Source organism: Gastrolobium bilobum, unplaced genomic scaffold (assembly GCF_033153095.1).
Source record: "Gastrolobium bilobum isolate Gb01-03AN ecotype WA unplaced genomic scaffold, APGP_CSIRO_Gbil_v1 utg13393, whole genome shotgun sequence".
Taxonomy (NCBI): domain Eukaryota; kingdom Viridiplantae; phylum Streptophyta; class Magnoliopsida; order Fabales; family Fabaceae; genus Gastrolobium; species Gastrolobium bilobum.
In genome coordinates, this window is record NW_026896720.1 from 74,476 (window position 1) to 213,040 (window position 138,565).

Genomic DNA, 138,565 nt, shown 5'->3' on the forward strand with positions numbered 1-138,565 from the left:
CGACACGCGACACGCGACACGACACGACACTTCGACACCTCAATCTTAAAAAATTATGGATTTCGACACGTTGGGACACGTTTTAATATTAAATAATATTTTTAATTTATATAGTGTATATTTCATTTAATATTTAATAATTTAACAAAAAAATGAAACTGGATTAATAATACCCATCAATACGTTATAAAGATGGAAGCTTTAATCAAAAAAATAAGAACTGGAATGAGAGAGATATAATATCAGATAGAGAGATCAAATCATATTAGAGAGAGATCAGAGAGAAGAAGATACAACAAGAGCGTGATAGGAATTGATAACAATGATGCTAAGATGATCTCTTATCTACTTAAGGGAAAAAAAGACAAAAAGATAAAATTAATATGATCAGGTTGAAGCTTTATTAATATATTTTAACTCTTAAAAAAAATAATGTTTTTTTAAAAAATTAAAAAAAATTAAAAATAAATAAAAATAAAATAAAATAAAAATTACTAAAATGTCATTTGACCGTGTCGGACACGGTCAAATTCGCGTGTCGGAATGGTCATCGTGTCGGAAAAAGTCAACAGCATGTCCGACACCGTGTCGGAGCGTGTCGCCGTGTCGGAGCGTGTCGGACCCGACTCTTCCTGATTTTACAAGTATCCGTGCTTCCTTGCTTGTCGCTACCATTTATACATCTTTATTCAGAAAAAAGAAAGTGACAAATTTTGTAGCCAATACACCGGATGCAGAAGCCATTTATTAATTTAACCACTCATAATTTAAGCCATTTAGTCTTGCAAACATTTTTCACTGAGAGGGTATCTATTAATGACATTTCATACAATAGAAAATCTTATCCATAATAGGATTTGGGCCTATCAGCAGCAGCTAGCATGTATGAAAAAGGGTTATTATTTTCACCAAATAAAAAAAAAGGGTTATTATGATGATGCGGGGCCGGGAAAGGGGGGTGATCTTCATAATGAGTGAAGATTACATCCGTATATGACCCATGTGGGTGCATTTCTTTTCTTTTTCTTTTTTGATACAAAATGGGTGCATTTATTGTTGCCTTGCAAAAGATTTCTCAACATATATATATATATATATATATATATATATATATATATATATGGGATAGGAGATTGTGACACCCAAGTTATGTTACACTCATGTGACACCCAGTCAATCTCACCGTTAGATCGCTTATGTTGATCCAACGGTTATATTTATTTCCATATTTGTATAGTCATGATTTTCCAAATTTAATATTTTATATTTATTTCTACCTTTGTATGGTTATAATTTTCCATATTTAATGCTTTCACTTTAAATTTGTGAAATCATGACCATACAAAGATGGAAATAAATATAACCGTTGGATCAACATAAGCGATCTAACGGTGAGATTGACTGGGTGTAACATAACTTGGGTGTCACAATATCCTATCTCATATATATATGGGAATAACATCTATCCTTTTAAAGGATATAAACTTATATCTTTTTAGATCTTAACCGTTGATTTCCATTCATCAACAGTTATAATTTATTGGATCAAAATTATTAATTAATTAATAATAAATTTGGCCCATTAAGTTTGGCCTAATAAATTATAACCATTGATGGACGGAAATCAACGGTTAGGATTTAAAATGATATAAACTTATATCTTTTAAAAGGATAGATATTTTTCCCTATATATATATATATATATATATATATATATATATATATATATATGAAATAAGATCTTTTGACACTAGTGTCAAATTTGAAATTTGACACTTCATCTAAAAGCCATTGGATCAAAAAAGATCAATGGTGTCACATGCTTACAAATCAGAGCTGTTGATTTTTTTTGATCTAATGACACTTAGATGAGATATCAAATTTCAAATTTGGTACCGGTGTCAAAGGATCCTCTATATATATATATATATATATATATATATGGTCCTTAGAATATGTATTTTTAGAAAGTTTTGCTTTTAAAGAGGAAAAGCACGATTAATGTCAAATTTAATTGATACAACTTTCTTTTTTTAGCACATTAATGAAGGTTTTGTGGCATAGATTGGTTGCCTTATGTAGCAGTTACATCTCTTACGGCTTTTAAAAATGTAATATTTTAAGGCTGCCAGGTTGGAGATGTACATATTTCCTAACAAAGTTTTATTCCAAATTTTGTAGGTATTACTTTTTGGGTTTGTTTGTTTGCAGGCTCTATGCCCCACTTTATTATTATAGCCATAAAGAATAGATAAAGGGAAATAAATTAAGCCTTAAGTTTAATTTCTTTAAAATCTAGATAGGAAAACAATTATCTGTATTTTGTTAATTCTCTTATTTTTTTTTAAATATTGTTCCATTTCATGTGAAAATTAAAGGACTAAAAAATTACATGCACATACACAAATGACATTTCTTTTCTAGTAGGTTGAGAGATTGACAAGACAATTCTCCATTCTTCTTTTTTAAATTATACGAGAGTAATTAGAATGTGATTTTCCTTCTCAAGTAAATTTTCTTGGGTGCCCAACCAAACAGACTTTAAACTTGATGGAGTAATTTTCAAAACTAAAAATAAAAGATTTACAAACGAAGAAAGAAACAAGTGTAATATTCAAGAGCATGTGCACAAAAATAACTATAAATTGCATGCAAATAACTGAGCAAGGAAAATGGATGTTACGGGTTAAAAATAGCAGAGATTATCACACGCATTTAACAAGAGTAGAAATTTCACTACAGAATCCTTAAAAACTTGCTTTCCTTTGGAAAAGAGAAAGCAGAAAGCAAGTGAGAAAAACATGGGCGAGAAAAGCGAGAGGGCGAGAAAGATTCTAATGAATGCTTGGATTTCATGGCTTTGAAAAACTCTTTATGATGATGTCTGATTTGTTTTTCTCGGACATTCAAAAGGGTGTGAGAAAATCCCGGGAACAAATTTAGATATCACTCTCTCTCTCGACTTAAGATTTTCCATAGCTGCAGACAAGGTTTACTCTTGTTTATTGCACCAACTAAGTAGGCGCATTCTCCTCTATAATATGAGATTTTCTTTCTATATATCACGGTATCTGTTTTTTGAATGAATATTTTTTGTTACTCCTTTAGATTATATTTTGTGATCCTTCAAATGGGTATTTAATTTGGATCATTTATGAATTCTCTCGATCTCTCAATTGTATTTATATATTTGGATTGGTTTTGGATGATCATTCACACACACAGAAGGAAGAGATAGTGGTGGTGTGGTAGACATGTGCAGCAATACTGGAAGTAGTGCATGTGGCTGTGAGACAGGAGGAAATGGTGCTGGCAGTTGGAGTTCTGGTTTGAGGAAGCCTCAGAAACATCCAAGAGTAGCAAAAAGAGGTCCCGGAGTGGCTGAACTCGAGAAGATCTTGAGAGAGCAGGAAAGAATAGACATAACAGACAGGGGAAATGTTGAAGGATTTTCATCTTCATGTTTCATTCCCCATCATTCAAATTCATTTCTTTCTTCGTCTTTGAAATCACATCCCACACCAACCAATTTGCCTACTCATGTCCCATCAGCCCCAAAATTTGATCATTTAGGCCCAACTAAACCATCAATCATGACTCCCATTTGTGGACCATTAGGAAGAAACGGTGGATCAGGCTTGGTTTGGAGTGAGCAAGAATTATTTCCCAAGAATCTTAGTTCATGCAGGTCCAAGTCCATCCTCATTAATGAAGAGGTGGATGGAAACCAATTTGACTCTGGCAATTCCCCATCTAGGAATTTGTCGAGTGAATTCAATCACATCTGGTCTTATCCTGCTACGATTCAAAAGAGAAACAACCAGTATCCACCTCTCACGGTAATTGTTTATGACATCATTCATATTCTCTACGTGTCTATGACCCTTTTTGCCAATCCATTGTTTAATTTCTGTGCGTAAAAGAAATTCTCATTGTACAACATGCAGATGAATCAATTTACAGGGGCTGGTACCTGTGCCCTGACTTCTTCAGGATCATTGCCCATTGGAGTGCACAATCATCTAGAGCCCCCTTCAAACCAAAATTCATATTACAGCTACACATCTAGGGCCCGAGAGGAACATAAGGTAACCATTCTTATTCCCTCCTATAGGAATCAGCAACGTTTATTATAAATTATATTAATATAATAGTATTCCTTTGCTTTAGCTTTTGTCTTTGGTTAAGTTGTACTTCCGGGGGTCTCAAAAACAGCAATTCGATGTACAATGCCATACAAATTTGTGTTTGGGAATTGACGGTACTTGGCCTGTAATTGATTGAATATTTCTTACCTTGAATAGTTTAGTTATACAATTTAATTACATGGCCATTCAAATGGAGTACTTGAATTTTAACAGCCTCTAGAAAGCATAATACTCTTGACATTGATTAAATATATTTGACCACATGAAAAATGAAACTCAGTTTTCTATTAAGAAGGGTGCAAAGTACAAAGTTTCTCTATGTTTGCGACAAATTTTTCAATTGTAGCTAAGTATATTTGTTTTTTATTGGCTTAAAAATTTGATAGGATAGAATGGAGGAGGCATACCAACGTTCAGAATCAAGTGGAGGAGAGAGTAAGAGTAGGCCTTTCTATAACTTCTTAGAAGTGGAGGAGTCAGAGTGGATGAGCCCAGATCATGGAGGGCGTGAAGCAGGAGGAGGCTGCATTGATCTTAGCTTGAAGCTCTAATCAGGAATGGATTGTAACCACCCAACTCGAAACCATCATCACATTTTACGAAACTCTGCACTTCCATTTTAATTTTGCTTTTTACAATTTCTGTTTTAAGGGTTTATATATGTCAAAAGCATGGGAAAATAAAGGACAAAAAAAATTCCAAATCCCCTTCTCTTTCTCTTCATTAAATTGGTATTGGTGCTACACATCATATAATTCATCTATACAGTAGCAAACTAAAATAAAAATGAATAAATAAATAAATAAGTAATGATTTAGTTTGTGAGAATGAAAGAGCACGTGACATGTATTAACGTTTGGCCGGAGAAAACAGTTACATATTGCAATTGAGGTGGACGGTTTATTGGTGACCCGCCCAAAAGGAAAATGCGGCCTTTAATTGTTAATTGTTGGTAGACAGGACAGAAGGGCGTGGATGATATGTGGTTCTCATTTCTCAACTTGTACCATTCCCATCTTCTATGCATGATTACAATATTGTTTTCTTCTTCTTTAGGTTTTTTTAAGAAAAATTAAAATAAAATCAATGATTCATATAATATTTATATATTTTAAACCAAATCTATATTGAAAATAAGTGACAATTTCCCGTGTTATTAGAGAGAAAATTATCCCAAACAATCCAAATGACATCATTTTAAAATTTGAGGAAAAAATATATAAATAATTTGGGAATTGTATTTCTCTTTAGAATATAAATTTTTCTCAAAAAAAAATAAAATCACTCGTTATCGTAAGACAACTTTCTAAACCAAAATATTATATTAATAAAAAGTGATACATATAAAAGAGAGTGGATTGGATATGAGAAGGTAACGTAAAAATAAATAAAAAATGGTGATGATCCATGTGATTGTAACTGTAGTGATGTGAATAGGTCAGGTAATTATCAGGAATTTATGGCCCAATTTATATTCGTCTAAATTTAATCTAGTATATTTAATAAAATAAATTAGGTTCAGTCTTTATGAAATTTAATTTAAAAAATAGGCAATAGATATATTTTTAGGCAATAGATATATTTTTATAAAATTTTATATACAAATGTATAAATCATACATTTGTTTTAATTAAAATAAAAGAAAATAATTATTTTAATTATTTTAATTAATAAAATAATAATATTTATTTATTTATTTATTTATTTATTTTAAAGTCTTGATTGATTTTAAAGATATTTAATATAAACATAATCTATTTATTTAGATCAAACTTGAATAATACTTGATGATGGGAGAGTAGAAGTAAAAGAAGTAGTTTACCAAAAAAAGGTAGTTGAGGACAGCAGAGCGACGTCGTGTGGAGCATGTGAGAGAAGAGGGGAGGGACAGGGGGCAGCCTCAGTAGCTCCGTTGATAGATGAAATGAAAGCCACCTGTGCTGTGCAGTGCAGTGCAGCTGCCTTGTTCTTATGTTTTTCACTCTTTCTTTGTTTCTTTCTTTCCATGTTTCTTTCTTTCGATGAAAACTATGCGCATCCCAACCCCAACCCCATTTATTAGTATTCTCTATAAATAAATAAATAAATAAATAAGGGAAGGGAATAGAAGCAAGAACAGAACAGAACAGACCAGACCCCCCTTGATGTTCTCATGAAATGGCTCCCAACCCCATGAATCTGAATCTGAATATGAAGCAATCTTCCAACTCGGCTAATACGATAGCATCTTCTTCTCAAGATATTCTCGTCCGCGAAACCCTCCGTATCAGTGCCAATTTGGCCTCATCCCCTCTCCTCGAAACGCCAACGCCGCCTTCCGTTGCTGAATCAATTTCCACTTCTACCTTGACATTCATTTGCTGCGAGGAAATCGATGGCCGTCGATGGAAGTATGTCGCCGAGACTGATGCCTCTGGCCGATTCATGAAGAATTCCTTTCGTCCTCTCTGCTTGCACACCCCTCAAGCTCCTCTTGATGTTAACCCCTCTTCTTCTTCTTCTTCTTCTTCTTCTTCTTCTCACTCAATTCAAATTAATTTTCATATATTGATTGACTTCGCATGCAAACTAGAAAACCTTTACTTACTTCATTATCAATGTTTCTCAATGCAGGAACTGATGTCATTCGTTAGATCCTATGTTGTTCCCGAAGGTTTCCCTGATAGTGTCACCCCTTCATATGTCCCATACATGACATGGAGGGCTCTGAAGGTATCCCCATCTCCCAATTTCAAATTATACGCTTGGCTTTGTAACACTTTAAAAGAGTCCGGAGTCATATTTGAAGCATTACAGAGTGCGCTGTATTGACTGATAGATACATTGAATGCTTTATGATTTATAATTAATTGTTTTCCTCATAGCACTTTTTTGGTGGAGCAATGGGCGTTTTCACAACTCAAACCCTTTTGAATTCTGTTGGTGTCTCTAGAAACAGATCTGCTCCTGGGGCCGTGGCTATTAACTGGATTCTCAAGGTAAGTCCATACCCTGTGACAAAATAACCCTGACCTCAAAATTATAAGCTTTGTTCATAATTAACTCTTATGATCCAAGTATGGGGTGCGAGGGTGTTGCTCTCTTGTAACATCACGTTTTGGCAAACTGATCAGTTCATCCCTTGGATTTATTGTTTTTGGACTTTGTCAACCTTCACGTCTTGAGAGGACAAACGATGAATATTATCTATTTGGAGTTATTGAGAAAAATATGGATGAGCTGTTTTTTTTCTCTTTTATAGAATAGTTACTCGCTGAAGCTGCACTGCTTAATTTCCTCTGGTGTGTTTATTTGAATTGTTGAAATTTGTTATTGTTCAGAGTTTAAACATCATTTGAATTTTGTCATACAATTTGAACCAATGAAAGATCTCATAATATTATTTTTGTTATGAAGCCGAGTAAAATAAATGAAATTTTGGTTCTTCTTTTTGCTCTTAGATCACAATGAAAACCCCTTAATATTCTTCTTCTAGAAAGCAACACCATCTGTACGTTTGCTCATCCGGGCTTGAAACTGATTTCATATGAATGTGTTATTGTCTTTTTGCATCCTTAATACCTGAGGTTGACTCTATCGTCATAATACTGTTGGTCTGTACTATTCAAAATTTCAAATGAATATGAGCATGAAAAATAAATGTAGGATGGAGCTGGTCGTGTTGGGAAGATGCTTTATGCTCGGCAAGGAAAGAAATTTGATTATGATCTAAAACAGGTAGTAAATTACTTGCTGCTTCTACTTGTTCTGGTCAATTTGATAATACAAATTTGAGCTATCCCACAATCTGCTGTCTGAAAGTTATTGTGTTACAGCTGCGGTTTGCAGGTGATCTTCTCATGGAGTTGGGTGCCGGAGTTGAACTTGCAACTGCTGCAGTGCCACATCTTTTTCTTCCTTTGGCTTGTGCTGCTAATGTAGTAAAGGTTCGATGACTATTTTGTGGTGAGTGATTCAGTTTCATGTCAGTTCTGCACGCTTAATTGTTAATTTCTGCTCTTAGAATGTTGCTGCTGTGACATCAACATCAACTCGTACACCAATTTACAAAGCCTTTGCTCAAGGAGAAAACATAGGGGATGTCACTGCTAAAGGAGAATGTGTTGGCAATATTGCGGACCTGGTATGTTTATGAATTTCAACAATTGCTACTAAATGAAATGTTGGCATAATTTAGTGGCCTATTGTTTGCAACCATTTTGAACTTCTTTGCACATCTAAGATTCGTTCAGGCTAAAGACTAACTTGCAAACCTGGTTAATCCGCTATATGCTTGCATCTGTGCCTGCTCTTGTGTGTATGTACCATTATATGCTTTGAACGCAAAGACTTGAAGTAATTACTTTAATTTGAATATTTGATGGCATAAAAGAAAAATATACAAAAATATTGGTCCAAAGCCTAGCTGATTGATTTTTCCTAATTGATGTATAATGACAGGGGAACCATGGATTAAGGGTAGAGGAGTGATGGATGTCAGGTCTCTGGTATTTATCTTAAGACAAGAACAATTTGTGGGTAAAAGGAGGGGCTATTAGGAGTCAAGTTGGTGATTGTTTGCCTATTTGATCAGCGCACATGAAATTGAAAAATTCAGGATTGATGAGTGCTAGGGAAAATTCAAACAAGGAATGGCGATGGTTTTCGAAGAAATAGTTTCCTATGTAGTCTGCCGAAAGAAACAACAGAAGGAAGAAAATTAGCCTAAGCTTCTGAACTGTCTAGGTGTTAAGATTAGATTTGTTTCCCACCTGGGGTAGAGTATGTCAATATATAGTGATATAGAGGGGCAGTAGTATGAACCAAAGCTATGTGATGGAGTCACGGTGTATGGGTTGCAGGAAAACACTGAGAATCAAGGGGAAGTATGAAGGCATGGTGACTCAAAAAGTGGTTTTATTCTGATAGAGTAACGGGTTAGTGAATGAGTATGCAAAAGGTGCCTCTTCAATGAAGAAAATGGGTTTTTATAAGGGAAGAAGATTCTAAGGTGCAAGAGAGTGGGCCGTAACCGTTTTGCCCTTGTGAGCCCCACTAGGGGTGAGGCAGTGCACCCTCACCTACATGTGAGGCACGTGTGCTCAGGTGATGGGGATCTTGTGCAGTGAGGGTGTATTTGTCTCACTTTAGAGGTGCAGGAGTTTAGCTCTCATAATGGGCCTTAGTGACTAGCCCAATGGATTTGGCCTTTGTGGCTGGTTCGGAATAGCTTCAAACCTGGTTTTCCTTGGGTATACAAACCTGTGGTTTGATTGCATTACACAATCATGAGAGCAACTTCCAGTTATCCTATAATGATTGGGAATAGAGTCCTAATCTTGCATGATGTGAGACTTTTACTGTACTACTGAATCCGCTAATAAAAGTTGGACATTAGAAAACTCAAGCCCAACTGTAGCTTATGATTACTAAAGTAGCCCTGTGTCCGAAAATATAAATATACCTGAAACTAGTATCCTACTAAACCTATAAAGTTAAGAAATTATGACGTAAGGAAGCATTGAAAACAGCTCCCAAAACCAATATTATAGTATGACACTGAAACAATTTGATCTTTTAAGTTTATAATTTCTATATGATAGCACTTATCATGTCACTAATAATCTCGAAGTTTAGATTATTTTTCTTTATACTTTCAGAATCTTATCTATGTTAATAACCTTTACCTTTGACTTTTGTGCCCATCTTTTGATGGAATCAAATGCTGAGTCTCTTTCTTTTCCAATTTGCAGTTAGGAACTGGTTTGAGCATAATGATTGCCAAAAAGAATCCATCTCTTGTCACCACATTTTCCCTCTTTTCATGTGGATATATCCTTAGCTCTTATAAAGAGGTTTGGTTTTGCATTTCAAATGATGATGCTTATGTAAATGTACTTACAATCTGGTGGTTGTCACTAATACTTCTTGCACTAATAGGTAAAATCTGTGGTTTTACATACACTTAACTGCGCAAGATTCAGTGTGGCAGTGGAGTCCTTTCTCAAGACAGGTATTATATCACTGCTTTAGATGCACTAGCATCTGACATCCCAACCCTACAAATAGAGAGAGAGAGAGAGAGAGAGAAGTGAATGTGTATCCAGAAGTGAATGTGTATCCTTTTTACATTATCAAATAGTAAATCCATGCTGCCCTTATTGATCAAGCTGTTCTCTCTTGTGTAGTCATTTTTATATATACCAGCATTAATGGTCTCAGATGTACTATTCCACCATATGCTTCATTCATATTTTAACTAAACTAATCCATTTCAGGACGAGTTCCCACTTTACAGGAGGGCAATATGAATGAGAACATATTCAGTTTTCCGTGGAAGGATCGGCCTGTTGTCCTTGGTATATCAACGGACTGAAAGATAAGACTTGTCAACTACAGTCGTTTTGTCTGAAAAGTTAAAACTGAACATTTCTTTTCAATTGTCTTTTTAGGGTCAAGAATCAAGGAAGCATTCCAAGACCCTACTGAATATGTTGCCATACAGCCCCTGTTTGATGTACGGTCTTTTTTGAGTGCATAAGAATTTTCTGTGCTTTCTTAAATTTATCTCTTGATTGACATTGTTACATGATACATTCTTATGTTCTCTTAATTGGTAACAGAAGGAGAGGTATATTGTGACATATAACCCCTCAAAAAATAAGGTTTATGCTGTGCTCAAGGATCAGGCAAAGTCAGACGATATTCTAAAAGCAGCATTCCATGTGAGATATATGGCTGTCTTACAAATTGTTAAAATAGATGGGTAACTCTTAATTTGAAAAGTAATTAGAATTTAAATAACCTTATTTTGCAGGCTCATGTGCTCTTGAGTTTCATAAAATCATCAAATGAAAGTAAGGACTCATCTTGGAAGCAAAGGGAGGATCTTAGCTCAACTGTGATGCACACAGTTGCTGATATGGAGGCTCGTATTGCTGATTCTTGCAAGATCGTGGCAGATTCTTATGGGCTTTTCAGGAATAAAGCTAATGAACAGGTAAGTGCAGCCAGAATATCTATTTGTTGGTTCTGCATCATATCATGTTCACCACTGCAGTATTTTTGGAGGTTGGCTTTGAATATGTTATCTTTGAAATGAAATTGTTGTTATTGTGGTCCTGAATTTGTGGACATGTGGATGGCCTTCTGTTTGCTCATCCTGGTCAATGATATTTTTATTGGGGGAGAGGGAGTTGGAGGAGGTACTACTACTAATTCAAATTCTCTTGTTTTGGTCTCTATCCCGAAAATGGAGCTTCGGGTTGCATGATGCCCACTGCCCAGCTATTGGTGACTATACCTTGAGCTTTGGTTTGGGTAATTCCCAAGACAGGATAGATTAGTTTTTTAATTTTTAATTTTGAGAGATAGAGGATATAGAATCTGGTTTCTGCCCTTCTTCATCAGGGAGTTTAATGCTGTAGTTGTAATGAAGATAGTTATGAAGATAGAGATTGCATCTTGAAACACTTTTTCCATTTTTGTGGAGGGAGCTCGCTACTTGGATTCGGAATATAGGGATGTACAGTTATCAATTCATATTGTAATTAATGGACATCTGAGGGCTCATTTCCGTGTCGAGATTAAATAATGAGCATTTATATTCAGTTACTGTATATATGTATTAAATCATTGCAAATGCCGAGTACATGTAATCTATTTGCATGCAGGGATGGAAAATGTCAGAATCACTCCTAAATCCTGGTCGTGCTAGGCTGTATCAACTTGATAACAGATGATATTCTCATATGGCTGCTGTTGGATTTTGACTGCTAAAGTTCTTGGGACTGCTGTGGATGTGAAATGAGTCAAGACAACTAAACCTTAAAATAACCCCTGTGCAAAGAGACTCGCAATGCCCAAGTGGAAGGAACCATGCAATCCTTGATCCTTACAAAAGACAAACTGAACTCTCCATAGGATTTATGCATGGATGACCTATAACATTATGTAGTTATGGGAATGAATTGTTAGCATGACACCACGTATTACCACATAAATACCAATGTTCCTTAATATGTTCCCCCGCCCCCTTGTGTTGTTGCACTGTACTTTTTATTTTCTTCTTGGTTTTGTTCTTTATTCTTTTTGTAGCGGAGATTATTCTGTTATATGTCCGATTTTTCAGTTGAGTCCATTAAACTTGTTATACATGTATAAACAATAAAAGATTAATGTAATCTCCATGTTGCATTCTTGTAGGTTTAATTGTGCATTAAGTTTAATTAAGCTGAGGTACAAAATATTTTTCTTCTAATTTTTATTTTCTTGAAGGAAGTAGAATCAGGAAACATAATTCTTGTTCTTAATTTCTGTTTTTAGTGATTAATCAATACACTTCTCTATTGTTTCATTTTTATTCAAAGAGTGAAAAATTAGAAGAACATTTTGTTCTAAAAGACCAAAAAGTATTGATGACTTTGAATTTTTTTAGATTTTATCAAATATTTAATTTTCCAGACAAATATGAAAAGAAAAATAAATTAATTATCAAATTATCATTACAATAACAATACATTTAATATTTTAAATTTATAGAAATTTTAAAAGATTGCACCAGATAAATAAATAAATATTAATTTTATTTTTTTAAATATAATATTTGAGTTGTTTATATTTTTAATTATTATATAGTGATTATTGTTTTTTTAATATTAATTGACATTTATGTGATTAAGGGGAAAAGAGTGAGAGAAATATTGCAAACTCTCTGAAAATTATCTTTATAAATTAACAAAACACAATACACAAAAACTAATCAACGTCACAACTCACATAATAATTCAATCAACCCTAAATGCAAGATCATGCTAATAACTTTCATATACATTATTTTGCACCCTCTTACTCCACAGTATGCATCATGTTGCACAACTTCACACAAACAACGAAAAGGAATGCTAATCGTTGTTCCCTTTTACGACTCTACATCCTAATTAAAATAAAAATTGTGTAACATAAGTTGTTAACATGCATACATTTGTATTGAAAGCTAATCTTGAACTTCCAAAGAAGCATCCAAAACAAACCAACGTTAAAATAACTACTCTGGCGACCTCTTTCATTTGTTGTTCGTGACTACACTGTCTCACTAATTAAAATACCATAAATGCATTCAATAATGTTCGACCTACCACTGTCTCTTGCCTGGAAAATGAGGGGATTCCTTTCTGACCTTCAAACTTTTATTGTCAGAACGTTAAAAATTATTTGTAAAATATATATATATATATATATATATATATATATATATATATATATATATATATATATCTTATGCAATGATGGAGTAGTTTAAACATTAAAATGTATATATAATAAATTATAAAAAAATTAAAATTCATTTCTTTAATATTTTAACCGATTATTATAATTTCGTATCATATTTTTGAATTACAATTTTCAATCTAAAAAGGGTAAAATCGTTTTTAAAAAGGGAAGACTAAAAGAAACACTCGCCTACCCCGACACATTTAAGAGACCTAATAAATTTCGAAACATGATCTTCTGAACCATATTTAATATGGTGTGCAATTGCTGACAGTGAAATGACATCTTAAAAGACAAATTTGTAATTGTAAATACTGGGTTTTAAAAGGCCCGTTCTGTTCTGTCTTCTAACCCGTCTAGGTTGTAGATAACACGGACAAGTCTTAAAAGTTGTATTTGATATATCGGTTTTATAATTCTTATTTAACATGAGAATTCAAATTTTTCTACACATCTTTTGATTTCCGTGTTGACATGGATCCTACATATAATTTTTTCTAATACCTGGGTCCCACATGCTTTTTATCTCTACAACATGAGAATTGAATTCTCATTTAACATGAGAAAATCAAACCCCTTGATATATTTATGCGTTGGTTTAGTCTTTTTGTGCTGAATAATATTTTAAACATTGTTTAAGCTGAAATTATTTTTTTATAACGTGATAATAATTTATTTTAAAATAATTTTGTTAAAAAAATATAATTTTATTATTTTTAATTTTAATATTTTATAATTTAGTTATATATGATTTTTAATAAATTTATGTATTTTGTCTAAATACTAAATTAACTCGATCCCAAAATGATTATTAATTTGGCTGTAATCAAATCTAGTCTAAGTTAAAAAAAAATCAAAATATCATATCTAATTCATTTTAGAATAAACTCGTCTCACAATTATTCTATTGTAAATCATAGGATAAATAAAATCTCAAATTGCAAAACAATTATGATCCCACTGAAAAAGTTCTTTTAAAAGGAATGTCTATTTTTAAATAAATAAATAGAGCTACTTCTACTTTTGAATCGTTTAATCCATCACATACATTAAAATGAAAATATATATCTTTAAAATTTTTAATTTTAGAGAAAAACTCACTCTACATAACCTTTTTCAATATAAATTTAGTAACAATAGAATTAGAATAGTTTGATGAATTGTAGATCAAATAATTAAGAGAACAATTTCATTGATGCTTAAGACATAGCTGCGAGCAATGCGCTGGTTAGTTTACGCTCTCAGGAAGCATCCATTGAAAAAAGAAAGAAAAAAAAGAAGTAAATACTCATTTTAATTTTTTTAAACAGTTAATAAAAAAAAGTACACAGACAACTTTGATGTCACTCTCATAAATTAATTTAACTTTTTTTTTTTGGAGATAAAATGTAACTTTTTCTTCATATGATCAAATCAGAAAACAGCAAACATCTTACATAAAGCAAACATCTTCAATAAATACAGTTACTAAATATGGACACTTCAAAAATTCTGACGTGTCGTATTCGATACTCTGATATTTTCTGACACTCTCATGCGCATTGTAAAGACTCAAAAAAAAAGTTCAAATGTTGCATTTTTTATGCTAACTATTAGATTCGTTGAATTATTATTACCATTTTATTAAATTTAATTTAAATATTTGTGATATCTTATGTTTCTTTTCAAAATTAATGATTATTATAAATTAGTTTTATTTTTTGTTAAATTATTAAATATTAAATATAATGTACGTAACATAAATTAAAAACATTATTTAATATCAAAATGTGTCCTAACGTATCGAAATCTAATATTTTTTAAGAATTAACGTGTCGAAGTGTCGTGTGTGTCGTGTAATATCTCGTGTCCCGTATCGATATCGGTGCTACATAAAATACTAGTACCTCAACGACGGTGCGAACCAAACTAACGGGTCGAAAAACAGCAAGAGACCATGGTCTATTTGAATGTGTTTCCAAAATCAGTTTTTTAATTTTTAGAATAAAAAAATTATAAAAATCCTTTTGATAATGTTTATTTTGTTAAAATAATTCCAAAAGTTATATTGATATATTAGAATCAAATTTAGAAAATATATTTCAGTTGTTTCAAAATAAATAAATAAAACACATAAGAAACACTTATTTCGTTGATTATTTTACAAGATACTTTTAAGAAAAAAAATAAAACAGAACATAATCAAATAGACACTAATATTTCAGGATTAACTTTAGCTTTAAGCCATCCTATACTATGCATGTCATTCACGCAACTTAAATCATATTAAATATTTAAAAATATTAACCAAAAAAGGGGGGGGGAATCATAAAATCGTCATTAGAATTTTTAAATTTGTATGAACTTTTAAAAAATTATTTACGATGCTAATTAATATTTGTACATAATGATTGGATAAGAGTGAAAAAGAAAATAAAAAATTAGAACCGAGGATCAAAATTTTGCCATGTGACAGCATGTAATCCAGCTGGAGTGGATAAGAAACAAAAAATTTTGCTGGTGTGAAATACTCAAAATTTATTACATATTTGAATTATTTAGGGCGAATAAAGAAATATAAAGAAAAATCAATAATTAAATTATTATTTTTAAATTTACAAGATCATGCTAGACATTTGAAAATTATTTATCGTATTAATATTATTTAATTCAAGAAATTTGATATTAATTTTTAAAATAAAAACTATTTATGATATTAATAATTAATTGCAATTTTGAATTAATATTTATATGGAATAAATTGGTGAGAAAAAATGTGTATTATTTTAAAGGATGTAAAATTGTGTTATCTTAATTGAGAGAAATAGATAGATAAAGGATGAGAGATTGGACAAAAATATATAAAAGTGCGAGTCTCATTTTTTTTGTGAGAGTGAAATAAAATAAGTTATGTAATTTAAAAGAATAAACACGAAGAAATAAAATTTGAATCAAAGAACAAAACTAGTCTAGCTACCCACCCGCAGCGGGAATATTGGATTGGCACTCTAGTCCCGCTGAACCTTTAAAAAGTATTTTTGCAGTTTTCATCCTTTCATATATCTTTTATTTATTTATTTTACTAAAATAAGAAAATATGTCAAGCTCTTAAGTTTATTTTCTTATTTTATTTTTCTCAATTCAAACGTAGGATAAATTTTTAATGCAAGTTTTACAACGACTCAATGAATCAATTTAAATCTCAAGTGCATTTTTTAGCTAGAATCATACGCCATATTTGAGTGCACTATACAGTATACAGTACTCAGTGGTGTGCTCTTTTGCCTTTGTGGTTGTAGCAGATGAAATTTTTGAGGCTGCTTTAACCTTTAAGTTACTTTTCCATCGTTTCTGTAACAATCCTCCTTTCCCTTAAACCAAAGAACATTCTGCATGGAAGAATGTGCATCCCGATACAAATTAAAGAGTGCAGCTTTTGTTTTTTTCTCTCTTTATTTTGGATTAATTTTTATTGTTTTATCTCTTTTTTCTTTTTCAATGCGAGGCATGCTTGCATCATTTGTATCGTTATTCATGACTAGAGTCTTATACTTGGCCGAGGAATTTTACGGTGATATATCACTTCACAATCATTACAACTCATACATAAATAAATGAATTTTGTGACAATAATATTTACTCACTCAAAAAATATATTTCTTTTATAATGAAATTTTTTTCATTTTAAAGAAACATGTTTTTTTATTTTACCATTAAAAATTATTGTAGAAATAATGTAAGAAAATTAGTTTACAAATGTTATTGTTGTTTATATTGTGGCCTAAGTGTGCGCAAGACGACAAAGACACATGTTGTAAATGATAGTTTAGATTAGTAGTATAGAAGTTCCACATCATGTATATCTCTTTATATTTTCTTTCTTTTGAGTCATATAATAGACTCTCCGCTGTGTAGTTGAAACACACGGATTATTTATAAATCTCTTTGGTCTTGATATTCAACACACCAAACTATATTCGCATGTAATGTAATCAACAAAGATTTGTTTAAAAACTCTTGGACAAAACCTTTTTAATTCACTTGTTGATTGACTCAATGATGTTTTTGAATTTAGAGTTATGTAGAAGGATATAAATCATTCACATAATAATATAAGTAAATAAATTTTTCTCACGAAGATTTCAATTCCCTGAACTGGTATAATAATAAGCTTAGTGTATAACAAAACTCAAACTAAGCTTTTAAAATTCTCTTAATATACATTTAAAAGTTTTTTATTAAAAAGTTATTTCATAAAACTTAACATATCCAAATAATAGATAAACATAATTTTTTTATAAAATTATAAATATATTGTATCAAAAAAATTTACATATAAAAAATAAAATAAAAAAAGTAACTAGCATCTTGGTATAATACACGTTCAGCTATTAATCAAATGAGATGTAACACCATATCATTGAAAGACAGTGTTAACTAAAACACTCATTTTCACGAGGTTTTCAAGTTATACAACTACTTTCTCTCTGATTTTCTTTTTCTTTTTTTATTAAATGTTTTTTTGGATGATATTATGAGAATATTTCAAGCACTGTCACAATAAGAAAACTCTCCTCACAATTATATAAGTTTAAAATTCGGTGTTCTTTTTAGAAGTAAGACCGGCTTACCTGTGATCTAACTTAACTATGAGAACGTTATTTCTTGCAATCTTGCTTCGTCTTCTGTACCTCAATATAGTGGCTCCTTTCTTGCTTGGCTATAGTTTTACCAAAGTCGTATATATGCCTAAATTTTTTTTTGAAATTTTTTAATTAATATTAAGTGGTCTTATAAGTTATTCCAATTCAATGAAAATTTCCTTATGAGTGATGTTATATTTGTATCTGTCAATAAGTACCTTTTTTTATATATTTTGAAGTGGCCATTTTTATTATAATTAGATTTCATGTGTCTTTTGAGACATTTAACATGCTTAATGAATCATTGTTGGAAACTGTTTGATTTAAAATGTATTTTTTAAATAATTTTTTTTTTTGATAAAGATCATGAGATTTCCGCTATGTAATTCTATTTAGATAATAGATTCAGCTTAATCGTAAAGAAATTTTGGTAAGTACCAGGTGAAGACTATGACTATCCACATAGAATTCAGTTCTGTTACTATTTAAAACAAAGCTCGTGGTTAGTTAAAAGCTTGTTTGTTACATACAAGGTCAAACAATATGTTTATCATACGTATAAGTTAATTAAAAACATTGATATATTGTACCAAAAAAGAAGAAGATTGATATATAAATAAATGTACACTGGTCAGGGTGGAAATGTTTAAAATTTTAAATGATTATTAACTTGTTCGATCCCAACACAAAACTTGTTTCATATTTTATCTGAATATTTGATCGTTTTCTTTCTTTGAATTTATTGACTATAATTAATGCTCAAAATCGACTCTTTAATTTTAATTTTCAAGCAGGAAAAATGTTTTGAAATTAATGGGAAACAGTTTATCTGCTGTTGGAAAAAATGATGGCAGAAGCTCCGATGATGCAAGAACAACAGAAGAAGATTCTGTAAGGTGAAAGAGAAAAGTAACATACAAAGCCCTATGCAATTCTGTGAATACATATTGTACTTGAGACTCACATCACATGTCCTCACTTAATGGCTAGAGGAGAGAAACATCACTCAAAAACTAAAACTTCACGCAATGCAAATGCAAATAAAAAATGCAAATTCCTAAGCTACGTACCACAAGAAAGACCGATATATAATATATATATTTGTGGGTAACTAGATGAATATTATTTTTATGTAAAGAGAAAGAGAAGACTCAAAACAGACTCAGAAAGCAGGAAATGATTAGAGAGATACTATACTATAAGGAGGAAGAAAGTCAACACTGACGCCTAATAATTAAACGGAGAGAGAGAGAGAGAAAGAGGAGAGTTAATAATTATAATTATAATAATTATAATTAATTAGATAGGTGAGGGATGATTCTTTTTGGCCAGATTGTGCTTATTGTTATGCATCCAAACCTTGAGCACTCTTCGTTTGACCCCAATCTCTTGGCAGAACTGTTGCACAACGGATTCCTCTTGCTTCTGAATTTTCCACCCGACCTTGTCAGCAAAGTTGAGCATTTTCTCCTTCTGCTCCTGTGTGAACTTTGTCCTGAACCTTTTCTTCACTAGCTGTGTAGGTCTAGCCACTATTCCAGTTCCAGTTCCAGTTCCACCACCATGCTCTTCTTGTAATTCATCAGATTCAGAAGGAAGGGATCCAATGTTGTAGGGAAATATCATCTGGTGGGGTGGGACACTTCTTGATGGTAGAATGTTAGGTGTAGGGTAGCCAACGAGTGCCTCAGGAGGGAGGATGTTCTTGTGATGATGATGTCCTAAAATGAATTTCCTGCTGAAATGTGACTGTGAGGTATATGAAGATGGCTCACCTTCTACTTCTTTTCTGTGGAAGTTTCTGTGACAATGGCAGGCAGAGCAGTTGAGTGCTTCTATGGTCCCTTCTTCTCCATTTGGCATGAACTCACCACAACCATCCGTGGCATTCCCTCCCATGGCTGCTGCATGATTCTTTAGGCATTCTCTATATCTCACCACTTTCTTGTAGGGTCCGGGTCCATGTCCATGTCCATGTCCATGATCTGAGCCATTTGAAGGGTTTTGGTGTGGAGGAAGGTCATGATGAATCATGTGCCCATGTCCCTCTCCATGCCCATTACCATGTCCCCCACCATAATTAGTACTGCTACTGTTTATTGGGATTGGGATTGGGATTTCTACTTCTTGACTCGACAGTTCCATTTCCTTCTCTTTCTTCTCTTCTCCCTTAAGGAGGAGGGGTTATTATTCTATTTCTATATGCTTCTTTGGAGACCAAAAGAGAAACAACAAGACACGAGAGACCGAGAAATACACGCAACTGCCAAAATGATTGTAACACCAACTGTCAAACTCCTCGATATCCTACCAGGCTACCACTCACCCTTATCAACTCCGTCTTTCAATATCTGAAGACGATGAAAACGTTTTGATTAACTTCACATCATTTTACTCTGAACCCTTAACAGTCCTCACTTAGGAAAAAGAAAAAGAAGCAAAAGAGACTTGTTATAGATGATGAATACCCGGCCCAAATCTAACTTTGAAAGGAGTTATCTTGACAAAGTAGCTAGCCCGGAGATTTATTGGGTGGTTAATAGTATCTTTCCATCAAAAGGAAGAAGGGGAAAATGGTTTTGAACCATTTCAGCTTAGAGAACCGACCTGAGGTGAATTAAGAAGAGACAGTACTAATAAGCACAAACTCAGAAATATTGATAGGGCATAGAGGATATGGTAACAAGAAGACAACTTTTTCAGCAAACAAGACGCTTTCCCACTCTGGGCATTTTCTATCTCTTGAAAACGAGAGAGAAAGTGTGTGTGTGAGAGAGAGAGAGAGAGAAACAGTGTGTAGCTCTCTCTTAAGGGAGAAGATAATGAATGAAAACAGGTATAAAGAAAGGAAGGAGGAAATGATCAAACTGACATGAAGAGGATTTCAAAACACCATACAACCATCAAAACACCTTTGATTGTTATAAGAAAGGAAAAGATGATTTGGCTTAGAAGGGAATAACACTAAGAGAGAGCAGGAATAGAAGGGGAGAAAGAAAGAGAAGAGAAGAGAAGAGAGGTTAGGAGGTGGGTTTTGGTAGTGAAGCACTAAACAGGAGCTTATAGAGGTGGTCTGTATGGGACAAAAAAAAAAGGACGAGGGAAAAAAAAAAAAAAAAAGCAGATTTTTACAGACAAAGAGGAATGTACAGTGGCGTTTTGGGAGAGGAGGGAGGTTCAGATGAGAGACCAAAAAGAAAAGGTAGGGTGCTTGCTTTGCTTGCACTATCAGCCATCGAGTTTACGCCATGTAGATGGCAGCAGTGTGTCAGATAGTGGTCAGGACAAAACAAACCATATATTATATTGTGTGTTTATGTGTGTGTGTGTGTGAGAGAGAGAGAGAGAGAGACAACACCTTTCTCAAATGGAATTCACATTTCACAGATACAAACCATCAAAATAATTAACCTAAACTCCTTCTTTCGGAATTAAATAAGCTAATATTGGCAATATTTAATTTTTTTTTATTCACAAATCTCAAACTTAACACTTTACTTAACTGAAATGAAGTTCCTATCGGACGAATTGGCATTAATTAGTTAAATTTTTCTTCTTTTGCATGTGAAATATTGGAGCTAGCATTTCAAAAAAATTACATTCATTAATTATCACACCTTCCTACGATAGCTCTGAGCTGAATTTGCATTCATTGAGCAAACCCACTAGACTAATTAAGTTAAATAAGATGACAATGTAAAACCCCACCCTTCAAAAAAAAAAAAGACAAAATGGGGCGAAAGCAAGACGTGATAATAGATATTGAAATCAATTTTGTTAGAGAACTATTCAACTTAAAAAAAAAATTAATTTAGTCTAGAAACTATACTCGGAGTGAACAAGTGTTAAGAAAATATAATAAAAAATTATTAAAAGTTCGTTACTTATAAATTTAAAATTTTGGATTATATATATAATGATTTTTTATCATGGTATGTATCATAGACAACATGACCACGGAGACACAAGTTCGATCTTCAATACCCCACGTAAACCTATAGTCTCTCTTATCACATTACGTACTAGAATTTTCTAATTTAAAAAAAAAAACTATAATAAGTTAGACGAGTATATATGTAAGAAAAAAACTACAAAATCCATTATGGCGCACTAAATATAATTTTCTATTGATTATAAAATGGAAGACTGATGAACTAATTGTCTTCAAAATTTAATTTAACAAGTATTTTCCCTTTTAATAACTGTGTTTTAATTACAATCGGATGTTCTTGAATATGCTATTACATCTATCCTATAGAATGTTGTTAGATATACGGACAATACTCACATAAAAATTTCACAAACTTTGTTTGTTCAATTGAATATATTTTTTTGTAGTATATCTCTTTTTTTAATATATTACGTAAAAATAAAGTGAAAAAACATGATTTGTGCAATTTCTATATTCATTTTATCCTTGCAACTGTATTTTTCCTAGCTTATATATAATTCTATGTGTACTCTCGTCTTTGTTACTGAATGTAAAATATTGATGATAATAGTGACCTCGTGCGATTATTGAAACCCCTCATCACTATAACAATTCTAATAGCTTTCTCTAATTGTTTGTAAGCCTTCTCAAGACCTAACTTTAAGTTGTGTTCTTCGGTTCGTCATTAAATTATCACTTATGTATGTTTCGAATTAATAAATAGCTTAAAAATCCAAAATCAAAGGGTCTTTTACAAAAGAGAAGGAGAAACGGGAAAGTTTGCGATATAATTAAAGTTGGTGATGATATGATGCTAAGTTAAACGTAGTACGCCGAGCAGAGGTGATAATTAGGTCTTTGGCTGAACTTAGAAAGCTCGTTAGTGGTATTCTTCCTTCACGCGCCAGCATTCCCGTTGACGGAAATTAATTATCGAGTCTTTTTTATGTTTTTATACGGAGGCCCTTCAATCTTTGTAATATAACAAACTGTTGTTTTTCTTCTGCATACAGACACAGTTGCTTGTGATGTTCTGTCAATAAATAGTTCACTCAACATGTCAATGATGTTCCTTTGGAATACAAACGGCAATTGAATTCCATTCAGATTTATCACATGTGAGAGAGAAACTAATAGAAGCAGACTCCGAAAGAAGGATGTTTCATCTTGTCAATATTAACCTTGAGTAAGTAAAATCTACTAGTAACTCTTAATTAGTAGTTTAAATGATAAAGTAAGTTTAAATTTAATAATTATATATTATAAGAACCTTCATAATATCATGAATTCAAATCAATAAAAACATATTTTTATTGAAGACAAATTTGATATTTTGAATGAGAATTATTTTTAAACTTTAAAAAAATAAAAATATCTCGTAATATAAAGGAAAAAAAAATGTAATTAATGTACTAAACAAAAGGAAAAATATGCTAATAAACACGGATATATATAGAAAACATTTTTAAAATTGTCATGAAAAAGTTACCAGTACGTCACAGTTGCTCTGTAAAGCTGTTCTTTACTTCTTTACATATTCTACTGGGAAGTAGGAAAAGGATTTCCCTTTTCATTGTATATTTGTTCATAATTCGTCCAAATCACTTTATTCTTTTATTATCCTTACCTTTATTCCAGTCTCTACAGCACATTTAAAGCTTTATCCTTCATTACAATTTGTTTTTATCTATGTTGTCTCTTCTTCTAGTAATTCTGCACGGATATTACTTTTCCTTTGTTGCTTTTCTTTCTTCTCTTTTGTTCTTTTTGTAATTTGTTTAGAACTGCTACAAACGTATTATGCACTTACAGGATCCAATTTATTTATTTTTCGTTAACCAAATAAACGCTATATGTTAGCATTGAACATAGTATCCAGTCACTTTGTTTTCTTTCAAGGTGGGTTGCGAAGACACTGATTAGTTAAAAAAGAAAAATTGATAAACAATTATTTCACTTTAAAACTCGTTTTAAAGTAAAAATTTTTTTTAATAATTTTAAAACTCAAGTTTTAAAACTCAATTATTTCTCGTAAGAATTTTTTGTAATTGAAACTTGAACAATACATCCGTTATGTAAGACAAGTAACTGTATTGACTCAATTTTGGTTAGAAATAATTGAATCTTCAATCTACTTTTATCACAAATTAACAGCATGATTTGTAAGTAATTAGTTTAAAGATATGATTATTTTTTTAAAAATAAAATAATTCTTTTAACGTCAAAATAAGGTAATCAAAATTAGGGGTGTTAAATGAATCAGGTATAAAAATTCATTTAATAAAAAGATCCCACGTTCTAATTCAAAAGTTCAGCCTTAGAATCTCTGGCTGACTTAGTATATTAATTTTTATTTTATATTTTTATACTATTTTTTTTTTTTGGTAAACATTTTTTATACTATTTTTAATAGTCCTCTCTCTCTCCTCAACCCCTTTTATCACATTTTATTGGTTAAGCAAACTCTTTGAATGATTTTGTTTTATATTATACTTTTTGAATATATATTGAATTTATGAATCTTTGTAAAGTTATTAGTGTTGTGAATAATATATTTTGTTTGAATAAATTTTTATTGTCTTTTTTTTTAAACAGACTAAATCAATTTTTTATTTTTTGTAAATAAGTCAGATCACGTACAAATAATTATATTCATAACAGATAACAAATTAAGTCATGTTGATATATTTAAACACAAATTTAACCTTCTACCATCAGAAGTGAATTTGGCTCCGCGTTAACACTCCTAATCAAACTACCTTCATAGTGTTGGTAACGTCAAAATTGCAAGACCCGATGTGGATAAAAATTAGATCGAATTTTTATGTTTGAACGATAAATAGACAGAATTGCATTCTGATTAATAATTATAATTTTTGGTATATTAATTAATTTGATCCAACATTATATATCCTGTTTTGACAAGACGTGATTGATGTGAATCAAAGTTAAATTAAATCATAACACTTGGACAGATAAGGATAACTAGAAAGTGTGATATACATTCTTTTAAGTAAATGGTAAGCAGTTAAGCACTCAATCCAACATAAAATTTAAGAAAGACAAAATATAATATTATATTCTAAATATTTATGAATATAAGAATTATTTACTTCTCTCGCTATTATAATTAATACTTTCTGATAAACAATTTTTGAACCTATGCTTTATATGGTAATAAAACTTTCCTGATGCATACTTGACTTGTTCATTATTCATGACTGGGATTATCTTACCATGCTAATTACATGCTATTAGAGCAAAATGCTTATGGTAGGTTTAATTATTGAATTTTATAATTCTCATTTTACTATCTCGATATTTCAAGAAAAATATACGGTCTAATAAGATTACTATGAAATATTTACTTATAGGTGAGGCAAACTCTTCTATTATGATTCATGATTTCTCTTGGCTATATGAACAGATAGAGGAGAATTTATTCAATCACATAATTTGATCTCCTAGAATATGGCGCCCTTGGGGTTCTTTCTATTTGATTGTATTGAGAATTGAAATCTTTCTATACATCTTTCGATTTCTGAGCTGACATAAATTCCGTACATAATTTTTTCTAATACATAGATCCACATACATTTTATCTTTATAACATAAGATTTCAACTCTTATATAATTTTAGAATTATAAAACCCTTAATTATTTATAATTTATGATGAGTTACGATGCGCACTCCGGAAACAAGATAGTTTACTTATGGCGCTGGGCTGTTGTTGCGTTGCGTTGCTATGATGAAGGGTCCACATAAATAAATAATGTTGACGAAACATGACGCAGCCTGATCACTATTTTCGAGATGCTTCGGAGCCCCACATTGTCTTCCTTTTTGTTTTGAGGGAAACAGTATGGATTACAGCCCTCCGATCCTAAATTCTTCATTTTTTGCAGTTGATCAATCAATCCAAATCGATTTAAATTGCGGTAATCGAACTGAAAAATTGATAACCGAATAAATCAAAAATCAAAAACCAAAAAAAAATCGTAAATTTTAATTGGATTAGATCGGCTTTCGGATGGGTTGATGAAAACCAATCTAATCGAAATCGATCCAATATATTAATTTCTTACTACTTATTTGGGTTTTTCCCCAATCATTACCCAAAAGTTTATAAACCCAAGACTTATTAATGCATCGACTAAATTCAAAAAAAAATCTAGTCACATCTCATCAACGAAATTTCATTTGTGTAGAGCTTCATATCTCGTTGCCCAAAAAAAAAAACTATATTATCGTCTCATTGCCTCCCAAAAAAAACTATATTATCGTTATTGATGCTTTTGTATTTAAAAAAAAAATTACAAAGTCAATATATACAAAAGATATTATTTGCACAATAATCATGAACATTACTTGTTGTTAAGGGGATGTAAGCTTTATTATGCCTTGCTTATATGTAAGACTCATTTGTGAAATTTTATAACAACATTGAACATTTATTTGACTCAAAAAACTATTTTTGGATGAGTAAAAAATTAAAAAGAAACCAAACTAATAAATCACCGATGCAGTACTATATGCCATTATTGGTGGCATCACTTTATTGAATTTTTCTAGTAAGCAACATCACTTTTTTTTTATTTTTAGGAATGTCCCACTCATATAAAGAGATTAATCTCCTCCATGACATAGAACGGTGAAACTTCAAGTCATTTCTCCTAAAAATGGAGACGTTTCAGCCCAAGCTTTGGCTAAACTGAGGGTGGATAGTGATACCCATCTTAAATGATGGGTATTAATAATTTGGGATAGGATTTGTTTACAATTTTTTTTTTGCAAATTACATTAAGTACAACCAGTCGTACACTGCATGATTAAAGTATGACCGGTAGTATTTAGTATAATTTGTAAGAATTTATAAATAAAAATTTTGTAAATATAACCTGCCCCTAATAATTTATCCCATTTGATCTGCTCATATATGGATCATGGCCTTGTTTAAGAGCTTGTTTGCTATGGGCCCGGCATACAACTTCTTTTCTAAATATAGAATGAAAAAAGAATGGAGGAGAAATATGGCAAAAAAAGAAGGGTATAAATGAAATAAAATTTTATCCAAAAAAACAAAGGAACACAAAATAGTGATATGGAACTGGGTGACTATAAAAAAATCCCTTGTTTAGGGATTGTGTGAAAACCCACTACGTACTGACATGGTACAACCAAGGATTATGCTTATTCAACAAATGACGAACACAAGATGATGTGTCGGTGTTTCAGTCGCTGCAAACCATAATCTAGTTTGCAATTGGATTGAATAAATTCCAATTTAATTAAGCTTTTGTTGCAAGTAAATAGAACCATAATTATCAATGAATAAATAAAAGAAAAAAAGAAAGAAAGGAACTCCTCCATAGAACAATATATATGCTTTGTTACATCATTGAAGATTCAAAGCTAGCTTAGTGTTGATTACTTGCTTATTCTTCTCTTTTAGCAAGCGGACAAATGAAAAGTGTTATGGAATATATTCATATCCTAAGACCTAATTACCTATCCACGAATCTCTTAATGGATAATAACACAATTATCTTAACAGTATGAAATAATAAAGATAAGGAGACAAAGCTTTTATCCCAACAAATAAAAGATTGAATCATACACCAACTGAGAGATCTGCACAGCTCAAGCCCAAAATGATAACCCTTATAAATAAAAGGCTAAAGACCCTCAAGTACACACACTGAACTCATTTATTACTATTGTCAACACTGTACACACACTCACGTCTTGACTATAAATCTGTTGTTTGTGTGCATTGATTGAAATGTTGGCTATAAACCAACCAAGATATCTGTCTATATGATATCTCTGAGGTGCATACCTTATAGTATAATTCTATGATTCTGTAAGACCCGAACTAAAAGAATATTACACAAAGAGAGTAGTTGATATTCCCAATGTGAAGTTAGAACTTTGTCTCTTACATTAAAAAGCAAGCAAATTATTCAATGACAAATGAATAAGAAAAGCAAACAATTCTGTCCCACCCCTCTCCTCTCCCTCTTTTTAATTGCAAAGCAAATTATTCTCCGTCAACTAGATTTCATCCTCATGATAATTTGCAATAACATGCTGGCCTTTCTTCTAATTGTATTACTCTACACCAACCCGTTTTCCTAGGTGCCTTGCTTTAGGAAACCAATGCTAACTTTATTATGCCAATCATTTCCATTAACGAATCAAATTACTTAAATTGACTTCGTTTTTTTGGTTCCCCTTTGGATGATTTGCTTTGGACATGCTTGTCATGATGAACATAACTAGTACAATAATTCCTTTCTGTTTAAAGCTAGAAACACGTGTTTTAAATCATAGACTAGTGTTTGTTCATTTGGAGGTTATTTTTTTCTTTTTGGTTTTTTTACTCGTTCATTTATTTTTATTTTGCCCTTGGGGGAAGGGGTTTCTTGACAGAATTAATGGCAAATTGAACCTATGTGGCCTTTAATTCCCAAGCACTCAACAATATGTGTCTGTGCAACAGAGATCACATGTAGAGCAGAGTACTCACAGCAAGTGACCACCACCAAATATATTGGTATCATTTTTGCTAGCTTCCTACTCTTGGGACAACTTTGCTCTTTCTGTGTCATAAGAGAGGAAAGGATCATTTTATACTCTTTCAAAAGCATATGCAGACTCGAAAGAGTTTGGTTTGGTTCCTTAAACTTGAAATGTTCAGAGAGTAACCAATTTCTTACCTTCCAATCTTAGACTAGCATCCGAAACCGCCAGACTGGACTATCATTTCAAGCTCAGTCAGTACTACTCATTATATGTAAATGCTTTTGTCATGCTTCTCTCTTACTTTTTTTCCCCTTCTCTTTCCTTCTAATTCCCTTAGTTGAAATTTCTGTTAACTTTGATATCAATGTGCTAGATACAAAAACCTCAGACAAATTAAACACCAAATACAATACAAACAATCAAAAGCAGATTAATTTGCATAAAATAAAAACTGGGTAGTTATTTTCAAGCGCAGCCATGTCTCTGTCATGTCCACATAACTCATTGATTTGGTTTCAGGGTAGGCCGTGCTTTGTGTCGTTTGGGACCCTTCAGCTTATGATAGAATCTTTTTGTTTTCAAAAACGACTGAAAAGCAAGGACTAGCCGTTGGGAACATTCCCATTGCTTTTAATTTTTGCGTGAAGAAAGAGTGTAAGACCCGAAGGCCACTCACTCACACAAAGGGGGGCAAAAGGGCACCCACCTAACTTTCTACATGGCCATACGATGGGCAAGGGCAAGGCATGAGATTCAAAGTAATGCCGTAGCCATTGAAGAAAAACAAAATTATGAGGACAACAAAAAAAAAAAACTATATTCTTCCTGATACATGACTATTCTATATCCCTTCCACTTTAATTTCTTATCCAACCACAATCTTTTAGCTAACATGACCCAGAATGTGGCAAATGAAATTGAAGGAGAATATTTGGAAAAGAAAGGTTCGATCGAGTTCATGTTGGTACGACTTTATTTGGTCATCGATCGATATTCCAAATTTATGATACTTTCAAATTAGAAATTTAATCTGAGAAAGACTTCTCTAATATAGTATAAACCAATTAATGTTGGTTTCTCTTCCAATATTAGGAAGCTGTAGGAACAAACAGGACAGGCCGGGTGTAATATAATGACAAATTCATTTGCTAGCTAGCTAGGTTGACCAATGATAAAATATCTCTTGGCATACTCAACCTTTCTCGCCCGAGAAACAAAATATTTTGACTTGGGAAAAGCAGAAACCCCTTTTCTGATATATATGGTTAACATTTTGAAAAATGTTAATGATAACATGAGTTTAATATTAATATGATATAAACAATTTTATATCATATTAAAGAATCGTAAACTCTACATGTCTAAAAATTAATTAAAAGTCTCTGTAGAAATTAAAGTAAACAGAAAAATTATTATGAGGGTTTTTTATTTATTAATAGATAATTTCATGCCTGAGTTAATTCTTTACAAGCTACGTACCTGCTGGATCAAACCATCTAAATTTGATCTGAATACATAAAATTGAATATCAATTTCATGTCCGAAAACAATCTAGACAGCGTAATAATAATAATAATAATAATAATAATGTATTGGACAATGCAGAATCTTGCCTACGAAGGAGGTTGCTTTTTTATTGGGAAATCGATCACTACATCGGCATCAGGACAGTAATATTGTATATTTCAATTTGTAAATGAATATCCGACGAAAAAGTGGATAGAATTATCTTATCTAGATTTAATGATAAGCTTGAGTCGTGCGTGAGAGAGAGACTGATGGGATTGAGACACTGACCATTTTGATTCAGTTGGGGGACCATGAACAACTCAAACCCAATACTTGAATACTCTCATTATTACATTTATGCTAAATGAAGAGAAACATCGCCACTTTTATCTATACATATGAAGTCATTTATTAAGAATGAACTAGATATCATCAACATTCACTTAATATTTTACGCGATCTCGTTCTCTCTCTCTCTCTAAATATTCTTCATCTCTTTCCTTGCACACAGGCAAGACAAACTAGAGTCACAAATCCATTGAGGTTAGTCATTAATAACTTAGTTCCTTTGTCCTTTTTTTTGTGAGTAGCTTTATCTCTTATTGATCATTTTCTTATTTAATCCAATCACGTAAACTCCATTGGTGAATGGTGGTGTACGTTTGTTGCTAAGAATTTAACCACATCACGCGAGGCCGCCTGTGCCAGATGGAAATTAAGATTTTCAGGTATTAATTGGTATGTTTTTATGTTTTATTTTTCTTTTATAAATGTCAATCGGTATTCGAAGCCCTAATGGATCGATCTAATTTAATTTTTGGCATGAGCCTCTACACCCTTTTCAAGAGCTATAACTTTCATAAATTTAACCCACTATACCCTTTTTGATAGAATATATTCTGGAGTCTAATTAGTCATCACTAGAACAACAATTTTTTGGTGTTAACTTTAAACAATCTTAAATTATAGGCATTTCACATGCTCATATAGAAACGTGATATGATATCGATGTACCGAATATAAACATCTAATACAAACATTCAGTCATTACAAGAATTTTGGGTAAAAAAGAAGATTAAAGTTAATTGGATAACTTTTTCTAAATTAATGTAGTTAAATACTTAAATATGTTACTGGTATTGATGAGACTAGTCTCGTCAGTGGTATTGATGGAACCGATATCATATCAACGTTTCATTACCGTAAAATTTCATAATACCACCAAAGTATTGTATCTATGTAGTTAGATACCCACGTTAAGATGACTAAATACCTCAAAAAGAAATTGATGCGGCAACTATCAAAACTCTTGGGGTGCATTTGGTAGAGAAAAAAAAAATTTACCAAGAAAATATCATTACTAGAAATATGGTGCGAAAGTGAGTTTGGTAAAAAAAATAAAAAAAAAATATTTGGTTGGCCAAAATATTACCGAAAAAATTGGATTAAATTTTTTGAATCTATATTTGGTTGAAGGTAAAATATTGATGAAACAATCGAGTGAAATTAACAAATTAACCATTGACTAAATACAAAAAGACTATCTCTCTAGTTTTCTTTTGGCACATTTTTTGAGAAAGAATATTTGTGTCCATTGTTTTTTTTTCCTACTTTTTAATTTGATGGGGTAAGAGAATACTACACCCTCTGGGTGATATTTTGAAATGACAAACTTTTTTAATTTTACACACAAATTCAAATTCAAATAATGGATAAATTTTTTAAAACCTTTTACCAAACATGATCAATTAAAAAATCCATCTCAACTTTTCTAGATACCTAAAAAAAACTCTCATAGCAAATACACCCTAGAAAACAGAAACAAAAATTATAAAAATGTCACTTCTTTTTTATTTTGTGTTACCAAAATTTTATGAAAAAAAAGGCAAAAAAACAACAATGAACACGGATAGAAATGACACCTAGTGACATGTTTATATTTGTACTATAGTTTTCGCAAAGTAAAAATAAAAACGTAATAATTAAAAACAAACCCTCTAAATTTTGTCACAGCTTTTTCCTGGGGGGTGGTTGCGTTTGAGTGGGGGACAGTCCAGAGGTGATTAGAAGGAGTTCCTAACAAAATATTAAGCCTCGGGAGAAGTGAGTTTGAAAAGGAGAGAGAGGAGAAGATTTATTATGATCCGGGACCACTATTTTTTATGTGATCCTTAGTATAAATAAGAAGATAAAATTGAAAAGATAAAAAATAATAAAGATAAAAAAGGAAAGAAAAAATTAGTGTTGTCAGGAGAAACACCAAATTATTAAGTGGTCTTCGACCATAAAAAATATTTCCGAGAGAGAGATATCCAATATAACTAATAAGCCTGAGAGTGTGAGAGGGAGAGACGTACGCATGCGAAATCTCGCATCATCAACCACTGAAACTGAAAAACTTCTCTCTCTCTCTCTCTCCCTATTAAGCTTTTCTCTTTCATGTGTGCATTTTGCTGGGTCCCACCAACTTATCTTTGCCCACCTCAAACCAATGTCCCATAATCCAAACTGTGCGTGTCTCTCACTTTCTTTGCCCATCAATTTATACTTACCCTATGATTTTATATTTTTATATTATTTCATAATTTTCCATAAAATATAATATAATTGTTAATTACTATTATTATAAAAAAATTAATTCAACAAAAAAACCTAAGACATGTATATATTTTATTTTATTTCATCATACATTTAACACAAAATCATTTTTTTTTAGATTTTGAAGCATTAATAATATACAAATTCAGTTTTGCTTGTCATTTTTAATATCAAACTAAATTAATTTAAAAATTTAAGTTATTAGGTGAATGTGTGTATATCAGTTTATATTATCCCATATAGTAATTATTTATCATATTAATTTTATAAAAAAAAATAGTAAAAAAATTGTAATTTCATAAATTTATATATTTTTAGAATATGTATTATATTGACGTGAAAATTGCATAATAAAAACTTTCAGCCAACAGTGAATTTCATAAAAAATTATTCAACCAAATCTTTTTTAATAATATAAAAGTAGCAGTAATTAATACATGCTTCGACCGATTTCAATATATGTACGGCCTTTTTAATAAAGACGTGGAAGGCAGTAGGTAAGGTTACTCAGTGGGAGATATTCCACCCTTTTCAGTTTTCACCATCACCCAATATGAAGAAACCCTACGGTCTTAATTTATCTCCATAAAATAATATTACACTTATTCTTCTATGATATTGCCAACACTAATAGCTTATTGTTGCATGCGGAAGAATAGCCCACCTTACTTTGAACCCTATTAAATCATCTTAACCTTTTTTAGATTTGTCATGTTTATTTTCTCTTAAGAAACTTGTACAAAATTAAATACCAACTATTACAACTTCTTACTAAATTATTATATTCAATGGAAAGCTTGGCATAACAGATTCGAAAACCAAACATTTAAACAATAAAATGAAGCCTCAAGAATGGATTTTTTATTATCTATTTCTCATATGGGTATACTGATTGCTTAAGGTAACATTTTTCCTTAGGAGAAAAAAGTCTACCAATTATCATCTTAGGCCAGATGAGTAGAATGCTGTTTGGGCTTATAGAAAAAATAATTTTTATTTCTTTTTTATTTTAGAAGTACTTTTTATAAAAATTAAAGTTATTTATATTTTCATAAAAATATTTATTTTTTGAAAAAAATATTTGACTTTTGACTTTTTTTTAGAAGATAAAATTTTTAGCTTCAAAAAAAACAGATTTTTTGATTTTTGTGACTTTTGTTTTTTTAAAGCAGATATCCAAACGAACTTAAAGTGAAAAATAATTATTATTTTTTGAAAAAAGTAATTTTTGGAGAGAAAAAAAAATCATCCAAACTAACCCTAAATGCAGTCCAATTTTATTACATAACTTACAAAAAAAGAAATTTGCTTGAGTAAGCGCACCATGCTTTGAATGAAAGATATATTTAGAGAAGCTTAATGACCAAAATCATAACATCACCTAAGAATTTTTGCATGAAGCAGTAAAAAGGCTTCTACTTGTACTGAAGCTTTGCAGATAGTACTTGCATAAAATAGAGGGGTTTATTAATCTTATGTTACATGAGAGTACTATCTCATGTGGGTGATACAAATATGTGGGGTCCACAATTTAAAATGAAAAGAAAAAAGAAAAGAAAAAATTGGCACAAAATTCTATGAGTATATAACATGAGATAGGTATCTTATGTTGCATGAGAGTATCATTTCCCTAAAATAAATTAAACAAAACCCAATTCCCCGGGAAACCCGTCTATGCGATTATGCAAACCCCGCAAATTCAATGGGGAAAAAGCTTTTGTCTGAATAAGCCACGAGCTACAGGTAGGGATGTTAACGGGCCGAGTCAAATTGAGTTTTGATCTAAAAAGATTAAGTTTGTGTTTAAATGTGTCAGTCTGTTATGAATATAATTATCGGTATGTGACCTGGTTTATTTATAAAAAAAGCCTAATTTAGCCTGTTTAAAAAAATTAAGACAATAAAATTTTATCCAAATAGAATATACAATCAACAACACTAATAATTTCATAAATATTCATAAATTCAATGTATATCCAAACACTATGTAGCACCGATACTGACACGTGACACGATACACATGACACTCCGACACGTTAATTGTAAAAAATATTAGATTTCGACATATTAGGACATGTTTTGATATTAAATAATATTTTTAATTTATGTAGTGTATATTTTATTTAATATTCAATAATTTAACAAAAAAATGAATCTAAACTTATAATATTCATAAATTTTGCAAAGAAACATAAGATATCTCAAATATTTATATCAAACTAAATAAAATGGTAATTGTAATCCAACGAATCTAATAGTTGAAATTAAAAACTTAACGCAATGCAACCTTAACCTTTTTTTTGAATTTCTATAACGCGTGTTGAAGTGTCGGGGAGTGTCGGAGTGTCCGAGAGTGTTGAAAAGCGTAAGACACGATACGTCAGGATTTTTAAAGTGTCGGTGCTTCGTAGTCCAAACATCATAATATAAAATAAAATTATTCAAAAAGTCTATTTAACCAATAAGATGAGGTGAAATGGATTGAAGAAAGAGAAAAGACTATTACAAGTAGTATAAAAAATATAAAATAAAAATAAAAATTAATATACTAGGTCAGCTGAGAGGCTCTAAGTCCGAGCTTTTAAATTGAAGCCTGAAACTTTTGTATTAAATGAGCTTTTATACAAGTCCAAACCTGATTCCAACAACTAATTTTAAGTATGTAAACTCGTACCTTTACGAGCCGGCGAAAATCCTTAAAAGACTTATAATTCGTTTATCACCCTTAGCTACGAGGATTTGCTGTGCCTTGTAGTTGTATATCTTTGTAGGCAGAAACAGAAGCAGATGCCAGCATGACAGTACTAGTGTTATTATGGAGCAAATTTTCGGTATATCCCATATACCGAATTCGATATATCCATTTATTAAAATGGATAATTTTTTTATTTTAACCTTTATTTTTATTTTTATATTTCTCTCTATATTTTTTCAAATTTTTCTTATTTGATAAACAGGGTACCGTACTATTAAAAATATTTCCGTTACCATGATGGGAATCTCATGCAATCTTTTACTTAAATTAAAGGGTCTGTTTTCAAAAATAAAATAAAAAAATTAAAGGCTCTGAAAATTTTATGATATGGATAATAGATAGATGTAGCGTGTAAGAAAACCCCTCAGGAAAATGAGCGTGACAACAAAGGTACGTCTGTTAAAATTTTAGGCACTTTTGCATGTTCATTGATGCATGCCAGTATTGTACTTTTTTCCATTGCTCTCTCTCTCTCTCTTTTAAGCGAGCAAAGATCTGCTACACCTGCTGCATGATGCACCCAAGTAGCATTAAGATCAAAAAGTTTCTGTCAACCTTCTCAGCAGCAGATTGGATTGCTGTTAGGTAGCCAAAGCGCTATCAGACGCGCAGCGCAGACTTTTGGCAATATAAATCATAAAAGCACAAATAATTGCAACAGGAGTCTATGGTTATCGTTGGATATATTAATAATGAAAAAAATATTTCTGTTTTATTATAGAATAATTTTTTCTATCATAAAGTGAACGAGATTTATTAATTTTTTTTATCTCTTTTGTTTACAATAAAATTCACTTACTGAGTGTAAGAGAAAAATTTATTTTGCAATAAAACAGAAATATCAAACTGATTAATATAATTTAATAATATATTTAAATACAAACCCAATATATAAAAGCAATGTTATTTGGATTCATATGGGTTGAAGCCCAATAACTAAATAAAAAATGTCAGGTTGGGTTATATTATGCAATCTATACATGAAATTTATTGCAACATGTCTTGTATAACCTGTGTTAAATTTCATGAAATATAAGTTGCATAGTATAATCCAACCTGCTTTGCGATCAATAGGGCGGGTGAGCCCAAGCCATTTGAACCCAATCTACTATACATCTCGCACTTGAGTGCATAACAATATATCAAATAAACTTGGTCCATGTTTAGGTTATATTATTTTAGACTGAAATCAACAATAGGTATCCATAAGCACAAACATCAAAGTAAACACAATCGATAGAGTAAATATATTTTTATTACTTTAGGACTCAATAAGTTAATCAATGATATGTTACCTGCTTCGGTCATATACCAGAGACACAGAAATAAGAATGATCATTTTTCAATTTATATTAATAACCTCCGAGTTTCTCGGAATTTTCCAGAGATTCGTCACTATGTCTTTTCACCAATGAACCACTAATATTTCTTTTAATAGGTGAAGTGAGTTTTTTTTTATAGTTAAACAATGGTTTTGGTCTATTTTCCTGTAATTTATTTGTTGACGGGAAGAACAAAGGAAAGAGAAGAAAAACAAAAGAATGAAGATAAGGACTTGGTTCGTTGTGTATGGGCTTGGAACTTGTCATTTCTCTTGTCAATGTTAATTCTTCAGGGACTGGAAGAGTATGTATGTTTCCTATTCGCCAATGCCCAACTATTTTTGCTGGACCCGTAATGATGCATCAAGCCCACCCGACTATTTTTTTCAAGGCTGATAATTAGTCAAAATTATAATATAAGTTTATATGTAGCTTCAAATTTATCATTTAGTTTTCAGTTTTCAATTTTTTTTTAAAAACGTCATGATTTCATCTACATCATTCAATCATTTACGTGCAAAAGCTTTCGGGATCCCAAAATTGACTTAATGCAAAAATATAAAAATAAATCGTGCACCTTAAATCAGCAACTAAGAATAGTCATATATGATAAATTGGTTTTTATTTTTTTAACAACAAAAATGTAATTTCTTATAAAAAATAATGTGAAAGTATGATATTAATATACTTAAATTGTAGAAAAGGATTGGGCTATGCCCTTTTGATTACCAAAAAAAAAAAATTGTAGAAAAGGAGCAACTATAACACATCCCAATAATAATATAAATAATAAAAAAATCCATCATTTGATCTAGTTACTGATCCATATAGAAATATTTTTTAATAACAATAAACGCATGTAGGTAAAATATTAGAAGAATTAATAGCCAGTTCTAGAAACATAAATCTGAACATTGCCTGGCAATTTCCAGAAGTTGGTGTCGTGAAAATAAACACGGATGGAGCTTCTCGAGGGAATCCTGGTCAGGCTTCTTGTGCGGGTGTAATCCGAAATGCACATGGGAGTTGGAGGGGAGGTTTTGCATTCAGACTAGGCTCATATTCATCCTTTAGAGCTAAACTTTGGAGCATTTTGAAAGGATTAGAGATAACTTGGAATTCTGGATTTCGCAGTATCAATTTAGAAAGTGATTCGTTATCTGCAATCACTGGGCTCACCAAGAGAGGTGCAGCAGTCCGTGAGATTCATCTGTTATCTCGCATACAGACATGGCTTGGGAAGGAGTGGCAGATTCAGGTAAAACACATGTTCAGAGAAGGTAATATGTGTGCTGACTGGTTGGCTAACCATATTCTGGATTCTCCAGAGCTTCCAGATCAGATTATGTTTAATGATCCTCCTGTTGGAATACTTCTGCTATATATGGCTGATTTAGCTTCTGTAAGGAGAGAGCACTCTGTTGCTCTGAATTGTTAGTTTTTTTTTTTTTTTTTTGACTTATGGCCATTTTGTTTACCGAAAAAAAAATATTAGAAGAATTTTAGTACTCAAAAGAATATTAAAGGTTTTTTTATTAGAATTAAAATTTATGGTAAAAGAAAATTCAGAGAAAAGAGATTGTTCAATCTATTATAAGAGGATCAGCTTCTAATAACTGATTAATGAATTATCATCAATAAAAAATGAATTAAAGACTTTTGTGTCGACATGAATTAATTTTATATACTGAGTTAATCTGAGTAATCGAAACAATTCTAATTGTATGTTTCAAATTATAAATAATACTTACTATTTATTAATTGAGAATATAAATAATATTATAACTATTATTTCAAAAATTAATATTAAAATTATTGAGTTAACTAATAATTGAAGTTATAAACATTTTTTTATGTTAAAATTTTTACAAATTCAAAAACGTCAATATTTTTTAACAATGACAAATTAATCATTAATTTTTATTTTTATTTCTTTATTTATCCAAAAGAATCAAATATTTTAAAAACGTTCATCTGGTACAACTTAATTTTCTCTTGATTTTTCACACTTTCATATATTTTGAAAATAAAACAATAGTAAAACACATTAATTAATAGACAAAAATATATTCAAAATCATCATACAATAATTATAATGTTTCACGAATAGCTTTAGTATTTAAGTAATTATGCATAGCTTTAGTATTTAAGTAATTATGCACCATGATATCACCCATCACACTTAAATCATATTAATATTTAAAATTCTTTTGGTGAAAAAAAAATCTAATCATTAAATTGTAATTATGAACAATAAATTTGATGTTTTTGATTTCATAGAAATTTTGAAAAATAGCATGAGACGTGAAAATTATTTATATTTTTTTAACTCAATGATTTTAATTCTAATTTTTAAAAAAATAGCAGTTGTATTATTTATAATTTTTACAATTAGATATTAATTATTATTTATGATTTTAATTAACATCTATGCATAATGAGATGATAAAGGCATGAGATGGAGTAAAATATAGGATGGATAACCAAGATTATGTCATGTGACAACATCCCAACAGGACTGACAAGGTGCAACCTCGTGGCACTTTGATCTTGTTGAACCTATAATGACACCAATTGCTACATACTAGTAACTAGTATTTTAACTCGTGCGATGTGTCGGGGTTATGACGGATTGATTTTTATTACATGTTGATATTGCATGTAATAAAAATCAATTTTACTACATGTAATAAATATTAGATTGGTTTGTTGAAGAAGCCCTGTCTTTAAACTCCCTTGTTTAATATTGCATGTCGAGAAAGAATCTAGAATGTCTTGTCCTACCCTTGGCAAAAGCAAGACAGCAATCTCACTTAAAGCAACGTTGAGGACTATTTTACCCTGACACCGAACAGTTGCTGACAGAGTTTTCCAAATAAAATTTTTCTCAATCCTACCGTAGCCATATACAAAAAAGAACTCACTTGTGTTATGTTGCACAACATGAATTACTTTTAAGTTTTCCAGAGGTTGTTGCATCTGTTTCACCTTCCATAACTGCCTCTTGTAATCCACTCAAGATATTTGATCTAATGACATCTTAGTTCAACCTAATCCATTGAATCCTTTGGGCTTAAATCAATGAATACGCATCAACCAAAAATTGTTGGAATATCCTCTTGGCATTTAAGATGTTGCCATATTCAAAATTTCATTGTTGAATTCTAAAGACAATGAACTCTCCTAACGTGACCATGACCCTGGTATGTCCTCTTTGGTAACTCTCTTCACCATATGGAAACAACAAAGGATATTTTAGAGGTATGAAAGCAGTGTGAGTTTCATGAATTTTCTGCAACTCGCCATCAATTTTTCTAACAATGACATCTCTTCCAAATTCATAAGCATCATAATCTTCAACATGACAACTACTTCATCAGTAGTTGGAAGATTGTATGTCCTTGAATCTCTTGAGTGATTTCAAAACAATCTAAGGCCAACATTTGTTGTTTGTTGCTGATCTAAATAATCTTTAACCCTTTTAAAGCTTTTTGCTAGCACATTGTGTTCATCAATCATCTGTTTCAAATCTTGAACCAAAGATTCATCCAAAATTCTCGTATTTTTGCCCCTATTTTGAAAAATAAGAAAACATAATAGATAAGTTATTGACTATAATGATGAGCATTTGATATATCATACAACAAAAAAGAATACATTAAACATTATGAGATATTTGTTAAAATCTTGAATCACATAAAAGGGTGCATCCTATTTGAAATCTAATTTTGAGTATTGTAGATATACAATTGAGCAAACTTTGGCTGTCGTCCTTCAGTTGGGAGTAAAGAACCAATCTTATGAAAATTTTGCCCACTCAAAATAAATTGTAGAGCAGCGGTGCCATTGTTTAAAGACGTGTCAACCTTTCCTCTGATTTAAGTGAACGCAAACATGCTATTGTATTGACGAACATCTTGCATTTAGTGGGAGCTCCTACTATCAATTTCATTTGTCAAATTAAACAATAGGTGAGGAGGTTTTCTTAAGAATGAAAGTTGAATCTTTCATTTCATACAACACATTGCAAATTCAGGATTATAAATCTCCTTTGTCTTTTCATCTCTTTCTTCATACTAAAATAAAGCTCTGTAAAAATTACATTGAAAAGCAAAATACCAAATATCATATATTTTTGCAAACATAGTTAAATATGATAGTCATTTCTTTCAAATAAAATAAATGTCTTTGAATATGTATTATATCAATAAAGGACTACCTTGTGGTTCACCACCATCGAATATGGGATTATTAAAATTATTTTACTCATTGAATCTGCAAGTGGTGTTTCCCCATGATCAACATCTTCTAAAAAGACAATTTAGTATTAGTTCAATTTGTTCATAATAAAACTCTTGAATTCAAAAAAAAAATATTTTATTATTTACAGAGTATCTTGTTGTTCTCCATCTTCAGGTATAGCATTGTCAATTCGATTTTCGTTATTTGAAGCCTCAATTGGTACAGCACTTGCGATAACATTTATTTTTAAATCAAATGAAAAGTAACTGTTAAATTATAAATTGTCAGTTGTTTACATATGATTGGAAAATAATAAGACATCCTTACATTTTTCTTAGGGTTGATAAAAATTTGTCCTTCTAGTTTCAATAGAATAAGTTGCTCCATTCCATAGAATAGAGGAAATTATGTTATTTTTTGGATGACGTGCTTGTAGGCTTCAAATGTAGTCTTTCAATTGGGGTACACTTTGTGCTTGAATTAGTCAACGGTGAAAATGAAGATCTTGTTTCTATAAAATGAAATATTTTGCATTTGATGAAAGAAAAAAAAGAATGAATTTATTATGAAATGCAAAAAAAAAAAAAAGATTTCTTTTGATAAATAAAAGCACATCAATAGTAGGAAAATGAAATTGAATGTCAAATAAACATTGTACAACAGGCGTATGATTCAATGATTGCGAATGTCCTTCTGTATAAAAAGCCTTATGCAAGAACCTTCATTTTGACTTGTAAGTTGATTTCCTACTAAAAAAAAAAATTAAAAATGACAATTTTTAAGTGAAGATTGTCATAAAAAAATCACTAAGTAAATAAGTTGTATGATATGTATATAATTTTTTTTTAAATTCAATTAATCGTAAAAAATATGTAGTTTAGGATGAAATTAACCTTCAATAGGAGAGGTTAGATTAAATGATGTTGGTGCTCTCCGTCGTTTAGTTATTTGACTTTAACAAACTTCCTGATCAGAGGCAGATTGAGTTTGTTGTAAGCCTACAAATATTTTTGGAAAATAAAAACAAATTACTATGCATTTTTTGTTAAAGAAGTTAAATTTAATAATCTTAACCTTGTAAATTAGCTGTAAGAACAAATAATGTCGGTCTTGCTCTTTTCATCAAAGGAGTAGTACAAGCATTGCATAGAGTTGGATTTTGATTTTCTTTTAATACTATCAATGATATCCAACAAATACGAGTAATTGTATGGTAATGCATATGAAATATATTTAAACATGAATTGTACATTATAAATTTATGTTGCAAGAATCTTTTGATGAGTTAACACATGTAAGATATTGTTATTTTAAATTGGTTACAAATAATAAAATTTGGAAACAAAGATTAATATTTTAGCTATATAATTCTTTCAAAGACTTACTTGATAAAAACAACTATAAAAACAGTAAACCATTTTAATTTATTATTATAGTTGAAAATGGTGTTGTGCATTAAACGTATGTGAAACAATTGTTTAAATAGAAACAATGTTTTATGAGTACAGAGGAATATGAATTTTTCATTGTAGAGTATAAAATTTAAATGAAATAGTTTCGTTGAAGGAAAAAAAATGATACACAATTGTTGAGTGTAATGTTGTTAGCAAAAGACCAGAATTATTTGAATTGTGCGTGTTTCTCAATTGTCATTTCCTACTCAGCTGAATGTTTCTTTTAAATCTTGCTTGTTTTGAACCAGAAGTTGAAGATGCCATTTTAATTTTGGAGGAAATTGAAATTCGGATGACAGAAAGAAAGATAGAAGAGATATTGTGTGGGAGATATATTGAAGAGTGAGAATAAGCAGAGATGAGACACAAGATGATGAAAGAGACGTTATGTCTACCTCAAGGTAATTATTGGTAGTGAGTAATTTTTGTTTTGGATGAAGCAAAATAAGAAAAATGTATCGTTTAAATAAGGAAAAAGGAAAACTAAGTATTATGGCTAATCAACCCCCTTATTAGTGCCCCATTACTTCCTAATCATTTTGGGTAATTTTTTTTTATCCAATCAATGCAATTGATTGGTTTTCCTAATTTTAGCCAATCAATCTAATTTATTTATTTCCTTAATTTTCTCCAGTGTTATCAAATATAATTTCATGACTATATTTAAATTCAATTTTCAATTTTCAATTTTCAATTCAAAATTCAAATTAATTTTATTAATTTGTGTGTGACCCATATAATTTAAATTTTTTAAAAAACTTGCTTAAGATGAAAAGTTTAATCTTTTCAAAAGAATCCAAATCATTGTATAAATTATACGTGGCAAAACTTTCCATAGAACGACTCTGAATTGTAATATAGTACACATATATTTTCACTTTGTTACAACAAAATAATTTTTTTTAATATATAATTTGACTTAACATATGAACTTGCCAAACTATTTAAACCTAATTTAAAATGTGGGTCAAAACGAGTTGAACTCGCCCCAGGGTGGATTGGCCCGTTGGATTTTCTTTTTTACTTTTTTTATTTTAATAAAATATTATTCATTGACTCTTTTATGTATCTCTTTGGTCCTTTTTTTTTTGGTGAAAAAATATCTCTTTGGTCCTTATTTGATACATTTTACTTCTCCAGGCAACACAAGTTTTCAAACAATTTTTGTATTTTCAACATATAGATAAGGTAGGGTGAGATGAGTTGAGATTTTCAACCCATTTTTAAAAGCAGGATATGATACGAATAATTGCACATCTAACATATTGGTCAAAAAGCTTTTTTTTAATCTTTTTTAGAAAAATAAACGATAAATATGATTTTTTGAAATTTGCTTTGATACCAAATATCGTGAATATGATATCACATTGAGAGTTTAAAAAAATAAAGGGAAAAAGGAAACTATCAAATATAGCTTGTTTTATTTTAATCAGCATTAAATACTCTTAAGAAGAAAAAAGAAAAATTTCCTTAAATTAAATTATTTAATTACAAATCAATCAATCTTAACACATTTAAAATAAGGAAATAATTTAAATTAATTCAATTCTAATAATTAAAAAAAAAGTTTTTCAAATCAATCCCGCTCAAAGTATATTACAAATCCGAGCCCTCGATAGATGCCATTAATTATTCTAAAGAAAATTAGAAATAAGAAAAAGAATCATGCTTTTAAAAAGTAAAGAATCAATTCTCATTTTTTTTTGTTTAATGATGGGATTTTTTTAATTTTGTTGGTTTGTGAAAGGGAAAAAAACGGAACAGTGACCTATTTGCCTCATTTTAAAAAAATAATTACCTAACTACCACGCGAACAGTAAAATTTTCCAAAATGCCATGCGTATAAGTTTGCTACAGTAGGTAGCGAACTTTGTTTGCTGAAGTGCGTTATGAATGTCAGCGAATTAGGTGAAAAAAATTTATATTCCCAACGCATGTCCCTTCTTTCTTTGTGCAGTACAAGTTCTCTTTTTCTAACAACTCCATTGCCAATTTTCTCTTGCGGTGACGTCTCCAAGCAGCTTGTATAAAGCAAGTCCCTCCACCGAAGCTCTCCACCGATGGGAATAGTACCTGAAAGCATGTTGGAGTTTCTTGCTGTGGAGGCGCTTAAACTGGCTGGTTACAAATTTGAGGTCCTCATCTCTATGTGCAAATGCTTCAACTTCAGTGAGGGTTATAGCTGTTCGAGCGGAAGATGGAAGGTTAAGACTAGAAGTTGCCATCAAGGCCCATGTTAACAATTCTTCACCACAAAAGTCACCGCAAAAGATAATGGAGTTGTCACAACGAAGGGACATGCGTTTATTACACCTAGTCACCACGAGAACTTGTACTGCACAAAGAAAGAAGGGACATGCGTCGGGAATATAATTTTTTTTCACCTAGTTCGCTGACATGCCTAGCGAACTTGGGAGAGGCTGACACGTGTCTTATTTTTGCTCAGAATATATTTTGATCACCTAGCTCGCTACTACCAGTAGCGAACTAGGTGGCCACATCAGCAAACAAAGTTCGTTACCTACTGTAGCGAACTTGTACGCGTGGCATTTTAGAAAATTTTACTGTTCGCGTGGCAGTTAGGTAATTAAAATTTTAATTTGTGGCAAATGGGTCACTGTTCTGAAAAAAACACGGTTTGTGACTTTGTGTGTTGAAGGTTTAGGGAAAAGTGTTTGTTATTTTAAATGACAGAAAGTTATGTCATTTTAAGAGAGATACACACACAGTAAAATTTGAATTTTAAATTAAAAAAAACCACCCACTTTCTTTCTCCCATGATTTCTGTTTTTCTGTGTCTATCAATTTTAAATTAAAAAAACTCCCACTTTCTCTTTCCCATGATTTCTATTTTTCTGTGTCTATCTGACATAACTTATGAAATGAGAAACACCACACCCATATATATAATTGGTGGTGGTGGTGAATGGGAAAAAAAATAGAAAGGGAAATGGAAAAGGGTGAGGAGAAAAAGCAAAGGTTAGGGTTACACATCCTTGACATTCCATGTGTGACATCATGTTAAAGCTGTCACCTAGGTCAATCATTCGTTGCAGTTGCGTTTGCACTTCTCTCAGAAACCTCGTTACTGATTCACGCTTCCAACACCTCTTCTCTTCACAAGCCCCAACCTCAGTTGTTGTTTTCTCACCCATTCAGCGTCTCCTCTGCCTTCTTTCCTCTCCGCTTTCTAATCATGCCTCCTCCTATTCTTATTCCTCTTCCCCTTCCTCTCGTTTCGCTTTCCAATCTTCTTCATCGACCTGTTCCTGTTGTCCTAGCGCAATTGATCCAATTCCCCCCAATCACATCCATAACCATAACCATAACCATAACCATAACCAGGGTATTGCTATTGCTACTGCTACTGCTACTGCTACTGTTACTGACTGTGACAGAAGAAGGTTCATTACACTCCCGCCCCTCCTCCTACCTATGACTTTGGTCAACTCTAGCAATGGCCTTTTATGTTTACGTGCTTCTCCTTCTCTTTACTATATCTGCAACCCATTGTTGGGTGAGATTCTGTGTCTTCCCCCTGCCCCAATTGCTCCTCATGAATATCTTCAATTTTCTGCTTTTGGCTTTGATCCCCACACCAAGCACTGCAAAATCCTTCATCTGGTGTTGAAATCGAATACAATGGTGGCTAAATTGTACCAATTAGGGGATGAGACGTGGAGTGTGATTGAGAATGCTTCTTCCGCCAGGCCTAATAGTGTATTTGATCCATCACTCAATGGTGCTCTTCATTGGATCACCGATGCCCCCCATGTTTCTGAATTGATATGCTCCTTTGACCTGCAAAGCAACGAGTTCAAATCGGTGGCACCACCGTCCCACTTTGATGTTGGGTATGTGAATAAAATCTCGGGCCTCTGTGTTGGAGTGTTAAAAGGTTGCTTGTGTTTGTGTTATGTGAATGAGGGTGCACGGTTTGAGACGTGGTTGATGGAAGAGTACGGGGTTAAGGAGTCTTGGACTGTGGCATTTAGTATTGACATCCACTCTTATTGTGGATTGAGGCTCGACAATGAGCATGCGCCAATTGGATTTACCAGTTCTGGGGATATGTGGTTCGTAGCTGATTCTGATTCCGGTTCCCATTGTCTAGTCTCCTATACTGCTGAAACAGGTGCCTTTAAAATCATTGATATTGGAGGCATTACTTTAAAGATTGAAGCCGCACCTCATGTTTCGAGCTTTGTTTCGCTTAAGGACATTATTAATGGCAGGGATACACATCTCCCATTCCATATGGTAAAACTAAACAAAACTGATGCCTTTGGATTCAATAGTTTTGATGCTTTTTGATACTTAGAACTAGCGCAATCAGCAATAAATTTCTTGCATTTCTATTATTATTATTATAGTTCTACTCGCTTTGAGAAGCTCTAGTATTATGTCCTGCTCCCTCTTTCACACAAGCTATGGAATTTATATATATATAAAACTCGGAAGGGAGTTTCATTTTGACTTATCTATATTGATTGACCGCCTCCCTTATTTCTTGCGTAGCAAAGACCACTATTTTTGGCTTTGGATCTTCCAAATTATTCCCACAAGAGGTCTGGACCCATTTTTTTATGATCCTATATTAAAAAGATTCATTTTCTTCGTAAACAGAGGGGAGGTAAAACCAATAAAGATTTTTTTTTTTCTATTCATCCCTGAAGTTGAATACCTCATTCAAGAATTGTTTTTGATCCAAACCGAAAGAATCAATAGAAAAGGCAAATTCCTTATGATACACCAGATCCGGCTCGGTTATTGATAGAGTTAATAGATCTGCCAGTTCTTGTAATCTCTCTATTCAAAATCATGGTACAACGTGTATCCCCCTATTCTGGAATGGAATAGATGAAATAAACCAAAAAAATGTGTGTCATTTGGTCCTTTTTTTTGGGACAATATGCGGTGGCTTCATCTTTCTATTCTGCAATTTCTTGTGAATGCTCATGCACTTGCTTTCTGAGCTTATTGCTCCGATCGTATGGGTAGTTCTTCGAGACATTTCTGTTTTAGCGATTCATGAAATCCAATAGCTATGCCCGTTAGTGGCGCTATTTGATAGTCTCTCCACTTTGCATTGATATGGGGATAAAAATGGAGATGAAAAATAAAAATAAAAATCATAGAATCACTTTTATTGGTGGAGATTGTATTGAAAACTTTTCCATGAATTTTTTACCCTTATTTTTTCCCTATATCAAATTCAATAGATATTCAGTCCAACACCCGTTATAATACGCCTTTATTATTAGTACACGGCTTACGCTAAAAGAAATATGTCAAAACTTTTTTTGTGGAAGATAGCTGCAGTTTGTGTAAAACTTCTAAGCGGAATTAGCAAAGTTTGATGACAAAGTTCGGTATAGGTCTAGTTGTTACCCTCTTCATTAACATGACATTTTTTGTGTCTGCATTTGGAGAAACTTCTAATCATTCAAAAGAGATAACATCAGATATTAAACAATGCTTTGATGAGAATTATCTTCATGGAACCCAAATCCTAATTTTCATTCATTAATAATAACTCATGGGCATAAAGAAACTCTGGTGCTGATTGTTTAGCAACTATCCGTGGACAATAGTTTTAGTTAACACTTTGCGCTATAATGAGAAGAAGAAGGATAATTTTTGCATTACAGCAAGCTAGCCTAACCGGGTCATTACTCTGAAATTTTACTTTTAAAGATGTAAGCTAATGTCAATCGAATTACTGGACTCGAAGGAAGCTAATGTCAATCGAATTACTGGACTCGAAGGCTATAGTTTTTTCCTTTTTCCTTCTGCTGATTTATGTTTTGTTCTATATAATCATTCTGATTTACTGCTATTTCTTTATATCTATAATTGAATTTTCCATGTAATTGATTGGTCATAAGCTTTTCTGTCAGCTAATGAATTGGTATATATGACTTGTTTACAAAATTGAAGTGGTTTAGCAAATTTGTCAGGACCTCCCAGTTGCACCTAAAACTTTGTTTTCTGAAATTTTAAAATGTATTGAGAGTTATAAAAAAAAAAAAGACAGACATTTCGACCTTGTCAAAGACAAAGCAAACCAATATTAAGACCTATATGTCTCATGTAAAATTAATGTTAATATGATTTAAGAAAAAAAGGCAAAAAAGTAACATTGGTGAAAAAAGCATGTAAAGTTATAAAATTACACTCGGTGGGAACATGTAAAAAAAGCAAATTTTTTCAAATAAATATAGAAATGTACATGTTACCTTCTTATATCCATAAAATTAGAGAACGTAAGAATGAAAGGAGAAGAGATAGAGAAACATTTTTTCGTAATCAAAGATCTTTGATTCTAAATTATCATCTTCAACAATCATGGATAAAGATTAGTGAATTCTAATATTGATTAATTATGTGAAGACATAAATTCTCACAATCCATAGTGTTCTTGTATGATGAACCCTAAAATAGAGGATACAAATTTTTTGTTTACATGCAATATCGAAGAATGGTTTTGAGAAATTCATTTTTTCCTTAAATAATTCATGGATTGTTGAACAAAGAAATCATGGATGTTTGACGATGGGTGTTCATGTTTGAATCATGATATAATTGAATTGGAAGAAATGCAATTCTTGATAAAACATGAGAATGTAACGATCTTGAAAGTTTTTCATTGGATTCATATGATTTCAAATAAATGATTTCAAATGGGTATGCATGAGAATTTCCTGATACAATTCATCTTCAACTCATTACCGACTGAATATGATCTTTTTCCAAATGAACTATAACATTACGAAAGATAATAGAATGTACATGAACTACATATTATGTGATTTCAAGTGGGGGTGCACATGAGAATTCACTGGTGCAATTCATCTGGAATTCATTAGTATGGTCCATTCCGAAAGAACTATAGTACCATAAAAGAGAAATGAAATATACATAAGCTGCACAATATGTTAGTTCAAGACGAAAACAGACTCTAAAAATCAATTAGAAAGAGAAGACATTTCCGCCTTGCTAACAGAGGCAACCAAGAATGGAAACAAGTAAATTGTGAATGCATACACAATAATGTAGCCATACATTATTCAGGAAGTGATGAAGAACACAACATAGTCTGAAATTCATACATTCAAGGGTGCCAGTTCAATGTCAATATAAAGCTTATTAACGAACATTCGAAAAAGGGAATGCGATGATGGATTGGAGTCAAATAGTTCTTAGTGCTCCACAGTTTCCACCTGCAAGAGAAATGTGTGTGCTCATAAGCAATTTGCAGAAAAGAAATACTTCATGAATGAATTAAAGAGAAAGCTTGGAACAATACAGTCACCAACCAGTTACAACATATTTGATGCACAAAAGAGAATATTTTGTCAAATATTATTATTATTATTATTGTTCGAAAAACAGCCCTTGGGCACAGGGGTTCCCAGTCATGTTCTACAGAATTAAAAATTTATTATAAGCCGTTAACACAGTAAACCTCAATTGAAGTGCAAGACTATAGATCCTGGTAGCACATCAGTAAATAATAATGAAAAATTCGGTTAGAATGAGAGGCGTCAGAATCATAAGGAGAAAACCAAATAAATGATTCGTGAGAAAAGTGAAAAAAGAGAGGGGAATATAGGTGATTTGAAATAGAATCGGGAACAGGAGGTACGTGGTGCGAAGAAGGAGCATGGATCCTATTGTAGACTTGTTCGCCGACGAGGTAGATGCCAAAGGCGACAAGGGCGATGCCAAGGCCAGGGGTGGCGTGACGGAGCTGATTGGTAAGCATAGGATGCTTCCTCCATTCGTCCCTCCTCCTGAAGAACTCTCCCGTGTGTTGTCCTCTTCCTGATCCCATTTCCTTCGCTTCTCTCCTCTCCTCTCCTCTCCTCTTGTTAACCCTAAGTAAGTGCCCCTCTGTCCGTATCACTCTCGCTCTCACGCTCTTCTCTCTTCTCTTCTGATGATATCCAATATTTCATAAATAAAAAAGTTACAGATATTTTTATATTCATTCTTTATTTCATCATGCTCAAATTTAAATGTAAATCTTATTGTAAAAATAAAATAAAATAAAATAAGGTACTAAAATAAAAATAAATAATATACTTCTATCTCAAAATTAAGAATTTATGGCTATAATGAGATTTAGGGGGAAAAATTGCATTCTGTCATTCACAATATCTATTATACATGATATTTTTACGCCAGTGTTTAAAAAAAAATTAACACTTAATTTATGAGTCATTAATTTTGATATATATATATATATATATTGACATATTACATAATAATTATTAATTTTGTATATCTCCCTTGCGATTTTAAATATTTTTCTAGAACTTTATTTAAATTAAAAAATACACGTAAATAATTGGTGTTCTTACATGAAATCCATAGGAAAGTTTAATATTTTGAAATATATAAGATATAAAAGTAGGGATAGGATATTGTGACACACAAATAATATTATGCACAATGTTACGATCACATCTTAACCGTTGATTTCTGACAATCAAAGGTTACCATTTATTGCGAATTAATAATTAATTAATGAATTTGATTTGAAAAATGATAACCGTTGATTGACGGAAATCAACAGTTAAGATGTAGTCGTAATATTGTGCGTAACATTATCTGTGTGTCACGATTTGTTGAGCAGTATGATTGTGAATAGAATACATTGAGATTCAGAGAACTAAAAAATGAATCTATTATGAGTCATTGAATATTAGTGTTGTCGTGTATTGCAGTGAGTATAGTCTAAGAATCTTCTTCCATTACCAAGTACCAACCAACCAACCACAGCCCCAATATGTAATATGATGATTGATTGAGGTTATTTTCTTTCTTCTCAGTGCCACTCACGGAAACGGAGACGGAGACGGAGATGGTGGTTATCCAGTTTCAGTTTCAACCTCATATTCGCTTCTCTTCTCATTCTCCATTCGCCTTACCCACAATTCACCAATTCCATCCCCATATCCCGATTCTACCTTCATCCTTGTCAGCTCATCAAATCCGTTTAAAGAAATTTGCAAAAAGATCAAGGGTCACTCTCTGTTCTGCACAAACTTCTCAAGTAAGTGCTTGTGCTTAGATTCAATTCAACTTACTCTGTCTGACCTTGTTACATTAATGCTAAGGTTGAGTTTGTTACGCAGGAGCAGGATTCTCATTTTGTTAGAGACAAAAGTGTCTCCGTTGTCCTACTGGCTGGAGGGAAGGGCAAGAGAATGGGTGTCAGTTTTCTTTGCTTTTTCCCAATTCATCCATAATCCCTTTTTTTACATCTAAACATTTCAATATATTACAACTTATTGTTTCCTTCCCAATTCTATTCTATTCTATTCCATTCAACATTGATTCTTTTGGATATTTCAATTTTCAACATTACTTCTGCTTCGAGTATGTTAAACTAATTAGTCTCACATACAGTTTTGCCCTCCCTCCTATCGAGTACATAGGTTTTTATATTTTGAGGATACTGATCAACTTTGTTCTAAATATCCAAATCTTATGTAGTTTCTATGTTTATTTGATTTTCTCACCAGCCACATGATTGTTTGTTGTGTTTATATCAAATAGGCTAGCATGCCAAAGCAGTATCTTCCGCTTTTGGGTCAACCCATTGCATTGTATAGGTAATGAATGACAACTGTGGAGCTCAGCTATCTAGACTCTTGCTATGTTTTTGTGGGATAGGGATTTGCTGTGTATTTGAGCTATAGATATATAGTCACAACTAATTAGAACTATATATAAATGCTTTCCGTGGACCTTCACTAAGAGTCCAAGACTGCATAATGAAAACATGATAGTACTTGGGACTGTGTTGTTTACCTTCGGAGCAGAAAGATTTGTAACTACCATGATATACTGGTTTTGGATGCAAAAGGGATCAGTGACTGACTACTGACTTTCTCAAGAATAGGCGAGAAAAATCTGCATGGACTGATCTCCGTCTGTATAAGTCTTGATGCAAAGATCCTGATTCTGACAGCGATAATGTAGTATTCCACATTGATTTTATTTGGCTTATGTTTTTACTCATGTAACTTTATATAATGTTGCATTTCTTTCCAATATAATTAAATTCGGATATGCCAATTATTTGCAGTTTCTACACTTTTTCTCACATGGTTGAAGTGAAAGAAATCATAGTTGTTTGCGATCCTTCATACAAGGACATTTTCCAAGGTTATTTATTTATTTATTATTATTTTTTTATAAAGCTTTGGTTTCTTTTGTAAACCATGTATTTGCCTCTTAGTTATTAATAATCTTTTTTTTCCCCTCAGATTCAAAAGGAAATGACCAAGCAGAACTTAAGTTTGCACTGCCTGGAAAAGAAAGACAGGATTCTGTTTACAGTGGGCTTCAGGAATGTGCAGTTTTCTTTTGTTTAATTTTAATGATGAATAATTTTCATGCATTCTCTCTCATTTTTTTAGTTTATATTTTTCTAATTTGAGGCCAGTTTTTCTTCTATTTCTTAGCTCTTCCTTCCTAATCAAAGATAATTAGTTGGGTATGAGAAACTTGACATCATGGTAAAATAACTGCAACCTGACATCTCTTTGGGTAACCAAGATCCTGGCAGTGGTTAGGGTATCAAAACTGTTAAGAACCTTGAGGTCACCTCACCACCCCAAAAGCTAGCTCAAAGGGTGGGAGTGTCCAAGGCCTTATAAACCTCACATTAGTTGCCCATACAACCAATGTGGAACTATATTTCTCAACACGCCCCCTCACACGAGAGCCCACTGGGCTTGAAGGGTGGACAGCATACAAGCCCACCTACATGTGGAAATTCCACTACAAAGAAAGTGGGAACCTTGAGGTCACCACCCCAAAAGCTAGCTCTTAGGGTGGGAGTGCCCAAGGCCTTATAAACTCCACATTAATTGCTCATACAACCAATGTGGGACTATATATCTCAACACGCCCCCTTGAACAAGAGCCCATTGGGCTTGAAGAGTGGACAATGCAACAGGCCCAGCCTACCTGTGCTAAGAAATGCCACAATGCAACTAATGTGGGACTATATTTCTCAACACGCCCCCTCACACGAGAGCCCACTGGGCTTGAAGGGTGGACAATATACAAGCTCACCTACATGTGGAAATTCCACTACAAATAAAGTGGGAGGCGGTGAGATTTCGAACTGATACCATGTTAAGAACCTTGAGGTCACCACCCCAAAAGCTAGCTCTTAGGGTGGGAGTGCCCAAGGCCTTATAAACCTCACATTAGTTGCCCATACAACCAATGTGGGACTATATTTCTCAACAAAAACCATTTTCTTGGAAATCTTTTGCGATAACTATAGAGTAAATTCATCCTTAATCTGATAAGAAGGTCTCCATCAGAAGCATTGAGTCACATTGTTGGGTGAATCAATCAGTGATGTAATGTAACTAAAATCTAATTGATTTATATGTTAAGATAATATTAATAGGTTGGCATTCTAGCCACCTGCATTTTTTATAAATTTCAGGTTTTCATGCACTCAAAATATTGGGCTGCTTAAATCTTGCAATTAATGAAAGATAGTAATTTAACTGTTATCAACATGATAACATCTGGTTTGGGTATTTGGTTGAGTTGCATAAACTAAATTGGGAAATTTTCGTAAGCATTTTTGTAGCTGATGATAATTTTGACTTGTTTATCCCTTTAACCCCCACGACTCTTATATAGCTATTATTATTAAATGCCCTTTTTCCTTTTTTTGTTTGCAGGCTGTGGATTCAAACTCTGAGCTTGTTTGCATTCATGATTCTGCAAGACCTTTGGTGTTATCAGGAGATGTGAAAAAGGTCCCAGTTGAATAAGTTTCTCTTGCACAAGTTACAAAGTGCATTGCTTTTGATTTTTCTTCGAGTTTCATATTCATACCGCAAAGTCAACAATGTTACATTAGTCTTGCAAGAGTGAGATATGGAAGAATTTCTGTCTACCAGCAGTGATATAATCAGGGAAATGTCAACTTTATGTTTATGTTGATGTTAGTGTCACTGGTTTAATGGAACATGAGCTGAAGAAACTGTGCTTTATTATTAGCACCACAGTCACACTAGAGTCTACAGATTATGTTCAGGCTCTCGTCATCTTTGGAATTAAATGACCTGAGGCAGAGTCCTAATTTAAGTGCTCGTGTTATTTGGATCCAGTGATATGATTACCTGTCTGTACAATTTTATTGGACTTAAATGCATGTTTTGTCTGATTTTGATTAGGGCATTTTTCAAATTCTTTCCGAACATCGATTTAGTTACCTGCCTGCCCCTTCCCTGGCTAGGGGGTGGTCTCTCTGTTTGGAATTCAATGAATTCATATAAGAGGATGCTTTGATAACTCATTTGTCTTCTTTTTTAGGTCCTTAAAGATGGATTGTTGAATGGAGCTGCTGTTCTTGGTGTCCCTGTTAAGGCCACGATCAAAGAGGTAATCGCTAGCTTTTAGCATGTCAGCTCCGTAACAATTATTTTAAGTGGTTGATAATTTTTTGTTTTGTGAAAGAATTAAATTTAATTCCCCTGCCCATTGCAAGAATTCTATAGAAAATTTCAAATTCAAATGTGATAAACAACTTTATGCAAGAACCAACATCTATATATTTCCCTTCCGTTAACAGATCACAATTGAAAAGAGTTGCGGGTGCTAAACTTTTGTTGAATAAACATTAAATGTGGAGTTATGTGTCAGTTTAATTTTTAATGGGTTTAATTCAGCAGTCAGTTTAGTTTTTAATGGGTTTAATTCAGCAAACGTTAAATGTCAGTTTTATGTTTTTAAGTTTCTAAAGTTATGTGAGTTTATTGTGGTCTTAAGTGTCTTTATTGTAGAGTTACAAGTTTTGTAATTTAAAAATCTATTCTTTGAATATAAAGTTACGACTTCTATCTTAGTAAAACTTCTTTGTTTTTACTCTTCTCCTATCATAAACTTCTGTTATGCTTTCCAACAATTAATATTTATCTTTAATGTCAAACCTTATTGGTTTTTACTTTTCTCTTTGGCCCCCTTTCTCTTCTCCTTTAGTATCTTAAACAAAAATATGAGTTCATGAACATAGTTTTCCTTCCTTTCAAGTAAAAAATATTTGTCTGGTAATTTTGGTTTTTTTTTCGGTAACATTCTTTTTCCTTTTCCCTGTTTGTGTTGGATCTGTGTCATGCTTAAATTTTTAAATTGCTCCTTCTAAAACAATTTCGGTGTAACTTTAAGTTAAAAAATTGTGCAGAGATTGAATTCAGTTGTTCCCTTCACAGTTATGTAACTGTTGCTCAACTATGGACAAGTATTGAATCTCAGTTGTATCTTTGTTTATACTTCATTAATGTAGCAATAACTATAAGCATAATTGTTCGTAGCAGAATGCTTTCCGATATAGATTGAAATTTTTATTCTGTGGTTGGGCACAAATATTCATTTAATTTAGTTAAAACACTGGAATCATAGTAAATTTGTCTACCAATCTTTCTGCAGGCAAACAGTGAATCATTTGTAGTTAGAACACTGGACAGAAAAACCCTGTGGGAGATGCAGACGCCCCAGGTCAAAATTGCAAAAAATAATATATATCTCATTTATGTTCAAGAGCTTAATCAATTACTTAGATGCTTATCCGTTTTTACAGGTTATCAAGCCTGAGTTGCTAAGGAAAGGCTTTGAACTTGTAAATAGGTAGTTTCTTACTCTTATGCTTAATTTAACTGCGAATGCTTGTACACATTAAAAGAAGTGTCTTATTCTTATACATTTATTTACAAACTTAAAGAATGAAAATATTCTATCATACTGTTTATGAACCAGAGCAATACAGACACATGTTACGGCTGGATGAGTCACCCACTGTTAAATTGGAATATGTAGTAACAAGTACATATAATTTGGTTTTATTATTAGCAACAATGATGAGAAAATACATTGTCTTTCAGAATTCTAACTGCTATTTTATGCGCAACCCTCCTTGCAGAGAAGGTCTTGAAGTTACTGATGATGTGTCCATTGTAGAGCACCTTAAACATCCTGTTTATATCACTGAAGGATCTTATACCAACATCAAGGTAGTCAAATTTCCACCTATATCTTCTCTCTTGGATGCTTGTTGGTTAGCCATTTTTTACATATTACATAACCATACAAAGTTTGTATTGTAACTTCATGATATGTGTGCATGTACTACTGCTACCATATGACCCACATTGCCTGATTAAGTCCGTCCCAGAAAAACGTATTTGGGCTTAAATTAAAAGAATTGATACCTGAAAACCTTGGGCGGGATAACTTATCTTGGGTTGAACCTAGGTACCCTGACCCAGTTATAACTAGTTAATATTTTTTAAAACTTATTTTTTTGATGAATTTGACTTGTTTCTTGGTATCAATTTCTTGGATTTAATTTGCTTACATACACCTTTGCCAAAAACAAAATAAAATATAAAATTTACTTATACTGACACTAGCATTGAAACATATAGTGGCGCCTGTTTCTTAATATACAAACTCATATTAGGAACTGTTTTGCAGGTAACTACGCCTGATGACTTGTTACTGGCAGAGAGAATATTGAATATAAATTCTTGAGAGACTTTAGTTTTGCCATTTCACCTGTAAAGGGAAATCATTCTCAATTAAATTTTCCATAATATATTGCTTTTGGTCCTGCAAGGTGCAAGCAATCTCGCAGCACACTTGTAAACAAATTGAGTTACTTTGTATGACTTTTATAGAGATTTGTGTAAAAACACATGGGAAATGTTGCTTTAAACAAGGGAAATGTTTCCGCATGGAAGCGACAACACACTCGAATCTCACAAGAAGTAAAAGGATTATTCTAAATGGTGCTTAAACTAATATTCACACAACTGGTGATATATTAGCCATGTTTATATTCAATTTCTGATCAAAATAAAATTAATTAAGTTTTTAAGATAATGCATTTAATTTTTCAATGAGTAGTTTTTGTTAACAATGATTGCAATCTTAAAAGTTTAAATTAATTTATCCTCAATGAAACAATGAAATTAAAGTACACATAAGGTATGTTGAATAAGCAAAGAGGCAGCAAAAGAAATTCAAACCATCGGACTTGGTGATTGGTAATTTGGTAGTCTTGGTTGCGTCGACAATGACAAAATGCCCAATTCAATTTTGCGATGAATGATCAAAGATGCATTCTCAAAATAAAATATCCTATATTTTAGAAGATGAGTAATTTAAGTAAATAATTATTAATGAGACAGTTAGGTGCAAAGCACAAAAGAAAGGATATGCTTGAAGACGATGTCATCTCTATTGGCAAATGGACGGGCACTTGTCACATTTTAAGCAATATAGTAAGTTCTGAACCTGCAATTGCAATTGCTTTTGAATCAAATTAAAGTTTAGCAGTGATGGACAAAGTACCTTTATCTTTATGTGCACGCACGCTCCTCGGCCCTCGCTCACACTTCGCTACTTCCACGCCACCTATTATTGCTTCTCGACGATAATCATTTTTTTGCCACATTAATCTAACTCATTTCCCTCTTCTTTTTTTAATATACATATATAGACGGGAGGGACAATATCAATTGGAACCATGTATCAAACTTCATATTTATATCAAATCTCGTCTCTCTATTTTACTTCCATTCAAAAATTAAAATTATTCGTTAAAATAATCATGTGACCTTGTTTTTATTTTATTCTCTATTTTAAGACTAATACTTCTAAATTCAGGTTTGCCATAGCACGGAGAACGAATATGCTTTGCAGGGACTAAAGAAATAAATATTGGCCTTTGTTTCAGCAATGTCAATATCAAATTGTGATGGATTAAGGAGGAGTTCCTCTAGCGATAATACTCATTGCAAGGTTCCAAAACTATCATGGTTCCCTAATTGCTTAAGCGAAAAAAAAATTATTGAAAGAGTGAGGAGATTCTACAAAAACATATCGTAAGTTAAAATGTCCGTCCAAGGAGAGAAGAAAATAAACACATTAAAGTCACAATTGTTTCAGTGAATAAATATTCACCTTTGGATAGAGGTAAAATTGAAGGAAAACATTTGGTATAACTATAAAGTTTTAAGCCCATGTTAAATATTAATCAATCCTTTCCGTATATATATAAATAAACTCCATGTGTGAGATTCTTGTGTTAGATCCCTTGGGTACTAGCCAACAGATTTGAAAGTTGATTTGACTTCTCTTTACAATAGATAAGTTTTCAAGGATATAAAAACAATTATTAAGGAAATTACGATTTTGTCAAAAGGAAACTCAAAAGGTTTCAATGTTGTTCTTTATTAGTTCCTTAAGTAAAGGATGGAGCAAAAGGAACACAGAAGTTGAAGCTGCTGAACCGCATAACCTTCACATTTCACACTCGCATCCTTGAAGAATGGCTAGAAGAAAAGAAAAGAAAAAAAGTAGAGAAAATTTTGAAGAAAAAAAAAGTATATATATATGGAGAACCAATATTGGATAAACTAAACCTACTTATCTTCTCCGTTCCTTTCTCTTTGGCTTACCACACTCACCAAACAATGCAAAACGCCCAACTTTGCGCGCTCCTACGGGGGTACCTTTGACCTGCTTACAACAGAATTAGACATGTTTGTTCAGAGTCTCAAACAAGAACTTGTTATAGGGAAATAAAAAAGAAAAGAATAGAATGAAGTTACCTTTACTACAGTAACTACACTTCTAGGCTTGGAGTTATTCCAACATAAAAATCCACAACATCCGGCTCCGGGGGCTGATTCATATCCCCTACAAAAACAATGGCAGTAAGTAACAAATAAAACAAATTAGTTTTGAAATAAGCAATCAATTTTATAAGCCTCTTCTTTCACACTTCCCTTGCACTCCCATGCAATATTTTTTCATTAACTATCACTCAGACATCCTCACTTTAAAATATCAACCAATGGTGCAAATGAGAGTTTGAGAAAAAATGCATGTAAGTAGTGTCTTTCTTCAGACACGCGAATTTTTTTTTCTTTACATCAACCATGTGAAAACCAAACTGCAGCAAACCATCTTTTCAGTTATAAAAAAAAAGACAGAAAATTGTGATTACCAAGCTGCAGGAACTTGTATCAGATTATAGAGCTTGAGTTGTAGGTTTTTGTTTTATTATTTACAGAAAATAAAATAAAAATGAAGCACAAAAATCAGGAATTACAAAAGAAAATTTCAAGATGAAGTACTCAAACATGCTAAACCCCAGAATAGAAGTTACAGCTGCATCCCGTGGGTCAGCTAATTTCCAAGAAAATCTATCAGCAAAGTTCACAATATAGAAACTATCATTTGGAAAATTGATTCAGTCCATGAGTGCAATCATTTCCATAGGTTATAGATAGATCAGGAGAATAAGAAAAATATTAATACTGAATTTTCAGTAGTTAATGGCCAGATGTCAGATGGATGCCATGTGAAGTGGCAAAGAGCAAAAGGCTGCAGACAGAGCTAACAAGTGCACATGCCAGTTGCTGGAGTGTGGGTATATTTGCATGTATCAACTTCAAGAAATCAGATACTGGAGTTTTATACCACCATTAAAAAGCAACATTTAAAATACCATAAGCATGCATGTCAACCATAATAACTTTCACTTAGGTTATATACCACCATAGAATTAACTAAATACAAAGTCTAAACTATATCCCACTCTTTACAATTATTAGTAATTTTACCCCAACATTCAACCACTTCCATGTAATTTGTTAAGGGAAGAATTCAATGAGTTTCAATAGCAACAGCAAAAAACAATTCTGCACATTTCTATGCAGGCAATGGAATCTTTTTTTCTGTTCAAAGACAAAAATATTTCACTTTCCTAGAAATTAATTTATGCATCCAAGAATCATCTTGTGACCATGAGAACTACTTTGTCCACCCAGAATCATGTAAGGAATTCACCATGCAAAATTGAAGAAAAAACTTACAGATTGTCTTTTCCAGAGATTGTTGCTAAACTGCTGTCGTGTAACAAACTTGGGGACATGGGATAACGATCTGCCCTTTTACCAATCGGATCCATCTGCACATTCCTTCCATTTTTAGCACTCAAAATTTTAACTTCATTATTCAGGTCATCTTCCCAATGCAGATGAGAGGCAAAATTAGTTGAATCCTTGGACTCCAGTGGGTCTACACCATCGATTCCATCCTGGGGCAGGACCTGATTCTTCTCGGGTCTCAAACGACTCAATGATCCAGGGGAACCCTTTTCTACAGCCTGTAACCAGGCAGTTTCCAGCCGCTGCTCGCGAATGATGGATTCAATCCTCTGCATTGGATTATCCTGTCTCCTCTCCCTCACACCATCTCCTTCAGCCAGAATATCTGACGAATCAGTAGCAGAATGAAGGTTTCTATCCAGTAAAGGAGGCAAACTAGAATAAGAATCTGTTCCATTCATATGACTTCTTTGTTCCTTCTCATTTACCACTGTTGACTCTGCCTGCTTTAGACCTAGTAGATTAACCTGATTTTCACCTTCAGCATCAGGCAAGTGGACAATTCTGACCTCCACATGGCGACTAAGAACCATTTCCATGGAATTTGTAATGCTTTTCAAAAACCTCTCAGCCCTAAGTTTAATATCTACATCCCCAAATGCAACATATGCTACCAGAACACCTGCAAAAAGAACTATATTAGGAGAGGGGGGAACTATACATTACAAAACAAAAGCTGACTTTTAGTAATAAGGAGCAAAAGATTAGCATTAAATGAGGGGAAAGAAAAAAGAGAGATCTGATACTGCAAAGCAACAATGAAAAAGGAGTTAAATCTCGAGTAGAGAAGGTAGGGGTGTGAGGGAAATCCTTATAAGCAGCCTTGCCCTTATATATTTGCAAAGAGGCTGTTTCGCGGATTCGAACTTGTGACCTTTTAGTCAAAAAGGAGTAGCATTAGGAGCAGCAATAATGCTGCTCCGCCTCCAGGTTCGCCCTCTCTTGAACAAGAAAAAAGGAGTAAAGATGAAATATTATCTGGTTCTGCAAAGGTATAATAATTGTGATACCTTGGTTTTAGGGATCTTGTGAGGAACCTAGTCTTATTCTGACAGATTCTATCTTATCTTAGTAAGTTATTTGTTCCTTAATTTCATTAGGGTTAGGAATCCAGTACTTAACCTGATTCCTTTTGTCTCCTCTACCCAAATCGTATAATTTCAACAACCACACTGAATAAATATCTATTAAACTCCTACTAGTTACACTTACAGCCAAAACGATTAAGTTCTAATGTTCTATCAGTAATACACATTCTACCGATCATCAGTGATGGGATCCGTTTTCTTGACAACATAAATTCAATTCAAGTTGACCTACTTTGACCATGTTATGTATCTCAAGTGTCAATAATCTTCTTTTAATAATAGAACTAGACATAACTGAAATTAATGAGAAAAGTATGAAGAATCATTTCTGAAAATCAAGTAAAATCTCGTTTTGATTAGTACACACAAGAGCAACCAATTAGGAGACAATCAATGGATAGCTGTCATTAGTAACAACATGCATTAGTGAATTATGGGCTGCTTTAAAGACTTTGAATACCAAAGCTATAAAAAACATCTGGTATCTGGTTGTCTAAAAACAAAAAGCTTAATACAACTAGGTATGTCAGAAATGCTTATAAATACTCTTAAGCAAGAACTCCAGTTTTGAGCAAAAAATATTATCAGCTTACCTTCAACTTCACATATGGACACAAGTTTTCCATGATTGTGTAGAAGCTGCCTCAAAGTCTTAGAGTGACACCTCCCCATACAACACGCCCAGATTTCACACAACTTCCCTGAATCTATGCATCTAAACATCCTATTCCCCACCATAAGATCATCAGATGAGACCAGTGTGGAGCCATCATCAATGATCGGGCTATTTGGCGGCTTTGATTTCAAGCTGAAACCATCAATCTTTGAGGATATATCCTTTTGATGGCTGGAATTGCCATTTACTGCTTTTTGCTGGGATGCAGGGGATGTTGATCTTCGAGGCATATATTGAAGGTCTGACTTGTGTTTGCAAGTAGTAATGTCTCTTGAAGAACTTGATGGATCATCTTCAGTTGTCTTGCAGCTCTGCCTCCTGCTGCTGCCAGACTGAGTAAGATCTGGAGAAGGCATAGAACCAAGCTGTAACAGAGTTGCTGTGAACCATGTTGAGCGTTCACTGGAAGTCCTTAACTGTTTCTCAGCCTCGGAGAGAAGCTTCAAAGAATTTTTTAACCTCTCCAACTCTGATTCATTCACTGAGCATGAAATCCAAATGTGCATCTCAATAATCATTAAAGGGTTGTGGGATTTTCATTATTATAACATACAATGACAATCAAAAGGGATTCAAAGCACCACGAAAGGGCAGTAAAGAACCAGAAAATGTCAAAAGCAGGTATCACAATCGCTAAACATTTAGCATGCTAATAATGTGTATCAAAGCCTAAAGGTCACATCCACAAAATAAGAGTTAGGAAGCAAACTCAAACAGCACTGTTGAAATTCATTAAACCAGAGTACTTTTTTTAATGATTTGACAGTTTTCCGGATGACAATTGTGAAGGTCCATTAAATACAAAGTAAAAGAACATCTTAACATAAATAAATGAGAATTTGTGCAGTATAAGTCTATTTGATTTGCTAAAAAGTAAGGGGGGGCAGCACAATGAAAAACAAAATTATACTTTGTTTGATTTTTAAAATAGTCCAACTACTGGACAAAAAGCAGTGGGACAGCAGAAAACACTGAATTTTTGTTTCTCACTGAACCAGGTAACAAAATTTTGTCCACAACACAGAAAAAGACCGTTAACCTGTGGTCCTTCATTTTCTCAGCCCGATTGCACAAATAGCAAACAGAGTGTATTATAATTAATTTTGTGTTATTATGACTAGTACTTATTCATATCAAACCCCGAATAGCAAAAAAATTTCTATATTGTTCATTAGTCATCAAACAACTAACAATACAAGAAATTATCCTATGACTCAACTACTTAGGCGGTTCTGTTTGTGTTATTGCTACGTATGCATCAAACGCACCCCATTAATCAAATAACACACAGCCTCCACGGTGGCTTTTCATGCAGAACTCAACCTGGACAATAAATCAGTAGTATAAACCACTTCCATTAACAAAAAACAGTAAGTCACATCATAGCAAATTATATGTTTCACTGAGCCAAATACACTGAATCTATAAGCTCATGATATAACAGTATCATGTAGCAACATGATGCTCTTGGTTCATGTTTGCCAATATCCTGTCTGATTTAGATGATTGTAAATGAAATTTTCAGATACTCTTAAACTTTTGAATGAGAAAGGGCTTTGCACTAAATAACACCTATGAAATTTCACCATATCAATGCCAAATTACGATGAATAAATCAAAACAGGGATTGTACTCACAACTTCGTCCACCAAAGAATGAATCATCTGGTTTGGCATCAACGACCGTATATGATCCAGCAATGATGTCCATAATAAGGCCAGCTAGTTGAGACATCAAAACCATTGGATCAACTCCAGAGTCCATCAATTCTCTGGCTCTTTTCACCGTCTCTGCAGTGTCTGATGACATTGCCAACTCCAAAAGTTCCAATAATTTTTCATCTGAAACAACTCCCACCTGTTGCAGGCAATATAAAACAGCATTGTGTTTGAATGTTATCCGTGTACCAAAAAAAAACAAAAAAAAAAACTTTGGCAAATTCAAAAGCATTATTAGAAGTGATACATTTTCCAATTAGGTCAAAGAATAATAGTCATAACAAACTCACAAGTTCATTGACAAGAGAAGTAGTAATTCTTTTTCCAAGCAAACTAAGCTGTTCTAACATTGTTTCTGCATCTCGAAGGGAACCATCTGCATTCATAGCAATGAGGTCCAGTGCATTTGTTTCAACATCGAGGTTCTCCTGAGTAGATATTTTCCTCAACCTGGTCACAATATCCCCATCTTTAATTTTATTAAAAAGGTACTTCTGGCTTCGAGATTGTATTGTTCGTGGCACATTGTCGAGATCAGAGGTTATAAATATGAATACAACTCGTTGAGGCGGTTCTTCCAGAAACTTGAGAAATCCCAGCCATGTCTTGGAGGGTAACAAGTGACACTCATCAATAACAAAAACTGTATATCGTGAAGAGGCCGATGATGACCCAATTGACAATCTTTTTAGTAGATACCTAGCTTTATCAATTCCTTTCTTATTGGTTCCATCAATCTCCAGTAGATCACTGCTCTTGCCAGAAATGAAATCAGCACAGTCCCTGCAGTAACCACAAGGCTTATTACTCTCATCAGGAGCAGCACAATTCAAGGCAGCAGCAAATATCCTAGCTGCTGATGTTTTACCAGTCCCACGGGGACCTAGAAAAAGATAGACAGGAGCAATTCGGCCCCTCGAAACTGCATTGATAAGTGACTGAACCACAATATTCTGCCCAATCAGTTCTCCAAAGAACATGGGCTTATACTTCTGGCTGAAACTCCTATTTTCTGGTGTGCCTTCATCCTCCCCTTCTCCATTGAGAGCTACAATCTCCAATCCCTCCTGACTCCTACAACTTGATGACCACCTTCTTCCATCCAATCTGCTCAAGCCCTCAAGATCAAGCTCCCCGAAGTTTGTAGAAAGTTCATCATCACTCCTACCAGTTCCTATAGATGAACCTTCTCTAACATCACCACTGTTAGTGAGCAGTGGAATAACACCTCGAGCACTCCTCGAAGGAATTCTCCGTTTGAGGGAGGCCGAAGAGGATCTCCGGTGTCTTGGATAAATAGTTTGACCTCCACAGAGTATGCTACTTCCTTTCCTCTTTAAAGTGTCCGACAGTGAAGGAGAATAACAACTTCCACACATCCCTCTATGTTTCGGTGTCCTCTTTGACCAATAGCAAGGAATTCCACACCCTTGGCGGCCAGGAAAATCCAAATTATCATCAATCTCATCATCACCATCACCATAACCATAACCATCACCATCATACACTGAGGTTGTGGTGCCATCCCAGGATCCAGCGGTGCTCGGATAACGGGGACCGTATATATTGTAAGAACTGGTTGACAATGCAGGGGTACTATAAGAGTAGGAAGAGTCTTCCTTTTGGCTTCTTTTCAAAAACTTGGAGGAAGAGCGAGACCAATTCCTCTGCTTGAGTTTCAGAAGCAAAGGAGATGTCCCTAAAACTCGTTTTGCATCCTCATAGTTAGAGTAATCTTCAGTATCATCAGAGTATTCAACCGAGACATCCCTGCTAAAAGCCATAGAAGGATGCAATGCCTTGGACTTTACAAATCTATGCTGCTGCTGCTGCTGCTGATGCTGATGCTGATGTTTTGTTAAAATATCAAAATGGGCGTTGGTTGTCTTACTCTTTTTCTTGACGGTCGCTGTTCTTCTAGCTGCTGGGGAAACAAGATTTGCATCTCCACATCCGAAAATAGAAGAACGAGTTCCACCACCCAAGTAAGTATCACTCTTTGAACCACAACCATTGCGAGCATCACTCAAGCTGTCCTCAAAACTTCCAAGAAGGGACGAAGATCCACCACCATCATCTTCTTCTTCTTCTTCCTCATTGTATTTGGCCACTACACTCTTCTCGCTCGACGATTTGTAATTCTTCCAGTTATACAAGAACACCTTCTTCTCTTTCTCTTTATCTTTATCTTTATCTTTGTCGTTGCTGTTGTGTTGAGCATTGGGAGAGAACCTTCTACTCCGAGTGGCAGTACTGTCCTTCCAAGCAGCAGCAGCGACAGATCTTGAGGAACTAAGTGGTGACTTCCATGAAGATGTTGTGCCAGGATCCCTCAATACACGAGCAGCCTTACGAATTTGGGTGAGCTCCTTCTTCAGGTGAAGCTTGCTCGGATCAGACACTCGCATTTCTGACATATTCAAATCCAAATACCCACAAACACACACACAAACACACCTTCACATTTACTTACAATAACCACCACTTGATGATTCTGTATCAAATATCAATCAATGTATACTGCAAAAATCAAAACATTGTTTGATGAGTGAGTGAAAAGAAAATACTTGTTAGGGGTGCAGCAGATCTGACAGACACATGACACGGTAGAGCCGTGTGTGAAAATGATAATAATGCCCTTCCTTCTTTTTTTGGTTGACTGCACTGCGCTGCACCCTCTCTCTCTGTTTTTCTTTTTCTTAATAATTCCTTAGGGTTTTTTTTTTAATTTTAATTATTTGGCGCCCGAAGTGAATTGTTGAATTGAATCTGTGACAGTGTGTCCGTGTCTGTCCGTATGTGGGATTCTAAATTCTTGGGTTGTTGTTTTTTTGCTTTTGATGATCATATGGTGGCCATCGAAAGTACAAAAAAAACAACATTAACATTTAACAATAACAGTATGTCAATAACATTAGAGATGAAAATGCAAAAAGGGAAAACTCCCTCCAAACACGGGGACACCTCCCAATTCATTCACAACTGGTGTCTGGTGGTGTTTGTGTGTGGGAAATGTGATTCTTCTCTTTCTAAAATGCCTTTTTCCTATCACCTTTCCCCCCTTTGATTGATTTCTGTCTTGATTCTCCAATTTTTTGACTTTCTGTCCATCTTATTACGCCCTTAATTGCAGTCATTATCTTGTACCTGATTTTCTTTTTCTTTTTCTTTTTTTAATTAGCATCATATCCATATCCATAAAGAAAAAAGTGCTTTTTATGAGGAAAAAGTTTAAAAATAAAAGGAAATAAATTGGGTATGTCTCGGGTAATTTTCCTGTTATTCACCTTCTTCATAAAAGAATAAATTATTGATGATTATTGATTGCCCTTACTTACCGATCAAAAATATATATAGCTCCGCGTCATAATCTCACTTCATGCCGTTTCATACAATTAAAAAATAATACTAATATTGATATATGACTCATTTAACAACTTAAATTCTATGTAGATAAATTTATCTGATTAAACCTGAATCTCGTTTACAGTACACGTGACCGAGGTCACATTTAACTAAGAATTACTATACTTAAATGTGAAAGGACGAATCGTGAAAACTAGCCTAAAAATATACGGAAAAAAATTTATGCGTTTAATACAGATAAATTATCTGCATTTACTTTCAAAACGATGTCATTTTGAAATTGAAAGATTAGAAAATTATAATTATAAAGACTATAATAACCTTGAGATAAATTAAAATTATAAAAATACCATGATTTCCACCTCAAAACGACGTCTTATTGGACTTATTGCAGATAACTTATCTACAGTAACGGCAGAAAAAACAAACCCAAAAATTTATATTAAAAATATGGGCTCATTTTTTCTGCAGTTACTTCAGATAAGTTATCTGTAGTAAGTCCAATACGACGTCGTTTTGAGACAGAAATCATGGTATTTTTGTAATTTTAACTTATTTCAGGGTTATTATAGTCTTTATAATTATAATTTTCTAATTTTTCAATTCCAAAACGACGTCGTTTTGAAAGTAAATGCAGATAACTTATTTGCATTGACTGCAAAAATATTTTTCTTTGAAAAATTATATTATAACTATTTCATGAAATCTTCCCCTAACCAACCACAAAGAAAACGATTTTTTTCATATAATAATTGTAAGAGAAAAAATATAATTATTTGATAGAAAAATGTTGAAAAAGGTTATTATAAAAAAATTAAATATTAAAATTTATAGGGATACATATAACCTAAAATTAAATTTATCATAAATTGAATCATCAAGTAACATAAACCGAATCAGAATCATGATTATACTAAAAAAATAAAAATTGATTTGATAAATTAAATAACATGATATAATTATTAATTAAATATGTATCCCGTAATTATATTAAAAAAAATAGTCGTTGGACTAACATAAGTATGATTTTCTACTTTTTTGGGTGTGTCATGATCGTACTTATCGTTATTACTATTTTTAAATTTTGTTGTGTACATTGAAGGCGCTTGGTGAAATAGTATAGTACCACATCGAAAGCCTTGTCCTTCATTCAGCCGTTACTGGATGCATGGGGTGGGGACTTGATCGATGTTAGTTGAAGAAGCTACCTAATGTTTTGGGAATTCTTGTGACACTTTCTGCCCTCTCAATATAAATATAAGGTATCGTAATTCTTGTATTATACCATAACTAATTTCATTAATGGCTAGCTGCCAATACTACCAGCCTACCATTCTACACAATAAATTAGGCACCCATTATTAATTGGCCTCAAAATAATTAGGCAAAACAGTGAGAATGACAAGCTGACAGTGAAGTGTCATGGTTTAAAGAATGAGTAGTAGTCTTTATCTTTCTGTTTATTTGTGAAATTTGAAAAGTAGCCACCTCTTTGACTGGACTGGAGTCTCTCTCGGTTATATATTCTTTTTTCTTAATATTAATATTTTCTTCGTTCGGATACTTCCAATCAAATACAATATCCATAAGACATATCAAACAGCTTCAATATTTTCCCTTTCTAGTTATGCGATTAATATAATAATTAAATCTGAATGTTATGATTTAGTAATAAAATAAAATAATAAACAATATTGATTACCGTATCATGTCATGATGAGGATGGTTGGTGGGTTTAATTTCACCATCGGAACATGCAAGAGTTGTCATTGCCAGATCAAATGATACTGATTACTGTTGACTAAGCAACCAGGTTCAATGCAGTAGGCATAGCATTGAATAGATTTCGTATATAAATTATTGAGATACCATCAACTGAGTTTATATAATCGATTTAAGCAGCACGAGATAAAATTGTCATTATTGGATAGGCCATATACTATCCGTTAACAAATGAAATTTGATCATGTTAGCTGCAGACCTTTTTGGTTGTGGACTTGTGGGCATTCTATGATTGTTTCTTTTTTCCAAGACTTATCCAACCGTTTAGGATATTCTCTGGCTCGTCCGTTTTCATTTGTTAGATAACAAAAACATTGGCCACATTCATTACACAAGATGCTATCGAATTACAAAGAGATTAACTCATTTCATTTGATAGATATCACATTGGTCTCATCCGTTACCTAGATCATATTCGAACCACAAATAGCTTACACGTTTGAAATCAATTTCGTTGAGATAACTAATTTATATGGACCGGGAATACATTTTAGACCACAATAACAAAATAACAAAAAAAAAAATGCATATGAATAAAACTGGGTTTACTTGCAACCATACAATGAACAAAATATTTTACACAACTTTTTTTTTTTTTGTTCATTAATAATTATGACTTGTAAGAAATCATAAAATAGGTTTATATGACATTAGAACACCAAAAAGTTTAGGCTTAGTTGTTGAAGACATGACATTATTCTTGATTTCTTGAAAGGCGCTTCTTGCTTACTCTGATGTTGCTTTCACAAGGTTTTAAAGATCATGATATGCAAAAAAGACCTAACCATATTTATTAACCCTAGTCCCATTTTCATTATAGGTCTATGGGTTAAGTTACCTACACTGATTAGCGTTACATATACCCAAACTCAATCAAAAAGATTACTAAATTAAATGGGTTTTATACTGCACCACGTATGGATCATGACTTAGCCCGCTTTTATTAAAGTAAGAAAAACTATAATTGATTGAAACTCATAATAATTATAAAAAATTCTAAGATGACTTACATTTGTTATTAAAGAAAAATGATTTGCATAGTTAATTCAATAATTTATAAAATATTTATATTTTATAATTTATCTCTAAAGAAATTATAATAGGATGAACTTTGAAATAACGGTAAGATTATTCTGTCACGAAAATCACATATAAATTTATAGAAAATAATGTTTTTTTAATAAGGATAATTTTTTTTAATCGTTAAAGAAAAAAACTAGAAATAAAGATAAAAATATGAAAATCACGTCCCCTCATATTTAGAAGATTTGGAATAAGAATTGTGAATAAGAATAAGAATATATAAATTATAAACCACCTTCTATCATATTAGAAATATTTAATTCTGATTCTGACAGATTATAATGAAATATTGTGTCAATGAATCAGAATCTCAAAAACAGAACCTTGCACTCACTATACCCAAAGGGGAGAATCCAACCAAATTTCATCAAATATCATCATGTGAAGTGAATGGGACCAATCTTCTCTTCATGTTAGGCTTTAATACCGTGGAAAAAAATTCTTGAGTGAGATCCAGTCGAATTAGCATATATTTCAAGTATGTTTCAAAAAATGTAACTAATTAAACCAGCCGATTCGATCTAGTTGTTAAAATATTAAATTCAAGTTATAACCTAGTAAGAATTTTTATACATTTGTCCTACTACCGGTGAGTATCCACTAGCAAAAGTCCCAAAACGAGAGCCTAAGGCCCCAACAAAGCAAACTTCTGAAAAGGAGTACACTCGTTGAACTTTGCTTTAGTGCATCAATGACCGGTTCACTACGTAACTAATTCAACCAGCCTTCGTATTTCTAAGTATAATGAGAATCAAAATTATGTAATTATTTTTAAAAATAATTATAAGTTAATAAATTTTAATTAATTACTTAAAAAAATAAAATTGATTGAAAAAGGTTGTTCAACAGTAAATTATTTTTAATAAAATAACGTGTCAATTAGCATAAAAATCAAGAAAATGAAATAAACAAAATATCAAAGAAGAAAACCCAATACTAACAAAAGCAACCCCAAAACCTGAGTTTTTTTTTTTTGCAATTTTTGGCTATATATATAGATATATATATATATATATATCTATATCTATATATATTAAAAAAAACCCTTCTAAACTACTTAAATCAAATAATAAAAATAAAATACAAATTCATCCAGAAGCAACAATGCCCAACCAGCTAAAAATAGAGAAAAGTCTCAAAGAAAATTGATTCAAAAGTGAACAAGTATAGTAGGAGTTTGAGTAGAAAACCCCGATTCAGATTTCCCAAAAAAAAAACCCCGATTCCTTGCACCAACTTGACGAGAGTTAGGCAGTGAAGCCAACACTAACGAACCCAAACCCATGATAAACCTTCCTCCTAGAGTTGCATTATAGCACTTGATTGACAAAGCACCATGCAACATCTACCCGATTTTTCTCATTAAACAGAGGCTGATATCGGATAAGTTCATCCGCAAGGAAAGAAGCACATCTTGTATGTTCAAAAAAGGAGACAAAAGATGCTTAGAATGCAGCCTCAGGGGTTTAACAGTAATAGGACACATTTTTAAAAAAGTACATGGAATTTAGACATCTTTGGAGAATCTTGGAAGTTAAACCAAGACAAAAAAGTGGAATGTCAGCACCCTGCTTTTTTATTCTAAACTTGACATCCTTCAATGAATACTTAAATAAGTGCACCTTGGTTCCCATACAAAGGCGTACCTCGGCCAAGAGCCTTAGGTCGAGCAGCATTCAAGTCCCATATGAGGATTACTTATTTTGGAATTGAATTCCAGTGAGGCCGCTTTACCAATTTGGTTCCCACATTAAAAAAATGCAGAACTAAATGAAACATATATTAAAATCAAAACCAGAAACTGCAGAATATATTTAAATAATATCTTTGTGGCCAATGACTACTTAAAAACATAATTCCCAAGAAAATTAGACAGTAGGAATGAACACTAGCAAAACTTGAAACTAGAACAGGCAACAATGTTTTCACTACTAAAAATGTTACCAAACATTCTAAAACCTTGTCTGTTGTTTAATTGGTATTTGGTCCAGAGGTTCAGAGCTTTCAAACTCTAGCCCTCTTGTTACTACTGCAGCTCGGGCACTTGTACTGCTTGATGTGCTCAGCCTTAGAAGGAGTAATTTTAACACATTTACCATGGAACCATATCTCACAGATATCACAACAGATCCAGAATTCATCAGTGCCATTATTATCACCGCAACCGCAAGCACCACACGTTGCACCTTGCTCATTATCCTCTTCTTCTTCTTCTCCACTCTCATCCTCTTCTTTGGGTGGTGCAGACATCTTCACTCCCTTGGCCTGAGACTCAGACTGGCGGGACTGTTAAAAGGCAGGATCCAAACAGGAAGACTTAAGTGACTTTCCACACAAGGGCAGTGATAGACACAAACTAAGAACATGAAATTTAAAACTGCATACCACCTTTCCACTTGATTTGCATTTGCTACCATTGTTATGAGCAGCCAGTTGGTCCTTTGATTGCTTAGCACTTCCCGTCACAAGTTCAAAGATAGTTGGCAGATCATTCATCATCTGAAAAAGCCTTTTCCTGTAAATATCCATTTGAACCAAAATTAGAAGAACATCCTAAATATTAGCAATATACTTTTTCTTCTTGGACTCTTTAAGGAATATGGCTTTTTCATTTTTGTTTTCTTCACACACACACACACACCCCCCCCCCCCCTCCCCCAAAAAAAAAAAAAAAAAAAACAAAAAACAAATCCTTCAGTTTTGTATTAACTAATTTTGTACTTAATTCGATATTCAATTGAGACATTGCCAACTCTCTAGTGAAAAAGGGATTCAATGGAAGACTTGAATATACCCCAGAAGAAGATAGGTAAATCCCTTCAATCTACCTAAATATAAATCAGCCGTGTACTTGGTTACTTAATGATTAATGAAGCTGCAAGCATGGCAAATGATTTTTACTAGCTAATGAAAGACCAAATTCTCATTTAAGACTATAAAAATCAGTTAGCTTTTGGAGGTTCTTACTACCACAATGGAATACTTTCAAGACTTCTAATGAAGATACAAGTTAGTGAAATGCAACGATAACATTCAATATACCTCAATGCCATACTAGATATGTATCCTTTATACCACTAAATAAACATCTAAAGCACACCTACCAATCAAGAATTTTCCAAGGCCTTCAGGTTATTAGGCTATAGTTTATCAACATGAACTTCCATAGGTGTCCTTTGTCATTTAACTTTAAACATTAATAATTCATCTTACTTACGGTGATGTAGGTACCCATATCCCAGTTCTAATATCTTAAGATCAACCAGTAAAAATTACAGTGTCATTGCCATTTGCCAGTGCTGGGCCAACGGGAAGTAAGTAGGCACTGGCCACCTTCCCTCTTTGAACCCATCCTATAATTTTTTCAATAGAAGATGATTGAGAAAATGCGCAATGACATTCTATCTAATTAATGTGTTTTTTGGTTCAAGAGACAATATCAAAACAAAAATAGATAATATTCAGTAAACTGAAATTTGAGATTCCATTCATTTACTATTGTTACATCACCAGTCACCACATCTCTGACTAAAAGCTTACTACATGGAGGATTATAACATCGAAATGTAAGAAAAAGAGGAAAACAAGTTTCATCCTAGATATTAACAAACACAATATCACCGAACTCCAAAGTTTCCACACTTCACGGTGAACAAGTTTAAACCCCAAAAAGTTCCATGTTCCATGACATGAAATGAAGGAAAACCGTGCAAGTGATGGAAATTAAAAACTGAAAGTGGAAAAAGATTATAAAGAAGAGTAGCCACACCAACACACACAAAAAGAAGAGGTTCTTGTAGACAAGCTTACAAATTTAGTGTGTAATTATTTTTACAGTTAAAAAAAGTACCAAGACCACCAAAAAGAACATCAAGAAAAATTGGCATAAATGTGGTATTAGGAAATAAAAAAAAACTAATATGAAAGTGAAAGATATAAGATACAAATAGTATTTACACATGCAGGGAGAATATCTTTATACTCTGAAAAAGCATGGACATGGCCAGTCAGCATGTAGCAGTTGTAAGAAAGAAGCATGATAGAACATGCAACTTACACACAAGCATAATCATTAAGGCATGCAAAAGAAAATGAATCATATAGTCATGTGCCATTATATTTTATTTTTTATTAGTAGTCAAAGTTGTTAGAATTGCAAAACCTAATACGACTTGTCAAGCCAACAATTTGTATCATGTGATGAATTGGAGATGGCTTCGAATCATAAAATACATGCATAAATCGGTGCAATTTCATATTACTAATACAAATCGCATGATTCAAATGCATTTTTTTTCTCCTTTTCTTCTATCAATTTTCATAAAAGAAATTGAACAGCCAAATAAACTTAAGTTGTTAAATCCAAAGAAACAAAGGAATGCCACTGAATCCACCCTATTTGATTATTCCATTTCCTAGTTTTCATTCTTCAAAAATAGGGGCTTCACAGAGTTACTCACTCTCTCTATGCATCTTATTTGGCTATTCCATTGCTCGTTTTTATTCTTCTGAAACAAAGGCTTCACACAGTCACTTGCTCACTCTGTATGAACCTTGTTTGGCCATATCACTCCTCTGTTTTCGATCTTCTGAAGCATAAGCTTCATGCAATCCCTTTGTGACTCAGATATAAGTATATAACTTATGACTCATGATTTTGTTTTTTGAGACTTATGGTTAAGTTGTTTTGCAAATTCCTAGTTCCTAGTTTAAAATTATTACATTGAGCATAGAACCTTGATTTTTCATTGGTTCAGTTTTTCAAGTAAAAAACAGCACTATTACAACTATGCCATTCACGAGTACACACTACACAACAAGAACTTACATAAATTGCAATTTTCATGTTTGACTATAACCTTGATAGATTACTGAGAAGCAGGAAAAATCTTGAAATATCTTATAAGCAGTAAAGATTGTAATTCATAAATAGACTAAACTAATGATAAGCTTTAACTCAAATAATGTGCACTGCTTGACATGAATGATTCTAAACAACCGAGATGTATTCAAGAATTTCATAACTAGCAGGGCTATATAAAGCCAAACTTACTGGAAAAATAAAAGTGAAAGATGGAAGTCGAGGAGAAAAATTCTAAGTTCTATAAGAATAACAAACAATTTTCTGCGGTTTATAAGGTTAACAAATTATGGCATGAGTATGACAGAGAACTGGAATTCTTACCTTTCATTCTTACCAAAACCAAACCGGGCACCAAAATAGAAAGCAACAGCGAGCAGCCATGAGTCACTGTGAACTGCAACCAGTGATAACCAGTCCTTCTCTTGCATACCATCCCTAGCAAAGTTTATACCTAATGCTGGCTCAGGAAGTTCAGGAGGCACTTCCTCAACAGGCAAATTCACTTCCCATGTTTCATTTGGAAATCCATATAGACACAAATTCTCCTTCTCTACAACGAGAACAATATAATGTTAGCAAATATCACATTGAATATAACACTTTATAGCATCACTTTTCTGGAGGTGAAATTATATGAATTAATAACCATTCAAATATTTCTAATAACTCCATTGTTGAAATGCATTTTGACATAGTACTTTATTAATAAGGGATAAATTAACAATGGTGTACTAAAATTAATGATTTGTCCCCATTCTCTTCCTTTCCATTCCCCTTATTTAACTGTTATTCTTCCCTACTAACTTCCAAACATAACAAGGTCAAAGAGAAAAATGGCAAGCAGTAAATTTTAATGTGACAGAATGACAGTCAACCTTGTAGATATGACAGGTGTATTAATGATGAGTAAAAAACCACATTAAACACACCCAATTTTGACAAATCACATTCAACTGCTAACATTTATGACACTTAACGGTCCATTATATCTCTAATCTGTGTGATGAAGATTCACGAGCATTGTTGAAAGAGACAAAAAAAAGTTACAGGTTTCTCTGTCCCTCTCATGCATACACAAACCATGCATTGCATGCATACTCTCAAGTGTCCCTAGATAATACTAATCCACAATCAGTGGTGGAGGGTGATTTAACTAAAGTTGAGGGAAGCCATGAACCCCTATTTTTGTTTTTTAATTATAATCTTTTTACTCTCTTTTCTTTTTAAAAAAAATTGAAAAAGTAATCCGAGAAACCAGAAAATACAAGCCATGGAAGAAGAGCACGCATAGCAGAAAACGAACACGCAAGGGGAATCCCACAAGCACATCAGAAAACCAGAAAATAACAAGTTAATCCCACAAGCATACCAGAAAGGAACACGCAACAAGTAATGCAAGATCATTCACAACCGGTGCGAATTCGGAGCAGTGTAACACAAATGGGTATTGATTATTAGAACCACAAAATTACTACGGCGACAAAAAAACAAGGGTTCGAAAACAACATGAACAACTACAAATAAGGGGTAGCCCAGAATAAGAAACATGAAAACAACCCACCAGGATCGCACTGCTGGAAAAACTTTTCAACGTCTGCCAAAAAAAAAGTCAGAAGAAGAATTCAGTAAAACCTTTACAATTAAAAGCCATAGAGAAAGAAGAGCGAGAGAGAGAGAGAGAGAGAGAGAGAGAAGACCAACCAGTAGTGAGGGCCTTAATCAATCCAGCTCTCCTGCCCTTAAAGTCGCTGAAAACCTCTTCAACTGTTCTAGGAATAGGGTGCGGTATCGCTTCCATCGTTTCTCTCTCTGTGTCTCGCTCGCTCTCGCTCTCTCTGCTCAACAATCCCAAATAAACTTCAATCAAATAAGGTTTCCTCTTTTGTTCAGAATGGCAATTGGCTAGGGTTTTCTTTTTCCCTGACTTTCAATCTTAATCAGATTTCGGGAAAAGGAGAAAGTATTTATCCAAATTAAATATTGCGAAGCATTGAAGAATTGAAATATGAAACAAACATTGCTGGGAGGGACTTACAATTTATATATATATATAGGATTAAAAATATAGGGTTGAGAAGAAAAGGGCACCGGGTCTGGACTCTCTCTTGAGAAAATTATTCAGAGTATTTATATACGAGGAAGAATAGTGTGACAACTAAGTTGTGTTACTATCAAGTGATTATCAATTAATCTCACCGTTAGATTGATTATGTTGATCCAACGGTTATATTTATTTTCATCTTTGTATGGTCATGATTCTTCATATTTAAAGTGAAAGCAATCCACTAGGGCTAGCCTAGTGGTGTGGGTGTGTGTAATAGGGTGTGTGTGAGTGTGTGGTTGTGTGTTCTATTCCTTGTAACCTACAAAAAAAAAAGTGAAAGCATTAAATATGGGAAATCATAACCAGTAAAAATAAATATAAAGTATTAAATTTAGGAAATCATAATCATACAAAGATAGAAATAAATATAATCGTTGAATCAATATAATCGATCTAACGGTAAGATTGATTGATAGTCACTTGATAGTAACATAACTTGGTTGTCACAATATCCTTCCCCTTAATATATTATGATAAACAAAAATTTATCTTATTGTTCTATTAATTAATAGGGGAAGGATATTGTATGGTTATAATTTTTCATATTTAATGCTTTCACTTTAAATATGATGAATTATGACCATACAAAGATGGAAATAAATATAACCGTTGGATCAACATAATCGATCTAACAGTGAGATTGATTGGTAGTCATTTGGTAGTAACACAACTTGGTTGTCACAATATCCTTCCCCTAATTAATATATGTATATTTATAATTAATTATATTCTTAAATCTTCTTAGTTATTGATTTTACATACCTCAAATATTACCTTCAAAATTTTAATATTTATTAATTATATTTGTTATTTATTATTATTATTATTATTATTATTTTATTTTATTTTTGGGATGTTTTAATATTCTTTCACATACATTGCATAAATTTGATAATATTACTTTTACTTAAATTAATTGAAAAATATAATAATTAAAAAGACAAATAATTCTTGTTCATATGATGATATTTCAAAAAATTTGAAAATTTTTAAAAATCAAATTTATTATCAATAATTACAATAAATTTATTGATTTTTTTTCCCTGTTCATAAAATAAAAAAAATTCGAGTGATTAAATTTCTTAAATAAAAAAATCGATGGTCAAATTGTTATTACAAAAATCTTTAGTTTCCCCTATTGTGGTTACAACAATTATTGTTTATCCCCTCCTAGTTTTAGACTTATCACTCATATCTATCATGGTTATAAAATGTATCATTTAGCCCCCTTAAATGTCTAAAATATATAAAATATCGATAATATTCTTAATAAATAAAATTCCAAAACATATTTAAAATGTTAAAAATATCCCTAATTAAAAAAATCTGATTAAAAATACCTATTTTTTTATACTTACTTTTAATCTTAACCATTTCACTTAATTTTATCTGATGGTTGTAAATAAACACACTATATAGTCAATAAACGAAAAAGAATTACCTCCCAAATAAAAATATGAACCGTTTACAAAATAAAATAAAATATGAACCAATAGTAAAATAATTTTACACATTAACATTCAATATTTTTTGAATAAGGAATGATCTTGCTTTTACAATGCTCAGAAGTTTAATAACTACCGAACGCTAATCAAATACAAACTATTCATGTCACGATGGTTTATTATCAGTCCAAGGCTTTTTGGATAAGGATCAATCCTTCTTAAAAATATCTCTTGACTTTGGACAATATATGTTAATGTTATTTGTGTTTTTTTTAAACTTTGTCTTTCTCACATAGTTGTAACTTGGTATTGCTTCTATTTGCTTAAGAGATATTTGTTCAATTCCTCAATTTTTTAGTATGTTATGGGCTTTCGCTTCCGAATGTGTTATTCACCCATGTTGAAAGAAGTGTCTTAGCTCTAATATAGAACTAGCTCAACCCCAACCTAACTGAACGCATGATTATTCTGTCACTTTTAGCATTTTGACTTAGTAGATAACTCAAACAATCTAAAGTCTCTAAATCATAAGACATTGGTTGAAGGTAATTACTATGCATATAATCTTAACCCGTGGTCACATATTGAAACTCCATCTCAATTTGAGAGTAATGCTTATTTCTCGACAATAGTTAAGGCAAAGTTCATGAGTTGTAATGTTTCCGCTGCTTATTTCTTGACAATAACTGAGGCAAAGTTCATGGGAGAAATGCTTCCCTTGCTTATTTTTGTAAAAATTAAAGCAAAAATGAAATAAGTATGTGTTACGGATTTTAATTTTAATTTTATTATTTTCTGAATTGTTGGGTTATTTAAGTAGTGAGTAGTTATTTCTATTTCAACTTTCCTAAATGATATGTTATAGTTATTAGTGGAGTCTATCTAGTGCTAGTGAGTAGTTATTTATAAGGTTGTCTTATATTATTTATTTAAACCTTGAAGTATTTAAATAAAGATAACCATAAGAATTGTTTGGAATAAAGCACTCCGTGCAAGAGGTCAGGCTTCCTCAATAAAGCCATTTGAGGTCAGGCTTTCTCAATAAAATCAAATTTTCATTTTTATTTATTGTGTTCGTAACAGTATGTTAATCACATATTTCAGATGTTGAGCTTTTTGGTAACAAAGACATCCATGTCAAATACCTAAAAGTATATATAAAATTTTTGAACAAGAATTAATAATATACATATAATTCTAAAATTTGGACACCACACTAAATTAAATTTTAGTCATTCCTCTTAAACATTTTTTCTCTGACAAACCAAACCACCATTATCATCATAAATTGGGATTTATGGAGAGTGATTTTTTAATTCCTCTTCAATCCAAGAAAACATTGCACAACAATATAGATAATTTCTTCTATCAACATATTTAGGTATCAAAATTATAAATAAAATTGTTTTGTAGTTTGTTGAAATAATAGATTAAAGAGAAAAGTGTTTATGCTTTTAAATGACACAACTTATATCCTTTTACTCTCACAAAGAAGTGGAACCCACACTTTTATTTTGTTGTCAACTCTCTCTCCTCTTTTATTTATCTCTTTCTCTCTGTTAAAATGACATAATTTTACATCTTTTAAAATGACACACACTTTACCCCAGATTAAAAGGATGAATGAGATACTTGAACGTAGTTGGCCTCCCAATCATGGCCGATGACTACAACTTCTTCCTTAGACTGAATAGCCTAATTCACTTAGTAGCAAGGACCAAATACATTTTCTCTTGTATCTCTTTGTTCTTGCTTTGGATATTATTTTTAGAATTTTTTTAATTAAGGACATTTTTTATATTTCATATATAATATGTTATTTTTTGAGTAAAGGTACTATCAATATTTTATACACTAAGGATATTTTAGACATTAAAGAGACTAAATGATACATTACATAATCATGATGAGTTTGAATAATAAATTTTAAATCACGGGAGCTATGTGATAATCGTTGTAGCCACGATAAGTGAAATCGAAACTTTCCTTTGTTATTATTATTGATAATAAATTTAATATTTTTAAATTTTAAGGGATAAAAAAATTAGAAATACTTATAATTTTAAATATTATTTAATTTTAATTTAATAAAAATGTTCAATTTAATGGTAATTTGTTCAATTTGATTAATTTAATGCCGACAAATGCCCTATTTGACAGAGTTAATTCTGGACAACAAATTAAATTGTGTATAATGTTTAATTTTAAAATAGGCCCGCTCAATCAACTTTTATCAAGAAGACATAGATTAACGGGGAAGGATCCTTTTATAAATTTTTTGTATAAATTTTTACAAATTATACTATGTATTCCGGGAAGTACATAGTGTAACCGAATGTACTTCTGAGAGTACATAGTGTAGTTTTTGTAAATAAAATATTTGTAAATATAATCCTCCCCTAAATTGATAATTATTTTTTAAAAGTTTATTTCGTCATTCAACTACATTCTGACTAATTATTTTAAAGTTTTTTTTACTACGGCTGGGCTAGTGACTAATTATTGAATATGCAATAATAACATGTTAGAATTATAGTAATCGTATAAAAATTAGGTTTGGAAAGTGAAATTTATTTATAAATAGTACACATAATGAAAGAGGCATGTCATATTTGTTACCTTCTAAACCTTACCATCCTTGCCATCATTTTTTAACTGTTAAATCATATCCAAATCAATAGTTAATATAGCAAACAAAAAAAATTACATTATGTTCCCTTTTTTTCTCTCCTGGTCTTCCACACAATCTCTCTCTTCATTTTCATATGAAGCCTTTTTTTTTTTTTTTTTTTTTTTTCTTTTAACTAATTTGTTAGCGGAACTCAACAAGACCAACCAACCCATATTTAGATTATAATTAGTAATGCAATCTTTCCAAAATATTCACACTAATATCTGAATAAAAATTAATTTTAATAATAATCAACACTATTAAGATTATAATTAGTGATATAATCCTTTCAAAATATTCACACTTATGTCTGAATCAATAATAATAATGATAATATTAGTGAATTGGTCAATATTGTCCAAAACTATAGAATATCTCGTGTCTTAATATGACATCGGTTTTAGAAATATAATGGACATTTTATAAGTGCACTCAATACAACATCTTATATTAAAATCTTAAGACACTTATATAATCTCATTTAAAACTTATTTGGGTGAACTTAAAAAAGAAACTTTTATGCATTATTTTTGTTAGCATAATTTTTTCAAAACAGAATTGTTTTGTATTTGGATGCACTCTTTAAAAAGTATTTTTAAATAAAAAATAGTATTTTGATTTTTTTAGAAGCCAAAAATGTTGGCTAGGAAACAGTAATTTGGTTTTTTGTGTGATTTTTTATTTTTATTTTTTTCATATATCAACTATAATTATTGTTTTGAGACAGGTCAATCATTAGATTTTCTCTACACCTACTCAGCTTGAATTACCCGTTGACAAGCGTTTTTATCTTTTGGGAAAAGAAAAAAAAAAAAAACTTGTCAAAATGGACTCTTACCCAATTCATAGTTTAATCAAAGTAAGTTCAACGAGTGACCGTTAGTCCACAAAATCATAATCAAATGGAATTCAATAATATTGATTAATACACAAATTAATTGTAAGAAACAAATTATAAAATAATAAAGTTTAAAATCTAAAAAAAAAAAAGATATGTTTATTTTGTTGAGAGGTGAATAACTGCCAAGAAAAAAGTTGGAGGAGCTGGACAGACAAAAATAAAATTGTCTGCACCGTCCTGAGCCTCCCTCAGGTATGTATGTGAATGAAATGAATGAAAGAATGAATGAGGTTCCACTTCCACTATTACTATTACTTACTACATCTCTATTCTTATATAAACAATACAAACTGCCACAGTTTAGTTTCCTTATGTTATGCCGCCACTTGTTTGATAAAATGCTTCAGGACCTATGTCTCGCTTATTGCTTTTGTGCCGGATCCGGAGGGTTTCTTCTTTTCGCAAACTCAATTGTAACTTCATCTCCACTTCCTTCTCTTTCTCTTTCTCTTTCTCTTTCTTCGCTGTATAAGAGTTTACTACTAACAAAATATCTCTCTTTGCAGTTGCACGAGGACCAAGCTCCTTTTCTTCTTTGGATGTGAGGGGTTTTTGCACCCTTACTGCAACAGATGATTCTGGTGATGTTACCAACAAAAGATATGAAAAGCCTTTGGATTTTACTCAAATTCAAATTACACGCTTACCAACTGTCATCATTATAGGGCGACCTAACGTAGGCAAGTCTGCATTGTTTAACCGGTGAGTGACTTAGACTAGACTTGTGTACTAACTAACTAAAACACACACACACACATACACATACACATACACATACACATGCTTAGTCTTAGTTAATTATCATTAATCAATCAAATATTGGTTTTTTAGTCTAATTCGGAGGAGGGAGGCTCTTGTATATAACACACCTGATGATCATGTTACCCGTGACATACGGGAAGGAGTTGCCAAGTTGAGTGACTTACGATTTAGAGTTTTGGACTCTGCTGGCTTGGAAGCAGAAGCCTCTTCCGGTTCTATCCTTCACAGAACAGCTTCTATCACTGCTAATGTATTAGCTAACTCTCACTTTGCAGTCTTCCTCACCGATGCAAGGTTACTTTCACTTTACTGGGTGTTATGAATTACATGTTACATGTATTGTCAGTAGTGCGTGCCATTTATTTGTGTTTTTTTGCATTTCAATTCCTCAATTCAATGTACTAGTTTAATGTGAGCTATTATTTGTGATTTCCTTTGGTTTTGCTCAATTTGATTACCTTTTCTCACCAGAGCTGGACTTCATCCTCTTGATTTGGAGGTAGGAAAATGGTTGCGCAAACATGCGCCTCAAATCAAACCTATTGTTGCGATGAATAAATCTGAATCACTCTTTGATGCTAGTGGCTCTCTTGCCGCAGTTGCTAATGAAATGTGTCGATTAGGATTTGGAGATCCTATTGCTATATCTGCTGAGACTGGACTGGGTATGCATGACTTATATCTGTCTCTTAAGCCTGTCCTGGAGGACTATATACTTCGTGTCTTGAATGGTAAGTGACCCCCAATGTACAAAAGCTTGTGTCATTCCACAATGAAAAAATGATAACTGCGAGGTTAATTTATGCTAGCTTATTATACAAGTGATAAGCTTTTGTCTTTGTCTTTTTGGGCCGTGGAAGAGGGGTTTGCTAAACCAATTGTTTGTTGTTTGATAATTTTTCGTGATCATACCAGGAGAAATATCATGCAAATTTGCACTTATCAACATTAAGTTCACTTTTGCGCTGCCATCTAATCACTTCTTTTAATTCTGCATTCAATTGTAACTAATCATAGATGAAGGTGCCCAGGATAATAGCAACATTGAGGACAGTACCATCCCTGAGGTTGACAAAAGTAAGCTGCCATTGCAGTTAGCAATTGTCGGACGCCCCAATGTTGGGAAATCAACCTTACTGAATGCATTGTTACAAGAAGACCGTGTACTTGTAGGTCCTGAAGCTGGTCTGACAAGAGATTCTATCAGAACCCAGTTTGAATTTCAAGGAAGAACAGTTTATCTGGTAAGTATCCATGAGTGTTTAGTTTATTGACATCTGGTAGTATTGATAGAGTTGGAGACTGGTAGATCTAAGTAGGAATATCGCTTGTAAGAGGAAAACACAAAAGTTCTTTGTTGTTCTGGACCTTTAAGTTAGATGATATATTGTCACACATTTCTTTTCCATTTTTGTGAGCCTTCAAGCATATGTGCATGTGCACGTGTTTCTTTTTATGCAAAGGTGGTCTTGAGTCTTGACAATATTCAAGTCCACATGTCTTTTCTTTAAAATCCATAGGAGCTATTGCACAATTTTGTCGGTCAGCATGGTCAACTCAATATCAATTCACTATAATTTTAATTTTCCTTAATCTTTATTCTTGGCACATTAAATCAGTAATTGTATATTTAATTGTCAAACGTGATGCTTAACATGGTTGTAAGCATCCAAATTTATATTTTGACTGACGGTACTTATTAGACATGCTGAATATGGTTTGCTTTGAGGGTAATAAACTCTAAGTAAACAATTTATTTGAGATTTTGGTTACATTTTTTAAATTTTATCATGTTTTGCTGCCATTCAGGTTGATACTGCTGGTTGGCTGCATAGGACAAAACAGGAGAAAGGAGCAGCATCCTTGAGCATTATGCAGTCAAGAAAGAGTCTACTCCGGGCTCATATAATTGCTTTGGTACTAGATGCCGAAGAGGTATCCTGCATATATTGCACATTTCGGACAATGCCACACAACTACGATATAGTCTGGCAAATTTTTAACTTGCAAAATTGCAATTTCATGAAGTCTATTGTTCTAATTTAGTTCACATGTTTCTATCAATAAAACACAAATTTAAGCCTATTAAAATATTGATGAAACCAAAGTATAGAGGGGATTGTATTAATGGGAAATTGAGGTTATACAGAAAAGTATTAGAGCAGAAGCTCCCAGCCAAGGAATCACACTTCCTAGGTCCCCAAGCTATAAGCTGAACAAAAAAAACGTAACTCCTCCCATGGAAGAACTTCCCTTTTAACTATGTCCACTTTCTCTCGACATAACTAGCTTTCCCTCCCCTCACACACTCAAGACACAGACACACCTTCCCTCCTAACTACATCGGGCCTAAGCCTTTGTAAGGCCCTTTTTTTTCTGGAAAAATAAGGCCTTCCTTTTTTGGCTCTGTATCAGAATTATGAGCTACGGCTCTATCAAATATAATTGTTCTGGTAATTCATTTATTGGTTGAAAAATGTTGAATCTGATACTTAGATTTTGCTGATTGTGGTTTGAAACAATTTATCATTGAAGATTCCCCAGAACATGTGTGGCGTGTTCTCTCTTGTGAGAGCAACATGCGTCCTATTTCACTCCCTTCTTTATTGGTTTACCCCTTAGATCAGGTTATCCTGTCCATTTTGATGGGATTGGTGCATGAATGACTGTGAAAGTGTGAAGTATGCGTAAGTGTGTATAACATCCACTTTTAAAAGCGTAATCAATCAGAAAGTTTTTTCCTCCCATCCCCATTTCTATATGCTAATTAGTAATTACATCTTGTATTGATAAAAAAAATTAATTAAAAAATCTACATTGATCAGATTGTAAATGCTAGACGAAGTATGAAACATGCAGAAGTAGTTATAGCCAGACGGGCAGTGGAAGAGGGACGTGGTCTGGTTGTGATTGTGAACAAGATGGACCTTCTAAGAGGCAAACACAAATCATTATCCTATGAGAAGGTTATGGAAGTTGTTCCCCAAGAAATTCAGACAATTATACCTCAGGTCTGCTTTGTGATAATAAGCTCAACTTTAAGTCTAACTGTCCAATAAATTGGACTGTTTGTTACACATCATGCTTCGAAGTGTTCTATTTTTATTTAACACAGATGTCAAAATTTTGTATTTGGACACGATATTAAAATTTGTCATGGTTCAAGCAGAAGAAAATATCTGAGGCTATCAACTTATCATACAGTTCTCACCAATTTCTGTCTTCCTTTGCTTTAAGGGGATGAATAACAAACTTTACTCGTTGTTTTGTATTGTGATTTAGCATTGACTTTGGCAATTGTGAACAGGTTACGGGAATCCCAGTTGTATTCATTTCAGCGTTGGAGGGAAGGGGCCGTACCACTGTCATGCATCAGGTTATTGATACATACGAAAAATGGTGTTCAAGATTACCTACAGCTCGTCTTAACCGTTGGTTGCAAAAGGTAATTAATCCATCCATTGTCACTTTATGTAACAGTGAAACATGCCATTGATAGTAAATTTTCTTTCTCCTCTCTTTCTCTTCCATCGGTTTTGATCAGGTTATGAGCAGGCATTCTTGGAAAGACCAGGCAGCACAGCCTAAGATCAAGTATTTCACTCAGGTCAAGGCCCGGCCACCTACATTTGTTGCGTTTGTGCGTGGTAAGACTCAGCTTTCTGACACAGACATTAGGTTCTTAACAAAATCCTTGAAAGAGGACTTTGATTTGGGTGGAACTCCTATACGGATCATGCAACGTTGTGTCACTAAGAAAGATGCCAGTGGAAGTGGCAAGAGTAGCTCTTCAGTAGGCAGAGTGGCTGAAAGGACCATGTCTGACAAGAGAAGATTCTCAGAAGAATAATAATTTTTTACTTTAATAAGGACACGAGCATCGCCTCTTTCTGCAGTACATTGCAAAAATGAGCTTAGAGTCTAATTAGATGCTTAGACTAGTTTAATTTTTAATTTTATTATCAATTCAAAAGTTTAATTCTGAATTCTTGAACTAGGTGCAGTAATGAGCATAGTTTAGAAGGTGCTGAGCTGTATATATATAACTAACCATATGACGCCGGGTAATGTTGCTTCAAGGTTAAAAGTTGGTTTTAGTTAAACGATATTATCTCATGTCACGAGATAACAGAAACGTTTATATGTATTTGATAACACAAATATATAATTAGAAACAGAAGTTCATATTCTTATTTAACTTCTATAATTTAATTTAGCAACGTGGTTTACAAAATGGTTCATTTTACATCATCCTAATAGTTGTGCTATGACCAGATATACAAAGCTTGTAAATAATTGGAATCCAATTAGCAAATAAAGTACAGTGTAACCAACAAGATTGTGGCTCAATTAATATTTAGTTTAGTCATTAAGATGGAGGTGTGATATAGATTGAAGAAAAAGAAAAGGCAACAATTACATATAATATTTTCTAGGACAAGATGATCGTGAACAGGTGTTTAAACAATATTTTCCTTAAAATGTGAGTAGGAAGTTTTGGTACTAAACTATTGAGTGAGGGAAAATAGTTAATATAATAGAATAATGATATCAGTTATAGAGTGAGAAGAAGCTGTGTTTATATATATACCTTCATGCGAGAGGTACTTGCCTACTTCCCTGCTTTTGTTATTCACGCATGAAGCCATAAACATTGAAATTGTAATAATTATTTGTGTGTCAGTGAATGAAATACTGTCTAATAGATATCTATTATATCTATGAAGTGTTATGGGAAAACAATATTTCTGAGATAATTCTCTTCGTTGGTTATATATATTCTATGCACATATTATCGGAGAAAATTGTTCGTTTACTTTTGTTGTAGAAAACGGCCTCTAGTAACATAGGATGACAATTAAAATGAACTCAATAAATCAGAATTTCAACACTAATATTGCGATACAGTGTAGGGATCGCATAGTAAAATAGTCTTGGCTCATTCATCCCACACAAAGAGAATCTCCAACCTATTATAAATACCACACTCCTCCACGAGGAGAGGAGGCATCATCATCATCAACACAGTCCTACCTATATTGTTACTCTTCCACATCATTGACCATGAAATTGTGCGCTATTCTTCCATATTAGCAGCTCAACCAATCAGTGTTATATTGTGATAGTTCAACCTAAGAGGGAAACAACCTCTCCTCCTATCCTTTAACATGCTCAAAAACGAAGATAGGAATAATAGGTTAACGATATTTAAAATAAAATAAAACACATTGGTATTGGATTTTCAAATCTCCAAAAATATTAGAGATAGTTCTTCTTCTTTTTTCAGTATAACCCCGTTTATTACATGATAAGCTGACTTTTTTTTATATTTTATTTTAGGTTCAGCATGGTATTATAGATGAAGAAATTGATATAAAATATTTCAACCAAAATTAATTATTCATTTAAAAAAATATTACGAGGCACCTCTATACTCGTTGGGTATAAAATTAACATTGGTTTAGAGTTCTAAAATTATTATTATTAATTATTATTATTTGTTGAAGTGTTTTCTACTAAATATCGCATAAGCCTTTCATAAAAACTTACTTAAAATTAAAAGGTGAATTTTTCACTCCTAATATATCAGATCATGAATTAATGACTGTACTTAATTTTTTTAAAATGTAATATGTTTCGAATTTTTTTTCTTTTTGGAATAGAATATTTACAAAGTTTTATGAGTTGGACCAAGCTTTATTCCATGACATTTACATAAGATGCTTTTTTCTTATTTTTAAGTTACAGAAAATGTCTCGAGCCAATTTTTGAGTAACAAGTGCTATTGCATAACCCATGCCATACTCTTACGAAAAATTCGAACGAATTTCAACAAAAGAGTATTTATATCGAAACCGAGACGTGTGAGTAGGTAGAGCATATGAAACCCATGCCATAATAATATTATTATTATTATTATTTTAATCTTATAGAGCATATGAAATCCTAGTGAGATTATTATTCTAGATAAACGTATTTGGTCACTGGAACTCTGCCAAATCATATCTCCAATGGACAGATGCAGCACCATGTTTATTAAATCAGACACCGTATTTTACTTTTTGATTCGCAGTCTATCACTGTTACTTTTGCTTTGTCGATGATGTTCAAATTCACTGTCAGGAGTTGGAGCCGGGGAAAGCACACTCGTGGAGAAAGCATTAGTATCTGGGGAGGGATTAATCTCGAAGCTAAAAGATTACTACCGTAGGCTACAAAACATAGCCAGAACAATCCCTAATGGCCCAAAGATATTTGCAAAAGCTGTCTGTGCAGCCAACAAATGGCTAGCTAGATTGCATAATTGCAAACCCAAGAAAAAAATGTAGAGACATTTGATCACACTATTTCATGGGAAATCATTTAACTTATTCTCATATCTTCTTTCATCAAAGTGCCTCTTTATAATCAGGCAATTATTTATGCTAACATTGTGAAAAGAATGAATTGTATCAACAAAATTTTATTTGTGAAGATGATGTGGTGGAAGGCCACCATAAATGACGAAGGGTTGGAAATCCTTGTAACACTGAATTTTATATCTCAAGCTAATTTAATGCTTCCCCTGGTACCCCCATGGATTGTTGCTTGCCCACTTCCATTGGTCCCTGCACATCTCATCTACACCGTATTTTGCCCTGTTGTTAATGTTAAGCACACCATATATTAAGAAAACGGTAATCACAAAATACATAATAATAGGACTTGAGAGTGGATCAAATACTTACTTCCAACCAAGTTCTCTCTCAGCCTTCTCTGTAGATGCATAAACAGAAGTGGCATCTCCTGGCCTCCTTGGACACATATTTATTGGAATTTTCTGGAAAATGGAAGAGCCAAAAAAGATCTTGAGACGTGGTCAATAGACTCAATACATACATGTGTGTACATGAGTATGGAAGATGCAAAATCACCTTGCCCGAAGCTTTTTCAAATGCAGCAACCATTTCAAGCACTGATGTACCACGACCAGTTCCCAAGTTGTAGGCAGTACAACCTAAGAAACAAATTGTCCCGGTTAGCTCTAGATTACAAAAATTTATCAAAATTCAATTCATATATATATATATATATATATATATTATAAAAGGCAAATGCTTTTAAGAAAGAAGGTTGAATCACCAATGTTGTCAGTTGCAAAAAGCTTTCGTAGGGCAGCAATGTGACCATCTGCCAAGTCCATTACATGGATATAGTCCCGGATCTGATTCATATAACCAATTCAAATAAGTAAAAAAAAAAAGGGAATGATTTTCTTACCATTAATCACTGTAAAGTGGTTATTTGGGTTGGGACAGAAGACAAGCGAATTGATTATAGTTATAGTTATACGAACCGCAGTGCCATCTTTAGTGGGATAATCATGACCATAAACATTGAGGTGAGGCAATCTGGCAACAGCTACTTGCTGTATGTAAGGCATGAGGTTATTTGGGATGCCCTTAGGATCTTCGCCAATCTGACCACTCTCGTGGGCCCCAACTGGGTTGAAATATCTGAGCATAATGATCCTCCATTCTGGCTCAGCCTCGTGAATATCTCGGGCCATTTCTTCAAGGTAAAGCTGTATGTATGTATGTATATATTTATGTGGACAATATTAATAATAAAACACAGTGCAAGTCAAGTGAAGTTAAGGAAGTAAGTACCTTGGTTCGTCCATAAGGATTCATGGCGTGTAACTTGGAGTCCTCAACGCAGGGAATTTGATCAGGTTGGCCATAAACAGTTGAAGATGATGAGAAAACCATCTTTTTACAGTTGAATTTAGCCATAACTTGATAAAGATTGATAGTGCCAACCAAATTGTTATCAAAATATCGGCGGGGCTTAGCGACACTTTCTCCAACAGCTTTCAGACCCGCAAAGTGGATCACCGCATCGAATCTGTGTATGTTTGTGTTTGTGTTTGAGTGTGAGTGAGTGGAGAGAGTATAGCTTCATAGCAAAGTAATATGAATAATAATTATGAAGGAAATGTACTCGGTTAGAGAGAAGAGTTTGTCCAAATCATGGTTATTGCGGAGATCACCATGGAAGAAGTGGAGATTGTTTGAACGGTGAGGACCCACCAAATGGCGAATCCTATGGACAGCTTCGATGACGGAATTGTGAAGATTGTCGATTACGAATACCTTAAAGCCCTGCTTCAGAAGCTGAACCACCGTGTGGGATCCGATGAACCCCGCCCCACCCGTTACCAGAATCGTCTGTGTTTGTGTTTGTGTTTGTGTTTGCCCTGACACAGACATAGACGACACCATATTTATGTTTTATGTTTCTTTCTAAATTAGAGAGTTACACACACACACACACACACAAAAAATGCTATGGACTTAAGTAAAGGTACAGGACACTGGCGAGTCTGCACCAGTTGCACCTCCCTCTCCGCCACACACCTAATTTAAAAAGTTATACACACAAACAATCAAACTATTATTAATTAATAAATTATGGACGATGCTACAAACAATCATCCAGCATATGTGTCACCCATCTTTTACAAATTATTGTCACCCAGCTATGCATGTACATTGATGCGAAATCGATCGGCTACCCACAAATCACAATACCCTTTTTTATTTTTTTGGGTAAAATCAAATCACAATACACTTACAACAAGCAACTAAACAATGTACAAGTAAGTAACTAAACAATGTTTTTATTATCTATTTTTATATCAATTTAATTCAATCAATTCAAATTTATTGCTTCGAATTTAATAACTCTGATTAAAATTCTAAAATGTTAATAGATTTAATTTTATAAAAAAACTGAAGTGATGACATTATATTTATAAACAACTATTTCAACGATAAAAATAATTAAAAGATTAATAGAATATTATATTAATTTTTCAAAAGTATTTAAAAATCATTATAAAAATTAAAAAAAGTTTACAATACATTATGAGAGGATTGAAAATTAGATATATTTGCCTTGATAGTTGATACTTGCTCAAGATCATTAACTTAACCATCGATCACATACATGTATTTTAGTTACATTTACGTCTATTATGCGATTAATATTTATAATATAGTCTTAATATGTAATTTTGCATTTACATGATGTAAACGTAATTATTTAAAAGAATGAGATTTGTGTAGGTATAGTTGTTTTAAAATATATTAATTCATATTATTATAAATAAATATATTAATTAATCTATTATAACTAGATTAAGTGTCTCCCACTCAATCACATGAAGTAATGGATCACTAGATTCTTAAATAAAGGAGAAAGATGAACGATCGATCGTGACTCTTTGATGAGTTGAGTCACTCGAAGTTTATGTAAAACTAAAAAATACTTGACCACTTATGTTATGTATTGCAACTTACGATCCAATGTATAGCTTTTTTCTTTCGAAGTAATAATCGAAAAGCAACACCGCATCACTATGCGGTGTTAGAAAAGTTAATGGGAACTCATCCAACTAGGACGGCAGGACCTAATTTCTTACCTTCCATGTAGATGTAAGTGCTTGATTCGCTTTTTTAGGCTGCATTTTTGTTCTAACTGCTCGAATCTATTTTGATATCGTTTCTCCCTCTTTCGTTAAAGTAAAATGTATATTATTAGCCTTTTAGTGAGAGAGACCAGTGAAAAAAATATATATGAATTGATTCATGTTGAAGAACCAGTGAGGTGCCGAGCAACGATGTATTTTTATTTTTTATTTTTTTTTGAGTCTCCCCCATTAATGTTCTTTATGGATTAATTAAAGAAAAAATGTGTATCATTTTTAAAGAAGGAAAAGTTATGTTATTTTAAGTTAGAGAAATAATAGATAAAAGAGGAGAGAATGGACAAAAAAATATAAAGGTGTGGGTTCATCTCTTTGTAAGAGTGAAATGACACAAGTTGTGTCATTTAAAAGGATAAACATTTTTTTTATTAATTAATATAGCATTGATAAAAACTAAGAAACAACTACAAACTAGAAAAAAGTAGAACAATGTTGGCCTTTGCCCTTTGGGAACAGCAGCAAGGCGAACTATCTCCGGAGGCATCTGGTGGTAGTTTTGCATTCCCCTTCCAATGATTATAGCATTGTTAAAAATTGTAACTATTTTTCAGCTCGAAAAACATAAAATGTGTCCATTTTAAATGTACGAATATCAATTTGGGCCATCCAATTACAGACCATGATGTAAAACTGGGCCGAATCAATATATCTTAATCAAGTAACAAACCCAAAACGTGTATGAAACTTCAATTCTATTTAAGCCATCGATCAATAGAAACAAAAAAATATTTCACAATCAAATGGTGGTAGCTCAGTTGGGGCATGGGAGCTGAGCAGGTGGGGTGAGAGCATGTGTTCGAATTCCCCTAATACCACATTTGGGAGGGGTTTAAAGCTTTAATTATGGACCCGCTTCAAATCAGTTTAGTTGCGAAACAATGAACATATTAGAATATTTCAAATTTTTTTTTTTTTTCAAAATTATTAGATATTGATGCCACTTTATTCCTTCCTAACAACCACCTTAAATCTTCATAAATTTTATTAAAATTAACTTCTTGTGGGTGTGTAGTATTAATCATCATATTTAGGTTGTCGTATTAATCATCAAGAGTGAAGAGAGAACAATTGTAAATTGGAGAAGATTTCGTGAAATAGATAAAATGAAGGTAGTTTATTCCATTTCATGAGGAGAAAAATAAAATAAAGGGAAGAGAGTGAGTCTTATGCCTAGGCACTTGGCTCCACAGAAGAAGAGCTGAAGAATATAAATAGAATAAAGCACCTTCCGCATATAAAGCAACTGCAAAATCTGCTTGATCAATAATAATATTAAGGGAAAAGTTCATCAATGTCCCTGTCTCCAGAATCACTTATACCCCTGTGGTTTTTTTTTTATCACATATGTCCTTATGATTTGCAAAAGGGTATGTTTTTTATCACATATGCCCCAGTGATTTTTTATATTTTACAAAGCACAGGGGCATATGAGATACAAAAAAAACCACAGAGATATTGATAAACTTTTCCCTAATATTAATATTGCTGTACGGCTCCGAATGGATGCAATTGGATTTGGGCCTTTGGCATTTGAAATGGCATGTAGATTCTGGTAGTCAGGAAACAGTCAAACACAACTCAAATTTGTGCCAATGGGCTGCATTGCTGTTTGCTGGGCTCGAGCCAGCTTACGTAAAGTGGTTAAGATATAATATTATATAAAAATAATAAATATATCTTCACCTAATAATTATATTTTTAAGTTGAATTGATTTTTTTATAGAGAGGTTATATTTATCATTTATTTTATCTTATAACCTTTTATAAGTACTTTTTAAGCAGAATCAAATCAACGGTTATAAAATAACATAAAATAAGAATCATTGATTTGATTTTAATCCAACAATAAAGAAAATAATTGTAAGAGGTTGTAAGAAAAAATATATTATAAGTATAACATCCCTCTTTTTTATATGATATTAAACTTTTGTAATTTATGGATCCTGAGTTAAATTCCTACTACCACTTTCATTCTTTCAACAAAACATTTAATTTCCATGTTTCAAACCTTAAAAAAAAAATGGTGGTGAACTTATAAAGAATGTGCATGATAATATCATCAAAAACGTTCTTTGTCTATAGTAATTTTTCTTTTTAAATATCTATTAACATAACTTTCTTTTTAATAAAAACAGACGATTAATGACAATTCTAGTTTTTTAATTTTTAATTTCCTCATCAGCTCAGCTAATTCACAGTCATGTCTTATATATTCATCACGGTGAATAATGTGAGCACTCATAACAAATTATGCGGTTTGAATTTCGTTACCTTTTTTTTAAATAAAAATAATTTTAACACAAGAAAAAAGTAAATTTCTGTATTATCTACGTTTTTGGTGTAAAAATTCCTTGCGTTAAAAAGTGATAAATATAATATTATTTTCTATCTCAATCAAATAATTGAGGTGACTACATGAAAAATATTGTAATATTATACATCATTTTAGAATTTAAAATTGCAAAATAATTTTTTATTAAATCTTATAAATTTATAAATTCATGAACGAAAATTACAATCTCAAAAAAGATATATAATATTACATTAATAGCGGACCCACCCCGTAATTTAAGCTTTTGGACCGGATGTAACATTAAAAGCCACGGGTACATGCTCACAAGAAGTCACAAATGCTCAACAAATGGGTCTCACTAATAATTATTAAAACCTACTATAGTCAAAGCAATCCCTTGGACTTCAGCTACTACATTTGGATCAGATCCCAATGTTAATGCCAATGCATTCCTTTTTTGCTGTGACTGTGAGATGATGTATTATGCTCGTAAGGGATCCATCCATCATACTGACATACTCAACTGCAAATCTTGATACAAATATGGGAAGCTAAATGATGTCATAGTACAACGAGGAATATCTACAAAAAAAATCTACGAAATTTCCATATTACTATTTTTAATTCAAAAATATATAACAATTATATAAAATTGATATATAAATAACATTGTTGATCGAGAAAATTGAAAATGGTAGTTTCATGTCTAATTAGCTCATCAAAATTTGATTGATTGGTAATTGGTGATTCAAGGGTTAAAAAAGGAGAAAAAAATTTCACAATTCAAAATTTGTATATAAAAAGTAAGGATAATGTAATATTTTTTTCAGGGGATAAAATAATTTTTTCAGACACATTTACTTTCTCAATCAAAAAGCTACATTGTAATATCCCGTGTGTTACGTTATGATTTTCAAGCGGTAACTAAAAATAAAGATCATACAATCATGCATATATAATGGTTTACGGCAAACAGAAAAAATAAAATAGCCAACAAGAATTTCTATAAGGAAATACAATATCCCAAACAATAAGTAATCTTCTTGTTTTTTCATGGAGCTAACACTGTAGAAGAAAACTTCATAGAAATCCTAAACTTTCATTTGAAAGAGGGTTGATTCATCCAGAAAAGATTTAAGCATAATATAATTTTCCTGACAAAAATACTTTAGAAACTCAAACCTTTCTAGACTTATTTAGGTTATCAATTCAAGCTGAGATTTGTCTCCTAATCGAAATAAGTTTTCATTTTTTTTTCTTTATCTTTAGTTATTGTCATGTTGGGATATTTAAGTGTGATACAGTTCCACATTGGTTGATAATGAGCTAAGTGGAGTGCATATAATTAGAAGGATCTATGAACTCAATGTCTTAGGATTTTGGGTTGAGATATGATGTTGGACCCACTTACTATGATTGGGAAGCTTAACCCATTGATGGTGGTCCTTCGCCATGATCTCCCCCTAGGCTCCCCCGACAATGGTATCAAAGCCGGATTAGGCTCGAGCAGGGCTAAGGTACTTAGTTGAGGGCGAGCATATCAATATGAGGTTTCACACTTGAGGGGGAGACTCTGTTGGAATATTCAAGTGTGTGATAAAGTCCTGCATTGGTTGATAATGGGCTAAGTGAAATGCATATACATAAGTAGGAGGATCTATGAATCCAATGCCTTAATATTTTAGGTTGCGACATGATGTTGAACCCACTTGCTACAGTAGGTGAAACTTAGTCCATTGATGGTGATCCCCGGCCTTGGGCTCTCCTAGGTCTGCCTTGAAGTTACATTAGAGCAGAGGGCTAGCTAGGTATTTGGCTAGAGGGGCAGGTTGAATATTTGGGCTTAGGGTACTCGGTTGAGTGAGAACATATCAATGAGGGATTTCACATTTGAGGGCAAGATTGTTGGGATATTCAAGTGTAATGGAGTCTCGTATTGGTTGGTAATGGACCAAGTGAAATGCATATAAGTAGAAGAATTTATGAACTGATACCTTAAATTTTTGGGTTGAGACATGATGCTAGACCCACTTGCTATGGTTGGTGTAGCTTAACTCATTGATAGTGGTCCCCCCGCCATGAACTCTCCCTAGACTCGCTTGACAGTCCAACAAGTCACTAGAGAGATGGGTGGAGGAGGGTTTGAACACTTAAAAAACATTTATAAGTTGTTTAAGGGAAACAAATTCAAATCTTTTCCGAAAATGATTCGAACCCCAACCCCCGTTAGAAGGAGGATTCAAATGCTATCCAAAAAGTATTTAAATCCTCTCTGTTCTTTGTGAGGCATTTGAATACTTATCGACGAGGTATTTGAATCCCCCCTGGACAGAAGTCATATATGTAGAAAATTTTCACTATCTTTCCCGAATTTATACTTTTTATTCCTTTTATCTTTCAAGGTAAGTTTTATGTACATCTATCTCAATTATGATTTACTAGAAAAATCCTATATAGCGAGGGAATTGCTATGCAAATTCCGTCGCTAATTTCATCCTCGCTACTACTTTCCCTCGCAAATTCCCTCGCAAACGATATTTCATCCTCGCTACTACTTTCCCTCGCAAATTCCCTCGCAAAATCGTTTGAGAGGGAATTTGCGAGGAAAAGTAGTAGCAAGGATGAAATTAGCGATGGAATTTTCATAGCAATTCCCTCGCTATACAGGATTTTTCTAGTAGTTCATAATCTAATTGAAAATCTTGGATTCACTCTCTAAGATTATAAATGGGAAACACCAAAATCTAAGCCTTAGCTCTGAATTTTGTCCAAGGTAAAAAGTTATCTAAAATAGTAATCACACTCTTTAATATAAATTTGAACTTTTCTCATACAAAGATCCAAATATAAAGGTCCAAAATACATACATCAACATATTAAGCACTTTTAAGTACATTTAGAATTTGAAATATCGTTTCTAGCATACATATCTGAATACATCTGCCCAAAGATAGGATGATACATCCACTTTACATGAACCACTATTCTTATATAATAACAACTTCATTATAAGAGAAATTTGCAATTTTTAACTTAGAGAAGAAAGAAAAACATAAAAGGAAGGAAGAGGAGGAGCGAAACAGAATCATGAATCATAACAAAACTCATACAATATGCATTTAAGTCATTTTCAAAAGAAAAATGCTCAAACTAAATAACATATATTTCATCAGATCCAACAAACAAATCCATACTATGTAAATTAAAATAACTGCATGAATCCAACAAACACATAATGATGCTTGTAGTAAGTATAACCTTTCCCAAAAATCTTTTAATATATTCATATACACAATCTAACATGTTGAGATGTTGGTTCCTCCTATATAAGAAATAAAGTAAGATTTCTATTAAAATATAATCGAATATAATTAAGTTATAAATAATTGTAATTGATTAAATTTATATCTTTTGTTTTTCCTTCAAGGCATACTTACTCTATTTTATTTTATTTAAAATAAATAGTATAATATAGGCTGGCTTGTAGGCTTATAGGCCCGACCTTTTGAAAGTGGGCCTACGACCTTTTTATTAAACAGACTTTTTTAAGGCCCAAGCCCGACCTATTATACAAAATATACTAGGTCAGGTCTGGCCTGATGTAGGCCGAGCCGTAGGCCCCTGTAGACCGGCCCGGCCCAGTTTCACCCATATATATATATGAAAAAATCTTAAACCTACTATTTTAGGTTAAGATTAATGTACTTTTTTATTTATTTAATTTATTTTTAATTTGATAAGTTTTAGGAAATTAAAATTGAAATCCAATACTCAAAAGACTTAAGGGAGAACTTATGCAGGACTCAAAATTGAGTGCGAAAAGATGAAATCTCATAACGATTAAAAATAAGTTAAGCCAAAATTATATTAGTGAGAACACCCATAAATTTACTGTTAAAGTTTGGTCAAGATGAGTGTCAAATTTATTATTGTCAATTTTTTTCACTTAACTCGTTGAAATAAGTCTCCCTAATTTTTGAACTTTCTCTAAATCACCAAGATTGGAAAAAAACTTCAATGAGCCAAAACTATCAAACTTGGTACTCCCTTTTACTAAAAAAAATAAAAAATTAGACTTAAGGGTAATATAAAAAACAACATGTATAAATAGATAATTTTTTTTCCTTTTTTAATAAAAGGGAACACCAAATTCTGTGATCCCGATGCATTGAAGTTTAGCTCCGAAAACTTGTAATAGAGCAAAGTCATGGTTTCAAAATCCCAAGCACTTAGAGAGGATATTGTTGACTTTATTTGGTCAACATCTCCCTTAGGATTGATGGATTTAACACTCCTGCTCATGTCTCTTCTTGCAATGGTGAAGTTCCTCAAACTTGATGCAAATTTTAAAAAATTTAATAAAAGAAAGTTGCATTATTATCGTTAACTATAATTTTTAACTTAACAGTTTCGATCGATGGACCCAACACTGCTTCTTCTATAGATACAACATGCATTTGCAGTTTGCCAATCGAGGTACATTTCGATCTGTTTCCCTAAGTTGAATAAGAACGGCGATACATGTACACGTGAGAGAGCGAGGAGCATATATCCTCGAATTTTGGAATCCTAATCACATATATATGTCTTGTTTTTCTACTTCAATTAATATGCCTAAAAATAATGTTGGAATCTTCTTTAATATGATCTGGTATCCCATGAGTGCAGACACTAGTTTTGTTTGAATAAAAAATCATATGCAAAACTAATCTTATATTGTCGCCTTTCAATTTTAATAGTGAGGAATTAATATCAAACTTACCCTAAACAGAACTACATATAATCCCCATTCTATATGAAAAAGTACAAGCTACACTATACCCTGCCTGTTCATCACGCCAACATTTAGTACAAAATTGGTAACTTAATTTGAAGACCTTTTTAACTTCTTGTTCTTGTAGACAATGGTTTAAAACTAAAACCCTAATAACGGTACCATCATATGCATATTGATGATTGTTTAATACGATCGAGTCATACAATTATGTTATTTAAATCTAAGATACAGGATTAATTAGAGTAAGGAAAACAACCTAAATAAAGTTGATACTTAAAATCAACAAAGATAAATAATGTCTCTATATCTATATATATATAAATGTATGTGCAATTCATATATATATATATATATATATATATATATATATATATATATATATATAAATGAGTGATTACTTGAAGGAGATGTTGGTGTAGTCTTGGCTTGCCTCAGGGATTGGATTCCACTCCCAGAGTCGGTCAGAGAAGGTGGTTGGAAGTGGATTTGGTAGCGAGTTGAGAGAAATTGGTGCTTGTTGCATCAGCAAACTAGAGAACTGATTAGGATGGCTTTGAACATTGTTGTACTGCTGTTGATAACTCACTAGCCTATTGAGATCATCCATCATTGCACTGTTTGAAGACGCGGAAGAAGGGCCAGCTGGGAAGAATGCTCCACAAGCGGGGATTAAAGAGGTGGCTACATGCACTTGTTTAGATTGCTGCATCATCATCAGCCCTTCCTCCTGATCCATTGGAACTAAAGGTAGTCCCATTGTTGTGCTAAGTGCACCCATAGCAGCACGGTAAGCATTGTACTTTGAAAGTCCAAGAGCTGTTGACACATCTGAACCAGCACTGCTGCTTCCCTCCGCTTCATTCATTTTGTCAACTATTTGATCCATTGGTTTTGATTGTCCAACAAATCCCATGTTCTGTTGAACCATTTCATTATGCTTATTCTTTTCTGAATGTGAACCTCTCGATAAGGATGGCCTTGTTGGGAGACAACGAGGGAGGGAGGGATGGTCTTCTACTCCAGCTCTCTTGTATACCCGGCAAAGCGATATCTCACCCTTGAAAATGGAAAACAAATCAATTTTGAATTTGGTATTAATTAATTTATTTGATGAAGAGTTTTTGGGGGTAAATTTTTTTGAAAAAACTTACGTCTACCACTATGAGCATCGATCTTAAAGTTATTACGAAACAAAAGGGAATTTGGTCAGAATTTAAAATTCATGCATGTAGTCATAAATGTTTGCGAGTAAAGGAGAAAGAATTAAAGTGAATTAATTACAAACGGTGCCTATTTATTTTAATTTTCTGCCAACTCTTTTATTCTCTTCCCTCTTCTCTATCATGTATTCATTGCTCGATCCCTCTCAGCTTCTATAGTTTTGGATCTATGATTCGATTGGAAGTGAAGCATAGCTAGCTAGCAACACCAAGTTAATTAATTCTCAAAAGCTAAAGCAAACGAGAAGACCAAAAATCAAGATGCATGAATTAGTACAGCTTTAAAACTAGGGTTGAATTTCAAAACCGAAGGCTCGGTTTTTTATATATCATGAAAGAAGAATGAGAAATGAAGGATTCCATATAGACTTTTGTCAAGAACTGATTCTAAACTCACGAAACATAAATAGCAGCATATGTGTGTTTGTGTGTGTGTGAAGGTACCTTTTGGAAGTGATTCTAACATATATATATATATATATATATATATATAGCAGCAGCATATATATATTATATATGTGTGTGTGTGCGTGTGCGTGTGAAGGTACCTTTTGATATCGTTCAGTTTCATGTTGTGGCAAGCGATACTCATTCATAATCCAACTGGTGCGGATGCCTTTAGGAGCTTTTCCAGAGTAGAAAACTAGGGTTTTCTTCAACCCGATTGATCGAAAGTGCTCGGTTCGAATCATCCTATCAGCTCCCGTTGCCTTCCAATACCCAGAGGTAGTAACACGATTTGGACGATCACCGTTGCGATACTTTCTATCTCTAGGCACATAAAAGTACCATTCCTTTTCACCAATAGCTGCCAACGCTGCTCCACAAATTAATATAATTTCATTTATCAAATCCTCCCCCCCACACCAAAATTCAAGGAGAGATTGAAATTAATAAAGAATAGAAATATATGTATAGGATAAAAATGCACATGCGCCCACATATATATGTGTGTGAATTATTAATAATAGACGTCTATATATGAAGCAAAAAAAAAGGTTAGCTAGAATATATAAAATCAAAGGGAGATGACAAAAAAGGGGTAGTAAGTGGGTTTCCAGAATTCCTTCAAGGAAAGGGAAGCTGTCATATTATATCATATATATATATATATAAATATATGATATATATATATAAGTACCAGGAAGCTCCCAAGGGTCATAGCGATAAAGATCAAGAAAAGTAATGAGCTCAACGTTGAAACGCTTGCCCTCCACCTTACGGCGAAGGTAGAACTCAACGAGCTCTTCTTCAGTTGGGTGGAACCGAAACCCGGGCATGACCATGTCGTGCTCATGCTCATCTGGCTTTGTATCGTTCACGTTGACGTCGTTGGTGGTGGAGTCATCATCATGGCTGTGGCTATGGCTCAGGCTCATGGTGGGCGATGAGGTTGCCGCTGCAATTGCCATTGACTATATATAACTAACTACTCTTTCCTTTGCCTTCTTTCCTCTTTTATACTCAAGAGTAATATTATTTGTACGATAGTGTTAGGCAAAGATAAGAGATTGATGGTTAAAACGTACTAGTATGTGCAAATGAACGAAATTTAGTTAATTTTTTTTTTTTAAATAATAATAATAAAAAATCTAGAAAATTGGAAAAGTTTAATTAGGTTGCGAAAAAGAGAAGAGAGAAGAAGCGAGGAGAGTTAATAGAAACATCTACATAGCATTGCTTTCGGGCCCTACGTGGGAAGAGGGTATACGCTAAGGTGTTTTTAAGATGAGAAAATGACTTTTCACGAAGAGGACAGGTTGGCAGAGCGGTGCCCTTGGACCTTTCTCCCGCTACATACAAAATCTTGCACGGAATTTTTCCTATAAATTTATAATCACATATATTCTATGGAGGTATTGTTTCTCACGTTACATGAGATAATTTGTCTTATATATAATACATAAAAAATGAATAAAATCCATTAAGTAGAAAATAAATAAGTTTCACCTATTTTTTATATATTGCATGAGACAAATTATTTTATGTAAGATGAGAAACAATATTCTCATATTCTATTTTTAACTTCACCAAATTATATTATAAGTTTGTAACACGAATCCATATCTCACCTAAAAAGCTAAAACACTCGCCTCTGTGTTACCCTAAAAAAAAAAAAATTTAAAAAGAAGGCACCCGTGTGCTCTTGCTCTCTCCTCCCTCTTTTGCGTCTCTTTCGAATAGATTATGTTAGGTCTAAAACTGTTTTAACTAAAACCAACTTTTCTTGAAATACAAAATTTTTAGCTGATGAAGCTAGTATTATATATTCAGAAAATGAAGGGATGGTGAATTCTCTATTGTGACCGTGACAGTTTTATTTTTTTATAAGAAGAAAAAGCCTTCAAATTATTAGGTTTGTTATACTACTTGGACTTTTATATGTTCCATCAAATTGGTGAGTGTGTTGATTTCGTTATTGAGTTTTTTTTTTTTATCCTGTACGTACCTTAGCATCACATGCACCACATGAATCTTGTAAGTTTAATCAATCATATGATGAAACTATCAAAAAAATGTTCACGTTGGTCCCCATAATAGTTAATTTTTGTATGTTTAATTATAGTTAATCGGCCATTGAAAGGGATAAACTATTTGTATTTTCGAAAGAGCTAGTAGCAACTACTATTTCATGCATATCACTCGACAAAATTTTGAAATTAATTTTTTTTTACCAGATTTAAATGTGAGATGGTGGTTGTTAATTATGAAAAATTGTGCAATACATGACATTGGGTGCGTTAAGATTAATATTTCTTTATAAGGCACCAGATTATTAACTTACCGTGCAACTTAAAAGAACCACATCATTCAAATATCTAATTTTGGTAGTTTAATTTGACTCAAAATCTAATATCATTAATATTTCAATCTCTTACGCGTTATTCAATATTTAATTTTCATTGAATAAATGTGAGAATAAGCTTTTTAATATTATAACCAATTTAAATGTTAATTAATTGAGGAAAGTTATACTTGCAACTTATTTTCGTTTACAAACGAAAATAGATTATCATTTATTGTGAATTAAAATTAACTAATGAGTTTGATTTATGAAAATAATAACCGTTGATTGACGGAAATCAACGGTTAAAATAGGATTATATAAGAGGTTGTAAACGAAAATAGATTGTCAGTATAACCTTCCTTTAGTTAATTTACTCACATTTTATTACCCTTGCTTAAGGTTATTAGTTAGAGATGGTTAGGAGATAATGGCAAACTCAAATAATACTTGATAAAATATGATAGAATTAACAAAGATTAGAAAAATTAATGCTAAAAAACTATTAAGGAGAAATACTTAATTTAGAATGATAAAAAAAGAATTACTAAGAATCACCATTTAATTTTAATCATATACTTTATAACCAAAATTACCCTTATGGTAAATAACTCACTTTTTTATTTACATTTTTCTACCGATTCATCAATTACTCCACTAATTCCCTTAAGACGGGAAAGACCATAAGGGCAGCAAAGCTTTTCCTACCAAATTTTTGACATGGCTCCATTAATGGTGGTGTAAATGGGATGGACCAAAGTAGTCTTTGGTCTAAATAGATCAGACCCACACAAAATATTTTAAGTTTAACTTGACATATTAACATGATATAAGTTGAATTTAAGTCTGACATTGCCTATATTTAAAATTTGAAAAGTTTGGCCTAACCAAGTAAGCTAAATTAAAAATCTAACATTGTCTTTATTCAAAAATCACAAGGCTTGGCCTAGACCTATTAGTGGATGATCAACCATTTTGTCCTTGTGTTGAATTTTTAATCACTTTATCTCTCTTCCCAAACTATATGCAAATTTGTTTTAATTTGACCAAAGTTTAACCGATATTTACTCAAGTAAATGACTTACCAAAGACTGAGATTCGGTCACACTTTGATCAAATAGTGACATATTGATATATAGTGCGAGAAGATGGGTATGTTGGTATATAGTTTGGGAATAGGAGCAAAGTGGTAAAAAAAATTCAAATAGTGGTAAAATACCCTATTATATTGGGAGGTTTCAAGATCTATTAAGGATTAGAAAAGATAAATAAAGTAGTATTATTTTATTATTAAAATTATTTAAATAATTGTTTTATTTTATTTAATTAAAATAAGTACTACGATATAGGCCGACTTATAGATTTATTGGTTATGCCCAATAAAAGTAGGTCCATGATTTATTTTCTCAACCAGTTTTTTTTAAGGTCTAAAGAATTAATGTTCTATTTTATTGAATATATTAGGTTAGTTTTAACCTAATGTAGAATAGGTTGTAGGCCTCTGATAGAATGTCTGACTCGTTTACACCTCTTGCTACATATACCCAATTCTCGAAATAAAAAATATTGATTAAGGTACACCAATTGATCCACATTGATAATAACAATTTTGTGACTATTTTATGCATAGTTATCACTCATTTTTGAATAGTTAATAGTTGTAACTGAATGGCTACTAATATGATATTTGTTATCAAAAGTTATTACCCATCTCTAATTTCCAAAAAAAGAAAAGAAAATTATTACCCATCTCTAATTGGTCAATAGTCACTAACTATCATGTAAATAACTGTTACTCATACAGTCATACTTGAGTGATTAATAATAGACATTAAGCAGTCTAATCTATATTGTCAATATTAGATACTACTCATATTTAATTAGTTAATAACGGCTACTGGGGACTATCGTGCGAGTGATTTATATTTGAGTGGCAGACTGGTCAACCGTATTAATTGAAATTCATTAAGGGTACGTAAGTTTGACTTTTTGATGAAATTGAACGATATTTATCTCTAATTAAAATTTAATTGATCCTGCTTAATAATTTTTAACTTTTTTTTTCTCATTCATCAAGTTACCTTTGGTTAAGGGGAAGAAACAACTTATCACCTGAACCAATAGTTACTGGTAAGTTATAATTTTCCTATTAAATCACTTAAACCATCTAAGATTTATTTATATGATTGGTCTCTTAAACTAACTAGAAGTAATCCTATCAAAATACGTATGATTTAGATTGAGGACTATTGCATATAATCATAGCCAAACTTTACTTCTAGGCAATCGTAGCTAGCAATATAAATTAATTGGTTGTAGCAGGAAACGTATAAATTGATTATACAAAAAGAAATCTCCTATAAAATCCAGATTCTAAGCTTGAATAAATGCATATAAAACACGTAGAGCAGAACTGCAAGGATAGGAAAAATTGAAACTGTTTTGTCTAAAAGATAAAGATGTCCAGCTGGTGGCTTGTATATATTATGTAGGATCTGTGTGTCTTCTCTCAGGTATCTAAGAAAAAAGTTTATTTGTGACAAAAATTTTCGTCACAAATTTTGTCACAAATGACAATTTTCGACACAAATAATCAAATTTCGTCACAAATAAATTTGCGACTCAAGAATTTGTGACGAAATTTCATATGCAGTGACGAAATTTGCGACACTAATAAGATTTTTTCTTGTATGAGATACTTTTGATGGTAGACAAATTAAATCACTATGCACAATAATAATCGATATAGTCAAGGCGTGGGGTGTGTGTACAATGACAAGCTAAGAGAAAGGGTTTAGAGTATATGTACCTTATTGGCTTAACTCCTTATTTATAGATGAGTTACCTAACAGGAGTGTATTTCTGGGCCTCTTATAAATATTGAGGGTCCAAGTCAACTGCTTAGCTGTTTGGATAGGATCGTCATTCATAGAAGATTTCATTCCTTTTTGTGATGTCCTTTATTAAACTTTCTAGAATATGGGCCTTTGTCATGCATGGTGTAGGTCTCACTAAAAAAAATAAAGACAAAAAAAATAAAAATGCTAGTCTCACCTCTTTGTATGTATCTCTCTCTTAAAATGACACATACTTTTTTTTTATTAATCATTAGAAAGTGACACATTTATTTTACTTTGATTATTGTTTTTAAGGATTTGAAAAAAAAAAAAATTATAATTTCTTTCACAATATCTTTAAAATCGAAATAGTACAAAAATAAAAAATATTTTATAATTATAATTAAAGAACATACTGACAAAACCAAACGCCGTTTAAAATTTACTTCGTTCTTTCTCATTGTCATAAATTGCTCGTAAACGCTATACAAAAAAGAAAAAAGAAAAAAGAAAAATATGCTCGTAAACTTCCCTCCGTAAAAGTCTTAGACGTGATGGTTATAGAAATCTGTGCAAGCTAGTTGTGATAAAAAAACAAATAGCAAGAAAAGCTTGCGTTGACAATTTGACATCAAAATTCTTGGTACAATGCATGTTTTAACGGCTCGAGTATTGTGGGGGATGAAGAAATTTTATGAGGTTAGCTGGTGCCTGCTTGTACTAAAGTGGTCACCAATTAGGATAGGTTAATGTACTGCACTGCTAAGGAACGATGAAAAATGCATAAATTAAGGAGAAGAAGACTTACATTTTTGTAGGGTTTGTTCAAAGGTTAATTAAAATTATCACATTGTTATCTTCATATTAGCAATTTAGTTAAGAAAACCTCTAGGTGATACAAAGATTGTCAATAATGATTTTACTTATATTAAGTAATGTTTAAGTTAATTTGTGTGCATCTCCTTGATTTAGTTAAATGTAAAATATCCCATTTACCAAAAAAAAAATGTAAAATATCCCATTATTAAATTAGAAAATCAAATAAAATTTTCTATGACGTGATCATGAAACTTTGACAAAATTAGAATTTGATGCTGGCTTGTCAGTGATGTTGGTTTCATTGTTCATTAAAAAAAAAAATAATACAATTTTGGTCATCTTAAACAACAACATAAAGATAATATTAATGGGTTTAATGAAATTACATATGTATAACGTTAGCAAAATGTTTTTTTCCCCTCCCAAGACAAACTAACTTGTTTTCACCGGACGTAAACTCATTATGTCTTAGCCACGCAGCAATTAATCGCGGGAGTAGCTAAGAAAAAATTGTCATTTTCATGTCAGGTTTTGGTTTCCTTCCTATAAATAATATATAAGAAGTTGCGTGTTAAACAAATTAGAAAAGCTTTAGTAGAATTCACATATCTTATTTAATTTTCACAGATAGTCTAATTAACCTATTCAAAATCTCAAAAATTATGATTGAAACATGAATTATATAGTTTCGTATGACATTTTAAGGAAAAATACATGCTTCAAATACTAAACTGTACTTTATATTCTTTTTGGTAACTACCGAAATGTAAATGAGTTTATTTTTCTAAGATAAAAATGATTGCCGCAATACAACTTAGTTATCAAGAATGTTTTCTCTTAAAATATCAGTATTGTGGGGGAAATATAAGTTTGAATCTCAAAATTACTATTTGGAAAGATTTTATCTAACCATCATCTTCTCCCAAAAGATTAATCTCATAATTATATTTATGGGATATCCTAATTGAAAAAAGTCATGTAAGATAATTTTTTTAATTAATATACAATTAAATATAAAAAATTTATATTAAATATTTATTAATATTTTGATATATCCTTACTTATTATTTTTATTTAAATTAAATTAAAATGATGAAAAATAATAATACATCACAATATTAATAAATATGAGCATAAAAATATTATTAAAGGTACTCCTATGAATTGTGGGTAATAGCATTGAATGGAGAAGTGGAGTGACTTAATTTCGGTCAAAGCAAGAATTAAATTATTATATGCTGTCATACAATAAAGCATGTGGTGTACTTATAAACGCTTAGATAGAGCAAGATCATGCGTCCAGATGTAACGAGGATATTGAGAGGGAGGTGAGTGGGGCATCAGGGAATCAAATTTTCTGGCAGATACATAGATATGAGAAATGGGTTTGCTGCTCGTACACCTTAATGTTTATAGTATGGGCATATAAAATGACGTATTATTTGTGGGAGAGTCAAGAGAAACCCGTGACTACTCTATTCTCAACTACATCTACATCTCACTCTGTTTTCTTTTTTATTTTTAATATTCGCTCCCTCATGTCTTTTTCATTTTTTTTTTAATATTATCTATATTGAACAGAATGAGTTGATTCACTTGGCAAAATTAATTTGCAATTGTTCTACAGCTGTTTCACACTTGCAGAAAATCCTCACTGTAAAAAACAAAAAGAAACATTTTTGCACAAAAATTTATTTAAAAAAATATGTATCCGTTGGGTGTAACTTCACGACCCTGCATTTTTTTTTTTTTTTTTAACTGCAATTGACCAGGGTCCCTAATTCTTCAATCATGGATCTCTAGCCTAGATTCCATCCGCGCAATAGCATAAGCGTGAGATGAATAAGGATTTTTATAAAAATCACACGTTCAGTTACAATTACAATTCTAGTGTATAAAAAATGTAAAAAATATTAAATAAAGGTATTTCCTAAAACTACAAAACAATATTGTTTTGGGATTTGAGAAAAAACAATGTAAGTGTTAGAGATATATAAATATTATTGATGAGTCTTCACTTATAAACTTAAACTTTTGGGTTAAAACTCGAGTTGTTCAGTGAGATGATTGTTTGTTATGATATCAAAGCTTTTATGATTACGGGTTGTTTGTTACGATATAAGTATTAGAGAAATATAAAAATCATTGGTGGACTTTCACTTATAAATAAACTTAAACTTTTGGGTTAAAACTTGAGTGGTTCAGCAAGATAGTTGTTTGTTATTATATCAAAGCCTCTATGACTCTAGGACTATGAGTTCGATCTTCATCGCCCTCATTTTCTAATGAAATTTAAGGTAAAACAAAAAAAAGATGGGTTTGCGCATACGAAGAGTTTAATATAAAAACCATTGATGGATTTTTATTTACAAGCACTAATTAAGTTTACTACTTCTTATCATCAAATCTTAACCGTTGATTTATATCAATTTGACGATTATAATTTATTGGATGACACTTATTAATTAATTATTAATTCTCAATAAATTATAACCTTCAGATTGATAGAAGTCAACGGTTAAGATTTGATGGTAAGATCCAAAAAAAATAGTGGTAAGAAATAGTAAACTTAATTGGTGATGAATATATTCTGTCCCTTTATAAAAATATCTTGTATTTTTTTTAAATTATAAAATGACATAATTTTGAAATGGTAAGAGATAGCTTTATTTTGTAAGAGAAGAAACGTTAATCTCATAAAAAAAAAATCTAATGTGCTATCTCTTGTTATAATCGTAATCATCATCCAAATATATCTCAATATATAAACTTAATTTGATGCATTTTTTTAATAAAATTTTCACAGTTAAAATAAAATCGTATATTGACATGTTATTTAAAAAATTTGACATTTCAAATAATTATCATTATAACCAAATTTATTTAATAATATATTAACACATCATTAAATATATAATAGTAAAAAAAAATAGTATATCAGAATAAAATCCTCTCTCTCACAGTTATATATATCTTGTAATTAAATGAACTTTCAATATGAAACACAAAAAAATCATCAGAAAGTTCTTGCATTTATTAGAATGACAATTGCACCTTGATCATCGTTGAGTCCCATCAACTTTATCCGGGTGTTCGTCAATCATGATCATACACGACCTCTCTCCTTACACAAAAGCCAACCATATATTTCAATCGCTAGCTGTAGTGTATATCCATCCAAGTTTAGGTACATTTAGACGTGTTTTCACAATTTGTTGTAGTGTAAAAGCCAAACCGTGTCTTATTAGAATGAGAAATGTGCGTCCTCAATCCAAGAAAAAACAACAAATTTGAGGTTGAAACTCTCCACAATCTCCAAACCCCACCTCCATCCGCGCCCCCTGACGTGCTCTCTCTCTTTATCTTTTTATTCCGAAATGAATCTCGATGAATGGAGGTTATGTAAGAGGATAACAGTTATTTTAATATTAATTAACCTTTAAAACTTGTGTGTTTACAATCAATATTTTTTAAAGCCTTTGAAAATGAAATGTAATTATTAAGCACAACGGTTGCAGCTTGCAAGTGGAAGCTAAATTACAAATGGTCTGCGGAAGTGACCGACTAATTTAAGTTAACACTTTGTCTTTTCTCTTCAGTCTCCGATGGGTTAAAAGAAAAGAATCACCCCACTGACTTGTGCATTATGGGAGGCTGATTACATATCCATACAGAAATTAGAGAGAGAATTCACCCATAAAAAATCAAGTTAAAGAAGAATTTCCAAAGAAAATGACAAACTGTCTTCCATTGTTTTTCAATATGTACTGTTTCCATAAATGTGTATTGTGTCTTATTAATAGAAAGTTAGCTCAGCTAAGACTTACACGAAAGTTCATCTAATATAAAGAAATATTATAAAGTGTGTTATTAACGAAAATTTCTTTCCAATTTTTGTAAATTATTATATATTACTGTTAGGTGATGTACTCAAACAACAAAGTATGACTCGATAAACCAGGCCAAAAGAGATATATTGACTTTTCCAATTCTTAACGTTATTTGTTAGAGATATATAAAATTATTAATGTAGTTTTATTTGTTAGTTTAAGTTTTTAAGTTGAATTGATTTTTTTTTTTTATCTATATTTCTATTGGTTCATCGCTTCGCGACTAATTCTATTTGGAGCGGGTTTTTGGATTTAAGCTTTAAACCTCTCCCAAAGGCGGTACTGGGTTGAATTGGTTTTCTATATGTTTATTAATTGGTTCTTTAGGCCTGTTTGGTATGACGTATAAGACATGATAATATAAGCTTATACTATACGTTATGACATTTTTAGTTGTTTGGTGTGACCATCGTATAGTATAAGCTTATACAACATAATCCCTTAATACATCAAAACGATGTATAACTTAATCTGGCCTAAGGGTGAGGGATAGGGGTGAAACTGGGCCGGGCCGGCCTACAGGGACCTACGGCTCGGCCTACATCATACTAGACCTGACCTAGTATATTTTGTACAATAGGCCGGGTTCAGGCCTTAAAAAAGCCTGTTTAATAAAAAGGCAGTAGGCCCACTTTCAAAAGACCGAGCCTATAAGCCTACATGCCGGTCTATATTGTACTATTTATTTTAAATAAAATAGAGTAAGTATGCCTTGAAGAAAAAAAAGATATAAATTTAATCAATTGTAATTATTTATAACTTAATCATATTCGATTATATTTTAATAGAAATCTTACTTTATTTCTTATATAGGAGGAACCAACATCTCAACATGTTAGATTGTGTATATGAATATATTAAAAAAAAATGGCAGAGGTTATACTTACTACAAGCATCATGATATGTTTGTTGGATTCATGTAGTTATTTTAATTTACATAGTATGAATTTGTTTGTTGGATCTGATGAAATATATGTTATTTAATTTGAACATTTTGCTTTTGAAAATGGCTTAAATGCATATTGTATTAGTTTTGTTATGATTCATGATTCTGTTTGGACGTTGAAATTATGATTTTTGGTGTAACAACAGAATTTGAGTACTTTGTAAAGTTGATTCATGGTTCTGTTTGGAAGTTAAAAATTAACAGGCTAACGGGCTAAGCCAGGCCATTTGTTTTTTTCATAAACGGGTCAAACCAGGCTAACAGTTAGACTCATACTAGGCTTGGGCCAGGCCAAATTGAAATTTTTTGACGTAGGCTTGGGCTTTTCGGGGCAAAGCTCGGCCCAGCTCAGCCCACTTTCACTCCTAGTGAGGGATAAGGTCTGATAAGAGATTGATGTATTAACATCGTTGACCAATGTAATTCTCAAAAAGTAATATATTATTTTAATATTAATCTATTAAAATAAAAATTAATTTTTCAATATATTAATTTTTAAAATTTTGAATATTTTTATTTTTATAAAAATTAAATTTATATTTTGGACACATTGATCAACAAATTTTTATAAAAATTAATATCATATGACATTTTTTGAAGAATTATATAAATTTTTTATTAAAGGATATTTTTATTAAAAATATTTATATCATATATAGTATTATACAGTACATTACCAAATACTAGATGATATTATCTTATACAATATATTATTTTATACAATACCGTGCCAAACGCTGGATAATATTAAAATTCAATCAGGTCTTATACAATCAGGCCTTATACGATCAGGTCTTATATTATCAGTCCTTATCCTATACTATGCACCAAACATGCCCTTATATGCATAGTAGCAGAGCTTCAGTATTCCGGGTTCGATCTTTGCTGCCTCCTATTTTGTGTGTGGAATTTCTTAGCACAAGTAGGCTGGACATGATGCATCATCCACCTTTCAAACCCAATGAGTTCTTTTGTGAGGAGACATGTTAAAAATATATAAAACCATTAATATTATCTCACCCGCCAACTTAAGATTTTGAGTTAAATTAATTTTTTAGATGTTAAATTGATTCTTGACAGCATTATTTTAAAAAAATTAAGCATTGTACAATTTTCTGGAACCTATATCATTTTCAATATGTACCGACCATCTACTTAATCACCTCCCTAAGATTCAAACTGATAGTTATCACTAATTACATTCTGAATCTTGTAGACTAGCCCTGCCTGCCACAGTAATGTGATTCCTTTGAAATTGACCCTGTATTTTCCCACCCTTTTTCCTTTTTCTTTGTTTGACATGAAAGATAATTCTTTCTTTGGTGTCAAAAAGTTGTATCAGCATAACTATATATGGTCACAAAGATTGTCTGCATCAGGACGGAAACACTTGCTCACCCTAAAGATTTTTCAATGGATAACTAACACTCCTTTGAATTATTTGTATGAAAAGCAAAATGTAAGAGAATTACTAACCCAATAAAATATCATATATAATGGATACGAAAACTATAACAATAATTATCTTATCATATCATGAGTTAGGTGAAATGTGAAGTTTGTTAATAATGACGTCATGGATATCTAATTCTCTATGACTCAAGTAGCTGATTTAAACCATTCCCCATTCATTGCGTGTGATATATTATATTTGATGATGTGTTTTCCAGAAAGTTTATATCCACCTTAGAAAGGAAAGTTTCAGCCCCAAGAGTAGACACGGTGTAAAAGGAAATGTGCGGATAACTGGATATGAGAAGAAAAAAAAGTTTCGCTCCTATGCGCGTTGGGAAAGTGAGAAATGAAATGAGCAGCACCATTTTTTCCAAAGGCGATGCCAATTTTTGTGCCGATGAGTTTTTTTAAAGATTTTTTTGTGAATTTTTAAAAAAAAATATTGTTTTGAAAGACGGAGTTATTTTATGTTTGGATCAAAATTTAAAATACACTTTTGAATAAAAAGTAGTATTTTGACTCTTTTCACAAGTTTAAAATCATGGTTTCCAAAAAAATAACATTTTGTTTTTTCTTCTTCAAAAAATACATCCAAACACAAACATAATATTAAAATTGCTTTTACTTTTTTTACCAAAAAAAATGTTTTTATTTTAAAAAGAATAACTTCTTGAATAATAAAAATCCATGCAAACCAACCCTTAATTATATTAAAAATCCATCCAATCGCCTAGGAACTGTATCAAATTAATATTTTTAAATGTTGTTTTAAAAGCTGGAACTATTTTATGTTTGGATCAAAATTTAAAAAAACCTTTTGAATAAAAAGTAGTATTTTGACTCTTTTCAAAAGTTTAAAATCTTGGTTCCAAAAAAGATAACATTTTTTTTCAAAAAATACATCCAAACACAAACATAAAATTGAAAGTACTTTTTTATTTTTTTTACCAAAAAAAGTTCTTTTTATTTTAGAAAGAATAACTTCTTGAAGAATAAAAATCCATGCAAACGCCTAGCAACTGTATGAAACTAATATTTTGTGCACCATCCATTTTGTACGGGAGACAATAATGTGAGGAATAATCTTTCTTATCAATATAGGCTAATATGTAATCACTAATCAGGCATCCTTCATAATTAAATTTATGAAATAATAAAGGGATGATAATATCAGGCGGTTCACGGAAGTCCATATTTTTTTTCATATGGTACTCATTCGTTTCATACTTAACTCGCTCATATAATATTTAGTCCATTTTTAATTAATATAAAATTTCACTCACTCATTTACTCTCGAATTCTCCAATAGATAAATTTGAAAATGACTTGAATATCCGTAAAATTATATTGTATTGTTGAAATAAAATGAAAAGCACAAAAAAATTGAAGTATTTAATCCAAAACTAGTTATTTTATCCGTACGTGTATAAGGATGTGGACGTATTTCATGGGTATCCATCCATCTGAATGGTGGAGACTGGAGATGAAACTTTCTTTTACGGAAAGGCAGAAATATCTCTGGGAAGTAAGAGAAAAAGAACTGGCGAGGAACACGTCAATGATGTAGTGATGATAATAATGTTACAAATATTACCTTTTTGGATTTTGCGAAAAGGGTATATAACTATAAAAGAGTGGTGGCGGCATCAAACGGGGCGGCTAGATGGGTTGGATAGTTAATGGGCCCATTTGGAACAAAAGGGGACCCATTTGGGGTAGTCGTCGGTGGCTCATTAAATGAGTGAGTGCATAAACCCTCAAGAAGCTCGTGGTTTGGACCATTTTGGCGGTAGTCGATCGACCTGCAGGACAATGGACATGTATATATGACTCTCGAGTCAGGATATAGGCATAATGTATGTATGACTATGCACACAAGTTAATTGGTCTTCTCTCTCTCTCTCTCTCTGTATAAATATATATATATATATATATATATATATGAATGAAGTATATATATATGAGATGAGAGTGATGCCAGATATTTATTGTACTAAATCCAAACAGAGAGAATAGTAGATGAGTGATGATATAATAGCATATCAAGCGAGTAGCTACAACACATTCACGGATGGTCATCAAGAAAGTAAAAGTTGGTGTTGGACCGATCCCCGACCATGAAAAAGAATGCTTAATTTGTCTCATATATCTCTATGAGGTCTTTCGGTTTAATTTAACCGTCCAACCAATCTCTTTGTGGAATATGACATTGGCTTCTCTGATTTATAACTCTCAAATTAATTGAACTAAAAGGCTTTTGCTGGACATACATTAGAGCTGTCATTGGATTCCTTTTAGATATATATGCGGGTTTATGCAATATTCATTTTTCAAAAAATCACTTTTCATAACAGAGACAAATTAAAAGCACACACTCAAAATTGGCCACTAAAATATTTGAGGACAAACACATTTAGTATTTAAAAATGAAATTTAAAAACTTATATTTTGATCCTTAAAAATTACAAATGTTGATGATATCAATCTTTAAGCACAAAACGCATTAGTATTTGAGAATGATTAACATGACTGATATTTATAATTCTTAGATATTAACGTGTGGTTGTTACATTTTTAAAAGCTAGCTATTACATATACGAGTCGCCAAAATTTCCATGATTAAATTTGGAAATTTATTAAAATATAAAGTGTATACTTTGAATCCTCAAGCATATAAAACACTCCATCAAGTTAGAGATATTAATATAAAACTAGTAACGTGGTCATCACCTAACAATTTAGATCAAATTGGTTGCATTACATGATATTAGAGCTTTTGATCAAGTAATCATGAGCTCGAACTTCAGCACTCCTGTTTTATGATAAAATTAAAAATATGTTAAAATTAGCATAAAGTACCTAAAAAAAAATATGTGAATTATCCACACTCTAAGCCCAAAATCAGTTGTGTGAGGAGTTATATTAAAAATTTTAATAAAAAATTATTAATGTGGTTCATCCCTTACTGACTTAAGCTTATATTGTTAGGTTGAATTTATTATATTACATCACTTTGTAGGAGTTGCTTGATTAAAACATGTCTAAACAATTTTTTTTTCCTTTCAACTTCATATCTTTTCTTCTTATGCTTCGCAACACATAAACCATGGCTATGAGCATGGGGAAATCAAGGCATAAATAGTTGCACAAGGCATTCAAAGCAGCTGAACCCACCAATCTTACCTGTTTTATTGCATTTGAAAAATGTTAACGATATATTGTTTTGACACTTTTTCTTAAAATAATCTTTAATATTACGTGAATTTCATGTGATACTCAATAAAATTCTTTGCATAATAATTGATGCAAGTTAGATTATAACATTGTTGACTTAATGCAAGCTAATTTGAACAATGTTGTTTAATTCGTGAGTCAAACGGGTCAATCAGTTTGACTCAGTAATTAGCTGCATGTAATTTTTTAAAACAATTATTACATGAATAAATTAATTTTATTTGTGATTATGTTTAATTGTTTGTAGTTGTTAGTCTACGTAATTAAAATTGAATTTGAAAGTTTTTATATCATGCCTCTCCTAAAAAGAGGGCACTTTAATTTTAAATGAAAGTGTAAAAAGGTTTCATTGACTACCCGTTTTGTTCCACGTTATGTGAAGCACGCTTGAAAACAAGAGAAAAAAATAAATAAATTCACGGGCTGCACATTTTGGCTCTCGAGCTGATGCGATGTTGGTTGGTTTGATTGTTCTGTCAATTGTTTAAATGCGGTCCATTTTGGTTTAAATTGTTTAAACCATAACCCTAAAGGGTGTCACTATTTAAATCTTTCACCATTAACTCATTTCTATTGGATCTCTCTGTGTTTTAAACTAGTCTTAGTAAGTGGTACAAGCCTAAATAATTCAGTTAACATAGTATTAGAAAAAATAATATAGTTGATCAACGACATTACTTAGCATATGCTCGCTTCACATAACACACTTGATTCCCATATAGGTCAATTATCATGCCAATCGTGGAGATTTCAATTTTCTTTTGCTTATAATTAAGGGCATATTACATATCGTATGAAAACTGAAAAAGGATATGAAAGTTAGGATTCTTGTTTTCCTCGTACTAATGAAATAAAGGCACTATATTGCTGGTGTTACAGCATTTTTAAAGCTATGTTTCAATGACTTTAATGTGTTCATGAGAGATGAATCGTGTAATTGATTCAACTTAATTATCATTTCATGATCTCCATCTTACCCTAGATAAAAGCAAAAACAACAGATTTGGCTGCACTCACCTAACTAGTTAATCATAAGAAATTTTATCATGTTCTAGTGACAGCAGGTTTCATGAAAATCTCCATCATAAATATATTTTATTTAGTTTAAATCAGTTATACTAATCTCACAAAAAAAAATCAGTTGTATTAATTTTATTAGAACGTCAATGTTCTTTTTTTTTTTGGGTACATACTTCAATGTTCTTAATTGACATGGAAAATGCAAACTCTTAACATGTCAAAATGCTCGGAGTTGAACACAATGAAACGCTTCCATGGATGAGTTGCAGTAAAGAGATGGGATGGCCAGGAAATATCTGTAATAGTAGCAATTTAACAAATGGACAATTATTAGTCATTTATTACTGCACATGGGTTGCGCTAAACTGTTGGCCAACTTGCTAAAGATTTGTTACATCAACTTAAAACATATTTTAATAAACATTTAACAAGAAAAATATAAAATAAAAAAAATGCATTTAATATCTCTATAGCATAAAATGTAGGCAAAAAAATTAATTTATTGTTTTTTTAATACAAAATTACAAATAAGTAGTCGTTTTGAAATTAATTACGAAAATATAGCAGTCAAACACGCCCCATAAGGGCGTGACCAGTTGGAGAGAGACACGCCTAATATTGGGCGTGACCGAGGAGAGAGACACGCCCAATGTTGGGCGTGTTTCACCATGTGCTGCCACGTGGCACAAAAGCTAACAGTTTGACCGTAAAACTTTGGAAGTCCATAACTTTTGACTCGGGTATCCGAATTAGGTAATTTTTTTTTGAATCCACATAACTTTTCGAGATCTACATAATGACACCTCATTTGGCATATTTTGTCTCTCACAAAAAAAATTAAATTTACAATAATGATACCATAAGAACGTTTTAAAAAAAAAATTAATGGACAGAAAACCACTGTTATGATTAGAAACATTCATAATAAAGATCTTTATGATTATGGTAAGTTATGATAAGGTTAATTATGTATGTTATTGAGATATATATTAAAATTTTGAATGAAGAATTTTATGAAATTTATAATTAATAAAAGTTAACATCTGTCGGTGACAGAATATCGAATAATTTATATTAAAAAGTTAAGTGAGTGCTTTTCGTTTTATTTTGATTTTCAAGTTTTTGTTCATGATTATAAAAATGTTTAGATTATTTTTAGTAATAGTTATAAGGTAACAAATTCATGACATTTTTAATAATTATGGTATCATTGTTGTAAATTCAAATTTTTTTGTGAAAGACAAAATAGGTCAAATTAGGTGTCATTACGTAGATCTCGAAAAGTTATGTGGAATCAAAAAAAAATTACCTAATTCGGATACCCGAGTCAAAAGTTATGGACTTCCAAAGTTTTACGGTCAAATTATTGACTTTTGTGACACGTGGCAGCACCTGGTGAAACACGCCCAACATTGGGCGTGTCTCTCTCCTCGGTCATGCCTGGGCGTGTCTCTCTCCAACTTGGTCACGCCCCATGTAGGCGTGAGTCACGCTTAGGTCACGCCCAATATTGGGCGTGTCTCTCTCCAACTGGTCACGCCCTTATGGAGCGTGTTTGACTGTTATATTTTCGTAATTAGTTTCAAAACGAATACTTATTCATAATTTTTTATTAAAAAAACAATAAATTAATTTTTTTTGCCTAAAATGTATGTAATATCTTTTTTATTTTTTAATCATAAAAGCTATTAAAGGGATCAGTCACAAAAACTCAAGAATTAATGGGAATAGATTTGCTCATATCTTTTCAACACAACCACCACATTTGAAAAATTTCAGTGATGAGACAAGCAATCACAAGTTATGACAAAGTTGGTAGAGAATAATCCTATTAACTCATCATTTTAATTGCTGGCAGCGGCTCTAATCGCAGTGGTAGTGGCCAGTGAGTGAGATATTTCGTATCTAGAAAAAAAGTGAGTTGGACTCATCATAACGTGGATGTTCCTGGATCAAACATGATCATTACCACTTAGGAGAATACATGTGATTTATTTATAAAAAAAAAATGTCATGTTAATTCCCACGAAAGTGTAAGAGGAATTTGGTATCTGGGAAAATGGGTAGCGCTTCATAATGCCATAATGGCACTGAAATATGCGACAGAAGATCTAATAATCCCTGTCTTCTGCTCTGAAGATAGCCCACACGAGTTTCATGTTATCCCACTAGTCACATACTAAGACCTGTCAGATACAAAAACCAAAAACACTAATGTCTAGTGCTATATCAAATGTAGAATGTGGCAGTTTTTGTCATGTGCCTAACTGTAATATGAAGCAGATGAACAGGTTCACTCAGTTTGGCAATAGAAATTTTTTTTTTTTGGAAATATATATTTCAATCGGTTCATTACTTCGCAACTAATCCGATTCGGGGCGGGTCTAGGATTAAGGTTTTAAATCCCTCCCTAAAGTGGTATTGAGGAGATTCGAACACATGCTCTCACCCCCACCTGTTTAGCTCCCATGCGCTAACTAAGCTACCACCATTTGGTTGGCAATAGAAATTTGCCTCGCTATTAATTGCAGAAAAAACTGCATTTTGATATTGAGAAGTGTGATTGGATGATGGGGTTTGAGATAAGAAATTCGCAGTTGAGAATAATAAATGTACGAAGCCACGGGAAGGAAACTTGACATGAAATGCACAAAAACATTGGAGGGTCCACCATCAAACCGTTGGATCCATCCCATTAAATGGGTCATTTCATTGGATCCAAATCATGGCAGTGACCAGTCAAGCATTTGACCATCTGATCCTAAACCTGACCAAAATTTGACCCTCTGACTCTGTATTTATTATTCTTTAGCGTTAAAAAGACTTTGGAACTAACTTCTTGTTGGTTGGTCTGCTTGAACCCAAAAAGCATAAAGTACTAACTTTTTTTTTTTTTTTTTTTCTGCAAGTCTCTCACTTGCTTCCAGAATTTGTACCTCTTGAAGGACCACATTAAATATGCAGGCAAGCATCCCGTGATTACTTTGCAAGCTTAGACATAACTAGTCAATGCTTCTGCTCCTTCTGTTTTTTCAACTCTTTATCACCCAAAATAGCAATCCGGTTGTTCAATGCATTACAAAACCGACAGAGAGCTTAATTAGTCATTCCATTCGTGAAATCTTATTTGCCAATTTGCCAATTGAACTAGCCAAGCATAGTTACAAAGTCAAATTAGAGAGGCATGCAAATGCTGTAACTATTTCTTTCAAAGTTTCAGGGATTTCATCTATTTGTTCTCGGGTAATGAACTACTGATAGGTCTATCTAATTATGATTCGATATAACATTGTAATGATTTATGTGCCTTTCAGAACATACAAATGGCATTCGCTTTTCATGTAATGAGAGAGAATTAAAAATCAGGGGGAAAGAAAAAAACTAAATTTGTTTATATGTTGACAAATGCAGTTACTCTATGATTGGCTGCCGTTGTGGAAATCCAATGCTGTAGTTTGGAATAAATTCTGTCTCTTAATAACTTTATTGTTATGCAAATCAATTTTAGACTAACTTTTGCCGGAATAATAATTGAGCATAATTATATTTACAAACTCTTATAAACTACACAATCTATTAGAGGTAATATATTCCTGTACATAGTGTACTATCCCTAGTACATAGTATAAATTCTATAAAAAAAAAATTATAAATAGAACTCTCCCCAAAACTTATATGCAATAAAAATAAAAGGATATGGATACGATGGTGGGGTATCGGTCAGACGACCAGTAGTTGATGTTGTACTCATTATACACCGTTGGCCTTCAATTTATATTAAATGGTTTCGTTACTTACAAGTGTAGTACACGAGTGCCATTGTCCGTGGCCGTGGGTACCCCCTGTCCCGGTCAACCCTGAGTTCAGATTTAGCACGCATGCGAGCGAGCCAAAATTAACCATCAAATGTGATTGAAAAGATTCCTTCTTACCGAATGAATGAAATGCAAAATTTAAAGAAAATTAGATTTTGAGAGTTGAAGCATGAATTTAACCCATAGATACTAATAAACCATTGTATCATTTGTATCTACTGTCAAATATTCCACGTACATTACACACACACACGAATATAGGAAATAATTTATATGGATATAACATTTAATATTGATTAACGTATAAATTTACATTATCAATGAATCATATGATTCCACCTAACCGTTAAGTAAAAAACCTAGGTTAATACAATGAGGAGGCACTTCTTCATTTATTTATAATCAAAAAATTACGAGAAAAATGCAAACTCATTATACATAGATATAAGAGAAACAAAAAAAAATATTGTATTACACTTAAGTACACTGGTTCTCTTACTTTACACAAATTAAAGTAAATCACAAAGTGGAGCTATTCAACATGCAGAAAAACAAATGGTCGTGAATAGGTGTTAACTGGGTTAGTTGTCATTTTTGGGTTTGTACGGAATTTCAAGATGAGCACTGAATTGTTGGCTATCAAGCACGTCCTTCGCAATGTCTAGATGATTTCTGAAGTTTTTGGTCTGCAAAACAAATTCCCAAGAAACCATGAATTTAATCAAACAAGTGGATCTAATATTTATGCTAATGGAGCCATCATTGTATAAATGAGGTTCTCGTAGCCCATAACTGGGAGTTAGTTATTGGTCATGTTAATATGGGAAGAGAACCATTTGTTTGATTTTTAAGTAAAACAGCGTGCTCATAATGATCTCTCGTAAGAAAACCACGGGTTTCCTTTATGTGAGTAAAACAGAAGCTTTGACTTTTTTTCTAGGGGACAAAAATAGTTGAAGCTTGATTTGATCCCATAATCTGATTAGCACCTTATTATCAACTGTTACCACTAACTAAATTCTACTGCGTTGATTGCAACAATGCACTGGGAAAGAGAAAGAAATAAAATAAGTCAGAGACACACCCCCACTACATACATGTTGTGATTGCAGTAATATCCATGTCACCAAACCCAAAACCATATGCTCCAGTTTTGTCATGCTAGAAATAAAATTATATAAGATGCAAGTTAAGAAAAAGAGGGCCGACCCAGTTCAAATACCCACTTCGTGAGTGTCTGGAGAAGGGAATACTCTAGGCAGTCTTTCCCCTGCTTTTTGCAGAGAGGCTGATATGATATGCAAGTTAAGAAATACATAAAAAAAATCAAATGGATAATGGAGGGTGAATCAAAATATTTAATGAATTTCAATATATAAATGTCTCATGAAACAGATAATGAATTGCTTATAAGCTAATTCAAGGACAATAAAAACAACAGAATACATACACTAATACTAAACCAGTTTTGCTCCTCTGCTCAGTAGCATTCTTTCCTCCAAATCGCACAGAAAAAGAAGAACAAGTAATACATTTGTTCTAAAGCACAGTGGTTTTGCATTTTTGTCCCGAGAAAAATCAATCTAACAGTCTTTGTACAGATACGCCGTTGCCCATATACTTTGCAGATTACTTAGACATTATAGTTCAAAAAAATATTGTCTTGATGTTAGATCGAATGAATGAATACAATATCACGATTCTGGTTGACACAGCCAATGTTATTTTCATTGGTTTAATTTTTGTCATTATGTCAAGAAATAATCCAACCAAAATGGGAAAGGCTCCAGCGTCACTGTTATAAATAATAAATGCCCACATGCCAAAAAATTAAAGCATCTAGCACCTGATAAACGATAAAAACTTATGTAGACAATTCACCTGTCAAACTAAAGTCTCTGACTAGAATTTTAAACTGATACTCTACTTCAACTCATTTTCAGATAGCTTTTGCCTCAGATTCTTCAGAGCATCCACTACTTCAGCATCAAGATTGTGCTTCAATAATCTACCTTGAAAAGATGTGGATCTGTACACAGTAACATGAATAAGCAAACCAATCCGCTAGATCTGTCGTTGTAATAGAGTGGTTTGTATTCACAACACCAATAGAAGTTAATTGCACAATAGATAAGTTGATTGAAGTGCATAAAAGTCATGTGTTGTATTTCAACAGTGCAAAATATTCAGACTTTAAAGGTCTCTTCTAAATTTATTTCTATATTAGATTTTAAAAAACCGGGGACAGTTTAGCGAACTGGTGGTCGGTGGGTGAGATTGCGCGAAGTTATCCTTTCATGATCCCATCAAATAATGTTTTATTTTCCTCCTCATTGCAGTCTAACTTTTCTGCAGAAGGCTTATCAATGTGCAAGCATATATATATAAACCCAGAAAACTAGACGTTCATTAAGGAGATTTGTGTCCGTAACAAAAGATCACAATAAACTATACTGGTTTAGAAATTAGAAGTGCCTTAGAGAATATTACATCTCAAGTTGCACAGGTAATCCATATACAAATCATAAAGGACATATCACAAAACCGTATTCAGATAGAAAAATAATTAGTTTTAAGTTATTGCAGACAGGGCACACCTTTGCTCTTGAAGCATCCTTTCAACCTCTTTTTGTGACGCCTTGATCTAATACGCAAACAATTAATAAAAAATACTATGTCAAACATCATTGAAGGACATAAAAATCATCCAGAGGCTTGTCAAACTGATCAAAGATTTTGATTTATGAACCTCTTTAATTGCAAGGCATTGTAATTTAATATTATATAAACTATTAAATCTAATATTCCATCAGAAAACCTGGGACTTGAATGTGCAAATTAAACTAAACATTTCAAAATAGACCATTTGGTAAGAGGAAAACAAACAGAAACCAAAGAGATCTTTTGAACTCACAATTCACAAACAAAGAGTATTACATAATTTAATATTGAGTAAACTATTAAATCTAATACTCCATCAGAAAACCTGGGACTTAAATGTGCAAATTAAACTAAACATTTTAAAATAGACCATTTGGTAAGAGGAAAACAAACAGAAACTCAAAAGATCTTTTAAACTCACAGACAAAGAGTATCACTCATTATTGAATGTCTTCATTTTATGATTAATATCCTGCCTCAAATTAATGTTTTACCTCAGTAACCAATGCCTTGCAACTCCAAACGAAGGCTCCCTGAAAATATGTGAAAGTATAAATCTCTTGGACCAAAAAACAGAGCACAATATAGATTATGTTACTTGATAATTGGGTGGAATATCAAGTATGTTGGTACTGGATAAAAAAAAAAGGCAACTCCAACAATTTCTTTGTCCCCAACGCCGCTCAATTTCCCGGGCTTATACATTTTCTCGTTTTCGTCCATTAAATAATATTTAAATAGTTGAAAAGTTTCTTTTCACACACTTGAATATAAAATAATATGTTGTGTATTGATCTGTGTCAGAGAGTTACAATATATAGAGACCCTAATGGGCTTAAGTGAAAGGCCCAAACCTAATCCTAATACAGTCAGAATATTTACGGATAAGACGGAATCCAATCATATCTAATCATATCTAATCATATCTAATTATATCTAATCATATCATATCTAATATTCTAACACTCCCCCTCAAGCTGGTGCGTATATATTATGAGCACCAACCTTGTTACAAATGTATTCAACCCGAGGACCTCTAAGAGCTTTAGTTAAAACATCCGCTAGTTGATCAGAGGAGTTGACGAAAGCAGTCTTGATTTCTCCTGACTGAATCTTTTCTCGAATGAAGTGACAATCAATCTCTATATGTTTGGTCCTCTCATGAAAGACAGGATTAGAGGATATATGTAGCGCAGCTTGATTATCACAGATGAGTGTCATGGGTTGTTTCTGTTCACAAAGACGAAGCTCCTGAATCAACTGCTTTAACCAGACTAACTCACAGGTAGCATTTGCCATTGCACGATACTCAGCTTCTGCACTAGATCGAGCAACAACAGGTTGTTTCTTGCTCTTCCACGAAATTAAGTTTCCTCCAAAGAAGACACAATAGCCAGAAGTAGAGCGCCTGTCCGAGGGTGATCCTGCCCAATCAGCATCTGAATAACCACACATTTCTGTATTTCCCTGATCTGAATACAACAAACCTTTTCCTGGTGCTCCTTTGATGTATCGGAGGATCCTCACAGCAGCATCCCAATGTGAATCACAAGGGGAATCAAGAAACTGACTAGCCGTACTAACAGCGAAAGAAATATCTGGCCTAGTCACAGTAAGATAGTTGAGCTTCCCAATTAGCCTCCGATAACGTCCAGGATCAGATAACGGCTCCCCCTGTCCGGGAAATAACTTGACATTAGGATCCATAGGTGTATCAACTGGTTTACTCCCCAACATACCAGTTTCTTCTAGGATATCCAAGGCATATTTCCTTTGACAGATAGAAATGCCCTGTCTGGATTGCGCCACCACAATTCCCAAGAAGTAACGCAGCTTCCCAAGGTCCTTTGTTTGAAATGTACTAAACAAATGCTGTTTTAACTGACGAATTCCGTCTTGATCACTTCCGGTGAGAACGATGTCGTCAACATAGACTAACAAATAGATACACTTATCAGGAGATGTAATCCTATAAAACACAGAATGGTCAACTTTACTGCGGATTAAGCCAAACGCCTGAACAGCAGAACTGAAGCGACTGAACCATGCTCGAGGAAACTGCTTGAGACCATATAAGGATTTCCGAAGACGACACACCTTTCCAGACTCCCCCTGAGCAACAAAACCAGGTGGTTGCTCCATGTAAACTTCTTCTTGTAAATCACCATGAAGAAAGACATTTTTGATGTCAAGTTGAAGGAGTGGCCAGTGACGAACAGCAGCAAGGGCAAGAAAGAGGCGGACTGACGCCATCTTAGCGACCGGAGAAAATGTATCGCTATAATCAAGGCCAAAGATTTGAGTAAAACCCTTGGCAACTAAACGTGCCTTGAGACGATCAATATGGCCATCAGGTCCAACTTTCACAGTAAAAACCCAGCGACAACCAACTATAGACTTCTCTGGAGGAACAAAAACAAGGTCCCAAGTGCCATTGGAATGAAGTGCAGTCATCTCATCAAGCATTGCTTGGCGCCACCCTGGATGGGAAAGTGCTTCACCTGTGGTCTTAGGAATAGAAATAGAAGAAAGACTAGAAACAAAGGTGAAATGAGGTGAAGAAAGACGGTCATAACTCAAAAAGGTATAAAGAGGATAAGGGTTACGAGTAGTACGTGTACCTTTTCTTCGAGCAATGGGAAGAGTCTCTGATGAAGGATCCGGAGGGGAAGAAGCAACAGCAGTGGGCGATGAGTCAGCAAGAGTCGAGTCGACAGGAGGCACAGTTTTGCGACGCTGATAGGTGAGAAGTGGACGGTCCTCAGGTATAGAAGCAATAGGTTGCTCATCTGGAATAGAAGCACCTGCAGCTGGCAAAGACAAGTCAAGAAAAGGGACAGGAAGTACATGATCAACCTGTGACATCTGAGATGGGATAGAATTAAAGGGTTGTTGATCAAGAAAAGTGACATCAGCGGAAACTAAGTAACGCTTAAGGTCGGGAGAATAACAACGATAACCCTTTTGAAGACGAGAATAACCAAGAAAGATACACTGAAAGGCTTTGGATGTTAACTTATCCTTACCAGGAGTAAGATCATGAACAAAACAAGTACAACCAAAGACATGTGGAGTTAGAGGATAAAGAGGAACATCTGGAAGCAATAGATTATGAGGAATGTCATTGTGGAGCACAGATGAAGGCATGCGATTGATGAGAAAACAAGAGATGAGTACAGCATCTGCCCAGAAGTGAAGGGGAACCTGCATATGAATAAGAAGGGTACGGGCAGTTTCAATGAGATGTCTGTTTTTACGTTCAGCCACCCCATTTTGTTGTGGAGTGTGAGGACAAGTAGTTTGATGTAAAGTACCTTGTGTGGCCAAGAAATTAGAAAAATCAATAGAAACATATTCCTTAGCATTATCACTACGTAGAATACGAATAGAAACACCAAATTGAGTATGGATCTCAGTAGAAAACTTTTTATAAATGGAAAATAACTCGGAACGATTTTTCATTAAATAGGTCCAAGTGCAACGGGAAAAATCATCAATAAAGGTAACGAAATACCGAAAACCTAAGACAGACAAGGTACGACTTGGACCCCAGATATCTGAATGAACAAGAGAGAAAGAGGCATCAACTCGTTTATTGACTCGACTGGCAAAAGAGGAGCGTGTATGCTTCCCTTGTTGACATGACACACAATCTAAAGACTGAAGACCGGACAAAAGAGGAACCATTTTCTGCAACTTTGAAAGACTTGGATGACCAAGGCGACTGTGGATAAGTTGTGGAGATTCTGTGAGAGAGCATGCTACTGAAGGACGAGGCACATCCAGATAATAAAGCCCTCGTGACTCACGACCCACTCCAATCATTTTCCCCGTACCCGGATCCTGCACAGAAACAGAATGGTTAGAGAAAGTAATGGTGCAAGTGAGGGAGTGGATCAACTTACTAATAGAAATTAAGTTATAAGGGATGCCAGGAATGTAATAGACAGATGTCAGGGCCAAGGTAGAGGTCGGACAAGCTTGTCCAATCCCACGAACTGGGGCTTTGGTTCCATCCGCAAGGGTAAAAGACGGTAAATGATCAGAATAAGTAAGAGATGTAAAGAGTTCCTTATTACCACAGAGATGATCGGTAGCACCGGAGTCAAATATCCAAGTGCCAAGTGATGTAGAATGAGAAACAAAAGCAACGGGATTACCAGTATAAGGCTGAGACTGAGGAGAAGCCTTCCTGAGAGGGGTTTGGAGTGCAGCATAGTCCGAACCTGAACCAAATGATGCATTGTCTGACTGAGCTATATTTGCAACAATAGAAGGAGAGTTAACCTCCGAGAGATCAGGAGATGCTGCTGCCATTTAAAGATAAAATATAAAAGCCGTAAACGAAGGCAAACGATATCCAATCAAGAAGAACCACGCGTCTAAGGTCAGACCCACAGAGAAACAATCATAGATCCAGAAAGGAGAGGAGAAGGCGAGCTTCTCTGTCCAAGACCGGCCGGAAAAAGCCGCCGGAATAGTGCTCACGCGCCGGCAGAAGGTGGCGCGTGAAGCCCACGCGCAGAGAAGACAGGTGGCGCCTGACGGCGCGTGGGAGATGCGTTGCTGACCGGACCACCACAGACCTGGTCGCCGGGAAGAGAGGGTCCTGATCGCGTGAAGTTTGGTCGGAAAAGTCGCCGGAAAAAGTCTCTGGTTGCCTGAACAGTGATTCTGACGGCGGACGGTGGTTCCGGTGGCCGTCGGAGGTGCTGATGCGTTTGGAAAAATCACTCAGAGGCTGTTTACAGCCCTAGAAGGCTTGCCGGAAGGACGCACGGCAAGAAAGAGGACTCCTAAGCAGTGGGCTTAGGTTTTAAAGCAAAAAACAAGGTTTCTAAGCGGAAGCGAGGGTTCCCAGAACGAAAGAGCTCTGGTACCAACTTGAATATAAAATAATATGTTGTGTATTGATCTGTGTCAGAGAGTTACAATATATAGAGACCCTAATGGGCTTAAGTGAAAGGCCCAAACCTAATCCTAATACAGTCAGAATACAGTCAGAATATTTACGGATAAGACGGAATCCAATCATATCTAATCATATCTAATCATATCATATCTAATATTCTAACACACACTATTACGGATATGAAAAGAATGGGAAAAACAGGATTCAATTATTTCTAATACATCTGTGGGGCAGGCTCGGACACATTGAGTACAGCAAAAGTTCCTAGATTCATGGAGATATAGAACAACATATAAGTTATCATGCTTGCATATCCACCATTTGACCCAATGCTTTATTTCTGTCCTAGTTGATCCCGATTCGACATTAGAAGTATATTGATTTTTCACCAAACATTTTACTTTTTTTCATCATGTGGGAATTAGAATTAATTCCCATTTATCTACATGGTATGTCTCAGCATTTAAAGAATGAAAAGGAAATCATGTTAAGATCAGAGAATTATTTTTATTTGTACAGAAATTAAATAGTTTGCATAGTTTAATAAGAAGAGTGCAATATTCATAACTGGAAAAGAATTGTCATGTGACGAAAATTAATAATCAAGCTGCTTCTATTTTACTCAATGAGTTTGAATATAGGAAACAGTTTTTTTGCAAATATGCAAGGGTAAGGCTGTGTACAAGGATTGCCCTCACCCCTACCCTCACTAGTTGGAGTTTAATGGAGAGTGATTTTTATTTTTATTTTCAATTTATGGGAAGGATACATACTGCTCCATGTGCTGCATGCTGGTGACAGTGATCAGAAGAGACAACCCAGACTTTGGGGCATCCATCCTCTTTTAAAGCTGCAACCTAAAACGAGCAAAGAAATTTTCTGTTAAGTTCCATTCAAAGAATATTAGGAAATTAAAGATGTACAGTATTCATAAGGTGAAGCACTTCTCTGTTGATAGTGTCCATTTCAATGCCAGAAGATTCGCTTAATGAAAGTAAAAGTGAAGCTGCATACTATAAATGATTTATGCAGAGGATCATTGATTCTCTTATTAAAACACTGTAAATTTACATGCTTCACATGATTATAATTCAAGACCCATGTGTGTAGAAAATAATATTTTCTTCCGTTATGGGACTTCAGATGATGATACATTAGTCACGATTTGAATTTCACATTTAAAAGCAAGTGGAGCAGGAGATGCTAGTATATCTGAAACAGGATCAACAGAAAACTTAAACAACAAAATCCCACCACAGTAATCATAGATATAGTATGTCAAAGAGCAGTAAAATTCACATTCCTAAATCCAGTTACAAAAGGAAACACTCCATAAAACCATGATATTTGTTCATAGTAAAACTGCACTTAGAAACTATCAACCTGTAGTTATATCTAACCTCTTTTTCAATCCATGTATCAGCACAAGTTTCGGCTGAGAAAATGATGTCAACCCTGCAAAATGGCCAAACTACAAGATTGGAACTTAGAAGAAATTAAAAAGTTAGAAGACAAATATTTCATCACAGTTAAAGGGAGGTGATAGTTCAAAAGAATATCTTTACACCTCCTTATAACACACAATCGATTGTCATTATCAAGCAACTAGACTTGTTCAATAAATTAATTTGCAGTATGCAACAGCTAACCTAGCTGTAAGAGTGATAGGACTCAGCCAATTTAATTTCAAGAGAAACTCGTATGCGTGTTTATTACAAAATATTATTAAGGTAAAGAGAAATGGTCCTTGGCAACTAAATTGACTACACGATAAATGAAAAAGTAGTAGCCAAAGATGTAACTATATGTTAGGCTCCAAAAGAGTACCCAGCAAAATCTTCCTTGTGAGTGGGGAGTCCCGACATCATTGCATCAAATACAGCAACCACTTTCACCTCTGTACAAGTGGACAAATAATGAATCAACACTGAGAACAGAAAACAAATTTAATTGCGACATGAGATGATAAAAAAAAGAATTGACGGAGTGAGTTGAAGAAAGGCATGCAGAGAATGATTAGTAGACAAGAGAGTAGAAACCTCTAAGCACACTAAAGGTTACAAGCTCATCAATAAGCTTTTGGCGAGCAATATCAAGTCTCCCATTCATAAAATGTTTCTTGAGCTTCATCCAATAGCCACAGACATTATAGCCATCAACAAGCAACACGGGGACCGCATTGTCTATTATACCCTGTTGGTGTGTACTGCAGGAAATATTTTAGGAAAGAAAGGAGCATGGAAAAAGGTGAAGTTGGAAATACTTACTAGTAGAGGGAGGTGGTGGGATCACGATACAGGTCGGTGTGGTCATCTACAACATCATCCTTTTCCACCTTCTTTTTGCGGTATCTGGTTGAAGGCCTAGGAGTGCTAGAGTTTCGTTTTTGGAAATCCTAATAGAAATGACCATGGGGTTAGGTTTAACTTAATTATGAGTTACATATGTAGATGTAGATGTAGATGAAGGAGGAAAGTGAGGTACCTTCCATAGCTTCAGGAATTGGAGGTTTTGCTTCACATTTGATGTAATTCTTGGAGGAGTTGGTTGGGAACCCTAGTGATGAAAGGTGAATAATATATGAATAAAATAACATATGGGTTAGGGGAAGGGAGGGGAAGGAAGAAACCTGAGTGTGATGCTGCTTCTTGCTTTTGGCGACTATGATACTGTGGGCATGAGTATGAGTAGAATTGTGATTGGAATCAGAGTGGGAAATCAATGCAACTGCAAACGAACAAGATGATGGAACTGTTTTCAATTTCATGGCTTCATACTGTTATAGTTCCAATTCAACTTCAATCGACCTTATCCCTTCATCTTTATTTTCGACGTGCCATCCCAACAAGAGGATCGTGTTTTCTCCTCCTATTAGTATTATCACCCAAGAGAATACCAATAAAATTAAATAGAAAAAAATACTTGTGCTTTTGAAATACGTTCGTTTTAATTAAAATAATTATTTTTATTTAATATTTAAATTAAAAAAGAAAACTCACTTTCTCTCACCATGTAATTTTTTCTCTTAATATAAAATACTGTAATTTTCATTAAAATAACTTAATTTTATATCTTTAAAAACACAAACACTAATCTCAAATAAATAATACCAATCACTAATCAGTTTCATTTTATTTTTTATTTATTTTTTGCTGTGGGTGGGTGTTGGGATTGTTTGCGTTAAAATGAAAGGGCTTGGGATAAAAGGCCATCAAAATTGGAGTGTAAAACAGAAGTTCAGTGCATGTTTGGATTTTTTTTTTTTTTTAATTAGAAAGTACTTATAAGTATAAATTAGGTCAAACAGGTTTTGGAAAAAGCTTTTATAACGAAAAGTTCTTTTTTTATAATGAAGAAAAAAGCTGAAAACTAAAAGCTTCTCCTAGGAGCTTTTTTTTAAGTTCTTATCTGTTTTTCTTGAATTGTGTGCTTTCTTTTTAAATGAAGAGTGATAAAGATAGAGAGAGAGATAATTTTCTTGAAATATGTGCTTTTTAAGTAATTTTTAAGCTAAAAATGTTATGTAATTTCCAAACAGCTTTTAGCTTCTTTTTTTAAGCTCTTTTTTTAGCTTTAGCTTATAAGTAGCTTCTAGCTTAAAAATAAGAGGATCCAAATTTTTTTAGCTTCTAGTCTAGGGTGTGTAAAATAAACAAAAAAATAAAATAAATAAATAAAATAAAACAAAGTTTTCTTTTAAGATATGTATGATAATCATTCTATTTTTAAGTATCGATTATGAGAAGAAACAATTTTTTTTATTCTGTGTCTTGGAAGAGTTCTGAGAATCAGAATTATTTTTGTTAACACATTTTATTTTTATTCTGAGAATCAGATTTATGTTTGTTAATACATTTTTTATTTTGTATTATGAGAATCAGAAACGTTTTATAACACAATACAACCGAGATGATGGAGGAAGGTGGTGAACGGTGATGACTTTGGCAGAAGGAAAGGGGAGATGGCTGGGTTTGTTGTAAGAGACTTGCTTGTGGGTCAGTGGGGAGTGTCCTGTAGATTTAGCGGTGGTGGATGCTACTGAGTGAAGGGTTGTGGTTTTGGTGGGATTTGGTCGGACGAAATTGGTGGTAGCCATGGAGGTTTGTGGCGGAGAATATGATATTTGAAGTTTCAATAAAAGGTGGAACACTGATATGCGAACAAGAATGAGGTTTGTCGGTAGTGATTTAGTTGGCCACGATGGTGGATATGTGGTTTGCTGATGAAGATGGCAGGTGATGGATGGCTTCTATGGTGGTTACAGAGGTCGGTGGTTGTTGGAGGAGAAAGACAATGTGTAAAATTCAAATAAAAGATAATAATAATAATAATAAAAAATAAAAAAATAAAAAATAATAAGTATATATATATATATACACACACACACTATGTCATTTTATTTTAACATTAATTTATTGTGTTATATCTATACATTTATTTGATTGCTGCATATACAGCAGCTGCCGAAATGTAAACCCCATATATAAAAAAAGAGCTTTTCGATGTGAATCATGTATAAAGTAACTAAGTAAAATTTGTGGTACAAATCAATATTTAAAAGGTTTATACTACTATATATTTTATTTATTTATTTATTATTTATACATAATGTGATATTCTCTATTATAGTTAAAATAGAGGATGTTACACAATGAGAGTTGTTGGTCGATGGAAGAAGATGAAAGCGGAAGAGATTTGAGTTTCTAGAAAGGTTGAGAGTGCTGAATGAAAAAAAAAAAGAAAAAAAAAAAATTAATTCTCTTTTTGTGCCCTAAAATGGAGAAGCAAAAATTCTTTGTTTCTTTTATTTTTATTCCCAAGCACAAAAATTAAACCGATTCATTTAGGGATCAAAAAATAAACCGGTTTTACCAAACGCTGTTTCTATCGGTTTCTGTTCCCAGGAACAGAAATGAAAAAAAATTGATTCTCATATGGTTGTCATGCACTCCTTAAAACTGATTCTTGAACCAAATGGTTTCAACAAAACCGGTTCGATTAAATTTTGTAGCGAACTAGAACCCTAACCCGTCCTTATTCATTCTTCTTTTGGATTTGATCTGTGTTCTTCGTTCGATCGTGTTCATCAATTTAGTGCTTGTTTGAATCCTCTTTTTTCCTTATAAGTAGAGCTACGCCGAACAAATTTTTTACAAAAACTCTTGTAATAAAAAGAGCTTTTTTTATAATGAAGAAAAAAGCTAAAAGCTCCTAGAATGAGTTTTTTTTTTTAAGTTTTTATCAACTTATCTTGAAAGAGGTTTAAGCATTTAACTTTTAAGCTACAAATTTTATATAATCATCAAACAACTTTTATTTTATTTTTTAAGCTCATATTTTTAACTTTAGTTTTAAAGTAGCTTTTACTTTTAGAAAAAACAGCTTTTATCTCTTTCTTATCGTAGAAATATTTTTTACAAAAATTAAAGCTATTTATATTTTTATAAAAATATTTAGTTTTTGACTTATGATTTTTTAAAGGGGTTTTCATTTGTCATTTAACATGACACAACAAACTTTCCTACACACCCAACATTTTGTGGGGCCCACACTTTTTGAAGAAAAAAGAAAAAAAAGAAATTACAGCACGCAAAACGAATCTCTATAACATTACACAATCACTTTTCCTACAACATAACTCTTATAAAACCCTTTTTTAAAAGCTAAAATTATTAGCTTAAAAAAATAGATTTTTGACTTTTTTGTGACTTATGTTTTTGTTAAAACAGATATCCAAACGAACTTATAGTGAGAAATGCTTTTTTTAAAGTCCGTTTGTTTGGCCTTTTAAAAAAAGCAACTTTTATGCCTTACTCATTTTAGAAGTATTCTTTTACAAAAAGTTAATGTTATTTAGATTTTAAAAAAAATATTTATTTTTTAAAAAATATATTTAACTTTTGACTTCTGTTTTTTTTAGAAACTAAAATTTTTAGCTTCCAATAAAGGAGGTTTTTGGCTTTTTTGTTACTTTTAATTTTTTAGTTTTTTTGGTGAACTTTACTTCTATTTTTTTTAAAGCAGACATCCAAATAAATTTAAAATGAGAAGTATTTTTTTTTTCTTAAAAAAACAATTTTTGAAGAAAAAAAACCCATCCAAACTGCAATAAGTCTTGCTACCAAACAGTTTTCTGTTTTATCCAAACTTATACCATCACTTCTCATGCACAAGTTTATTTGGACTTGAAGATATGACCGAATAAGGATTAAATAAATTTTTGATGTTTATATTTTAAAAAAAAAATTATTGATAGATTAATTTTTATATTTTTATTAATTTATTTTTTAAATCAACTGAAAAATCAGAATATTCTGATTTTTTTTTCTTACTATTTTTTATTAGAAGAAAGCCTATGCTATTTTTGATACTGAGCGACTTAGTAAAATGAAATTAATGTGAAGGTGCGTACCTTAAATAATAATTGTGAAGGTGAACTTAGTGAATTTCTCAGAAATCGACACCAATGAAAATATCATTTATAAAATTAGAAGTAATTAAAGGCAACATCAAATTAGGAATAATTAAAGAAAAGATCAATTTAAATATGAAATCCGACAAATTAGGTGATCCAAAGAGATGGACTTTGATTGGAAATGTACAATACTTTTTTTTATTCTGCATTCTCAATATCATTTCACATTATTCTTTTCAAATACATAAGTGAAGTATATTTTTATTGGCAAGGGACATTAATGAAGTATTGGGTCAATCATATGATGATATTTAAGCTATAATGAGGTTAAATAATTTGACTGTAGTACCTCTTCCATTATGCAAATGGATCTTCTATAACATTTACCTATTTGTCTCAAGAAGGTGACTACTGACTTGTATAATTGATGTAGATATATTAAAAATCTATCTCGTGATATAAATTAAACATAGACCAACTTTTTTGAATAATTGATGGGAAAGAAAATTATTACACCTCCTTTAAAAATCTGCTCAACCCTAAACGAAAGGACATGTTGGTTATGAAAAATGATAACCAATTAGGATTATTAAGTGGTATGCAATACTTAAATTGAATCTCTATTATTACATGTTGATTAACTTATTCTAACAAGTGGGTGATTCTCGCCCTTTTTTCTTAATTATGGACTCGACTAAGCTTAAAGTCAAATTTTTATTGAATTTTACTTTTAACTTTTAATTTTTTTAAAGATTGAATATAAATGCACGTAAAATAATTAAAATAATACTTATTATTTTTAAAAATAAGTGCTTATTTTATTCTAAGAAAATAAGAATCTAAACAAGCTCGTGGTTGGTTGGTAAGTGAATGTGTTACTTACTTACCGACTTACTATGGGCAGATCTAGGGATGTGCATAGAGCGGTTCGGTTAGGTTATTGTCAAAAATCAAACCAAATCAGTTTTAAACAATTTGGATTTTAAACCGAACCATTTTTTAAAAAAAAAATCGATTTTTAATTTGTCCAAACCGGTTTCAAAACCACTTTTTTTATGGTTCACAACCGGTTTTGATTTAAAACCGGTTTTAATTCAAAACCGGTTTTAAATCCAAATCGGTTATGAACCACAAACCGATTATAAAAATTAAAACCGGTTTTTTTTTTAAAAAGAGAGCATTTCCATCAAATTTTGGAACTCTCACGACGAAATGATTCTTATAGAAATTGTTTCACATTGTTTTTACGGAAAACATTTCCCTTAAAATTTTCTGCAAAAATTTTTGACGAAAAATATTTCTATCAAATTTGCGACTAAAAACATATCTGTACAAATTTTTGACGGAAATTTTTTTTGTCGAATTTTTTTACGGAATATAAATTTTGTCAAAATATTTCACAAAAAAACGTATTCGTCGGAATTTTTTACGAAACATATTTCTATCAAAATTTTCCACGAAACACATTTCCTTCGAAAACTTTTGACGGAGAAAATTTTCATCAAAATTCTATACAAAATTCAAATTCTGTCGAAAGTTTTGACGAAAAAAATTTCGTTAAACATTTTGACAAAAAAATTTCCGTCGAAAATTTTAACGAAACACATTTCCATCAAAAATTTTCAACGAAAAATATTTTCGTCAAGTTTTTTGATAAAAAAAATTTCCATCAAAATTTTCAACGGAACACATTTCTATGACAAAATTTTGACGAACAATATTTCGATAAATTTATTTGACAAAAATGTTTTTCGTCAAAAAATTTGAGGGAAATGATTGGAGGGAATTTAGATTTTGTAAAAAGCTTTGACAAAAAAAATTTCCGTTGGAATTTTTTATAGAAATATTATCCGTCAAAAAAAATTTCTTAAATATTTTTCGTCAAAACTTTTTACATAAATATTTTTGGTCAAAATTTTCGCTGTAAATGTGTTTTGTTGAAAATTTTGCTGGAAATATTTTTCGTCGAAAATTTGGACGGAAATAATTTCCGTAAAAAAAATTGACGAAATTATTTTCTGTCATTTTTTTAATGGAAATGTATTTCGTCAAATTTTTTTACAGAATTGTTTCTGTCGAAAGTTTCGACGGAATTTAGATTCTATCAAGAATTTTGACTGAAATATTTTGTCCCTCAAAAATTTATGTCAGTGATTATGACAAAATCTTGTTTCGTCTCTAGTTTCGACGAAAAAAAATTTCGTCTCTATTTTTCTACGTAATATGATTTTTGTTGAAATTTTTGATGAAATATTTTTCTTCGATAAATTCTTTTAGTATTTGAGACTTTTCTAATAATGTCATATTTAAAAATAATTCATATTTGTCGTGTATATGTAGCTAATTATAGAAGAATTGGTTCTTTTAAAGTCTCCAATGGTGATTCAATTTTCTGAAAAAATATTTGTCGTGTTTGGAAGAGTATGGAGAGTATTTTAGCTTGGGAATTAGGTGATGGTAGAAGTATTAATTTCTGGGAGGATAATTGGATTTTTCCCAATCAATCTTTACTTGATTGTGTTCTCAGGAGAGACTCTATTGTGCGGTCTGATGTTATAGTTGCAGATATGGTTACAGCAGATGGGGAGTGGGACTGGTTGCGGTTAAATCAATGGTTCCCTAGTAATATTCTCAATGCTTTGCTTGGTACTCTTCCTCCTAGTGATGTTGATGGTCCTGTTAGGTGTTTGTGGCGTTTGGATGGTAAGGGTGGTGTATCTGTCAAAGCTGTTTATTCTTATCTTTTGGATCAGGTTAGTTTAGTTGGTAATACTAGGCATAATTGGTCCTATCTGTGGCAGTGGTTTGGCCCACAAAGGGTCAAAATTTTTATGTGGAAGATTATGCATGTGAGGCTTCTAACTAAGGCTTGAACTGCTCTTTGGGGCAATGGTGATGGTTTGTGTCCGATTTGTGGATTTGTGAAAGAGACTGTCCTCCATTCTTTAAGGGATTGCTCGCATGTCTATTCAGTTTGGGTGTGCCTGGTGGCACCTAAGCATGGTGATAGTTTTTTTCTTGGAGATCTTGACTCTTGGCTTCATTTTAATTGTAATTTGCAATCTACAGATACTACTATGCTGAATTGGTTGTCCGTCTTTTTTGTAGCTTGTTGGAAATTTTGGGTGTGGAG

General features: G+C 32.5%; 12 protein-coding genes across 19 annotated transcripts; 5 read left to right on the forward strand and 7 right to left on the reverse strand.

Annotated features, from left to right (window-relative positions):
* Nucleotides 1-3,254: 3,254 nt before the first annotated feature.
* Nucleotides 3,255-4,699, forward strand: LOC133301626 (uncharacterized). Its single transcript, XM_061501274.1, has 3 exons — nucleotides 3,255-3,839; nucleotides 3,948-4,088; nucleotides 4,535-4,699. The coding sequence occupies exons 1-3, from the start codon at nucleotides 3,255-3,257 to the stop codon at nucleotides 4,697-4,699; spliced, it is 891 nt and encodes a 296-aa protein (XP_061357258.1).
* Nucleotides 4,700-5,970: 1,271 nt separating this feature from the next.
* Nucleotides 5,971-12,311, forward strand: LOC133301635 (protein root UVB sensitive 6). Its single transcript, XM_061501285.1, has 13 exons — nucleotides 5,971-6,626; nucleotides 6,762-6,860; nucleotides 7,013-7,126; nucleotides 7,794-7,865; nucleotides 7,964-8,074; nucleotides 8,152-8,271; nucleotides 9,881-9,982; nucleotides 10,068-10,140; nucleotides 10,406-10,486; nucleotides 10,580-10,644; nucleotides 10,751-10,852; nucleotides 10,945-11,127; nucleotides 11,801-12,311. The coding sequence occupies exons 1-13, from the start codon at nucleotides 6,306-6,308 to the stop codon at nucleotides 11,867-11,869; spliced, it is 1,512 nt and encodes a 503-aa protein (XP_061357269.1). The 5' UTR covers nucleotides 5,971-6,305; the 3' UTR covers nucleotides 11,870-12,311.
* Nucleotides 12,312-18,980: 6,669 nt separating this feature from the next.
* On the reverse strand, nucleotides 18,981-21,175 carry LOC133301634 (zinc-finger homeodomain protein 4). Its single transcript, XM_061501284.1, has one exon. The coding sequence runs from the start codon at nucleotides 20,165-20,167 to the stop codon at nucleotides 19,322-19,324; it is 846 nt and encodes a 281-aa protein (XP_061357268.1). The 5' UTR covers nucleotides 20,168-21,175; the 3' UTR covers nucleotides 18,981-19,321.
* Nucleotides 21,176-45,365: 24,190 nt separating this feature from the next.
* Nucleotides 45,366-46,800, forward strand: LOC133301627 (F-box protein At3g07870-like). The gene has a single exon (XM_061501275.1). It carries the CDS (start codon nucleotides 45,366-45,368, stop codon nucleotides 46,671-46,673), a length of 1,308 nt encoding a protein of 435 aa, XP_061357259.1. The 3' UTR covers nucleotides 46,674-46,800.
* Nucleotides 46,801-49,378: 2,578 nt separating this feature from the next.
* On the reverse strand, nucleotides 49,379-50,307 carry LOC133301640 (NADH dehydrogenase [ubiquinone] 1 beta subcomplex subunit 3-B-like). Its single transcript, XM_061501296.1, has 2 exons — nucleotides 50,008-50,307; nucleotides 49,379-49,582 (listed from the first exon to the last, which is right to left on the reverse strand). The coding sequence occupies exons 1-2, from the start codon at nucleotides 50,194-50,196 to the stop codon at nucleotides 49,562-49,564; spliced, it is 210 nt and encodes a 69-aa protein (XP_061357280.1). The 5' UTR covers nucleotides 50,197-50,307; the 3' UTR covers nucleotides 49,379-49,561.
* Nucleotides 50,308-51,063: 756 nt separating this feature from the next.
* On the forward strand, nucleotides 51,064-57,148 carry LOC133301636 (2-C-methyl-D-erythritol 4-phosphate cytidylyltransferase, chloroplastic). The gene is made up of 11 exons (XM_061501286.1): nucleotides 51,064-51,420; nucleotides 51,503-51,580; nucleotides 51,927-51,982; nucleotides 52,459-52,538; nucleotides 52,640-52,719; nucleotides 54,080-54,160; nucleotides 54,720-54,788; nucleotides 55,833-55,901; nucleotides 55,984-56,030; nucleotides 56,323-56,413; nucleotides 56,877-57,148. Exons 1-11 carry the CDS (start codon nucleotides 51,229-51,231, stop codon nucleotides 56,931-56,933), a joined length of 900 nt encoding a protein of 299 aa, XP_061357270.1. The 5' UTR covers nucleotides 51,064-51,228; the 3' UTR covers nucleotides 56,934-57,148.
* A 1,684-nt stretch (nucleotides 57,149-58,832) lies between these two features.
* Nucleotides 58,833-66,260, reverse strand: LOC133301642 (protein STICHEL). Its single transcript, XM_061501298.1, has 8 exons — nucleotides 64,134-66,260; nucleotides 63,763-63,982; nucleotides 62,043-62,606; nucleotides 60,840-60,983; nucleotides 60,768-60,791; nucleotides 60,287-60,686; nucleotides 59,027-59,105; nucleotides 58,833-58,925 (listed from the first exon to the last, which is right to left on the reverse strand). The coding sequence occupies exons 1-8, from the start codon at nucleotides 66,258-66,260 to the stop codon at nucleotides 58,833-58,835; spliced, it is 3,651 nt and encodes a 1,216-aa protein (XP_061357282.1).
* A 5,611-nt stretch (nucleotides 66,261-71,871) lies between these two features.
* On the reverse strand, nucleotides 71,872-76,990 carry LOC133301638 (PHD finger protein Alfin1). 5 transcript variants are annotated; one of them, XM_061501293.1, is made up of 5 exons: nucleotides 76,640-76,990; nucleotides 76,500-76,532; nucleotides 75,260-75,488; nucleotides 72,463-72,589; nucleotides 71,872-72,345 (listed from the first exon to the last, which is right to left on the reverse strand). In XM_061501293.1, the coding sequence occupies exons 1-5, from the start codon at nucleotides 76,734-76,736 to the stop codon at nucleotides 72,079-72,081; spliced, it is 753 nt and encodes a 250-aa protein (XP_061357277.1). In that variant the 5' UTR covers nucleotides 76,737-76,990; the 3' UTR covers nucleotides 71,872-72,078. The 5 variants fall into 5 exon arrangements, with proteins under 5 accessions (XP_061357277.1, XP_061357276.1, XP_061357278.1 ...); XM_061501292.1 differs by having other exon boundaries at nucleotides 71,872-72,351; nucleotides 72,460-72,589; XM_061501294.1 differs by having other exon boundaries at nucleotides 71,872-72,329; nucleotides 72,456-72,589.
* Nucleotides 76,991-82,170: 5,180 nt separating this feature from the next.
* LOC133301637 (uncharacterized) lies at nucleotides 82,171-86,906 on the forward strand. 3 transcript variants are annotated; one of them, XM_061501287.1, is made up of 10 exons: nucleotides 82,171-82,251; nucleotides 82,407-82,472; nucleotides 82,566-82,761; nucleotides 82,891-83,115; nucleotides 83,293-83,552; nucleotides 83,839-84,065; nucleotides 84,631-84,756; nucleotides 85,647-85,832; nucleotides 86,129-86,266; nucleotides 86,366-86,906. In XM_061501287.1, exons 2-10 carry the CDS (start codon nucleotides 82,412-82,414, stop codon nucleotides 86,669-86,671), a joined length of 1,725 nt encoding a protein of 574 aa, XP_061357271.1. In that variant the 5' UTR covers nucleotides 82,171-82,251; nucleotides 82,407-82,411; the 3' UTR covers nucleotides 86,672-86,906. The 3 variants fall into 3 exon arrangements, with proteins under 3 accessions (XP_061357271.1, XP_061357272.1, XP_061357273.1); XM_061501288.1 differs by having other exon boundaries at nucleotides 84,631-84,738; XM_061501289.1 differs by having other exon boundaries at nucleotides 83,293-83,540.
* Nucleotides 86,907-89,374: 2,468 nt separating this feature from the next.
* Nucleotides 89,375-93,375, reverse strand: LOC133301633 (UDP-glucose 4-epimerase GEPI42). 2 transcript variants are annotated; one of them, XM_061501282.1, is made up of 8 exons: nucleotides 93,349-93,375; nucleotides 90,805-91,031; nucleotides 90,471-90,708; nucleotides 90,158-90,385; nucleotides 89,944-90,025; nucleotides 89,736-89,818; nucleotides 89,550-89,641; nucleotides 89,375-89,459 (listed from the first exon to the last, which is right to left on the reverse strand). In XM_061501282.1, exons 1-8 carry the CDS (start codon nucleotides 93,373-93,375, stop codon nucleotides 89,375-89,377), a joined length of 1,062 nt encoding a protein of 353 aa, XP_061357266.1. The 2 variants fall into 2 exon arrangements, with proteins under 2 accessions (XP_061357266.1, XP_061357267.1); XM_061501283.1 differs by lacking the exon at nucleotides 93,349-93,375 and adding an exon at nucleotides 91,068-91,085.
* Nucleotides 93,376-99,765: 6,390 nt separating this feature from the next.
* Nucleotides 99,766-102,078, reverse strand: LOC133301639 (NAC domain-containing protein 35). Its single transcript, XM_061501295.1, has 3 exons — nucleotides 101,785-102,078; nucleotides 101,192-101,460; nucleotides 99,766-100,480 (listed from the first exon to the last, which is right to left on the reverse strand). Exons 1-3 carry the CDS (start codon nucleotides 102,053-102,055, stop codon nucleotides 99,818-99,820), a joined length of 1,203 nt encoding a protein of 400 aa, XP_061357279.1. The 5' UTR covers nucleotides 102,056-102,078; the 3' UTR covers nucleotides 99,766-99,817.
* Nucleotides 102,079-121,849: 19,771 nt separating this feature from the next.
* LOC133301632 (uncharacterized) lies at nucleotides 121,850-131,891 on the reverse strand. The gene is made up of 11 exons (XM_061501281.1): nucleotides 131,647-131,891; nucleotides 131,502-131,573; nucleotides 131,285-131,412; nucleotides 131,057-131,223; nucleotides 130,845-130,914; nucleotides 130,418-130,472; nucleotides 129,791-129,874; nucleotides 124,600-124,638; nucleotides 124,042-124,088; nucleotides 123,326-123,473; nucleotides 121,850-122,130 (listed from the first exon to the last, which is right to left on the reverse strand). The coding sequence occupies exons 1-10, from the start codon at nucleotides 131,782-131,784 to the stop codon at nucleotides 123,368-123,370; spliced, it is 906 nt and encodes a 301-aa protein (XP_061357265.1). The 5' UTR covers nucleotides 131,785-131,891; the 3' UTR covers nucleotides 121,850-122,130; nucleotides 123,326-123,367.
* Nucleotides 131,892-138,565: the final 6,674 nt, after the last annotated feature.

Excerpts from the sequence above, each read along its gene's own strand:
- LOC133301626 (XM_061501274.1), top strand. The coding sequence starts at position 3,255 with ATGTGCAGCAATACTGGAAGTAGTGCATGTGGCTGTGAGACAGGAGGA. Across the intron at positions 3,840-3,947 it reads ACCAGTATCCACCTCTCACG|ATGAATCAATTTACAGGGGC; the intron begins GTAATTGTTTAT and ends TACAACATGCAG. Across the intron at positions 4,089-4,534 it reads GGGCCCGAGAGGAACATAAG|GATAGAATGGAGGAGGCATA; the intron begins GTAACCATTCTT and ends AAAATTTGATAG.
- LOC133301635 (XM_061501285.1), top strand. The coding sequence starts at position 6,306 with ATGGCTCCCAACCCCATGAATCTGAATCTGAATATGAAGCAATCTTCC. Across the intron at positions 8,075-8,151 it reads GTGCTGCTAATGTAGTAAAG|AATGTTGCTGCTGTGACATC; the intron begins GTTCGATGACTA and ends TTCTGCTCTTAG. Across the intron at positions 11,128-11,800 it reads GGAATAAAGCTAATGAACAG|GGATGGAAAATGTCAGAATC; the intron begins GTAAGTGCAGCC and ends ATTTGCATGCAG.
- LOC133301634 (XM_061501284.1), bottom strand. The coding sequence starts at position 20,167 with ATGGAACTGTCGAGTCAAGAAGTAGAAATCCCAATCCCAATCCCAATA.
- LOC133301627 (XM_061501275.1), top strand. The coding sequence starts at position 45,366 with ATGTGTGACATCATGTTAAAGCTGTCACCTAGGTCAATCATTCGTTGC.
- LOC133301640 (XM_061501296.1), bottom strand. The coding sequence starts at position 50,196 with ATGGGATCAGGAAGAGGACAACACACGGGAGAGTTCTTCAGGAGGAGG. Across the intron at positions 49,583-50,007 it reads ATGCTCCTTCTTCGCACCAC|GTGGAAACTGTGGAGCACTA; the intron begins GTACCTCCTGTT and ends TTTCTCTTGCAG.
- LOC133301636 (XM_061501286.1), top strand. The coding sequence starts at position 51,229 with ATGGTGGTTATCCAGTTTCAGTTTCAACCTCATATTCGCTTCTCTTCT. Across the intron at positions 51,421-51,502 it reads GTTCTGCACAAACTTCTCAA|GAGCAGGATTCTCATTTTGT; the intron begins GTAAGTGCTTGT and ends TTTGTTACGCAG. Across the intron at positions 54,789-55,832 it reads TTAAGGCCACGATCAAAGAG|GCAAACAGTGAATCATTTGT; the intron begins GTAATCGCTAGC and ends ATCTTTCTGCAG.
- LOC133301642 (XM_061501298.1), bottom strand. The coding sequence starts at position 66,260 with ATGTCAGAAATGCGAGTGTCTGATCCGAGCAAGCTTCACCTGAAGAAG. Across the intron at positions 62,607-63,762 it reads ATTCTTTGGTGGACGAAGTT|TGAATGAATCAGAGTTGGAG; the intron begins GTGAGTACAATC and ends TTTCATGCTCAG. Across the intron at positions 59,106-60,286 it reads ATCTCTGGAAAAGACAATCT|GGGATATGAATCAGCCCCCG; the intron begins GTAAGTTTTTTC and ends TTGTTTTTGTAG.
- LOC133301638 (XM_061501290.1), bottom strand. The coding sequence starts at position 76,736 with ATGGAAGCGATACCGCACCCTATTCCTAGAACAGTTGAAGAGGTTTTC. Across the intron at positions 75,489-76,499 it reads TTTCCAGCAGTGCGATCCTG|AGAAGGAGAATTTGTGTCTA; the intron begins GTGGGTTGTTTT and ends TTCTCGTTGTAG. Across the intron at positions 72,590-75,259 it reads GGTTTTGGTAAGAATGAAAG|GAAAAGGCTTTTTCAGATGA; the intron begins GTAAGAATTCCA and ends GGATATTTACAG.
- LOC133301637 (XM_061501287.1), top strand. The coding sequence starts at position 82,412 with ATGTCTCGCTTATTGCTTTTGTGCCGGATCCGGAGGGTTTCTTCTTTT. Across the intron at positions 83,553-83,838 it reads TATACTTCGTGTCTTGAATG|ATGAAGGTGCCCAGGATAAT; the intron begins GTAAGTGACCCC and ends AACTAATCATAG. Across the intron at positions 85,833-86,128 it reads TTCAGACAATTATACCTCAG|GTTACGGGAATCCCAGTTGT; the intron begins GTCTGCTTTGTG and ends AATTGTGAACAG.
- LOC133301633 (XM_061501282.1), bottom strand. The coding sequence starts at position 93,375 with ATGATTAATACTACACACCCACAAGAA. Across the intron at positions 90,709-90,804 it reads AAACTCTTCTCTCTAACCGA|ATTCGATGCGGTGATCCACT; the intron begins GTACATTTCCTT and ends AAACATACACAG. Across the intron at positions 89,819-89,943 it reads TTTTGCAACTGACAACATTG|GTTGTACTGCCTACAACTTG; the intron begins GTGATTCAACCT and ends TTTGTTTCTTAG.
- LOC133301639 (XM_061501295.1), bottom strand. The coding sequence starts at position 102,055 with ATGGCAATTGCAGCGGCAACCTCATCGCCCACCATGAGCCTGAGCCAT. Across the intron at positions 101,461-101,784 it reads TGACCCTTGGGAGCTTCCTG|CGTTGGCAGCTATTGGTGAA; the intron begins GTACTTATATAT and ends TTTGTGGAGCAG. Across the intron at positions 100,481-101,191 it reads AAACTGAACGATATCAAAAG|GGTGAGATATCGCTTTGCCG; the intron begins GTACCTTCACAC and ends TCCATTTTCAAG.
- LOC133301632 (XM_061501281.1), bottom strand. The coding sequence starts at position 131,784 with ATGAAATTGAAAACAGTTCCATCATCTTGTTCGTTTGCAGTTGCATTG. Across the intron at positions 131,574-131,646 it reads AGAAGCAGCATCACACTCAG|GGTTCCCAACCAACTCCTCC; the intron begins GTTTCTTCCTTC and ends TTTCATCACTAG. Across the intron at positions 130,473-130,844 it reads CACAAGGAAGATTTTGCTGG|GGTTGACATCATTTTCTCAG; the intron begins GTACTCTTTTGG and ends GCCATTTTGCAG.